The sequence below is a fragment of the Equus asinus genome, chromosome 21 (assembly GCF_041296235.1).
Source record: "Equus asinus isolate D_3611 breed Donkey chromosome 21, EquAss-T2T_v2, whole genome shotgun sequence".
NCBI lineage: Eukaryota > Metazoa > Chordata > Mammalia > Perissodactyla > Equidae > Equus > Equus asinus.
Window position 1 is genome coordinate 59,805,694 of NC_091810.1, and position 140,706 is coordinate 59,946,399.

General features: G+C 44.2%; 1 protein-coding gene across 4 annotated transcripts; it reads left to right on the forward strand.

Moving 5' to 3' along the window:
• The first annotated feature begins 770 nt into the window (after positions 1–770).
• Positions 771–99,312, forward strand: TRANK1 (tetratricopeptide repeat and ankyrin repeat containing 1). Of its 4 annotated transcripts, none has more exons than XM_070492342.1 (24): positions 771–901; positions 26,140–26,271; positions 30,433–30,559; positions 33,477–33,627; positions 35,800–35,918; positions 38,394–38,477; positions 38,718–38,856; positions 40,729–40,866; positions 48,857–49,027; positions 56,794–56,955; positions 60,309–60,563; positions 62,193–62,369; positions 63,037–65,949; positions 71,081–71,280; positions 71,582–71,719; positions 76,354–76,500; positions 77,699–77,855; positions 80,449–80,537; positions 84,426–84,529; positions 84,642–84,774; positions 89,503–89,648; positions 92,571–95,614; positions 96,481–96,579; positions 97,741–99,312. In XM_070492342.1, exons 1-24 carry the CDS (start codon positions 807–809, stop codon positions 97,839–97,841), a joined length of 9,021 nt encoding a protein of 3,006 aa, XP_070348443.1. In that variant the 5' UTR covers positions 771–806; the 3' UTR covers positions 97,842–99,312. The 4 variants fall into 4 exon arrangements, with proteins under 4 accessions (XP_070348443.1, XP_014701288.2, XP_070348444.1 ...); XM_014845802.3 differs by lacking the exon at positions 771–901 and adding an exon at positions 1,319–1,587; XM_070492343.1 differs by lacking the exon at positions 771–901 and adding an exon at positions 1,618–1,735.
• Positions 99,313–140,706: the final 41,394 nt, after the last annotated feature.

Below are 140,706 nucleotides of genomic sequence, written 5' to 3' on the forward strand. Positions count from 1 at the left end.
TACCCCATAACAACTAAATCAGACTATCTGGGAGTAGGAGACAGACATCAATATTGTTTTAAAGATCCTCAGGTGATTCTAATGTGCTGCCAAGTTTGGGAACCACTGGAGTACAGTGTTTGTGTGAGGAGGCGAAGACTGGAAGGTAGGGTAAAATCACCAAGAGTCTCAGACGCCCAGCTACCTAATCTGGTCTCTGTAGGCAATGGGGGTGCCACTGAAGGCTTTTTAATTGGAAGTGATGCAATGTGATATTTGGGGAAGATTAATTAAAGGTGAGACTCCTCCAGAAGCAAGGAGACCACTAGCTAGACTGATAGGCTAGTTCTTGATTCAGAATAAGCAGCGTAGAGAAATACACGGGCTGTGTGCATTAGGTGTGTCCATGAGTCACCAAATACTGCCTGCCTCATTGGAAACTGTACTGTTCCTCTCGCTAAAGCACTGTGGTGTCCTTCTCCCTGCCCCTGGGCCCGCCTGGTGTCGTGGTCTCCCAGGTGGATGCAAGAACCACCAGGAGGCAGTGTAGGCGAAAGCCTTGCCCCCAAAGAGGGTTGCGGGCTTTGCTCTCTGATTGGGCCAAATCTCTGGCGTGGAGGAGAGTAATCCCCTTCGCCTAGAAGTTGAGGACCAAACAGGAGCTGTGAGCGAAAGGGTGTGCAGCTTGTTGCACCGACAACCGAAGGAGAAATGGCAGCCTGAGGTTGTCCTAACCGTCTCCCAACTCTTTCGGTCATCACTGCCCTTCCAGGAGGTTCCTTGTTAGTTCCTGCCTGTGGTGAGAGGTTCACGCCTCCGTAAGCGCCATGAACACGGCTGCGAGCATCAAGACGTCAGGGGCCTCACTGGCCTCTTTGCGTGTGAATCCCCAGCGTCTCCAGAATGGAGAGCCGAGCACACGGTAAGTACTCGATACCCAACGAATGACTGAGGCAGCCGGGAAGCGGGAGCTAATGGGCACGGCGTTCGTTGACCCGTGGGCTTTTCTCCCTAGTTTCTTTGTTGGAGAGGAACAGGAGGGAAGGAGGAGAGGCGAGCCAAGGCCGTTGGCTGACCATTTCCTCAGTTTCCCCTACAATCGCGGCGGGCCCCAGTTTACGAAAGCAGAATTCACCGATGACCGAAACATGTCGGAGGGGTGTGTCTGTGTGTGCACGCTCTGTCCCTCGTGGTCACCGGCTCGAAACACTTATTTTTCAAAGGCGGCCGAGAGACACCCCATTGGAGCACTCACGCAAGATGGGAGACAACGAAACGCCTCTTTTGAACACAGTGACAAACACCCCCTCCCACCCAGCGGCGACGTGCACGTGACACTTTTCGGGCTTTCGCAACTACGTGGAAACTTGGAATAGGTCTGCGGCTGCACACAGCCGGGACCCGGGGTCCCCTCGCCCCCGCCCCTGCTCGTCACGGCCCGGGAGCCGAGCCACCGCGAGCAGGGGACCCCGCGCCGCCGCTGCCCAGGGCCGGGGCTTTCGAGCTTCCGCACTGCCCACCGCGCCCTGTCCCCCGGGAAGCGGCTGCCGAGGCGGCGGCGGCAACGGTCCCTCCGGCCCCGGCCATGTGGGACCCGCGGGCAATGAGGTGCGTAGCGGCGCGGGAAGCGCGGGGGGCGCCTCCAGCCTTCCGGGCCCCGCGCCTCTTCCCGGCGGGAAGCGGCCGCGCGCCAGGGCTGACGACCCCCGAGGCGGCGGCCGGGCGGGCCATCCCCGTGGGCGCCGCGCTCATCCAGGTGCAGATGGGGGGCCTGTTGCACGGGATTGGGTTTGGGGGACGGTTCCAGCCTTCCCGGCTCTGGGGGACTAGGGCAGGGGCTGCGACAGGACTGCGGCGGCGCGCGGCCTGCCTCGTCCCCACCGGAGTACCGAACCTGCCGCTCCCAGGCCCACCTCCCTCATCCTGCAGGGGACCCGTGGGCCGCCAGCAGGTTCTGATGAAAGGACCAGCGGACGCGCCCCCGGGGCATGCACTCTGGCTGGCAGGCGCCGGGGCTCGGGGCGGGATTTCCTGGCAGGAGGAGGGTCGCGATTCCAGCCCCGGGCAGGCCTCTTCCCTAGCCCGCCCGATCGTGAGCTGGGCTTGCCCGAAGGGGCCTGCACCGTCCGCAGTCCTCGGCTAAACGAGTCTGGGGGCGGGGTGGCAGCAGGGGCCGAAGGCTCAGAAGCGGAGAGCCCAGAAACCCAGGCTTCTGCTCCGGAGCGTTTTCAAACGTGGGCTCGGAGCCTGGAACCTGGGAGGCGCACTCCGCCCCCTCTGGCCCCGCGCCGCCGGGGAGCCCTGCGTGTTTGCAACCTGGCTGAAATAGCGCCTATTTTTCGGTGTGCAGGGCAGGCCAGCTCCACTCCCAGCTGGGGGCGTTTCTGGGCGGCTGCAAGCTTTGATGCTTCCTAGGGAAGATTCTTAAGGAGATGTGCAATATGAAAAATAAAACATTTTCAAACAAGGGGAGAGAAAGGGACTCTGACGTCTCTAGTCCCTAGCCCAGTTGCTGTTGGCCCAGTCAACTCTTACGCTGGGAAGGAAGAGCCGGGAGCAAAGGTTCTTGCGTTCCCAGCACCCAGCTTCTCTCCACCCCGACCCCGATGCCTCGTGCTGAGCCTCCCGGGGGCCAGGCACCTTTTTGTGGCAAGGCTGTTACCCAGATCACTGGGTCTTTTGTTGAGCAACCTGTTTCGTGCCTTATAGAAAGCACTACTTTGTAGGAGAGTCAGAAGTTTCTTTCAACTGTTTTCCATCAGCACTGTTTTGTAGAATTGCAGGATGGGTGCTTGCGTTCTAAGTACCCTTTGTTGGCGCTTGCATCCTCTGCAGGGAATGCTGGTGCGATGGGTGTGTGTGGCATTCACCCCCAAAGTCAGATTCCACTGCCTCAGGCCTATAAGGTTTCTCAGTCTTTTTTGACCAAGACCCACTATAGAGACCCACACCCACCTACATGCATATGTAAATATAAAACTGCACCAAGAGCTTCACGGTATATTTATTCTCTCTGCAGGGAGAAGTATAATGATATTTTCTATTTTCGGTTTTTTAAAAAAGTTAATCATAATCTGTTAACTTGATCTTATGACAGACTAACCAGTTTTAGGTGGCAACTGCAAGCTTTCTTTGGGGCATCTCCAGAGAGGCTGAGGAGAACATCAGCATTTCCCTGGGAAGCTGACTTTGGAAGGGAGGGCGTGGTGTAGAGATGGAGGAGGCTGAAATCTGTAGCGGAACTGTGAAAGTACCATAGGACGCGGCCGTGAGGTTCACACCAGTAGCATCTGCAAAGGCAGGCTGGAGGATGCTTTTAGTTACTCTGGTTCTGCCTGTCTGTCCACACCAAGCTGGCTGCCTGACATGGGGCCCAGTGGGGACTTATGTGAGTGCTGGCAAGGTAGGGAATAATGGCTCCTTGCTATTAGGACTTTTGTTGTTGTTTTTTTTTTTTTTTGAGGGAGAGCAAAGGAGGGTGCTGCAAGGCTGCCACAAATTCTGGATTTGTACATTTGAAAGGGGAGTCTTTAACTCTGCTCAGAATTTTACAACTGCAGTGTCAGGAGCGGGGCCATCATGGTGTTATAGAGGAAGAAACTGAGGCCCATCACCTGTTAGTCCTTACAGCTGCTTAGTGGTAGATCTGGGCTTAGACCCCCTCTCTCTTGACTTCCCAGCCCGTGGCTCTCAGGGACAAATAGAGACTTTGCCTTGTGGAATTCTTAAACTTCTGTTTGCTGAGTTCTGTTTTCTTGTGCTTGCTACCAAAGGCCCATTTCTATGGTATATATCCTCTTATTATTTTATCTTTGCTTTTGAGATGAAGATTCTTTTACTAGCCAGAGTAGGGCCTGCAAGCCCGTTGTTTGAGTCAGGAAGGTACAGTAATCCTGAGGATATTTTTAAGAACTGAAGTGGAGGTTAGGGTGTGGGCCTCTGGCATTGTGGCATTGTTTTTGCTGACCTTGAGGAACTAACTAGCTGTTCTCTCCCTTTCCCAGATGAGGAAGTGGAGGTGACAGGTCACTGCCTTGCCTCCAGTTTTCCAGTCAGTGACACAGCTGACTGTGGGCTCATGGCTTTTGTAACAAGTTTCCTTGGAGCGCAGCCTGAGATTCTTAAGGCCAGTAAAATCTTTGTTAGTAAGAAATCTTTAAAAGAAAGAAGAATTGGGGGAAATGGACAGTCTCTGAAGCAAAGATGACACTTTAAGTTACAGCAGAGATTGATGGTGGGGACAGTGGCAGTGGCAGGCACAACATTCAGGTTTAAACTAAAAAAAAAAAGTATTGAGCCAGGTAGACAGGCATCCCCGAAGCCCCCAAAATGCCCACAGTGCTCCTGGGAGGCTGTCCATTTTGCCTGATCGGACATTTTTCTTGGTCTCAAATTTCTTAAGTAATGATTGCCTTGTTTCCTTGTTTTTGTGGAAAATCTGGAAGCTTGAATGAGCTTTATCTATGATACTCTGACCCAGTTTACCTGAATCGACTCCACTCCATCTTTTGCCTGGGTGTTGAGCCTCACTCAGTATCAGTGCCCACCTGCCCTCACCATGGCATGTTTGTCTGAGCTCCTGTGTGCCTGGTGAGCTGGCGGGACTCCTGTGTGTCTGTCAGAGTTAAGCCAAGTCTGAGTTTAGCTATGCCTTTATTTGAAGTTCCAGTGACATTTAGATTGAGAAGTTTTAATTTTTTTAGATACTGGGCCTTCCTGTTAATGGGGGCAGCACTTGGAAAGGGGACAGGCTTGCTAGCCCTAGAAAATGGTGATGACATTTTGGAGGTATAGGGGCAGAGAGATTTTCCCTTCTTCCCTTCTAGGTTCTTTGGCTGGTCTAATAATTAAATTGACATAAGACAGATTAACGGGAGAAAACCAAATTTAATTTCATATGTACAGGAGCCCCATAAAAAATGAGACTCAAAGAGGTGACCAAAACAGGAAGCTTTTACACCTTTTAGACAAACAATAAATTTGTGAAGAATTGACAAGACAAAAGGGTTTGGGACTTCAGGTATTAAATTAGTGGAGAAGTAACAAGATTTGCTTATATAGCCTTCTTGGCCCTAAATTCCCTTTATCTGGGGATAAGGATACCTTCTATTCTCCTGGTACGGGGGGATCCTTTCACATGGGAGATTTATCTCCTGCTTTCAGGGAGACAAGGGTCAGTGTGTCCTTCTTGTCTCAGCTGTTTCTCATTACCTTTAATTCAAAATAATCTATGTGCCAAAGTGGCATATTTTTGGGTGGTGTATTCTCCCCTTCCGAGGAATCCGGCCATTTTGGAGGGAACTGCACGAAAGATAAAATATAGAGAATTACAGTGCTCTGCTGGGCAATTTGATTCCCTGTGACAAGAATACTCAGATCATAGCCTTGGACTTGGATGAGCTTCGTGTCGAGCTGTGGCCTCCAGGGCGCTTTCCTTTAGTCACCGTTGGGCCTGCTCATCCTCTGCCCATCAGGGTCCACTCTACCTGGATGCTCAAAAATTTGTGACTTTGAGGGCTCACTCAAGTCTAAACTCATTGGCCAGGTACTAAGAGTCACCGTTATTTGGCTCTCTCAGACTTTTTCTCTAATGTGCACTTTCTCCTCGCCTCAATGTCTGACCTCTTCTCAGCTCTTTTTGCATTTTGTTTTTCAAGTCAGTTCCACTCACCATATGTCTGAGGGCCTTGTTTTGGCCTATGGAGGATGCAAACTTATTCGACACAGGTGCTGCCAGTGGCGGTAGAACAGAGTCAGTGCCAGGCAGACCCGTGAGAAAGGATTAGTGGAGATGCAGACAAGCACTCCTCCAGCTCCCAGCTCCTGAATCCTTCCCAGGAGGAAGTGTGAGAAGTCAGTTTTGAGCCTAGACAGATGCAGAGAACTTCTAGCAGGTAGATTAAGGGGTGCCAAGAGGGAGGGAGGGACATTCCAGGTAAAAGGAGCAGCTTCTTATTAAGGATAATGGTGAGCAAAATGGCTTATACTGTAAATATCAATGTAATAATAAGAATAGTTGACCCTGTGCCAGGCTGTATGTTGTGTGTTTCATGTATTATCTTATTTAATTCTCACAGAAATATTATGAGCAATCCCCATTTTACAGATCTCCCAGCACCAGAATGTAAGGTTCATGAGGGCACAGTGTTTTTGGTCCATCTTGCTCATTCAAATATCCCAAGCATCCAGCAGAGTGCCTGGCACACAGTAGGCACTCAATTAATATTTGTTGACTGACTGAGGAAACGGGTAGTCCGGTCATGTAGGTGATGCTGTCCCTGTTTTCCAGCCTAGGATTAAGTGAATTGGCTACCTGACACCAGGCCGGGAAGAGGTAAAGTGGGACTTGATCTCAGGTTCTGGACTTTCTCTTCTCTGAGGAGGACACACTCATATCCTCCTTCTGGTGCTAGCCCCAGCCTTGTTACACTGCTGTACAAAGACGTGTAAGAGGGAGGGAGCCAGACGAATTTGGGATCATGAGGCTGCAACGTGGGGGAGTATATAGTGTTGGAGAATGCTGGAGAGGTGAGTCGAAGGATGTGTATATGTGTGTGCGTGTGTGTGTGTGTTTTAACAGCTGTGTTTTATTTGGAAGGCTGGGAGTGTGAGTGAATACATTTTTTTCAGCCTGGCCAAAGTCCATACTTTTCTCAAGGGCAAGTTGAAGGCCCTGTGTTTCAGGAAGCGGTCAGCTGGTGTTAGAACTCGAGCTACACCTCATGTCCTCCCGGCACTTCTAAGGGGCCTCCCTTCGGGGGTATCCCTTTTAGGGGTCCCTGTCTAGGGGAGACTCTTCTGTTTATCGGGAGCTCCTGAGCGCTCTGCACACTCCCCAAGCTGCTGTGGATGGTGTCTGAGCCTCTCTGTTGGGTTTGTCTTGATTTCAGATTGAAGCAGAAGCAGATTGCTGTGGTCTTGCTGGTGGCGGGTGGGATGGAGGCCATTAATTAGCATTTCCAGTCTTACAGAGGAGCTTGGGGAGGGAGCTGGAGGAGAGGATCACTAGGCCGCTATTACTCAAATTCTCCTTTGAGAAAGCACTTTGTTCAAGGGCTGTCATGGGCTGGGCTTGTGTCCTCCGTGGGGCTGCTCCCAACTTCACCACCACCTGCAACTCCCAGGTCCTCTGAGGGAGAGTGGGGAACCAAAAGGAGGGGAATATGGCAGGTGTGGGGTGGTCTGGATTTAGCACAGATACCTGCTTCAAGATTTATGAGCAGCCTGTGCTGCCAATGCTTAACTTTCTCATTTGTCTTGAGGCAGAGTGTGGAATTCCAGCCTTCTGGGTTTTCTTTGGGTTTGCTTTGCAGAGATTTGATTTTAATTTTAAAGACCATCGTTCTTGTTTTCCCTAGTCTCCCTCACCTCTTGTTTACCTCATCTCCTCCAGGGCTTGTGGACACAGATTTTGGCATCAGACTTGGGTTTGGGCCTTGCTTGGAGAAGTTCCATCACCTTGATTAAACCTATTCCCTGACCTGTAAAATTGGGATAATAATTATACCTCCCCTGCCAGCATTGTTAGGGACATTCAGTGAGAAAATTCAGGAGAAGGGCTTATCATAGGGCCTGGCACAGAGTAAGTGCTCAATAAAGTTTTCCTGTTATCACGCAGCTGCCTCGGATGACTCGTATTCAAATAGTGAAATGAAATGGAAGAATGCCAGGCTGTGGCACATACTAAGGAGAAATCGTGCCCACCACTGGCCACCAGCTGGGAGGGAGGCCTCCTTATGGCCTTCCACTTTGGAAGTCAAGGGATCGAGATTCCACTTCAGAACCAGAAGTTGAAATGGATCCATCTTTGCCCTGTAGTGATATTTCTCCAGCATCTTCCAGGGGCCTGCAATGGTGTTAGGGTCTCAGAATGTCTGCCTTTCAAGGTCTGTACTATCTGCACACTACCCAAGACTGAACTATACTGTGAGGTTTTTAGCTTGTCCTTCCTTAAGAATGGCTTTCTTTAGTAATCTGAGTTTACATTCTTCCTCCCCCCCCCCTTTTTTTTTTTGCTGAGGAGGATTAGCCCTGAGTTAACATCTGTTGCCAATCTTCCTCTTTTTATGCTTGAAGATTACCCCTGAGCTAACATCTGTGCCAGTCTTCCTCTATTTTATATGTGGGTTGCTGCCACAACATGGCTTTGAGTGGTGTAGGTCTGCTCCCGGGATCCAAACCTGTGAACCTGGGCTGCCGAGGTGGAGTGCGCCAAATTCAACCACTATGCCACAGGGCCTGTCCCTCTTCCTCTTTTTTTTGGAGTTAAAGTATTCCTTCTTCTGTGAAGTTATGGGGACAGTAGATGATACACTTTTTTTTTTTGATGTTCTTCTTTGGCAAAATAAAGAGCTGGCAACCCTGTTTAGGTTCCCTTCCATTTCTTGCACGTGTTACTGTTTACCAGTTCCAAAAGTCTCGGCACCACTGATCTACAGGATTATTCTTTGCTTTTAGCATTTCTGAATCTCCGAGACCATAGTTTCACGTGGTTGGGTAAGTGGCCCTGTTTACTGACTGTTGAATTCTCAACAGGTGCTTATAAATATGTAAACATCTTTCACCTTTATTTTTCCCCCAGTAGCCAACAGCTTTGGCAGTTTTATTTTGCTTGGACTAATCTGTTGTTTCTGGTTTCTGCTTTGTGTCATTGGCTTTTATTAAAATCTGTGTCCTCCAAGGGAACAGCTGACCATTCAACATTTCTTGGCTTTCCAAGAGACGGTCATAAATCCAAAACCACCAGTGAAATCGTCTAGTTTGAATTAAGCCTCCCAAACCTTTCATCTGTCTCTGATAAGTGAAGAAAGAGCCAGAAAATCATTTATTTATGCAACAATGCGGAGCCCGTGGGTTGCAGAAATAATAAGACTTACCAAGACTGAGTTTCTGCTTTAAGAACTCAGTCTACTGGGGAAGGCAGACAACAAAGTCTCGAGCGTGGAGCTTTTGAGACCTTGCACAGTGGTGGGGGCAGGACGCCCCTGATATAGACCCTTGTTTAACGTGAAGTTGGAGAGGGGGTGAAATGGGCAAACCACTCTCGCTTTCTTCCTTCTTTTCCAATGAATGAAAGAAGGCAAAAAACTATGTAGGCAAAATGAAGAAAGTTCTGGAAGGCTGCTAATATCTTTGGTAATTAGGGAAGTGGCGGGAGAACATCTGGGCCTCAGAGGCACTGGATTGTGGAATTGTGGGGCCCCAGAATCCCCACTTTCTGCCTCTCCTCTCGCTAGGTGTAGGTTTCCTGTTCTCTCACCCTAGCCAGGCTTCTTCTCAGGGTGGGGGGTAAGCTGCACCTCTCTGGAGTCTCCTACCCCAGCTTCTACCACCAGAGGAACACCTCCCAAAGTTCTAGTTCAAAAACTCCTGGGAAAGGGCGCTGGCCTGCAGGTCTGGCACACAGACCTCTCCCCTGAGAAGGGCTCTGTGGGGACCTGAGCAGCCATCCCGAGTGTACTTCCTTTTCTTTTCTTTTTTCCTTGAGGAAGATAGCCCTGAACTAACATCTGCTGCCAATCCTCCTTTTTTTGCTGTGGAAGACTGGCCCTGAGCTAACATCCGTGCCCATCTTCCTCTACTTTATATGTGGGACGCCTGCCATAGCATGGCTTGCCAAGCAGTGCCATGTCCACACCCGGGATCTGAACTGGCGAACTCTGGGCCGCCAAAGCGGAATGTGTGAACTTAACTACTGCGCCACTGGGCTGGTCCCCTTTGAGCGTCCTTCCTATGGGGACTGTCCTCCAGCTGCAGAGGGTTTAATAGGGCCTGAGAGCAGGTGCTGGGCCCTTCTTCTCAAGGAACAATCACAGTAGAGAAAGATTTGGAACTATTTTCAGACATTACAGCACTGATCTCTCCCACCCCTCATCCAAGGCCTTGAGTCTCAGATTTTCTCAGCTGTAGCTGCTTCAGTGACTGCCAATTTCAGGTAACCCCTTTGAAAACAGGCAGATGCTAGGGCTGTGTTTTTCTTACCAAATATTTTCTCTTTGCCGGGTAAACAAAGCAAAGGTTCTGTAAATGTTGCTGGGATCACACTCAAATTACATGCAGGGATGGCCATGGCCCATACCATCACCCGGACCATCGTGGACCAGGGGCATGACCTGGGTTCTGGTCCTGGCTTTCCTGCCCACCCACAGGTGGTGTGGACCAGGGCTCTGGGTTGGTGGCCAGGAGGTGAGCCTGGATGTCACGTCTCATGCTCACTGCTGTGTGACCTTGGTCAAGCCCTTGAATCTCTGAGCCTTGAGTTCCTTGCTCCAGAAATTTTAGTGCAACCATCTCACTTTATTAAATCCTTTCTATTTATATCATTCTGTGAACACATTCAGAGAGGTGTTGTATAAGTTTCCTAGGGGTGCAGTAACAAATTACCACAAACTGGATGACCTGAAACAACAGAAGTTTATTCTCTCATAGTTCAGGAGCGTTCTCCCCATTCCCAGGTCTACTTCCCAAACATCACCACTCTTACTAGGTCCTTAAGTGTCCTTCCAAAAATCCTCCTAATAGGTCAAGTGCACACACGCACAAATATATCCTTAAGCTCTTCAACTTTCTCTACGAATTGTTCTCCACCTTGCTTTATTCACCTTAAGTATTTTTTTTAAAGATTTTATTTTTTTCCTTTTTCTCCCCAAAGCTCCCCTATACATGGTTGTATATTCTTCGTTGTGGGTCCTTCTAGTTGTGGCATGTGGGACGCTGCCTCAGCGTGGTTTGATGGGCAGTGCCATGTCCGCGCCCAGGATGCGAACCAACGAAACACTGGGCCGCCTGCAGCAGAGCGCGCGAACTCAACCACTCGGCCACGGGGCCAGCCCCCTTAAGTGTGTATTTTGACATCTCTTCCTCTTACTTTATCTAGATCTGCCTTATGGTTTTTAATAGTTGTACGGTGTTCTCTACTAAGCTGTCCCATTCTTTATATAAACGTCTCCAGTTGTTGGATGTGTATCGTTTTTACTTTTGCAGAGAATAAGCCAGTAAACATCCCAATGCACTTGAACAAAATATGTTTGCAGAATAAATTCCCAGCAGCTAAAGAGCTGTGTGAAAAGTTTGTGCACTTAACATTTCTTTTTTTTACCTTGTTTTTTTAATTGAAGATAGTTGCCATACTATGTTGTATTAGTTTCGGGTGTACGAGACGTAGTGAGTCAACATTTATTTACATTACAAAGTGATCACCCTAATAAGACTAGTTACCATCTGTCACCAGACAAAATTGTTACAATATTGTTGACTATATTGCCTATGATGTACATTACATCCTCGTGACTTATTTATTTTATGACTGGAAGTTTGTACCTCTTAACCCCCTTCACCTATTTCACCCATGCCCCCACCCCATTCCCCTCCGGCAACCACCAGTTCTCTGTATCTATGAGTCTATTTCTGTTTTGGTTCTTTTACTCTTTTTTTTTTTACATTCCACGTATGAGTGAAATCATACGGTATTCTTTCTCTGTCTGGCTTATTTCACTTAGCATAATACCCTCTAGATCCATCTATGTTGTCACCAATGGGAGAATTTCATCCTTTTTTATGGCTAATATTCTATTGGATATATACACCACATTTTCTTTATCCATTCACCTACCAATGGACATTTAGGTTGCTTCCATATCTTGGCTATTATAAATAATGCTGCAGTGAACATAGGGGTGCATATATCTTTTCAATTTAGTGTTTTTGTTTTCTTTGGATAAATACTCAGCAGTGGTATTTTGAATCATATGGTAGTTCTGTTTTTAATTTCTTGAGGAACCTCCATACTGTTTCCCATAGTGGCTGCACCAGTTTACTTTCCCGCCAACAGTGCACGAGGGTTCCCTTTTCTCCACATCCTTGCCAACACTTGTTCTTTGTTGTCTTTTTGATAATAGCCATTCTGACAGGTGTGAGGTGGTATCTCGTTGTGGTTTTGATTTGCATTTCCCTGATGATTAGTGATGTTGAGCATCTTTTGATGTACCTATTGGCCATCTGTATGTCTTCTTTGGAAGAATGTCTGTTCAGGTCCTCTGCCCATTTTTAAATCAGATTATTTGTGTTTTTTTGTTGAGTTGTATGAGTTCTTTATATATTTTGGATATTAACCCCTAATAGCATATCTCATTTGCACATATCTTCTCCTATTCAGTAGGTTGCTTTTTTGTTTTGTTGATGGTATCCTTTGCTGTGCAGAAGCTTTTTAGTTTGATGTAGTCCCATATATTTATTTTTGCTTTTGTTGCTGTTGCCTGAGGAGATATATCCAAAAAAATATTGCTAAGATCCATGTCATAGAGTTTACTACTTATATTTTCTTCTGGGAGTTTTATGGTTTCAGGCCTTACGTTTAAGCCTTTAATCTATTTTGAGTTTATTATTGTATATGGTGTAAGGAAGCGGTCCAGTTTCATTCTTTTAGTTGCATATTTTGGCATCTCTTCCTCTTACTTTATCTAGATCTGCCTTATAGTTTTTAACAATTGTATGGTGTTCTGTACTAAGCTGTCTCATTCTTTATATAAACTTCTCCAGTTGTTGGACTTTTGGATGTGTATTGTTTTTGCTTTTACAAGGAACGAGGCAGTGAACATCCTCATGTTCTCGAACAAAATACATTTGTAGAATAAATTCCCGGCAGCTAAAGAGCTGTGTGAAAAGTTTATGCATTTAACATTTCCACAGACAGATGCTGTACCGCTTACCCCTGCCATCGGTGGTGTGTGAGAGTGCTTCTCCATCTCCAGCCATGATTTTGCTGGTGTAGGGTGTTATTAAGTTATTTTGGGGGCTTTTTTGATGTACAGACGTTTTAAATTTTTTATGAATTTATGTCTATCACTGTATGGTTTCTGCTTTTGGTATCATTCGACTGGCTTTCTCATATATGAAGGAAGATTACATACAATTTTTTTTCATTGCATTAAAACTTTTAAAAATTTGTGTAAATCAAGAATCAAAAAATATAAAAAGATTACAATGAAAAGGAGGGAGTAGGTCTCTCTCCTCAGCACCCCCTCACCCCCAGTCAGGTTAAATAATTTTATTTCTGATGGATCCTTCCAGAATTTCTTTATGCATATACAAGCAAATGCGAATATATATTCTTATTCAGCTCTTCCCTCTTGTTTTTTAAAATTTTGCACAAAAGGGAGCATAACGTACACACTGTTTTGCATTTGCTTTTTTAAAATATATTTTTGAGATTATCCCAGATCAGAACATAGAAAGCGTCCTCTTTCTTTTTTTTTTTAAAGATTTTTTTTATTTTTTCCTTTTTCTCCCCAAAGCCCCCGGTACATAGTTGTCTATTCTTCGCTGTGGGTTCCTCTAGTTGTGGCATGTGGGACGCCGCCCCAGCGTGGTCCGACGAGCAGTGCCACGTCCGCGCCCAGGACCCGAACCAACGAAACACTGGGCCGCCTGCAGCGGAGCGCGCGAACTCAACCACTCGGCCACGGGGCCAGCCCCAAGCGTCCTCTTTCTTTTGCTCTATCTTTGTTTCTTGCCGTCTGTCTGTCTTTCTTCCCATCTGTCTTTCTTTCTTCCCGTTTGTCTTTCTTTCTGTCTTTCTGTCTTCACTGTGTAATACCCCACTGGGAGAGCTGCACTATAATTTATTAAACCAGTCCCCTGTTGGTGGGCATTAGGGTTGGTCCTAGTCTTTTATAATTACAAACATTTTAACAGTGACTAATCTTGTACATCTGCCATTTCCTGTGTGTGCAATCAGGGTGTAAGTTTGATTCTTGGAAGTGGACTTGCTAGGCCAAAGGCCATATGTATGTTTCACTTAGTTAGATATTGCCAAATTTCCTCCTAGAGTGGTTGAAGATAATCTAAAATTTGTACCTGTTTTCTCTTTGTGCTTTTATGGTTTCTTTTTCTCAATGCTTTTTTAAAAAATGAGATATTTGTGTGTAAGTAAAGGCATAGATTTTAAGTGTACTGTTCAAGGAGCTTAACAAATGTATACACCTGTGTGGCTACCGCCCCAATCAAAACATAGAACATTTCCCCAGAAAGTGCACTTGTGCCCCTTTCCAATCAATAGCTCTCTCTCCCTAGGCAACCGCTTTTCTGATTTCCTACATTTGTCAGTTCCAGGTCTTCATCTAAATCACACAGCCTATACTCTTTTGAGTCTGGCTTCTTTTGCTCGACATAATGTTTTTGAGGTTCTTTATGTTGCTGTGTGTGTCAGCAGCTTGTTCCTTTTTATTTCTGCGGTGTCTTTTTCACACTAACATTTTTTCATTCATTTAGAACGAATTTTGGTTTATGATGTGTATTAGTTTTCTATTACTGCCATAACAAATTACCACAAATTTAGTGGCTTAAAACGCTGCAAATTAATTACCTGACAGTGTGTAGGTCAGAAGTGCAGGTTAGCCTGGCAGGCTTCACAAGGCTGACATCAAGGTGTTGGCTGGCTGGGTTCTTATAGACTCTGCAAAGAATCGTCTTCCAGGCTCATTCAGGTGGTTGGCAGGAGCTGGTTCCTTGCAGCTCTAGGACTGAGGTCCCCGTTTCCTTACTGACTGTCACCCAGGAGCCTCTCTCAGTTTCTAAGGCCACCTACATTCCTCATCACGTTGCCCCCTGCTCCATCTTCAAGTCCTGCAGCCATGGGTCGAGTCCTTCTCAGGGTTCACATCTTCTGTGGCCTCTCTCCTGTTTTCCTCTTCCCCTGCATCTCTCTGACTCCAGCCAGAGAAAGTTTTCTGCTTTTAAGGATTCATGTGACTAGATTGGGCTCACCCAGACAATTCGGAGTAATATCCTTATCCTAAGGTCTGTGATCTTAATTACATCTACAAAGTCCCTTTTGCCGTGTAATGTCATGTATTCATAGCTTCTGGGAATTGGGGCGTGGACTTTTTGGGAGGAAGCGTCCATTATTCGGTCTACCACATGGTATGAAGTGGAAACTTAACTTCTATTCCAGACATTTAGCCTCTTGTACCAACTGATTCATTCTTTGCTTATCTATTTAAAAAATCACCTTAATCATACATGGAATTCTTTTGCTGTATATATTTATTTCTGTTTATTCTGTTTTGGTCCATTGATCTGCTTACTGTTATGTTAGTATCACACTTTAAAAATTCGATGAGTTTGATAAATTTATTTTAAAATGCTAGAGGAGATTTTTTCTTAATACTCGCTTTTTTATTAAAAATGTCTTGGCTATTCTGGCTTGTTTACTCTTTTAGATGAGCTTGAGTATTCTTTTGTTAGTGTAAACATCCTGGTTTTTTTAATTGAAATTACATTAATTGAAAATATACATTAATTCATTAATATGGGGACGATTTGACATTTTATAATAGCAAATTTGCCCAAACAGAAACATGTTGGGTATTTTTAAAAGTCAAGACTATTTTTTTGAGTAAAGTTTTGTTTTTTCTCCGTATGAGTCTTGCAATTTTATGAGTATTAAGTATATATGTATAATATTAAGTATATATATAAGTATACATATTAAGTATATACGTATAAAAAATAAGGTATTTTTTAATTAAAATTTTTCTTATTACCCTGGTTTTTCCTTGAAAATCTGGGTCTGTTCCCTCAGGTTGGACAACTTATTTTATTCCTGTGTTAATTTAAGCTTGTAAGCATCAAATTGTAAAGCAGTGTGACTCTAATTAACCTTCCCAGGAGTCCTGCTTTTGCTTTTCTCCACATAGTGAAATGTTCCATTTGTAATCTAGAATTTACAGAAAAGCGTGTTTTGAAGTACTGCTTAGCTGAAGGACAAGAGTGAGTCACTCTGAGGTGAGTCAAGTCTTAATATGAATATCGGGACACTTAGGACTTTAAAGATGGCTGTACTGAAAATTCTGAGCAGCTGGTCAGTCAGTAGGGATCAAACTTGAATAGCAGAATAAAACTATTCGCCTTCTCAAACAGAAAACAAGTTGCTTAATGAAATCATGTCAGAAAATTGTCTTCATGCTTGCTTCGCAAAGTCAATAGTGGTTTTATTGGGTTGTACCTTGGTTTTGCAGGTCTTTGTTTGTTAAGGGAATAAATAGGGTAGAAACTTAAGGTTCTGTATTTATGGGGAAGCTATGGAGCAAGGAACTAGTTTCTAGTTGTAGTACTCTGGGTGCTAAACAGGGTGACTGGAGGAAATATGGCCCGATTTACTCAGCACAGCCTTTGACCCCACATTTTGTGCAAAATAAAGTACAGAAGTAATTTCAAGAGAACTTAGTTCCTGATTGCAGATATTATTAATCTCTATATATTAGATGTTGTGCAGGGTAGAAAGACACACACTGCTCATTAATCTCTGTGTGTTAGGTGTTGTGTGGGATAGAAAGACACACCATGTTTAGAGGTGGAAATAGGGTAGTGCAAGCCCCTGGGGCATAGACTCTGCACACCAAAATTTGGGGAAACACCCTCATACATCTACCACTCTCACACACAAGGGATTAAAGGCTAAATTTCTCATTGAGAGAAAAATAATATTTCAGATGTTGCAGCCAGATTACTAGTGTCTATACAGAACTGCACTCTCCAATAGAACTTTCTCAGTGATGGTGATATTCTGTATCTGACCTGTCACATACGGTAGCCACTAGCTACAGGTGACCATTGAGCACTTGAAATGTGGCTACAGTGACTGAGGAACTGAAGCTCTCAATTGTATTTCATTTTACTTAGTTTAAATTAAAATGTAGATAGCCACATGTGGCTAGTGGCTACCATATTGGAAAGCATGTTCCAGATAGAGTAGTACAGTTTGAAGTCCTAAATCACGATGCTTTTGGCTCTGAGTAACAGAAAACCTAATATACGCAATAAGGATATTTACTGGCTCCTTCTGGGACACCCTGTTTGGCAAAACCAGCAACTCCTGCCAACTACCTCCTCTCCGGCCACCTACCGTTATAGAGCCAGATGCTTGTTTTCCCAGATTTCTGCTTATGACCAGTGAAACACATGGAGAAGTGTGCTTGGGGGTTTGGGAAAGTTTTCCTCTTTTATAAAAGTGATGAGTGGTAGTAGGGAGCCAGATGGTTTTCTACCACCCGTCCATCCTGCCTTGAATGTAATGCCTGGAGTTTTAGCAACCATCTTCTTCCATGAGGGCACTTAGGTTGGTGTTGCAGAAAGATGAAGAGCTATGCTCTTATCCCTGACTTCTGATTATGGGAGAAAATTTCTCCTCCTGGTTCAAGCCACTGTTAGTCACAGAAATGGAAATCCAGAGATAGGGGAGGCCTCAGGATTCTCTCAAACCAATGGCCCGCACATACTTTCCTGTGATTCCCTGGCCTCTGTCCCCTTCCTTTCAGTGTTGGCTTCACCCTCAAGCTGGAAGCAAAATGCAGCTGAAGTTCTGGGCTGCACATTTACACATCTCAGTGTCTAGATTTGCAGCCTCTCTTCTACACTGGACAGTGCCCCGAGTGACAGAGAGATTTGCTTCTGGAAGCTTATTCAGAAGAACAAGAAAAAAGGTTCCCAGAAGCTTCCAGTAAACATCGCTTTAAGTTTCAGGGCCAGGACTGAGCCCCACACCCAGCTCTGAACCAGTCCCTGGCGGGGAGATAGAATTTGCTCGTCAGACCTTCCTCAGGAACTAGGGATGGGATTGGCTTCCCATAAGGCTAGGGGCTCAGTGAGGAAGGGATAGGTAATGGAAAGAAAACTAGGGTTCAGTTAGGCAGGAGTGGCCACTTTAAAGGCCCCAGGAATGGTTCATTGTAGCCAAATGGGTAGAGTGTCCGAGTTTCCTAAGTTGTAAGTATCATTAGTTGTTATTCAGTGCCAGCTTTCAAGTTTCTGCCACAGAAGTTTAAGCTGTCTTTAGTTTTTTACAAAAACATTTCCTGGCACCATGCTATCACTAGAATCTAATGAAATCTCCTTAGGCACTTATTGGTAAAGCCTCTTTAGAAAATTCATTTCCTGAGCTTTTCATCGTTGGTGTGCTGTTAGTGGAATTAGTGGAATGATGGTTGTTGGGTGTCCGGGTCAGAGTCCACTCCTCTCCCTGCTGTCAGGTAGCGATATTATTGCTGAGAAAATGAGCTGAAGGGAGTCTGCCATATTGTCGTCTAGTGGTTACTTATTAAAAACAAAACAAACAACAACCCTCTACTTTTAAATCGGGTCTGTTTGGCACTTTACGAGGGAGGATATACATATGGCTAATAACCTTATGAAAAGGCACACAACATCATTAGTCATCAGGGAAATGCGAATTAAAACCACAATTGGCTAAAATTAAAAAGACTGATAATACCCAGTATTGACAAATGTTGGCAGTTTGTACTCCCAACACACTGCTATTGAGAGGATAATTGGCCCCATCCCTTGAAAAACTGGCCGTATCTACTAAAGTACACAGTCCCTCTACCCTGTGATCCTGCGAGTCCGCCTCTTGGCTCCATATCCGAAAGAAACGCAGGCATGCGCTCACTGGAAGACATGTACAAGAATGTCTATAAACAACTTTATTCCTAATTATCTCAAACTAGAAACAACCCCAGTGTCCATCAATGGAATGGATAAATAAATCGTGGCATATTTATACAATGAAACACTGTATAATAGTAAGAGAAATGAAATACTGAAGCACACAGTAACATAGCTAAGTGTCACATGCTTAATCTTTAAGGAATGAAACCAGACTCAAGTGTCCCACTGTGTGATTATGAGGTTTAAGAACAGACAAAATGAATCTATGGTTTAGGGATCAGAAGAGTGATGAAGGTGGGTTTAGACCAGTCAGGGGCAAGAGAGAACCTTCTGGGGACCTGGAAATGTTCTGTATATTGATCTGGATAGGGGTACATGCATGTGAAAATTCATTGAGCGGAGCACGTACGATTAGTGCATGTAATGCACAGTACTGTGTTTTACCGCCATGAAAATGTTGAAAGAAAAAAATTGGGCCTGTTCAAGGTAATGGGTTATGACAGATCCCTACTATATATCTTTTCATTAATATTGCATGGCAATTGTTGATGTATGTTGTCTGACTATTTGACTGTAACCCCAAATACATTAATTGCATGATATTCATGGTCATATAAATTATCTTTGAGTACTGAAAACCACATGCATATGATGCCTGCTGGAGGATTTTTTTTTGCCAGCTTTATTGAGATATAACTTGTAAGGTATTTTAAGTATACAATGTGATGGTTTGCTATACGTATAGTACTTTTGGAAAGGATTTGGGGAGGGGTTTTGATTGCCATCTTGTCAGTGGGGCTAGCACCTTGGCATGGCTTTGTAAGTTCTTGGTACCTGCTGGCCTTTCCTCTCCTGGATGTGCGTGTAAATCAGGACTGCCATGACACAGGGGAGGCTTAGGACCCTGCCGTCATTTGGGTATCTTGGCATAGCATAGTACATAAGGAAAATAATTTTTCTGTCAAAATTGGAGTAGAAACACAAGTCTGGAAAATATTCTTTTACATTGATGTATTAGTGTTTCTTTTTTCTTCCTTTCTAGGTTTTTAGTTTGTTTTCTTCTCACTTTTTGGCAAAAAACGTAACCTAAGCGTTACCGTCTTAACCACTTTAAGTATACAGTTCAGAAGTGTTAAGTATATTCACATTGTTGAGCAACAGATTTCCAGAACTTTTTCAGCATGCAAAACTGAAACTCTATACCTATGGAATAATAGCTCCTTATTGCCCCCTCCCTCTAGCCCCTGGCAACCACCATTTCTACTTTCTGTCCCTATGAATTTGACTACTCTAGGTTAAGTGTACTCATACAGTATTTGTCTCTTTGTGACTGCCTTATTTCACTTAGCCTACATCCTCAAGGTTCATCCATGTTGTAGCATGTGGCAGAATGTCCTTCCTTTTTAAGACTGAATAATGTTCACCATATGTAGGTACCACAGTTTGTTTATCCATTCATCTATTGATGGATCTTTTATTTACCCTTAACGCTTTTTTTATCCTTCAGTTTCCTCTAGGGCAATTTCTTAAGTACTTTTTTCCTTATAGCCACCTCCCCAACCTTTTAAGACTTTTTTTTCCTAATACAGCTCTCTGCCCCCCATGAAATTTTAATATCTCAGATACACTGTATATCTATTTGTGTATTGTATGTATATCTGTGCTTTGTACATAAAAAGGATAAAAATTTTCACTCCTCAAGAACCATTTTTTGCCCTTTTGGGGGACAATATTGCCCCATTGAGAATGCACGCTATGGGGAAGATCACTTCCAGACAAAAGTCATGAGGCAGCCCCAAATTTACTAAATATCTTGGTAATGAAAGAAATGGCACTTGGAGAAAATTTTAAACTCACCTCTGCTTTCTCTTCTCCCACCAGCTGTCCAAACCTCCCCACTGTGTGTGCCTGCACCTCTTAAACAAACACACAAAAAAGAAAGAAGAAAAAGGCGAATCCTGACTTTGGTTTGGTTGGGGTAGAGAAGTATCCTTCCCAGTCCTGGTGTAGGGATGGCATCCTCTCTGCTAGAGTGGAGAATGGCTCTGTGACGGCCGCCACCCCCTACCCCCTTACCACTGCTGTTGCTGGAATGCTGTAATGAGTTCGTGATGCCATATTTGGCTCACAGGAAATATATTCCTATAGAATATATTTCTACTTGGTACATCCTTGACAGTCACAAGTGATCCATTTTCAGGCTTTTCTGTACTTTCCAAAATTGTGTATGTCATAAAGCATATACTTTGCCCCATAAGATTTAGCGGCATCAGAACGGTTATTCTCTGGCTAGGCTGTGTATGTGTAAAAGAAATTCAGTATTATATGCATTTATGTTTGGACCCAAAGCTCCTACTTTTGTAATGCAAAATAAAGTTTGACTAAAAGCTTTAGAGTTGATTTTTCCTGCCCTTCACTCCCTTGAAGTCCATTAGCAACTCATACTGGCTCTGCCTCCTGAATTTGTTTTACGTTGGCCCATTTCTCTCCATCTTGTCTACAGCCAGCCTGATTCAGTTAGTTCTTATTAATCCCCAGCTTAAAACTCTCTAGTGCTGTACTGTCCAATATGGTAGCAACTAGTTGCATTGTGGCTATGTAAATTAAAGTTAGGTAACATTAAATAAAGTCAAAAATTCAGTTCTTCAGTTGTATTAGCCACATTTCAAGTGTATAACATCCACATGTGGCTAGTGGCTATCAGATAGTACAGAAGAGAACATTACAATCATCACAGAAAGTTGTAACGGACAGTGCTGCTTTCCCAGTTGCCTTTAAGATGAATTCCAAAACCCTCTGATGGCCTTCAAGATTCCGGGTCATCCATCTATTGCAGCCATTACCTACTCCTCCAGCCTCACGTCTGTCCCCTTCCCCCCTGGCAGTTCTTGAACTGTGAAGCTCAGAGCCTTTGTATATTCTGCTCCCCTTGCCCTACTCTTCACTGGGCTAACCACTTATTTTTTGGATCTTGGTTTAAATGTCGCCTCTAAGAGAGACCTGCCTTGCCCGCTACAATCGAAGTTATATTCTCCTTTTGTATGCTTTCTTGTACCCTCTACTTTTTTCTTCTTCTTCTTCTTCTTCTTTTTTTTTTTTTTTTTGAAGATTGGCACCTGAGCTAACAACTGTTGCCAATCTTTTTTTTCCTCCTCCTCAAATCCCCCCAGTACATAGTTGTATATTTTAGTTGTGGCTTCTAGTTGTGGCATGTGGAACGCCATCTCAGCATGGCCCAATGAGCGGTGCCATGTCTGCGTCCTGGATCTGAATCAGCAAAACCCTGGGCTGCCGAAGCGGAGCGCATGAACTTAACCATTTGGCTGTGGGGCTGGCCCCTACTTTTTCTTCTTAATATTCATGTGTTTATTTATTTAATGTCCATCTCCCTAACAGACAATAAACTTCTTGAAGGTGGGGATAGTGATCCTTTCACCATCGAACCCCCGATACCCAGTACAGTGCCTAGCTTGGGGTAAATGCTGTGTAAATATTAAAATTGGAGTATTTTGAAAGTTATAGATCCTCTTGGGAGCCGCATATGTGTTGGTGAGTGTGTGAAAATTTCATCAAAAGAGGCACAGTTTTAAAAACAATAAAAAATCCCTGAATATTAGGGAAATAGTTATTTATGGTGTTTACTTGGTGCTGGGAGTAGGACTTCTAGGATGCTAATTTTACAAGGGTGTTTTGGACCTGGAAAAGTCAACTGGTTTTAGGATTACCATCTTGACTTTGGTGTCCATGTAGTTGGGGGTAAATGAGGCCGTAAATTAAAGCTGAATAATTTAAAGTTGGTGGATGAAAGGGACAGGCTGGACTGGGACAGCCCTAGGGTATGGCAGGCCACTGAACTGGGCTTTTGGTGGCCTGGGTAGGCTGATGAGACAGCTGAGGTGGTGACAAGGTGATCTGGTCTTTCTTGTTGTATTTAAACACCCAGGTAGGAGAGGCTTGGGCCCAGCGCTTCATACTTTCCAGAGGCCTTTTGAAAAATTTTGAGTGAGTTTCTTAAGACAATCCCTATTCTTCTCCTGCCTTTGTAACCCTTCCCTCAAGAAAAAAAAGAGAGAAAAGCAAAGAAACAAATTGGAGTCCCCAGAATGAGGCCTGACTTTGGCTTCTTATCCCGGCTGTCTCTGGCCGCTTCCCGTGGGGAGTGGGAAGGAGTCTGTTCTAAGAATTGCTCTTTCTGGCCTCAGTTTGGAACTGTCTCTACCCCCAGCATTCTAGAGTTGATCTTGGATCATTGACTGCTTTTGCGGTCTTTTGAAAGGATTTTAATAATAAACAACATTACCATCAAAAAACAAAATTTAACAAATTTGTTATCAAGATTTCAGGTATTATCCAAAAACTTAGAAAGGTAAAACCTCCCTCTGCCCATTCAGCTGCCCCCGGGGCCCACCCGTTTGTAGATTTTGCTCTATTCCTGTAAGTCAGTTATAAAATTTCATGTGTATATATACCATGAGTAATAAAAACCACAACAACGTGGATCTGTTTTGTTTCAGATTTGCTTGTTTCAAGATCTACTCAGTGGATTTGCATTTTTCTTGCTTCCATTTTCTTGGGTGTGGCTAGGCAGCCCATGACGCCTCCTAACAACTGGACCTTGAATTCTGTAGGGACGTAGTGAAACTGACTGACAGCCAGCACTGCAGCTGTGAAACTGTCTCTAATCTTTCAGCTTTCGCACCACTAACGAAACTGAAAGTGCAGGGGAGTGAGTGCCCAGTGCCAGCCAGAATATCATATACTGCAGCCACGTGACTGGGTGCTGACCTGTTAGCCTCTGTGTTGGCCCCTCAGAGGTAGTTGAGCTCCTAAAGTCAGGCTAGCTAGGTTTGGATTCCAGCTCTACCGCTGTCCATGGGACTATGGCAAGCAGCTTAACCTCTCTTTACCTCGGTTTCCCTATATGTCAAATGGGGGCACAGTCATGCTTACCTTATGGGGCTTCTTGTAAGAATGAAATGACACGATTGCTACAAAGCACATGGTAGGTGCTTAGTACATATTAGCCTTTAAGGATATTGCCATTACGGTAAGTCATTACCACTTGTATTTAACAATTTCATCCTATAAATAGACTGCCTAGTTGTTAAAAAAAAAAAAAAGACTCCACAACTGAGCCCTCTGTGTTCTAAGGCAGAGAGATAAAGCTTTCTTCCCTATGATGAAAATGTAGCTGTCAATAAATCCTATTAGAAAGCAAAAAGCCTTCTGTGTGGTTGGCAATCCCGTTTTCCTGTGATGTGATTGAACCAAGAAAAAGCAGAAACATGAGTGGATGAACACACTTGACGTTTGCTAACATAACATTAAGGGCTCACTCTTGGTTTCCAGAGGAGTAGGAAGAAAACCAAAAATTCTGACGTGAATAGTTTTTATTGTATTTGTAAATACAGCGGAAACGTTTTGTGTTTGAATTCTTTAATTAAGCCCTTAAGGGTCTTGTTTTAATAACATTTGTGGTCTGATTATTAAGGCGGTATATTGTAGAGCAATTGGAACTTCAGAAAAGCACAAGGAGGAAAATTGAAACCCTGCCTAATCCCAGTGGTGCGGCTGTTATTTTGGCGTATTTTTAATACATTATATGTGTTTAAAATTTAATTTGGGATTGTATGCCCTTTTATGTAGCCTGTGTTTTTCATTTACTGACTTAGCCTGTCATTAAATTTTCTTTTACAAAATGGTTTTTAAAATAATTGTGCGATGTTCTACCACATGGATGTTTTATAACTGATTCAAATCCATTATGCATTGTGGAACGTTTAGGGTTATTTCCACTTTTTCACTGTGGCAAATATCCATGAAGCTGAATCTGTCCATGATGTAGTATATTTCCCCTTTAAGCAGTGTATGACAGCCCCCAACATTTGGGGTCATCCTTTTAAGTATTTTCCAGTGTTTCCACTTCGTTGTTTTAATTCTTACTTTCTTTGCTCACTAGTGAGGGTGATCCTGTTTATCCATTCCCCACAGATTTAGCCATTACTTGTATTTTTTTGTGAATTGTCTGCATAGAACCTTACACATTTTGCACGGGGTGTTGGTCTTTTCTTGCAGTGGAAAGGTATTTATAAAGGAGGAGTATTAACCCTTTGTCAGTTGTTACAGCAATTTCCTTTTTCTAGTTGTCTGATCATGGCCAGTTTAAAAAATATTTATTGGACGTATGGCTGACAATATGCAAAGGAGAAACATGTTTTTATTTTGTCCTCAATTAATTTTTGAATTTTTTTTCATGTTCTCCTCAGTCATCTCTGTAAATGTGAGCTATAGAATTGAGAGATTATTTAATGAAAAGTGTAGGTGGAATTTCATGCTCTGGCTCATTTGAGAATCCTGTGCTTCATTCTGATACCGCTCTGCCTGAGGAATGCGGTGCAGTTCAAAAACCCCAGTCCCAATAAACTCATATGGCTTTAAAATAAGCCACCACTTATGTCTGCTTGGATCTGCTTCCCCTGTCCCAAAACCCCTCACCAAAATTTAAAATGATAAAAGTAATAACAGTTATTATCTATCCAAAAATTGCATTGGTTAACAAGACCCCAATAGGTTGTATGACCCTACAGGAACATGGCATATGTAAACACCTGAATTGTCCTCCCCACTGCCTTGCCTTTCCCATTGCCATCTTGGGAGGAGAAAATCCTAAGGGACATGGCTTCTGACCCCCGCCTTTCCCTGCCTCATGGACAGCTGCTTCTTGAGGCTTTCCAGGGTGCTCTCCTCTCTCTACCTTTGTTCAGCAAACATTCCTGAGGTCCTTCAGGTGGGCAGGGCTCCAGGCACTTATCTCCGACTACCTGGGCCACACCAGAGAGAATCAGTTACAGGTAGCTTCTCTGGGTCTGGCTGGCATTCAAATCAGTTATACTGCAAATATTTAAGTATGCCTGGCTACAAAAATGATCAAAACAGAAGTCGTGACCTGAAAGAAGCAGGTGCTTCTTGGAGGGCACAGACAAGTCAGCAGGCAGTGGCAGATTCAGGGACAAATACTCGGAGGCTTATTTGATAGTGTTTTAGGAAGGAGAGGAGGGCGGGAGAGGCAGTGGTTGTGGCCCTGTGCCTAGCCCCTTGTGTATTGAGGCCTTTAGAAATGCACGTCTCATCCCCCTCCCACCTTCTAAGAGAGTGGAAGGACCATCATCTGAGTTTTGCTCGTACCAATAGGTGATGTGGTACAGTGGTTAAGGCAGAAATTTGGAATTGGAGTCAGAACCCAAAAATGCCATTAGCAGATGCTTAGGCATGTGACTTGAAGCCCTTTGAGCCTCAGTTTCCTCACCTTAACAGTGGGGACAATGCTTCCTTAGGGGAGGTAGTGATGGGTAAATGAGAGAGTAGTAACAGTACCAGTTATGGGAATAGCTGCTGCTTCTCGAGCGCATACTACCTGCCAGGTTTATATTGGCTCGTGCATAGAAGCAGCCCCCTCGCCCAGTGCCTGGCTGATCATTAACACAGAATAAATGGAACCATTCTGGCTGCTGCCCCTGAGGTCAGAAAAGAGCTGGGGAAGAAATGGTCTCAGTCTGGTCCCCTGGTGGTGAGGGGTGTTGTCAGGGTGTGCCCTCTGCAGGGGGTGGGGCCAGAATGAACAAACTGTCTCTGCAGACTCTCAGCAGGGCAGATGTGAAGGCGGACGTCATGCCTCATGCAGCCCTGGCAGCGAGCCTTTCCTCCTTCTCCTCACAGGATGGACCCGAGAGCTTACGCTGAGCTGTTGAAAGTGTCCGGCAACCAGGTTCTTAAGAACGGGAAATTCTCTTTGGCCATCAAAAAGTACGACGAAGCCATCCACATTCTCCTGCAGTTATGCCACTGGGGGTAAGTGGATTTGTTTTTGTTTTAAAAGTAAATGGAGACTCACTTTGTTGCTTATGCTTTCTTCTAATTTCTTATCACACCACGTAGTTTCTGTTTTCTTTCTCTGCCATTTCCTGTTTGGCTTCTCTGCCTCCTCAGCTCAGAAACTGAACAGAGAAGAGTACAGTAATAAGAGAAATGGAAAGTGAAACACAGGGGACTGTTCATAAACATTGCAAAACTTCCCCTTCTGTCTGATTATGGGATTGGAGTCCCTGGGATGATCGAAGTCCCCAAACCTCTCATTTGTCATTCATTTCATTTTCTTGATTATCTATGCCATTTACTCCCTGGCCACAGTGCACACCCCTCAGGAACTAAGGCCACCTCTTCTCCTGGCCCTTCTAGTAAAGGCTTATGGAGGACCCCAAAGGGCTTTTGTTTATGTAGGTTGTAGCTATCAATATAGTGTATTAGAACTTAAAACAGAGAAAAATTTTAAATATGTATTCATTCATCCATTTAAAATATCATGATAAACCCATTACATGTTAACATAAGTTACATATTTTTATGAAAAATGGCTATATTTTCTGAAACTAAAAATTTAGTGGGAAGAGTGGCACATTTTACATTTTTGCAAATCTCTTTAGTGTCTGTCTCAATAGAAGACATCTGGCTTCTCACATCTGCTTCTGTGTTCAATCTGTTGTGATATCACATGTTGTATAGCCTCTGGAAAATTCCCCGCACACATGTGAGAGAATGAGTGTGAAAAAGACGCAGAATGCCTTAGTATTATTGTTGTATTGGTTTTCTGTTGCCACTATAACAAATTGCTACAAACTTAGTGGCTTAAAACAATACAAATTTATCTTACAGTTCTGGAGGTCAGAAGTCTGAAATAAATCTCATGAGGCTAAAATCCAGGTGCTGGCAGGGCTGGTCCTTTGCGGAGGAGAATCCATTTTCTTGCCTTTTTCAGCCTCAAGTGGCTGCCTGTCTTCCTTGGCTTGTGGCCCCTTCCTGCATCTTCAAAGCACATCATTCCAGCCTGCTTCTGCCATCACATCGCCTCTGCTATAGCGATGGCTCCCTCTGTCTCTCTCGTAAGGACCGTTGTGATTATATCATAATCCAGGAGAATATCTCCTCAAGATCCATAAGTGAATCACATCTGCAAAGCCCCTTTTTTCATAAATGGTAACATTGTCTGGGGACCATTATTCAGCCTGCCACCATTGTGAAAATATTTTGACGTTGTGGACCACTTGAAACGGTCTTGGGGATCCCCAGAGGTTCCCAGATCATACTTTCAGGACAACTGTAATAGAGGAAGCAGAGGATGGCATTTGGGGGGGTGCATGCACCCTAAACTTGTACTGAGAAATGACATCAAGTTAAATTACTGAGCCATGGCTCCCACCTGCTACCACCTATCACCTTGTGTCTATACTCTAGCTGGACTTGAGTGTAATTGGTTTGGGTCTGTAATTGTGCCTCCTGGTTCAGACCGGAACTGTGTTAGAGCTGGGCCTGGAGCTCCTCGTTCAGGGCAAAACATTCGACTTTCTTAATGAGGTAGTGTTGGATGGTAGTTACGGCCATAGACCAGCCCCACACTGAGTGCTCAAATCTCAGCTCCACCACTTACTAACTGTGTGACCACTAATGGGACTTCTGCTTGGGCCCTTGCATGTTGCCTTTCATGGACTTTCCTGACACTGTTCCCTTGCCCATCACCTGCTGCCTGCTTTCTTGCCGCTGCCAGCTGGCAGAGGGATTTAGGTGCATGTGTTTACTGAGCAAGTGCTCTCATGAGAAGAGACTGAGGGAAGCAGGATGGGGCAGGGGAAGGCTCCAAGCAGGGAGTATCTCAATGGGGTCAGTTTCAGCCTGATCCCCTGGGGAGCTCTGGAGCATGAGTTGTACTGCAGAGCTGGTCCCACTTTGTGGCACAGGGCTGACCTTTTGATTCCTATGTCAGTCATTCGTTGGTTGTAGGCCATCTGACCCTGCGAGTTGTCCTAGGGAGTGGGGCTGAATTGATTAGCTTGGGCTTCATAACAAAATACCATAAACTGAGTGGAAAAACAACAGGAATTTATTTCTCAGAATTCTGGAGGCTGGAAAGTCTGAGATCAAGGTGTTGGCAAATTCAGTTCCTGGGAAGAGCCCTCTTCCTGGTTTGCAGGCAACCACCTTCTCACTGTGTCCTCACACGGAGGAGAGAGAGAGAAGAGGCAGCTCTCTGATGTCTTCTTACAAGGGCATTAATTTCATCATGAAGGCCCACCCTCGTGATCTCCTCTAAGCCTATTCACCTCCCCAAAGGCCTCATCTCCAAATACCATCACACTGGGGGCTAGGCTTCATCATATGAATTTAGGGGGACACAGTTCAGTCCATTGCAGGGGCATAACTTCCTGGGGAGAGGGCAGCTTCCTTTAGGCTGAGGATAAATCTTTGGAGAACAGGGCACTAGGACCCCCTAGCTGCAGCCAATAGTTACTGCAGCTGGGGATGGCTGCCCCAGGCAGGGTATGTGGGCTGGACACTTGCAGTTACAGCTCCCTTGCCAATCACGCTCCTACTGTGCTCCTGGGGCCTCATCCCTCAACCTAGAGGGAGTGATGGGCAGTGAGAGAAGCTGGACACAGAAAGCATTGAGGATGGGGACAGTAGTAGAGGTGGTTTTTACTTTGCTTTATTTTTGTGCTTCTCTGCATCTCCTAACTTTTCTATAGTGATTTGTATTCTTTTCACAATTAAAATATTCAATAAAAAAAGAAACTTAAGCCTTGCTTTTCCCCCTCATGTGTCTTGAATTCAGTGGCACCTGGGCTTCTGTTGACATATTGTGGTATATTTTACGTTTTCTTCCTTCTTCTGACCTGGTTTCAGTACTAACCTTGCAGTGTATTAGCAGAGCCTCTGCCTCCCCCTGCTGTGTTTTAGAGGGTCCCCCTGAGACTCCCCCAGCTGTGCCCCTCTCCACAGGCAGGAGTCTGTCAGGCCAGGGGCTTGACCTACCCAGAGCCCTTGCCTCCCCTTTGGTCTGCACCGTGGGTACCAAGACCCTGGAAATCCTGCCCTTAGACCCTGCTCCCAGGGCCTGCACAGGCCTCCTATCCATGGCCCACTCTTCTGAGGGCTGGCCAAGCTCAGGGGTGTGGACAGAGATTGGAATTATGCCTCCTGCCATGCAGGATGATGGCTGAGGTGGAAAGAGAAGAGGGAGCAGGCAGGGGCGCAGGCCTGGCTCACCCTGCCCTGACACAGTGCCTGCAGTTCTCAATTTGAAGCTTGCCTTCCAGGTATTATAAAGTAAGAGGATAGAACCTATTTTATTGAACACTTTTTGAGCTGGATTCATGACCTTCAAATATTAAGGCTAGCTCAGTCCAATAGGACTTTCTGTGATGATGAAAATGTTCTATAATATAGAATTTAGCTGTTGAGTACTTGAAATGTGGCTAATACAACTAAGGAACTGAATTTTAAATTTTGTTTAATTTTAATTAATTTAAATTTGAATAGCCACAGGTGGCCAGTGGCTACTGTTTTGGACAGTGCACATTAGCCACATGGTGGTTGGGCCCCCATGTGCACTCTGGCACTGGGTCCTACAAATGTTAGGTGGCCTGCCTATGTTCTAGGACTGTGCTCATCCTGTACCTCTCACGTTAGGTCAGTGGGGGTGCTGTGGTCACGTGTTCTGAAAGCCCCTTTCCATGGTAAGCTCTGCATCTGTTCAGCGTGAACATGCATGTGGAGTGACACACAGTGTGTTCGGACTCTGCTGAGGCTTGGTGGGAACTCCCATCCTCTCCATCCTTAGGACCAGTCACCATCTTCCCAGCATCTCTATCAGTGGTCTCTAAAAGATGAAAAGATCTGGAGAGATCAATTCGAGGTGGAACCATGGTGTTGTGAACACTCATCATTAAGAGGGGGAAGCAGAAGATTTGGGAAGGATGAAGGACAGATTTGTGCATTGCACATGCCCCAGGCTTTCTAAGGGGCTAGAGGCTCAGATGTGATGGGCATAACTTGGACATTTCCTGCTGAAACCCGTTCATGATGGCAGCAGCCAGCACCAGAAATGGTGGCCTTTAGGGGTGATTTTCTGTATTTGCAGAAAGATAGCTTTACTGACCACCAGTTTGTTCTTTCTCGCAGGGTTCCCCCCAGGGATGTGGCTGTCCTGCTGTGCAACAAATCCAAAGCGTTTTACTGTCTTGGGAAATGGAATGAGTCGTTTATGGCTGCCGAGGCGTGTCTTGAGTGGGATCAAACCTACGTGAAGGTATCGTGACACTGGGGCCTGCTGCCTCCTTCCTCTTAACCTGCCTCTTTCCCTTCCTTCTTTTTAGAATGGAAAGGCTAAGAGTGCTTCTCATTCAACTTTTTGCACCTCAGATAGATGCTCACAGGGCATGTGAGCCGTATCTGGAGAAGAGTAAAACCAGTGATGGCCAAGTGTTGAAATGCCCGTGTAGGGTAGAGCAGAGCTGGGCCTCATGGTGGATGGAGTGCTGTGGAGTCACCATGGAGCTCCTTTTTGTTCTGTAGTTACACCAAAACTCATAGTCTCTTCATGGTCTTTGCTGTTTGCAAGTTTCATTTTAGCAAAGCTTTATTTCAAATGCAAGCTGGGTGGACAACATGGCACCGATTCTTCAGAAAGCATCCTTACGGTAGAAATCAGCCCCTTTGGCGGGATCAGAGAAGTCTGAGAACCCTTTAAGCTGTGAACAAAAGTCAGTAAATGATCATTTGATTGTGTTTTCAGCTAACATGCTCTGGCGCCCACTCCGCCAGGCACCTTCACCTTCTTGGTGCCTCAAGGCAGACAAAAGGAGTGAAAGGCACCATCCCAGCCCTGTACTAATTCACAGGCAAGCTGGGGGAGGAACAGCATGTGCACAATCAGAGGCCTTAAGTTAAATTGCAGTTCTGGAGCTATCTGAGGCAACACACAATTAACTGTCAAAGTAGTGGCATAGACGGTTTATAGAGGAGCTCTGCAATAAAGTGGGAAAAGCACAGCGTTTTTTCTCTCTGCTCTGCTGTGTACTGGCTTCAACAACTTGGATGAGTTACTTTTCCCTCTGTAAGGCTTCATTTCCGTAGGAGAAATGTGTGCTAATATCTTTGTCTTAGAGTTGCTTCAAGGACTAAGGAGCCACTAAGTAAGGTTGTTGGCACTCAATAAATAGGAGTTTGTATTATATCCTCAGTGGTCTACATTTCATGTGTGACTACTGGAAACAGAACACAGTGGGAAGTGGGTGAGGAGGTCTCACCTACAGATTACTACAACCTGGAGGAAGGGGTTTGTGGATTTTACATTAAACCTCTTCTATTGGAGGATGGGTACTTTAGAAGTTATTGAATAGTTTTGAAAATGGGAAAGCATTTCTGAGGAATTTTCCCTGAAAGACATCTTAGGATTTTCCATCCCCCAAGTAGGATAAGGGAGGAAGTTGGGAGGGTTTGCCTGCATCCCTGAGGCGGCAGCTGTGGCTGTGGCCCCAGTGTCTGAGGGGGTCCTGGATGATGCTCCCAGATTCTTCCTTAAGTGGCCAAACCTGTAGCAGCCCCTCACAGCCCAACAACCAGGACCACTCCCCCATTCTTACCTGGAGGTCCTGGGGGTCTTCCTCCTCCATTCTTTCTCCCTGCCCCAAATGTCCTCTGTAGGGGAGGAAGAAAAACCTTTTCCTCTACCCTATTTTGGTTCAGTGGCCAGGGCCCTGCAATTAGACTGATGAGAAAAATTAACAAGAGAAAAGTGTAGAAATTTTATCTGATGTTAATTTTTATGTGGCGCAGGGGCATTCCTAGAAAAGAAGTGAAGACCCTAAAGAAGCAGGTAGGCCTGAGAGCTTATATGCCATTTTTAACAAAGAGCAATAAATGGCTGAGACGCAAAGACAAAGGGAAGGGTTTTTAGACTTCTAGGGCCTACAGACTGTGAGAAGGTAAATATATGGGGAAACTAATGGAAGATAAGGGGTATCTTAGCAGTTTGTCTGTGCTAGTCCATCTCAGTGCTGACTTTCCATCTTCTTCACGGCCATAAAAATTCCCCGGGAGAGAGGATTTATGGCAGCCCTCATTTCTTAGAGTTTCTGCTTTTAGTCGGATAAGAGAAGCTCCGGGAAGGCGTCTTTCTGCATCTGTTGAATCTCAGATGCCTTCAGCTCAAAATAATCCTTACGCCAAAATGTCATTTTTTGGGGTGGCGTCTTCTGAGCCCCTCACCCCCCTTCAAAATAAGAGATGAAAGAAACTTACATCTGAGGAAGGCAAAGAAGTGAGGAATTCTGTAACAGCTTGCCTGGTTGGGGGAAAAAACACATTTTTCCCCCTTTTCTGATTCTTAGCTAAGGTTTTAGACTTTTAAGTGAAGGTTAAAACACGTCAATAAATAATCAGATTTGATGTTAAGAGGAATTTTCAAGTGCTTGCTTTTTATATGAACCCTGTTGGTGAACACCTTCTGTTGTCTTAGACAGAAATTATTTTGGTAGATTCTGATGCCAGTTTATTTAGATGATCAAAGTGGACAAGGCAGTAAGTATCATTTTGTTTCTACTCAAGACTCATACAGTTTGTAGACAGGCAAAACTGGACCACTTTCCTCTATTAATCATTGTAATTTTCCTCTCCCTACAGAAATCAAATTTTTTTTTGCCTCTGACGTATATTGCCTATAATGTGGAGCTTGGTTAATCTCAATGCTTGTCCTTACAATTGTTTCCCCTACATACCCAGTGGAAATTGTGTTTACTTTGATTGAAAGGGAGAGGGAACAACTTCTGTATTTTCATGACAATCTCACTCTTTTCTGGAACACTGCCGTCATGGGTGTTTTTCGTTCCTCTTTTCTTGCCCAGGCTGTGATTTGAGGCATGAATAAATAAACTGCACATGTAGAATTGGAACCAGGCCCACCTCCTTCTCTCCATGTCATATGTCAGATGCTTTATAAGTCCTGGATTGAAAGTGATTATTTTCTTGGCAGTTAAAAAAGGACGGGAAAAATGTGTCACAGAATGTAGTGTGGAAATCCTGTATCCAGTGCTTGTTAGGAACCTGTGTTTATGTAGAAGTGAGACTCCTTGATTCCGTTTCTCCAAGTCGCCAATCTTGCTTTCCTTTCAGCAGCAGGTTAAAAGAGATGGATGTGCTACGGTTTTGGTTTTCTTCTGTTCCAGGGCTACTACCGAGCTGGGTATTCCTTGCTGCGGTTGCTCCAGCCTTATGAAGCCGCTCGCATGTTTTTTAAGGGTCTGCAGCTTCTGCAGGGCAACCAAGACCAGATCCAGGTTGCTGACTTCCTTGTGGGAATCTTCAACACCACGGACAGTAAGCCACAACTGGGGAAGCATTCTTTCTTTCTTCTTTTCTTTTTTTTAAGGTCCTTGTTAGTTTCCTTGGATGGCTCCTGGGGACTCTGGCTCCTGGGGACTCAGGCTCCTGGGGAGATCATTCTGGGGTGTTTCTTTGTGGCTGATGGTTGTAGTTTAAATCAAACTGATTTTCGCAATAGAAAGCCTTTTGGAAGCTTTGGTGGCACATGCCTTGTAAAAAACTAAGTCCTTTTGCACAAATCACTTAAAGCTTTCCTAATTTTGTTTCAGACTTTGTTTTCTGTGGTGCTATTCACAGAGCTTTCCCTACTTATACTACTTGTTTTATGTGACTTTTTGCTCTCTCCTGTGATTTTTTGTATGTATTTCTCAAATATGTCGAGAAAATATTCTTGTTTGCTATGAAAATAACATGGAAGGGCTGATGGAGAGTCCTGTGAAAGCTGACAATAGGTGCTCAGGGTGGCAGCTGCGAAGCTCATGGCAGCAGAGGACCCGCACGCTCATCTGGGAGTGACACATGGGGGCCTTTTGCATGGCTCATTAGATTATTACTCTAATGACCTGGCTGTGAGATGGCTTTGTCCATGGGCTGGATTAGCCAAAACAGAAAACCATAAAGCACAATATAATATCCTCCTTGCCAATGACAAAGGAGCTCTTTCTCTGGTTATCTTAGCACAGTCTGAAATTCCGCCACTAATCAGGCCATTGTTCTCAAATATTGTGTTTGATCACATTTAAGATTGCACTGTTTCAAGATGTGCTGTTAATTTATGTTCTGCTATTGAGAGGAAACATCGATTGTAACACCTGTCCCCGTTCTAGAGATGTTAGAATGTGAAAAACGGCACATGTTAGAATTGCTGAAAAATGGTCTTTGGCTTTCAGAAGTGGGGAATCACAACTGGCAATAGATTCAGCTCTTATAGATCCAACTGTTCCCATTGCAATTGCGGGAAAGCAACTTCTGTGGCCTGTGGCTGGACTCCTACAGACTTTTGCAAGTTTGGCACAGAGTGGGGGTAAGAGCAGTATCAGGCAGTGAGTAGAAGGGGGCTAGAGGTGGGGACAGCCTGTCTCTTAGGCAGAGAAGCAGAAGGTCCCCAGACAGGTGCTGAAAGGTTGCAGCTCTCTAGTTAGCCTCTTGCTGTGACTGAAGCCGACTTTCCTTTCCTCTGAACCTGATGGCCTGGCCCCTTCGCTATACTTCCTTATTGTCTTGTCTGGGTCTTTTAAAAGTCACTGTTCTGTCAGAAGCCAGGGCAGAGCTATGGGAATTCCAAACAACTAATTGTTGGTGACTGCACCTTTAAGAAATCTGGATAGTTTCCCTTCTTGCCCCCATCCTGAGAGGGGGCAATTAACAGGACTTCTTGGGGTGACGCATCCCTTATTTTGTAGGCAAAGCATTCCTGTTTGGAGGGTGAATGTCTGCTCATGGCCCAATTTCTAAATTTTGGAAAATAGATTTGTGGAAATTCAGTATCTTTTTGTACAATATATGTTTGTTCTGGTATTTACTTATTTTTGGAAATTGATAACCCTCAAAGAGATGCCATGTTATTCTGGCACCTGACCCTTGAATGTTGTCATGCATGAGTTTGAGAAATGTGGTTTGGAGGATCGTGAGTTGCCATACGCTGATGCGCCACTAGATGAGAAGAATGAGTATTGACTAAAAGAGTTGGTAGACCTGGTTTTTGTCATGAACCAACTGCATGATATGCCATGAAGCCTGACCTCGTTGTCATAGTTTCTCATCTGTTGGGTGAAAACAATATTTGTCGTATCTTTCTTAAAGGAAGTAAAGTTTGTAACTTCCCTTAAGCTTGCATTTCCTCCTCTGTAGATGGAAATAATAGGCACTGCCTTCTTGGTTTGTTTGAGGGATTAAATATAAACTCATATCAATGGGCTTGGCAAATAGAAAAGCTCAGTGAATGTCAGCTCACATTGATGCTGCCTAACTCTTAGAGGGTTGAGTTTACGGGCGCAGTTAAATGATTGCTACTTCAGTCAATTATATAGGACTTTGAAAATGCCTCTCTTTCTGATATCTTTAATTTACCATTTGTCTATATGTGGTCTTGAGTGGAGGATCTTTTCCTAAATGTTCTATACTTTGCCCAAGTTAAAATTTCTAAACAATGGAACTTTCTTTCAGATGACCCCATTGTTTTGCAAAGTTTCTTGCCCTACTTTGACCATATTTTCACTACTGGATTCTCAGCAGAAGTATGGCAATCTGTAATAGAAAAGTTGGCAAAGAAAGGCTTGTGGCACGTAAGTAAAAGGAGATGGCTCTCTTGTGGGGAAAGTACATTCTTGATTAAATGATTTCTTTCTGCTGGCACTGGGGGATTGTAATTTATTATTTGTTTATCTTGATACCAAAGTAACTTTTTAGCTGTAAAGTCATTAAAAATTGGAAAGTCGCTGAGATGTACTAGGCAGTTTCCATTCTTTTTTAAGTTAGCGAAATTACTGTTTGTGGCAACCTCACCCCTTGCTCTGTGTCTACGTTGTCTTCAAAGAAATGTAAAGACCACATGCTAATGGGTAATGTGGAATGAGGAAAATAAACAGTTGCATGCTCATCTTCATAATCTTTGGCATGCTGCCTTTGCTAGTGTGGGCCCAGATGACCTGCTTGTGCCTCTCGGACGGTTTCCGTATAGCTTTAAGGGACCCACAGGTAGCAGTGAGGCTGTAGGACCCAAACCCGGGGCGAGGAATCCATAGAATGGAGGAGCAGAGTGGACTACAGAGCCTGGCTTCAGTGGCACATTGAATTCAGTGTCTCCTTGAATCCTAATCTTTCACTTTCTATTTTGGGCTAATTACTACTCCTGAGCCTCATTTCCTCATTTGTAAGTTGCAGGATATAAACCTATTCCCTCAGGGTTTTGGTGAGGATTAGCAGTAATGGCCCAAGAGCACCTAATAGCAGCTAATGTTTATTGAGGGCTTACAATGTGCCAGGCACTGAGCTAAAGGAGTTTAATAATTCCTGGCATATGCTAAGTCTCCAGTGAATAGTAGCTGTCATTGACGATGGCTTGTAAGTGCTCATGAGGATGGGCTGGCCAAGGCTGGGAGTTTGGTTAGAAAGGGCCTGGTGGGCTTTCTAAAGCTGGGCGATCCATAAAAGTCACCCAAACCAAGGGCAACCCATTAGGACTCTAGATCCAGGCAGGCCGAATGAGCTTAGAATACAGAATTCTTTTTTTTTTTTTTTGAGGAAGATTAGCCCTGAGCTAACTACTGCCAATCTTCCTCTTTTTGCTGAGGAAGACTGGCCCTCAGCTAACGTCCATGCCCATCTTCCTCTATTTTATACGTGTGACGCCTACCACAGCATGGCTTGCCAAGGGGTGCCATGTCCGCACCCAGGATCCGAACTGGTGAACCCTGGGCCGCCGAGAAGCGAAACGTGCGAATTTAACCGCTGCACCACCAGGCCGGCCCCCAGAATTCTTAAATTTTTGAAAAGGACATGGATTCCATTGGAAATCCAATGAAATCATTGGGACTCTTGTTGCATAAATGCACAATTATGGGTATAGTTTCGGGGGTACATAGGAAATCTTCTAAAGTCCAGCTATGGGTTTCCTGAAGCTTATCCCCACATTAAAAGGTCTTGAGAAGGCAGGCAGCCAAGGGAAGGCCCTGGAATCCAGCCCAAGTGGCAGGTCCAATATTGTATCAGCAGTGGAGCCTAGGTCATTTTCAAATATTGGAGACAGAAGCATCTTGTAAATAAAAGCCAGGCCAGCAATCAGGACTGTCAGAACTCTGAATGTGTTATCTGGGATTGAGTATGGTCAGTGGGGCCTGTTTAGGGTGAGCAGTTAAGAGTGGACATCAAATTGAAAGATACTGGAAGCAAGATGTGGTCACAGGCCCAGTTCCTGTGGTGCTACATCCACTGGTAAGAGCACACATGGTGGGGGTTGGTTCTGAGGTCGGGCTTCCAGTCATGGCCCTACCAGAGCCTGGAGCGCTTACATCTGTGGTGTACCTGGATGATCTCAACAGGGACCTCTCAGGATGCGCTGTGTGACCTAGGAAAAGTTGCTTAGCCTCTCTGGGATTCAGTTTCTTTAGTGACTTTAGATAGAGTCAGTGGTTTAACAACTGGCTCTCTGAGAAAAAAAGTCCCGATGTGTAGAATTTGCCAATTTCTCTAGCGTAAATACTCTCACCGTGGTCAATTTCAAGCTCCTAACATGACTACAGGACTTGGAATTGGGAGAAGATGTGCACAGTTCCCTCTCACTAGCTGATAGGAGCTGACTTTAGCACACCACTTGACTGGGTCTAATGGACCCCAAATACTTGGGGTGATGAAACACTGATGTGCTGAAGAATTGATTGGGATGGGCTATTTCTAAAGCATTTCATTCTTCATCTGGCTAAGCTTTAATAAATTTGCAGGGAATTACTTTTTTGCTCCACTGCCTCTGTACTCTCTGCAATACTGCTTGCCATTAGCTGCTCCTGTCCTCAGCAGCCTTTGAAGAAACGTGGAGAGCTTAGCTCTCAGCCCGAACAGGAAGTTGGCTAGACAGAGGGACTTTGATGATTATGGTCCAGGCTGTAAAGCTTGGCAAGTAGCTTAGAAAAAGAGACAGGGCTGGAGGGTGTTTGGTTTTCTTTTTGGTTTGTTGATTTTAAAGCTGAAGATAATTTTTGCTCTAATAACCTATATGGAGAACATTCTTATGCCATCTTTTTCTTTTTATCCTCTCTCCTCAGTCACTTCTACTTCTGTCAGTGAAAAAAGACCGACTACCCAGAAATATCCATGTCCCAGAGTTATCCCTGAAAAGTCTCTTTGAGGTAAGGTGGCTTCTTGAAACATATGGTTTCAAGTCAGGCCACTTCAGGCTTGTATTTGGGACCTTCCCCTTTAGCTGTCTCACCACACATTTGTTATCTACAGTAACCTTAGCCCTGAGCCACAGCTAATCCAGGTTTTATCGATTCCAAAATTTATGGGTGAAGGGTTTGAAGTTTCATATTGATGTAGTGACTTCCATGATTCTTCCTGTGTGTATGTTGGTTTTTTCTTTTTTTCAGAAATATGTCTTCATTGGACTTTATGAGAAGATGGAAAAGGTGCCTCAGTTAGTCCAGTGGCTCATCTCCATTGGTGCAAATATTGAGACTATAGGCCCGTATCCGCTTCATGCCCTCATGCAACTCTGTATCCAAGCGAGTGAGTGTTCTTTCCATTATTCCCCCTCCGAGCTGCCCTTCCAGCTCTGAGCTCTGGGACTCTGCTGAGCTCAAGCGAAACCAGAATGTGGCCACTTGAATGTAAAATATTTAAATGATTTGATTATTCAAATGGATGACGGCAGCAGGGAAACAGCATCATTTGTATTTCTTCTGAGACCTGGTAGCTACAAGAGGCCCAAACTAAAAGGCTTCTGTGTTCCTAGACACATCCTGGCAGCAGGCTGGAGTCCTGGGACCCAAGGAGGAGACTTGGGACAGACAGCTTTTGCTGGGCAGAGCTCCCAGGAGGGCTGTGGAGTTTCCTCTTGCCTGCAGAGGCAGCTGTGGTCTTTTTCCCAGTTCATTTTCTCTCTAGCCCAGAGGGCCAACCGCTGTGAGCAGGGTGGGGGGTGGTTGGAGGGGTGGATCCCAAGGGAAACACTGGCTGTATAGCTGATAAAATTTGCTTATGGTACTTTTAAAGGACTCCTATTTTCATAAAGTTCTTTTTTTTTTTATTAGTCTTCACCTGGCTATAGGATTTAAATTTTAAAATATTTTAATTTGATCATTAAAACACACGCACACACACACTTTAGATAGGAGCTTGTTTTTCTTTTCCAAGCGTATGTGGCATCATTGTTGGACAATTACCCAGACCATTTTAGAGCCAGAAGGGGACAAAAGAATTTGTCTAGACACCCTTCCTCTTCCAGGCTGTGTCATCTCCCTGGGAATGAGGGAGAGAGGGAGTGGCCAGGGGCTGGAGGACCTGGGGCCCGTCTTTGCTTTAGTTGGGTTGGCCCTGCTGTTATCCATTTCGTATATTGGAGAATCGATGAGAGGTTTTATTCTGACACAGGGATTGGTGGATGAAACATTTATTAGTAAAGTCTGATTAAAAGCAATCTAATCCAATCCTCTTAGTTTCAAAATTAGAAATCTGGGACTCAGAGAAGTGTGCCTCTGGTTAGGAAAATCATGATTCTTCGTTGTATCTACTCTTGAAGTTAGCTCCTCTGGTTACAGGCCGGTATTGATCAGATCAATCTTCAAGTTTATCCCTGATTAGTTTCTCAGAGGAAAACTCTGACATGGTGACAGATGATGTCCACAGAGTTGCCAGAAGTGTGATGCTTTCCTCCATCTCAGGAGCTACAGGGAAGGAGTCTGGAAAAAGAATTTAAAATATATGTTCTATTGATAGTAATGTAGTAGGATAATCTAATCAGACATGCTGACTTGATTACTGACACGGGCGGTGTTGGTGCCTGGCCTAGATCGTTTTAATCACCAGTGTCCCCATTCCACCTGCTGTGAGTACTGGTGGTTCCAGCAGAAAATTGCTCTTTGTCAACAGGCACCACTTTCCAGGGAGGGTCTCCCTCAACCTTGCCTCCCTCCCTTGGGGCATTCTGTAGCTCTTGACTGACGGTCAAGGGAGTATAAAAGGTCAGCCCCTGCCTCAAGTTGGGTCAATGCTGTGGTGCAGTTCATGTTCCAGAGCTCTCCATGGGATCAGGCTGAAGCCGACTCAGCTGAGACTGCATCCCTGCTTGCCTCCTTCCCCTGCCCAGCCCTGCTTCCCTCACTGTCTTTCTCCTGAGCTCCCTTTCAATAGATCACATGCACGAGAATCCTTGTCTCAGGCTCTGCTTCTAGGGACTCTGACTTAAGAGTATTATGAATAACTTTCTAAGACTCATCCTTTCAATTTACAAACTCCTGTGTCTCCCACACCTGTTTGTGGTGAGTGGCAGTGTATGTTGGATTCCCCATTTGGTTCCCTCAGCATGGTACACGTTGATTTGCTTTGCTGATTTTCTGTATATAGAAAATAACCTTAGCAACTCCTTTTAATTCCCTTCAGGGGAAAACCATCTTTTCAAGTGGTTAATGGACCACAAGCCTGAGTGGAAAGGCCGCATCAACCAGAAGGATGCAGATGGCTGCACCGTCCTGCATCTTGTCGCAGCCCACTCCCACTCCCCAGGATACCCCATGAGGCGTAAGTAGCAATACCGTGCTGGGGGGTGTGCCATGGGCTAGATGATTTCAGGCATTAGAGAACCCACAAAACTGACCACTGTGTTTTACCTATTCCAACCTGTGACAGGCTCAAAGGGCTGAACTTTGCCTTGAATGAAATGTGATCGGGAGGGTAGGCTGGATGCAGAAAGGAGGTTGAGAGAAGGGTGAGAAGGAAGAATTACTGGGCTCCATGTACTCTTTGGGCTTTAAGTGGCTTCTGTGGGGTTGAATATCTCAAGTTCATGGGCTTCTGGCTGCATTTGTTCCCTCCCTCATCACATGCTTACAAAGTGCTTTCTTTTATGCCGAATCTGTGCTAGCCACCAGAGATGAATTGTGAACCAGACAGCAGACTGGCGCTTCATGGCACTTAGGAATCTGACACAGGAATCGCATGCTCCCAATCCAGCCAGGGCCAGACAGGCCACGTGAAGGAGTGAGGCTGGCCATGCAAGGAAAAGCTGGTCTTTGATGCAGGTGTATCTTGTTAGCCTGTGAAACAGGACACTGTGTAAACTCCCACACAGCACTCTGATGTTGCTCATTTTTTGGAAACCCTCAGACTTCTCCCTCTTTGTTTTCTGTTTTGGAAGGAGACAAGTATATTTTTTCCATAACACAATTAGAGCAGCTGTGATGACAAGTGGTAGCGGACTCAGTCCCGGTGGAAGAGAGGGGACAGGGAACAATGGGGGCTTGTGCCTGGTGTGGCTGCAGCCTGGTACTGACCATGGGAACCAGGTCGTGCTGCCTTCTTCTGATGGCAAGAGATGTTGAAAGCCTGGATTTTTTAAAAATATGAAAACTCATGATTAGAAAACGTTGGCTCAAAATTAAGGATGCCTGTGGACTAACAGCCTGAAGGCCTTGAGGTAGGGACCTCTGGTCTGGTGGGTCCTCCTAGGAAACTGCAGTTTTCTCTCCTCAGCCCATCCCAGGAAGAACCCAGTGAGGTTTGTGTCTCTAATGTCTTTCCTCACTGAACTGGGTCCCAGGAATCCATATCTGGGGAAAACAGAGAAAATGTGTCCAATGGATTTTTTTTTTTTGAGGAAGATTAGCCCTGAGCTAACATCTGCCCCCAATCCTCCTCTTTTTGCTGAGGAAGGCTGGCCCTGAGCTAACATCCGTGCCCATTTTCCTCTGCTTTATATGTGGGATGCCTGCCACAGCATGGCTTGCCAAGTGGTGCCATGTCCGCACCCGGGATCCGAACTGTGAACCCGGGTCCCCAAAGTGGAATGTGGGAACTCAACTGCTACGCCACCGGGCCGGCCCCCAGTGCATTTTTTTTTTTAGGTTTATTCATATACCCTATAATTCACCTATTTAAAGTGTGCTAGTCAATGCTTTTTAGTATATTTAGAGTTATGTAGCCATCATCACAATCAATTTTATCACATTTTCCTCATCCCCAAAACAAACTCTGTATCCCCTAGCAGTCACTCTCCATAGCCTCCTACCTCTGCAGCCCTAAGCAACCACTAATCTACTTTCTGTCTCTATGGACCTACCTATTCTGGACATTTTCATAGACATGGAATCATACGATATGTGGCCTTTTGTGACTGGCTTCTTTCACTGAGCGTAATGTTTTCAAGGTTCATCCTTGATGTAGCATCTATCAGTACTTAATTCCTTTTTATTACCAAATAATGTTCCATTGTATGGATATGCCACATTTTGTTTGTCCATTCATTACTTGATGGACATTTGAGTTGTTTTCACTTTTCGGCTATTGTGAATAATGCTGCTAAGAACGTTTGTGTATAAAGTTTTTGTGTTGGGATATATTTTCATTTTTCTCAGATAGTTACCTAGGAGTGGTATTGCTGGATTGTGTGGTAAATCTATGTTTAACCTTTTGAAGAACTGCCAGACTGTTTTTCCAAGTGGCTGCACCATTTTACGTTCCCACCAGCAAATCACAAGGGTTCCAGTTTTAATATATCCTTGCCAACACTTGTGATTATCTTCTTTTTGATGTCTTATGTATTTCAGTACCTTCTTAAAGATAGTGGTTTCCTGGCAAATGTTTGACAACTGAATTTTTAAAAAGAAAAGCCCTGAACTGTAGTGTTTTCCAGTTTCCTTGGTATAAATACTGCCACAATGAGTGATTTCAAGTTACCAAGGTGATGTCATTGAACGTGGAGCTGGGAAGTGTGCAACACAATATAATATAATTATATTGTATTTTCACCATACAGATACATATTAAGATAGATGTAAAGAAACCTCATCATAGATAATAGGAAAATGTAGTAAAATAATTAGGAAGTGATGAGTTTTGTTTCTAATATAATTTATTGATTATAAGTTTAAATAATTTAGTTTTTAATAATTGCTGTGCTTATCAACTGGCTTACAATATTCCTGGACATTTGACAGTTGGTCCTTCTGGATTGGCATAAGCTGGCTCCAGATACCACTGTGATAAAGCCATCATTAGCCTAGTAATTTATGGTTAAAGTGTGTGCCTCCAGCCTTTGTACTCTCCTTACACATCCCCATTCTGAAAATCCCCAAGAAAAAAATCATTCCAGATAGGACTCTCTGATTTGCAAAGAAACACATTCTCCAGGTCTCCTGAATTCCAGGTGGCTTGGGCAGTGTTTGGGTATTTTGTATGCCTGCTATGCTTTAGATACTGTGTATATTGATAACTTGGCAAGCATTCCATTTCCCAGATTTAAACCAGCACCGTCCAATGCAAGTGTAATGATAGCCACATATACAATTTAAAATTTTACTCTTTCAAAAGAGTAAAACAAAATGAATGAAATTAATTTTAATAGTATATTTTATTTAACCCATCTATGCAAAATATTATCATTTCTTCCTGATTCATTGGAGTTTTTATCTTTTTCCAAATGGCTACCTATTTGTCTCAGCACCATTTATTTAAAAGTCTGTTGTGACCTCAGGAATTTGAGATGCTACTAATTCTGGACTTTCTGTTCTGTTATATTGGACTCTTTTCCTATCTATGTGTTATAGGCTTCTTTGAATCACCTTTTAAAAAACTAGTTTAAAAATTGAAAGTATGCTTCACACCAAGATGGCTAAAATAAAAAGAGATGAACAGTAACAAGTATTGACAAGGATGTGGAAAAATTGAAACCCTTGTGCAGCGCTAGTAGGACTGAAAAATGGTGCATCTGCTTTGGTAAAAAGTCTACCAGTTACTCAAAAAGATCAACAGAATTACCATATGACCCGGCAGGATTACCCCTGGGTATGCACCTAAGACAAATGAAAACATAGGTCAAAACAAAAACTTGTACGTGAATGTTCATAGCAGCATTATTCACAACGGCCAAAAAAGTGGAGACAACCCAAATCTCCCATCAACAGATGAATGGACAAACAAAATGTGATGTATCCATCCGATAGAATATTATTCAGCCATGAAAAGGAGTGATATACATGCTACAACAGGGACGAACCTTGAAAATGTTGTGCTAAGTGAAAGAAGCCAGACACAAAAGGTGCATGACTCCATTTATATGAAATGTCCAGAATAAGGAAATCTCTAGAGACAGAAAATGGATTATTGGTTGCCAGGAGCTGGGGAAGTTGGGAAAGGGGGAGTGTCTACTAATGCATGTAAGGTTTCTCTTTAGGGTGATGAAAACGTTCTGGAAATGATAGTGGTAATGATTGCATAGCTTCATAAATACACTAAAATTCACTGAATTGTATACTTTCAAGGGATTAATTTTATGGTATGTGAACTGTATCTCAACCAAAAAAAATTTTTTAAAGGTAAAAGAAAATTAAAAATGCATGCTCTTAGTAAAAACAAAAAACAAACCCCAAAGAAGAAGAACAACAAAACACTTCAAAAAGATGCACAGCAAAAAATAAATTTTCCTCCACAAAGTTAACTACCAAAACATTTTTTGTGTATCTTGCTGGTATATATATTTATAAAGCCAAATGTCCTTTTTTTCTCTTCCAAATATGAATGTGAACACCCTCTACATTCTGTTCAGCAACTTGCTTTTTCCCTGAACCATGTGTCTTGGCCATCTTTCCCTCATAGTACCCGCACAATTATTTCTCTCTTCTTTTAACAGTATTCTCTCGCATGACTATACCCTACTGATGGATATTTAAATGGTTTCCAGTTGTTTTGCTATTGAAAACAATACTCAAGAGCACATTTTTTTACATCGATCTTTGTGAACTGTTGGGAATGTATCTGTAGCATGATTTCCTAGTTGAGAAATTGCTTGTTCAAAGAATTTGTACACTTTATTTGGATAAACTCTAATTTTATTGAAATTTTAAATAGATGACATTAAAAAATCAAAAGGTACGTACATTGAGAGTCTCTGTCCTACATTTGTCCTTCAGCCACTCAGGAACCAGTGTCACCAATATCTTATGTTTTCTTCCACAAATATTTTATGTATGTACAAGTAAAAACATATATACAGGGCCGGCCCGGTGGTGCAGCAGTTAAATTCGCATGTTCCGCTTCTGTGGCCTGGGGTTCGCTGGTTTGGATCCTGGGTGCGGACATGGCACTGCTTGGCAAGCCATGCTGTGGCAGGTGTCCTACATGTAAAGTGGAGGAAGATGGACACAGATGTGAGCTCAGGGCCAGTCTTCCTCAGCAAAACGAGGAGGATTGGCAGTAGTTAGCTCAGGGCTAATCTTCCTCAAACAAACAAAAAAAACATATATACACTTTTAAGATGTTAGCATATTGCTATGTATTTAGATTTTGAAAGCTATTGCTGACTTGAACCCCAGGAAGATTGCACCAACAGTGTATGAGATTTTCTACATCTTGAGTATTTTTTGGTACATGGAGAGTCAAGAACTCTCTCGATTCTTTGTTGGAATTTTAAATCCTCCATTTGAAATAATTGCAGTATCATAGGACCTTAGAAATCTTTGGTTCTCTTGGCATTTTGGTGGGGGCCAGTTGTTATGATGGTCCTACTGGCTCTGGAGCACAGTAGTTTGAGAAGCCCAGGGGTGCAATCCCAGAGAATCACTAGACCCAGGCAGCAGCGGGACCCAAATCTGAGAAATGGTCATCTCCTAGAATTGAAGAAGTAAAGATGAATTGGGACTAGTTGCATCTGTCTTGGTTACAAGCTACAGACAGTCAAACTGGCTTAGGCAAGAAAAGGAATTTATTGGCTCATGTGACTCAAGGGTCCAGAGTTTGGTCCAGGTGCTCCCAAGGTGTTTTCAAAAGTCTGTCTTACCCCTAAGCTCTGTTTTCTTCTGTGTTAGTTTCATTCTTAGGCAGGGTCTCTTTCAGTTGAGGCCACCAGCACCTTCAGGCTTATATTCTGTCGATTTGTCAGTCTCAGCCAAAGAGGATACCTTCTCTCAATATTTCAGTAAAAGTCCTAGGAATTAGTCTCAGTGACTTGATTTTGATTTTGGCCCATGCCCTTCATGAACCAATCCCTAGAGCTGGAAGGATGGAATGATCTGATTAGCTAGGGCCTGGTCAGATGTTCACCCCTGGAGCTGGGAGCAGGGACAGAGCCAGAAAGACGGCATGATCTGGTTGGCCAGGTCTTGGAGAAGTGTTTGTCCTGGAGCTGGGAGGTGGGGCGGAGCCAGAGGATGGAATAATCTGATTGGCCAGGTTCTTTCTGTTTAGGTGTTGCCCCTGGAGTGGGGGCTGGGGCTGGGACAGTGGTGGAGGATGTGGTAGTGACAAGTGTGTGTTTGTGTCTGTGTGTGTGTGTCTGTCTGTCTGGTGTTCACTCCCCATCAAATCAGGTAGGCTGGGAATGGGGAGAGTTGCTTTCTCAATGGAAAACGGGGGTATTGTTATCAGGAAAAGGGGGAATGGATGCAAGTCAGTGAAAAAAAAAATCTAGTATGTTAGTGGTCTTAAAATTTTGCTTTCTAATTCCCTTAAAGAATTTTGAAAACCTGTGCACCTGTTTACATATTTATAAGTCAATATCTAGAATTTTTAATCTGTAAGTCTAAATAATTGTAAGCAAAGGTAATTTTCAGAATTTTGGACACATTGATATTTTAAAACAAAACTGTTATCTCACTCCTTTACTTGTATGTAATAGAATATAAATACTACAGCGATTTGGTATCTTCTAACATCTACTTGAAAAATTATAGATAAGCTCTTTAATCGTCAAAAATATCAAATTGTGCATTCATGTTTTTGGATCACATTTCCAGTTTACTTTTCAGAAAGAAGTTTGCCCTAATGTATTTTATGCTTGAAAGTCTTATCAGTCATCCATTGATATACTGTTCTGGAATGAAAGTACTTATGTAGCTTTAAATTTTAAAAAATTTCTGTGATTTAGGACTCTAAGGTGAATTTTTTTCTGGATTTAATTATTACAAAATTACTATTACTACAGAGATCATAAAAACAACAGAAATATATTAAAAATTCCTGTACATAATTGTTAAAGATAAAAATTTGGGGAGGAGGTCACCGAAGGGTGGGTTGTAGTGCCTTTTAAAAAGGGCTCAGCTGGCACCTAATTTTCCCTTATGTTGATACCCTGAAGGTGAGGAGTTTTCGCTTCCTTTGGGGCAATACACTATGCTAATTGCAATCATTCTCTATGCTGTGTAACAAATCACCATAAACTTAGCATCTTAAAACAATACCCAATTGTTAGCTCATAGTTCTATAGGTCAGTAGCCTCAATACCTTGAGGGTGAAGTCAAGGTATTGGCTGAGGCTACATTCTCATCCGGAGTTCCAGACTTTCTTTCAGGCTCACATGGTTGTGGCAGAATCCAATTCCTGTGGTTGTAGGACTGAGGTCCCAGTTTCTTTGCTGGCTGTCAGCCAGAGGCTGCTCACAGCTTCTACAGACCACACACATTCCTTGTCATCTGGCCCCCTCTATCTTCAAAGTCACCAGGGGGAAATTTCTTGTGCATCAAATCCCTTTCATACTTTGAATCTCTGCCCTCTTCCAACTCTGCCCTCTAGACCTTTGACCTTTAGGGTTCATGTGATTAGGTCAGGTCCACCTGGATAATCCTCTATCTTAAGGTCAACTGCTTTGGGACCTTTATTACATTTGCAAAGTCTCATCACAGCAGCACTAGATTAGTATTTGATAGAACAACTGAGAGAAAGTATGTGTACACCAGGGGTTGGAAATGTTGGGGGCTGTCTTAGAAATCTGCCTACCACGGTGAGATACTCAGTGGGTCAGAAGTATGACTTTTTCATTTTGTCTTATTTTTGTGAAGTGAGTGAAGGGCAGTTGTGACTGAGGTGATAGGAAAGGAGAACACCATGAGCAGGATGATACATGGAGTATAGGTGCCTTGTCAAGGTGGTGAATTTTAGGAAAGCCTGGGTCTGGACACTGGGAATCAGGCATTGATTCACGTAACTCTAGTGCCCACGTAAGTCTTTGTACCTCCAGGGAGACCCCCGTTCCATTCTGAAACACCTTGATGCTTGACAAGTAGATATGTCAAAGCAGCAAATGGAGCCTGCAGCCAGAGGATTGGGGCTGGGAGGTTGGAAACAGTGACAACAGAAAGACCCTGATGCAAAAGCAATTGTCACGTTCTTCTCCTCTCCCTAGACAGGCGTTTTTTCTGGAGGAATATTCTGTTTCCTTTAGAGAATAAAGAAATCTCAAGTCACAGCTTGCTGTTATCCTTACAGCTGTTAGCTGTTGCCTAGTAACCTGATTCCCCCTCTCCTTGTTGTTGCCAAGGAGAGAGGAAGAGAGGTAGAGAGGAGCACACTTCTGAACCTCTTAAAAGCTATTGTCCTTCGCACTCCACACAGGACTCCTAGGTTCGGGGAGTTGGGTGGACTGCCCAAGGCTGGCACTTCAGGTTCTCTAAACAGAGGGACATTGGTCTCCTTGTCCTGGGCTGCTCTGGCAGGGAACTGGGAGCGAGAACACTCATGGGGACGTCTCCTTATGGAAGGAACCCTTATGCTAATGCCCCCTTCTCCTTCTTGCCCACCCTAGGACAAACAGAGGATGTGCAGATGCTCCTGTGCTTTGGGGCAGACCCAACCCTGCTGGACCGACAGTCCCGGTCCGCAGTGGATGTTCTGAAGAGGAATAAGAACTTCAAAGCTGTCAATGAAATCAACATTCACTTGAAAAGCCTGGCTGCATCTTCTAAGGACCTCTCAGGTACAGCTTCCAGTGAATTAAGTTTTTTTGAGGGGTAAAAGTGGTTCTGTGACATTAGGTACAAATCAGTTTATCTTTTCTTGGTATGTGAAGATGAAAGTGAGACCTACAATGTTCAGAAAATTTGTTTGCTTTTTATGACAGATAGAATGAGACAACTCTTATTCAGAGAGCATCTATGACATTCTGGGAACTTCACCAGGTCCACCTTTGGGCAGTATGGCTGATTTTTTTTTTTTCATGCACGCACACAGTAAAAAAAGAAAAAAATTCAGCCAGAACAGGAGCTAATCAAGCCTACTCCTCAGAAACAACTACAGCCAACAATTTAAAATACACTTATATCTCTATTTCTTGATTTATCAATTTTGGACAGTATCTGTTGACTGACTACTGTATAAGATCAAGTGCAAGAAGTCAGCCCTACTTGTTGAATTTTGTCTAGTAATGTTATTTATGTCATTTACATTCTATTTCTTATCTCTAAGTATTCCATGCTTCATCTAAAAATGGAACACCAGGAAATGGCATTTTCGTGGTAGTATGATTATGTCAATATTAACGCTTTCTACAACTAGTGGCATAGCTGGACCCAGAGAAAGAATCACCCAATATCCCCAAAACTTTGCTCTTTAAGTGTGATACTCTTTAAGCATCCCAATTTATTGAAATATATACATACATATTGTTGTGTATATGTGTATATATATTTATGTACCTATATATACTTTTTAAACTTTATTTAGACTTTAGCCGCAGCATATATATATTGCACTCCTGTATGGCTCTTGTGGCTCATGGTGATCTGGTTAGATTTCTCTCTTGCTCTGCTAGAGTGCGTGCCCAAGTAAGTTTTTCATGGAGGAGATGTGGATAGTAGACTTACGGAGGTTTTGAAAGTATCTTTATTTTATCTTTATATTTAATGATAATTTGTCTTAATATATGCATCTTATTTCAGCATTTCTAAGTTGCACTTTTTCCCCACATTTTAAGCTCTTTGAAATTGGAATGTGTTTTACAATCAGTGACGTGTCGCAGTTTAATGGCAGTTTTCTAGTGTGCCTGACAGTGCATGGTGTCTTAGGTTTCTGAACTATGCTATAAAACCTTGATCTTCACAACTTTGGAGAAATCGTTGTGTGTATTCTAGCCCCCATCTGCTATGGATTAGAAGTCTGATGTCACTCTCATTTGTTTTGCCTTCTAGGATCTTCTCTGTGTTCAGAGTTCTGCCATTTCCCTGTGATGTGTCTAGCTGTGGGTCCTTACTCATTCTTCTGGCTTGGTGCTTGCTGGGCCCTTTTGGTCTTTTTTGGCTCAGGGAAATGATCTTCTGTTATTGTGTTACCCTCCGATGTCTTTTTCCTCTCTTTGCCTCTACTGTGAGATGGGTGAACGTCCCCAGTTTATCACACGTCGCTCTACTTCTCCCTAATGTCGTCTAGCTCCCTTATTTCACCCACCTCTTTAACTTGGTCTTCAGCTTTTCCTTTTGTAATTCAGCTTGCCCACTGAATGTTTTAATTTGGAGAATCAATTTTAATTTCTAACAACTTTCTTGTTCTCTGATTTTCTTATCTGTGGCAACTGGTGCTTGTTTTACAGTTGCCACTTCTTGAAGGGCATTTAAGAATATTGATAATTTTTTTGCTAAGGAATGTCTTCTTCTCTTTTCTGAATTATTTATTGTTTCTTTCTGGGTTAGTTGATGCATTTTCTTGCTTCTCTCTTGTGCTGTTGGTTTCCCCTAATTATCTTCTGCTCTTTGGATGGTTTGTATTTATGAGTGAAGGACTAGATTGATTAATACTTAATAGATGGTTAGTGTGTGTTTGCTGAAGTTATTTGGAGGTGTTTCTCCAGAAACACTCCCTCCCTGGAATGAGTGAGTAGGTGGCAAGCTGAAGGCCACCTGTAGGGTGTGTGCTGGGGTGGGAGTGGGAGGCAGCCTGACAGGCTGGGGATCAGCGCAATTGCCAGAGTCAGGAAAGTTTTATGTGGGGGACATTGAAGCTGCTTTTCATTTAACACCCCCATCTATGTTTTAATTTTCATTGATTTGTTTAGAATATCTTCTGTTGTTTCCATGAGACCATGGGAATGAGGGGAGAGAAATGTATTTGCAGAGTCCTCTGTTTTTCATGGATGTTCTTTTAAAGCTGTGACATATAATACTGAGTTCCAGTTCACTATTTAAAGGAATTGGTGGGTAGTGTAATTAATAAAGTATTGTGAAACGCTTTCTGGAAGCTTATGCCTGAAATCTCAGTTTCAGGATGGTTTCTGTTGTTTGAGAAATTGAAACTAACCAAACAGATTTTGCCAATGAAGTTCCACATTTTAAAATAACAACAAAAAACAACCAATTAATGGTAGAAAATGGCTGATTTGTTTGCAAATTTATCATTTATTAATTCTAATGTTAATTCTTAGGATACTGTATGTGTGTAGATGTGTGCTATAGAGTAGCATAAGTCATTCACTTTTGTTTGGTTTTTCAAAGTTTTGATTTTTTATGTTTCCTTGTACAATAGAATCTTTGAATATCTACTAATCCTAAAAACATCTCATCTTCTGCGAGAGGGCCTCACTCTCCCTTCCCATCTCTCCTCTTTCACCAACGAAATCTGTGGCCCACGTTTGGAACCAAAAGAGACTCAGTAGAATGGCAGCTGGTCCCCATTTTACTTGTCAGAATGCAACTGTACTGACTTGGCAGAAAAGCGCACGCGAGAGCAATGTGCCTCGTTCCAGGCCTGCTGTTTGGCTCACTGGTTAGTTTGTGGTGGCTGTGGATGCAGTCAAGCCTAAAGCCCCCAATACTCTTTGGTAAACTTATTGGATGTTTGATTACTTTAAAGCTTTACAGACCATTGACCACAAAGGTTTCCAAGCCATGCTCGAGGAATATTGAAAGACTAGGGAAATGCTGAGTCAAAAAAGCAAAAGAAACTGATAAAAATAAAAAAAGAGGGGGCTGGCCCTGTGGCCGAGTGGTTAAGTTTCTGCACTCTGCTTTGGTGGGCCAGAGTTTTGCCAGTTCAGATCCTGGGCGCCGACATGGCACCACTCATCAAGCCATGCTGAGGCGGCGTCCCAGATAGCACAACCAGAAGGACCTACAACTAGAATATACAACTATTTGCTGGGGGGTTTTAGGGAGAAGAAGAAGAAGAAGAAGAAGGAAAAAAAAGGAAGATTGGCAACAGATGTTACCTCAGGTGCCTATCTTTAAAAAAAAAATCAAAATAGAAGAGGATGACAGTTCAGGAAGGGCTAGCAAGTCGAACTCTTCCTATATAGTACTTCCCAAGGTACTCCTAGCAGCGGAACCTTTGTCGAAGTCCATCTCGGAATATGGTCTCCGTACAGAATTATGTACTGAATATCACTGTTCTCTTGTACATCCATTCGGCTGTATAGAGTTGTAGGCATACATTTTATTTTTAAGATTTTGCCAATTGCACAAACTTTAAAACCTGAAGCGGGTGTTTTGAGACTAGTATCATGCAGTATAATTTTCTGTAATGATGGAAATGTTTTATATCTGCTCTGTCTGATATGATAGCCACTAGTCACGTGGATGTTGAGCACTTGAAATGTGTGTGGCTCAGGCAACTAAAGAACTGAAATTTTAATTGTACTTAATTAGCTTTGCTTTTATGTGATTAAGTCAGTTTGGCCACTGTACCAGGACAGTGTAGTTTTAGACTTTAGCCCCAGAACAGTCTTTCTGTCCAGAGTGGTAGTTGAGAAGACAGTGGGAGGGAGAGGTAAAGGGAGGGCCAGGGCCATGGGAATAGAGGTAGATCTCCAGCCATAAAAATGAGAATTTTATGGACTTTAATCCCTCCGCCTCCTCACACATTAACGGGCCAGATGGAAGCATCAGCTTTGGGAAAAGCTGCTGCTGGGAGTTTGGTACCCTTGTTCCTGACCTGCGTCTGACTTGATGGGTTTTGTGTTCTGCATCTGTGGTCCTGAGTAAAGCCCCATTAGGACACCAGCTTTTTGTCCCCCACTGAATGACCATTCCACTTTACAGACCAGGATAAAAGATGCTCTCATCCTTGGCTCCTCCTGGGGGTCGCTGTGGCCCATTTTGATGATAATGGTGGTGATGGTCTCTTTGGATAGGGTGGCTTTTGCATCTCGGTGAGACATAAAGGGTCTTGCTGGAGATGTCTGCTGCTCTCTGACTCAGAGCTTCCCGACGGTAACCGGCACACGAATCATTTGGGAGGCTGTGAAAGTGCGGATTGTGATTCAGCAGTTCAGGGCAGGACCCGAGATGCTGCATTTCTCACGAGCTGCCAGGGGAAGCCAGAGCCCACTTTGGGGAGCAAGGCTTTAGGATTAAATCGTCAGGATTGTATAACTGTCTTTCCCGGCCTCTCATGGCCACCGCCAGATGGCAGCATGTCCACCTTCTCTGGTGCCCGTTGCTCAGCTCTTCCCTGTGGACCAAGAACAAGATTGGAGCCTTTGTTTTTCTCCCAGTTGTTTGTGATCTCTGATTCGCTAGTGCAGGGCCTTTTAGAATGAGAACAAATCCAGGCCTCTGAAGCCTTTTTCTCTGGTCCTCCAGTGGGGAGCCAGCTGCTTTCTGCTGTGTGCTCATGCAGGTACCTCTAGCACAACTCTCAGGGCACTGGAACCTTCTCTTTGTGTCCAGAGATGGAGCCTGTGACTCAGAGGCTACGGTTTGTCAGCTCTGCATCCCTCAGCACCAAGACCCTGCAGTTTTCATTAAATGCAGGCAAGCGATGTTGACTTCAAGGATGTCCGTGATGCCTTTTCCTTACTATAAAAGGAATATATTCTTTTTTTAAAAGAAAAATTTAAAAATATAGGAAAGGAAAACAAGAAAATATTAATTCTCCATAAACCCAGCTGCCCCCCCAAATTAATGTATTTGTGATCTAGTCAATTAGTTTTATTCCATGCATTTATAGATACACATTTTTCTTTTCTTTTCTAAAAATGAGATGAATACATAAATTTAAACTGATAAAATGTGTGTAATAAAACTTACCCATTTTGCCTTTTTTTAGCTTGAAAGAAAGATTTTGGGGAAAAACAAAATCTCTTTTTTTAAAGTGATTTATTTCTGTTCTGTAACACTTCTGAGGACTACTGCAACTTTAGAAGATCTCTTTTAGTTTTAATTTTTAATTTAAAATCTGCTTATATGTATATGTTCTAAATATGATCATTGTAGAAAATTTGTAAAAATATAGTTTTATATAAAAACAAAGATTTATTGTAATTACACTTGGGCATATTATTGTCCAGTCTTTTATTTTTGTCTCTTACTAAGCTTATGGAAAATTTAGAAAAAAGCAGACAAGTTCAGAGTAATAAACAAGTTGCCCGTGCCTACCCAGGGATACCATTGCCAGTTTTTTAGTCTCTCTCCTTTTATCTGTTTTTATGTGTTGATTTCATTCTCAGGAGTGCTAGTCAGCCATTGCTATACCACACACGGGTTTTCTATCTCAGAGTGAGCCTCTGGCTGAGGTGATGTGGGTCTTCCTTTGCCAAATGGTTTCCATTTCTTCTTCTATGGAGGATAGTGGGTCTTGCTTCTGTCTGGCGCCTGAAGGTCTCTTGATCAGAGGGCAATGGGCGTTTGCCCCAGAAGTTGGTGTGTGTGTGTCTGATGTGCTGACTTGGTTTGTTGACAGCTGATCCAGGTGTGTATCAGACGGCACAGCAGATAAGGTGGGAGCTCTGCTTGGATCCCCTGGGTCCCTTTTACCATTGTGGTGCTCCCTGCCATGGTGGGCCTTCGCTTGGAAAAGCCAGCACTGGAGGCTCCTTCTCAAGAGCAGTCTTTGGGCTTATGGAGCCTGTGCTGCTCATGCTTCTTCCACCCAGCAGTGCCTGTCCTCCCAAGGCAGCCTGTAGCCAGTGACCGATAGGTGTGACAATTTGAAATCCAGTTTCTCTTGCCTTGGATGGGGACAGCTCTGAGGTGTGACTCACTCCGGAGCTCCTCTGTGGGACCAGGTGCGGCCACCCTCTGTGGGACTTGACCTGAGCTCACACCCTGGCCTGGCTTCCCCCCGGACCCCTAACCTGCGCCCCGGCTCCCTAACTGGTCTCCTCCGTAATAACCGTGTGTACACAAATCCTTGGCTCGGGATCTGCCACCCAGCAACCTGAGTGAAGATAGGATGCTTTTTGTTTTTCTCTCATTTTTAAACAGTCCATCTCTTTTAAAGTGTTCCGACTCTGTTAGAACATGACAGTGAACATTTGTTCATCTCTTTACAACATCATAGCACTTAGGCCAGGCCCTTCTCGTTGGGTGTGAAAACAGATGTCCAGTTCTGCTCCCTTCTCTATTCCGTAAGGTTCCATTTTAACCGAGTGCTTTTTGAGAGTATAATCTGATACCAAATAAAACATCTACCCTTTTTCAACAGCCCATCACTGGTCGTTTTCTAATCATGACTGCTTTCTCAAATAAATTAAACCAAGGGGGTATCATCCTCCCTTCTTTGGCCAGAGATGTGGCTCCTTACTCTTGGCTCTTTCCACTTGCCAGTAAGACACATGGGTGACTGGCATGTAGTTGGATGTTGCTGTTGCTCTAAGCCACCCTGCGGTCACTTCCCTGAACTCTTGTATTAGTTATCTATTGCTGCTTAACGAACTGCCCCAAAACTTAGTAGCTGAAAACAACAGACATTTATTTAGCTCATGATCCTGCAGGTCAGCAGTTTAGGCTGGGCTGTTCTCATAGCCTTTACTAAACTCCTTCGGTGTCTGCAGTCTTGCTGAGCTTGGCCAGGCTTTTTCACGTCCATGGGGCCTCAGTTTGTACAACTGGACTGATTCCTCTTTATTCTATGCTGTCTCTTGTTCTGCAGAAGACTGGCCTGGACCTGTTCACATGGCAGAGGCCAAGGTCCCAAGAGAGTGAATAGAACTCAATAAGGCCTCTTGAGGCCCCAGCTCAGAACTGACACAAAAATCACATTGACTCCATTCTTTTTTTATTATTATTATTTTTTAATTTTTTTATTGCAGTAACATTGGTTTATAACATTGTATAAGTTTCAGGTGTACATCGTAATATATTTCAACTTCTGTGTAGATTACATCATGTTCACCACTCAGAGACTAATTAGAATCCATCACCACACGCATGTTCCTAATCACCCATTTCACCCTCCTCCCTCCCCACTTCCCTTCTGGTAACCACCAGTCCAATCTCTGTTGCTATATGTTTGTTTGTCGTTGTTTTTATCTTTTACTTATGAGTGGGATCATACAGTATTTGACTATCTCCCTCTGACTTATTTCACTTAGCATAATACTCTCAAGGTCCATCCCTGTTGTCCCAAATGGCTGTATTTCATCGTTTCTTATGGCTGAGTAGTATTCCATTCTGTATATATACCTCATCTTCTTTATCTATTCATCCCTTGATGGGCACCTAGGTTGCTTCCAAGTCTTGCCTATTGTGAATAATGCTGTGAACATAGGGATGCATGTATCTTTATGCATTTCTGTTTTCAAGTTCTTTGGATAAATACCCAGCAACATCCACTGCATTCTGTTGGTCATAGCAAGTCATGAAGCCAGGCCAGAATCAACGGGAGGGGAGGGGAATAGGTTCCACCTCTTGATGGCTGCAGAGGCACATGGTAAAGCACCTGGAGACCCGGTGGGGGAGTGCCTCATGGTCATTTTTGCAATCTACTGCAGCTGTGTCTCTGTATTCAGAAGCATGACCTGGTGTTGTTTTGCAGGCCTGAGCAATGGTGATGCACCCGCTAGTGAGAGTGACACTTTCCGGAAGACCTCTGAGCAGCTGGTGAAGTACATGAACTCAGGAAACCGGTCATTGCATAAAAACCTTCTGAAGCAAGAAGTAGTTCAGAGGTTCTTGCGCCTCCTTTCTTCTCTGCAAGGTAATTTTTCTCACAACATTCAGTTGGTTAAAGATGATTTATGCTCATTAAAACTCTTTTCTAATATCGTTTAAAAATTAATTAAAAAATAAATGTAATGATCTCCATGTAAAAAATTCAGACAGCATAGAACATTCTTCAGTGAAAAGTCTATCATCCACCCCTGGACTTTAGTTCCTAAATCCCATCCCTGGAGGCATCCTCTGTTACTAGTTTTTCATGTATCCTCCTAGAGTTACTCTTTGCATATACTCTCCATTTTTCAATACCACAGATGTTTCTCTCTTCTATTATTTCTCTCTTCTAATATTCTTTCTCTCTTCTAATATTGGCTAATTTTGGTGTATAAAGTTGTAGAATTGAATGTTAATTTTTTTCATTATAGGAAAATCAGGAAAGTTCCAGAAAATAACTTTAGATGACAAACTTTAGATAATTAGAGAAGATTCTAGAAATCCTAAGCAGGTAAAATTTAGTATTTTTAAAATTGGCAGACAGTATGGTCTAAATGTAAAGCATTCACTTGGACCATTTGTAGGGCTGAGATTTCTCAGTTTACGGGAGAATGCAGGAAGGCCTGGCCAGAAGAACCAAAAATGCTCTCTTTAGGGTAGTATTTAAGGCTTGGAATATTTTGCATTTGAATCTTAACTCTACCACTTAGCAGATCTGTGACCTTGGGCCAATTACTTAACCTCTTTAGGCTTCGGTTTCTTCATTCCTGCCTGGGCTGGGAAACTAACCTCATGAGATGATGGATGTCCAGCACTTAGTCCAGTGTCCTACACATAAAATGCTGATACCCATTAGCTGTTAGGGTAAGTTGAAGTGAGGCAAGGCTGCCAGAGCAATCTTCTCTCTTGGATATGAGTGGGTCAGAGATAAACAGCACAGCTGAGACTCTGGAATGGGAGCCTTTGGCTTTTGGACTTGATGTCATCTGCCCCACACCCATGAAGACTGTCCTCATGAAATTGGCTCAACGCAAGGTTGACAGAAGGGAAGCCATATTATAGACAAGAAACCATATTGTAACTTTGAATGACCTCTGACTAACTAACCCTGGATATGTACCCTTCAGGAGATCCACCTGCTCTGTAGCTTTTCTGACCCCTGCTTGTGCATATACCTCCCAGCTGCAATAAGACAATAACTTCGTTCTTTTGAGTTCCTTAGGAATGTGATGACCCCCAAACAGAGAGTCTATGCTGATAGCTATCATCAATGACAACTGAAAGATCTGGTGTGGTGACTCTTGGGTCAAAATTATGACCTCCCCCCCTATAACCCACTGGCCTATATAACTGCTTCAAGATTCTGTGCCCCCCTTAAGATGATTCTTTTGGACATTGGACGTTTGGAAGTCGGCCATCTTCCCTCTTGCTTGCAAGCTGTAATAAGATGCCCTTTCTCTGCCACCATCTTGCCTCTTGACGATTGGCTTTATCTTGCAGTGAGCAGATTGTGCCCTTTGTGCGGCAACACTCATTTATACTTAAGGTTACGAAAATAAAACATGACATATTGGTGTTTGGTAAAAATCTCGTAAGGGACCCCAAGGTGAGAATGTTGTTGTCCTTTGCATTTTGTGGTCTGGGCTCTGTCTTTTCTCTCTTTCTCTGTGGGGACTGTGTGTGTTGGGGTGGTTCTGCTTTCTCTCACTTTGGCTAGGTTACTTTCTCTGTTCCTTTCTGTGTCTCACTCTTTGTGTTGTTCCTGAAGGTCTTCTCCCAGCTCTCTTCTAGCATCTCTAATCTACCCAACTCTTTTGAATTTTTTTCTCTCTTTACTTTCCCCCTTTCTCTCTTCTTTGTCTCCTTTATTGTCCATTGGGTAGGCTATTTAGGATTGTTTCTGTTGGAAGTGACAGACAGATTCAAATTGGCTTAAACCAGCAAAAAGGTTGTATTCTTGACTCTCATAATAGGGATGCCAGTCTGGCTTCAGGTACACATGGCTTCAGGGATCTACCCAATGTCAGCAGGCCCCAGTATCTCCCGTCTTTCAATTCAGCTGTCCTCTGGTTGGTTTCCATCTCAGACTCTTTGTAGAGACAAGATCTAGGTCTCTAACCACTGACTTTGTCCAGCATTTCGGACCTGCAGACGCATCTCTCTCTCAGTGGTTTGAACAAGAGTTCTCCACTTTTGGTCACAGTGTAGACCTCTGAACCAGTATCTGTGGTCCAAGGGATGGAGGATCCTGACTGGCTTAGGCCCAAATCCTATGCTGCCCCCGTCTCTGCCATGTGGAATGGAGACTCCTGGCAGGTGGGAGAGCACTGCTACCAGAAGACAAGCGAACGGATTCTGGGGCACAAAAATGACAAATGTCTATTACAGAAGTTTGTATTTTACACTTCTATTTTGCCAATTCCTCTTAAGATAGTAGGATGGCCTATACTGATTTTTTTTCTTATTTTCAAATGAGTATTTTAAATGTTAAAATGAACATTCATTTTAGACAACTTAGAAAAAGGTGAGAAGGAAAAACTAGCAAATGCAAATCAAATTACTCTTATTTTGGTAACCCTTGACGTCTTCCCTTCGCTTCCTCACTGCTTTCTTACTGGTAGGGTTGCCAGACAAAATACAGAATGTTGGTTGACTTTGAATTTCAGATAAACAATCAATATTTTTTTAGTATAAGTATGTCCCAAATATTGCATGAGACATTCTTTTACTAAAAATTTATTTGTTTATCTGAAATGCAGATTTAACTGGCATCCTGCATTTGTATTTGCTAAATCTGTCAATCTGTGTACTACTGAGGATCTATTTTAAGTTTTCTACCCTTAAGATATACCAGCAGTCTCAACTGGGAGAATCGTTATCCTGTCTCCGGACATCAGAAATCAGATGGAAATACTTATGTATCATGAAACAAAATTAAGAATGGGAGGTTAAACCATCCTCTCGTGATTATTCCACAAATCTTGACTTTTTAATCATTCTATAATATCTCCCTGTATTTCAGTGTTTCTTAAGCAGGACACATTCTTAGTATTATGCAAAATTTAAGCTAGGCTCTTGCCCTTTTGATCTCAGTGGAATGCCCTAACTTAAGTATTCTTCCTTACAACACAGTCATCATTCTGCTCTCTTCCTGGGCCAGGCTCTACGCTCCTTGGGGGGGATTTCTAACCTTCCCAGGTGATCTGTGCTTACACTGATGTTCACAAGTGGTTAAGCAGCTTGCCCAAAGTAATTAATTACTTGTTTATAGTTTCCCCAGTGCTTAAAAACACTGATCAGTAACCCGTGTTAATTATGTATATATGTGTTGGGTTGTAGTTGGGGGCAGAAATCATATGAACCCTTTACTGGAGTGTGGTCTATTCTTATTTTTGAAAGAAATTCCTCCTGACCTGGTCTGTGACATTAATCGTGACTGTGCCAACACCTTCATCAAGTTTTTACTGGAAAAACAGAAATGGCCCGAAGTGCTTCTGCTGCTGACCCGCAAAGTCAGTGGGGAGCCGCCGCTGGGAGATGGCCTCATCAAAGAGTGCGACCTCTCGGCCCTCGACCTCTGTGCCATCATCCCCCAGCTCAGCACCTGGGACCAGCGGAGGACACAGCTCCTGGGCTGCCTGATAGATGGTGGAGGTGAGATTGCCTGGATGATACGCACTGGAGAGTGGTCCAATGGGAGCCCAGGCTACCACCTGTCACAGGGTCTCCACTTGATTGTGGAGAATCCTTTAAATCCTGCCTCATTCTCTGCCTCCACATCTTCTCATTTTGAAACAGTGATGGGTTTAATGCCCCGTCAGTGGGTGTTGCCCTGTAGGAACTCTGCATTTTCATGAATTCCAGTTCCTCTGTTGTCGTCTCTTTCTGTCTTGTGTGAGAAGCCTCAGTCAGGTATGTGGAGGGGCTCCTGGGCCCTGGTGTAGCCCACTGCGATCATTTCCTTCTGACCCCCTGCTGGACTTCCCTGTGCTCAGTATGCCACGTGGGTCCTTGTCGGCTCTGTGGCATTCTTTTCTCATCAACGGATTGGGATTTGAAATGCTTGTTTTTAAAGAAACAGCCAAATAATTGGTGGGTGGAGTCATCTGCCACTTTCATCAGCACAGTCACACTTGGTTGGCTGTGTGTCTGGAGTGTGCAGACGCCTTGCAGGATTGGGTTTTACTTTAAAACTCGTTTGGAAACACCAGCCTCCTCCTGTCCCTACCTTCCACCCCTACTAATGCTACTACTAACTGTGGCCTTGGGCAGGCTATTTATGCCTTCATCTCCTCATTTATAGAATGGGAATGATCATAGCCCCTCTTTTTTAGGGTGTTTTGAATATTAAGTGCATTCATGTATGCTGACTCTTGGAAGAGCACCTTGGCTGTGTGGTTTTCTGCTTGTGTTGCCGTTTAAGGGGAAATGCCCTTCAGAAGGAGCAATGGCACATTGGTACTCAGCTCTCAAAGTGCCATACAGAGCCTTTGGGCATTGGCTCTACTCACGGGTTTCAGGAGGTAGATGGAATGCCTCCTCCAGTTTATTTCTTCAAACAGTCCTTGCATGGAGTGTTACTACCTTTGCCCGGAGACCGTGGCTGTCATGGAATTCCTGTTTTATTCCTGATTCAGCTAGCACATATTGAGCACCTCCCTGGGATCAGGCGCAAGGGAGCCAGGACAGAGAGTAGATGCATGGCTGCTGGAGGCATGCATAGAAGGGCTGCAGATCTGCCGTGGGTAGAGGTCAGGGAGCCTGCAGTGCAGAGCGGAGGTGTGGACTCAGCTAAAAGGAAGGCATGTGGGGGTGGAGAGGTGTCAGGGAAGATGGCAGTTTGAGGGTGGACAGGCATCTTGGGAAGAAGCTTTGCAGAAGCATAGGCTGTAGGAAGCAGTGCTCATGTCTTGATCACCGACTATATGTCAGGTTTGGTGTTGGGCAAGCACTGGGATTTCTTTTGTTTGTAGGCCCTGTCCCCTCTCCAGGGCAGTGCTACTGGTGGGGTCCATGGTCCTGTGGTGGGATGAGACGGGGAGCTGGAGAGGTGGAAGGGCCAAGGCCCTTGGACACTTGAAGGAGTTGGGCTTCCACTCTGAGGATGCTGGGAAGCCTTTGCGTCCCACAAAGGGTGGTGGTAGGTGGGCCTCGAAAGTCGCTCAGCATCAGCTCTTCCCTAGGAATAAATGGCAGAAGCAGTCCCATCCTCCTCAGGTGAGCCAGGCTGTGCCTCATCAGAAAGCTGCAACTCACAGTACCCTTGTCCTCTGCCTCCTCCAGCTTTGCCTGAGGGTCTCCAGGACAGCCGGGAGAAGCCGCTGGTCATGTGCCTGAAACGCGAGGACTTCGAGTTGGCTTTTCTTCTCTTGACCAAGGGTGCAGACCCCCGCAATATTTCTATCACGGAAGGCGATACTCCTTTGCATGCAGCACTCCACATCTTTTTAGATACCAAATGTAAGCCTTTATTTCTTAAGCAGTCTTTTCCTTGAGGAGGAAGCTGGATATCAGAACTGATGCTATGCTTTTTGGTCTCTCCTGCTGGGAAAACCAACAATCTGGAAAAGGCTCGTTTCTTGGCCAGGGCTGCGCATATCTGGTTCTCACCCATAGCTTGATGGGAAGGAGTGACCATCCTGGTGTGGATGGTCAGAGTGAGTTGACTGATGAGGATGCTTAAGTTTCAAAGTTGGCTGTCCGTAGCTGACAAATACTTTACATTTATTTACTCCATTTTCAAGGGTCCTGACATAAAGAATCTTATTGGAATATTATAAGGTTATTTCAGGGTTTCTCAACCTTGACACCATTGACTTTGGGCTGGGTAATTCTTTGCTTTGGGGGGCTGTCCTGTGCATTGTAGGATGTTTAGCAGCATCCCTGGCCTCCACCCACTAGATGCCAGTAGCACCTCCCAAATTGTGACAGTCAAAAATGTTTGTAGACATTGCCAAATGTCCCCTGGGGAGCAAGTCGCCCCTGGTTGAGAACCCCTGGGTTATCAAATACTTGGGGAAGTTCAGTGTTCTGAGATGCTTCTGGCTGGCATCTCTTTCAGATCCAGGGGTCTCTGTTCCCTGAGAAGAGCAGCTCAGCACTCACAAGTTTTGTTTGTGTTTTTCAGCTGACATTGGTTTTAGCTTCCTCAGCCACCTGTTGGATCTATTCGGGTCCAACCCCACTGAATTTCACTACCTCAATCCCAACACCCAGGACAGTAATGGGAACACGCTGATGCACATCCTCTTCCAGAAGGGCATGATGAAGCGCATGAACAAGCTGATAGATCTGCTGGTGAAGTTTGACATCAACTTCAACCTGAAGAACAAAGAAGGCAAAGACGCACGGCACCGGATTAAGAAGAATGATGCTCTGCTCTTGGCCTGGAACAAAGCCCTGACGGAGAGCAGGCGGAAGAGCCGGCAGGACTCTGCTGCCCACTCGAAGCTCCTGAGGTCGGCTGCCCCTGGTCACGCGTCTCACCTCAAGTCCCAGGTTTCATCCAAGTCTCCACCATGCAGTGTCACCAGAACCCTGCCCGAAGGAACCGTGGTTCCTGACAGCTGGGAGACTCCTGTGGATGCTCAGGTGATGAGGCAGGGGCCTGGAGCTGGCAGGCCCTGCTCTCTGAGAGACCGCCTTGTGCAGAACATCACAGTTTTGATTCAGCAGGTTGAATTGGATACGTCCCTCCCAGAGGACTGTCCTCAGGTCTCTAAGCCTCCAGAGACAGGAGCTGGCACAGACGTGAAGAAAGACAAGCTCCAACGAGCCCTGGGGCCAGGGGGCTCTGACTGTAGTGGGAACAACCGTGCCCCCCATAGAGCAGGAGAAGGGCATGCTCAGGCAGGCCTTGGGGCCTCGCAGCTCATTCCTGCTGGTCACAGAAGAAAGGAGGGTGGCGAAGATCAGGACGACTGGAGTGTGCAGGAGATTGAGGCCTGCCTCCAGGACTTTGAGAACATGACGTGGGAGATTGAGTGTACTTCTGAGATGCTGAAGAAGCTGTCCAGTAAGGTAATGTCCAAGGTCATGAAGAAGAAAATCATCCTAGCCATCCAGCAGCTGGGGAACGGTGAGTGGACCCAGGGCCTGCAGAAGCGGCTGAAGCACCTGAAAGGAAGCATCCAGCTCTTTGAGGCCAAGCTGGACAAAGGTGCCCGGATGCTGTGGGAGCTCGCCATTGACTTCTCCCCTCGATGCAGTGAGAACCCAGAGAAGATCATCGCCACAGAGCGGAACTCGCACTCTGTGGAGAAGTCAGGGCGCGTCTACACAGAAATCATCCGGATCTGGGACATAGTTTTAGATCACTGCAAACTGTCGGACTCCATCAGGGCCATCTGCAATGCCTACAACCGTGGCTTGTCTTGCATCCTGCGGAAGAAGCTGAAGGGTATCAATAAAGGCCACGTGGTAGCCAACATGAAAATCCAAAATCGGATACCCCGCTGCTATGTGGAGGACACAGAGGCCGAGAAAAGCAGGGAGCACGTGAACCCCGAGTACTTCCCTCCAGCCAGCGCAGTGGAGACAGAGTACAACATCATGAAGTTCCACAGCTTCAGCACCAACATGGCCTTCAACATCCTCAATGAAATGACAGCAACGGTGGAGTACCCCTTCCGGGTGGGCGAACGCGAGTATGCTGTGATCAACATTAACCCCAGGCCACTGGAGCCCATCATCCTCATTGGGAGGAGCGGCACTGGGAAGACAACTTGCTGCTTGTACAGGCTGTGGAAGAAATTCCATGTTTACTGGGAAAAAGCCGAGCAGGCAGGAAGCCCGCTGTTGGCCAAACAGATCTGGCTGAAGAGAAGGTTGGAAGTGGAACCCGAAAAGGAGGGTCCAGGTGGGGAGGAAGAGGAAGAAGAGGAGGAGGAGGAGGACGATGACGAGGAAGAGGAAGGGTCCACTGAAGTGGAAACAGTGGAGAGCATAGATGAGGAGCAGGAGAGTGACGCCTGTGCTGGGGGAGCCAGTGGGGAGCCAGGAGGGTCTGGCCAAGCAGCAGAAGTATGCACCTCAGAACATCCTCACCAGCTGGAGCATTTACATCAGATCTTCGTGACCAAGAACCACGTCCTGTGCCAGGAGGTGCAGAGGAATTTCATTGAACTTTCCAAGTCTACCAAGGCCACCAGTCACTACAAACCATTGGAACCCAACGTTCACAAACTCCAGGACCTGAGGGACGAGAACTTTCCTTTGTTTGTCACTTCCAAGCAGCTGCTCCTCTTGCTTGATGCTTCTATGCCCAATCCATTTTTTCTGAGAAATGAAGATGGCAGTTTGAAAAGAACCATCGTAGGATGGTCCACGCAGGAAGAGTTGACCATCCCCAACTGGCAGGAGGATGAGGAGGAGGCTGAGGTGGATGGGGACTACAGCGAAGAGGATAAAGCTGTGGAAACACGTCTCTGTGAGAGTGACCCCCGGGTGTACGTGACATTTGAGGTGTTCACTAATGAAATATGGCCCAAAATGATCAAAGGGAAAACCTCCTACAACCCTGCCCTGATTTGGAAAGAAATAAAATCTTTTCTGAAGGGGTCTTTTGAGGCCCTCAGCTCCCCCCAGGGGAGACTCACGGAAGAAGAGTATAAGAAATTAGGGAAGAAGCGGTCCCCTAATTTCAAGGAAGACCGAAGTGAGATCTACAGTCTCTTTTGCCTGTATCAGCAGATCAGGTCTCAGAAAGGTTATTTTGATGAAGAGGATGTTCTATACAACCTGTCCCGGAGGCTGTCAAAGCTCAAGGTGCTCCCGTGGTCCATCCATGAGCTGTATGGTGATGAGATTCAGGACTTCACTCAAGCGGAGCTAGCACTGCTGATGAAATGCATCAATGACCCCAATGCCATGTTCCTCACTGGGGACACAGCCCAGAGCATCATGAAGGGCGTGGCCTTCCGCTTCAGTGATTTGCGCTCTCTGTTCCACTATGCCAGCAAAAACACCGTAGACAAACAGTATGCCGTCCGGAAGCCCAAGAAGATCCATCAGCTGTACCAGAATTACAGGTCCCATTCAGGTATGTCCAGGTCTTGGGCTCGCCTGCAGGGAGGTGCTTGGGCACTGACCTTGGGCTGCTTTTGAAGCTGCAGCCTAGATTTTGTTAGGCTTTTGTAGCTGAAGTGAGGAAGGTATTTCAGAGTTTGTTAGTAAATAACACTCATGAACGAGAGATCTTGTGATTTCTGCCACTACTCATTCTCAGGTTGATAATTCAAGCTGTGGTTCAGTGGAAGTGAAGTTTTAAGTAGTTACATCTTAGGAAGTTTGCCACAACATGAGAACATTTTCAGGGGAACGTTGAAACTGCTTGAGAACTTCTGTTACAGCACTTTGGAAGCATCTGCTTATGCAATATAAAGTAATACACCAATTACAAGGCATTAATCCTTAAAGCAACTTCTCTCCCAAAGAGAAGCGAAAAAGGAGGGGTGGGAGGTGCTGGGAGATAATGTACACTCAGGTGCTTTTACTTTGTACCTCAGTTGTGCCCCTTCTCTGTGCCAGGCACGATGCTAAGCAGTTTATGTATGGTACCTGTGCTTAATCCTTATACCACCACCACAAGGTAGGCATCGTTCCCATTTTACAAAGCAGGAAACTGAGGCACAGAGGGTTTAAATAACAGGACACCAATGCCAGAATACTACCTTTATGGCTTACAGAATGTTCACAAATTCACCTCCTGTGTCGTACGTGTGTCCATGAACAATATAGAGTATTATTTTACACATCTAGAAACTTTATTTAGTGGGATCATGCCAGACACATCTTTCAGCAACTTCGTATTTTTACTTAATGTTATGTTTTGGGATTTCTGCATGTTGATAATGTGGAGCTCTGGTCCATGCAATTCTAATCACTGTTAGTATTCCATTTTGTGACTATGCTGCAATTTCTTATCCACTTTCCAGTGATGTACGTTAGGTTCCTGCCTATTTTTTACTGTGACATACAATCCTGGAGTGAATCTTCCTGAGCAAATCTCTTTGGGTCTATGTTATATCTTCTTGCTTTGCTCTCCTGGTGGGTGTGAAATGACATCTGCTGTGGTTTGAATTTCCATTTTCCTGAGAAGTGGCATCTTTTCATGTGTTTCCTGGCCGTTCTGTATTCTGTGAATGGCCTGTTCTACTCCTTTGCTCCTTTTTTAGTGAGTTGGGTTTTTTTAATTGATTTGTTAAGAATTCTCTATGGATTTTGCCTTCACGTCCTCTGTTGGTTATGTGTATTGCAGGTTCTTTCCCCAATTATGTGGATTGTCTTTTTAACTTTATTAATGGTAAGAAGGTATATAATTAATGGTGCTCTTTAGTAGGCAGATACTTTTAAATTTTAACTTGTGAATATTTTAAGATTTGCTTTTTTGTGTCTTAAGAAATCCTTCTGATCTGGAGTTAAGATATTCTCCTCTATAGTCTTCTAATGGTTTAAAATTTTGCTTTTCATGTTTAGACAGATTTAAATTTGGGTCAATTTAATTAATTAAGTTTAATCTAAAATGTATGTGTGGTGTGATATTGTCTTTATTGAAATAACCCTTCTGTGATCTAATTTTACTTTTTTCTATATGGATAATCAGTTGTGCTGACACTGTTTCCTCATACTCCATCCTTCCTCTGATTTGTAATGCTGCTTTTTTTGCATATCTGTGAATCTGTTTTTGGCATCACTATTTTATTTGATTTGCCTTTTTTGTCTGTTCTTGTGCTATTATCACAGTATCATATTTATGATAGTTATCAAGCTTCAATAACCACTTTTTTTAATTTTGGTTAGAATTTCATTGAATTTGTTGCTCTTTGGGAAGAATTCTCATCTTTACGTTATTGGGATTTCTGAACCATAATCTTGACGTATTTCTCTATTCAGGTCTTCTTTTATTGCCTTCAATACTATTTTATAATTTTCCCCAGACATTTTACACAGCTGTTAGATTTGTCCCCAATGGATCTTATACTTTTTGTTACTATGATGGCTGCCATTTTTTAATTTTTTTATATTTTCTAATCAGTTGCTATTAGTGTGGAGGAATGCCATTGGTTCTTGTATGTTGATCTGATATCTAACAATCTTGCTTATCTAACATTCTAACTTTTAGATTTTGGCATTTTTCTGCAGATATAGACAGTTTTTATCTTCTTTTCCATACTTGTCATTTGTTTTTCCTATCATATTTCATTGGTTACAACCTTAAATAGAAGTGATAACAGGCATCTCTGTGTTATTTCTCAAGTTAATAGAAATATTTCTAACATTTCACCATTTAAGTCTGATGTTTATTGTAGGTTTTTGACGGATGCTCTTTTCATAGATTCATTTCACATAGGTTTTGGTTTGATGAAAAGAGAAAACACTTATATACCACACACATATACATATACTTACACACACACACACATCCATACACATACACACATACACACACACATTGTAAAATTAGATTACAATTCTGATTTGTTTAGCCAAGGATTCAGAAGACATTTAGAAACCAGGTAGCCTCCCGGAGTATAGCATACACAACAGAATTCAGCCCAGCTTTCCAGGGCTCTTGAAGTCCCCACTGATGTTGCCTGTGAATCAGAAGATCTTGATGGTTTTGAGCAGCTCAACTTCTTGCTCTTCCATGATCTTACACCTGGGACTCTTGCTGTGTGGGAAGAGCTGGTGCAAAGTAATTTATGTTCTTAATAGGAAATACTAGCCCTTCCCTTCCCTCATGTGTTGAGGAAACATTTATTGAGCTCCTACCCTGCCTGGCAGTGTGTGGAGGCTGGGTGACCATGACTCATAGCTCATGTTTCTTTGTCCTCAGGTTGTGGCTCCAGTGGCATCCTCTCTTCCATTGTTGGGTCCAGTAGAGAGGACTTGGCATGGTAGTTGAATGAGCCCCTCTTTCTGATGTGTACCCCTGGTTCAGCACCACTCGTCTGGGGCCAGCAGCTTTCATGATCAGCGAGATAGAGCATGGCAAAGGGAGTTGTTCCTATTATTTTTTTTTGCTAAATAACCCACTTGGACAATTACTATATAAACCCCATCTCCCACCTCCACTCTTGAGACGGAGGGAAGACTGTGTGTATTTGTTTCTGTATATAGAACCAGAAAAAGCCCAAATAATATGTACTAGATTTTAGAGACTTTGAATAGAGACTTTAGAAAACGCATACAATTTTAAAAAGAATTACAAGCTACCTGTAAGGCCGCTCACTACTAACATTTTCTTTCATTTCCTTCTGCTCTTATTTCTTTATTACATTATATGCATTTATCACACACGTGAATATATACTATGTTTAGTGAATATTTTCCCCTATCTTTTATTTATTTGTTTTTTAAAGATTGGCAACTAAGCTAACAACTGTTGCCAATCTCTTTTTTTTCCCCGTCTTCTTCTCCCCAAAGACCCCCCAGTACATAGTTGTATATTCTAGTTGTGAGTGCCTCTCGTTGTGCTATGTGGGCCACCTGCCACAGCATGGCCTGATGAGCGGTGCCATGTCCACACCCAGGATCAGAACCAGTGAAACCCTGGGCCGCTGAAGTGGAGTGTGTGAACTTAACCACTTGGCAGCGGGGCTGGTCCCTGTTCTTTTTTTAAATTGAGATTCACACAGCACAACAACCATCTGTTTAAAATGTGCAATTTAGTGGTTTTTAATATATTTACAAGGTTGTGTGACCATTACCCCTATCTAATTTCAGAACATTTTCATTGCCCCAAAAAGAAATCTCATAACTGTTAGCAGTCACTCCTCATCCTCTCCTTGTCTCTCCCTGGGAACTACTAATCTTTCTGTCTCTCTGATTTGCTTATTCTGGACATTTCATGGAAATGGAACCCTGCCATACGTGGCCTTTGGTGTCTGCTGCTTTGGCTTACTGTTTTCAGGGCTCACCCATGTTGTAGCATGTATCAGTCCTTCATTCCTCTTTATTGAAGATCTACCTTTTATTCTTTGAGTATGTTCATGTAAAAAATTATTTATCTTGTTCCCCAGAAGGCTGTTTAAGTGGATTCCAGATTTCCACTATAGTCAACACTTTTGTGCCCTTTTCTGACTCCCCCATTAGTGTACATCCCTGCCTTTGCTGGCTCTTAGTGGGGAGGGAACCACAGCAGCAGCTGATTTGCTTAGATTCAGCAGTTTCCACCTGTCCTCATGATTTATACTGTATACTTTTAATAATAGTCGTATTGGATAGTAAAATTTCCCTTTACTATTAGGTAATAGCAATGGGGACACATAAGTCCATTCCATGCGGTTCTATCAAGAACATAGTATTCTATCTGGTATCAGGCAAAGGGCATATGGCCCATAAGAATAGTGCAGAGACCCAGGATGATCTGTGTTTAACCCAGCTTCAAATCCTGTCACTTGGAGGTGTTTACTAACTTCTCAGACCTTGGAGTTCCAGTTGGTAAAAGCAGGATTGTCTAATCTGTCTCACTGGGATGTTGTGAAGATTCCACAGGGTGATTTTTCTGAAGGTGCCTGTTGTATGGGAGTATTCAGTCCCAATCACTGTCAGGGTTACTTCGGAGCTTACACAAAAATGGGACACAGGGAGAAAGCTCTTTGGAAAATCCTTTCTCCACCTCTGACAATTTTTCTTAGTATAGTCGTTTCTCAGCTGGGTATAAACTTGGTGGAAAAGGGCAGTGGAGGCTGTGGTTGCTGCCCCCAGCTCACATCCAGCACTGCTGTTCCCATGTTCCCATGGTAACATTGTCTCCAGTGCTCTAAGCACCGGTGAGAGGGGACAGGATAGTTCTTGCTTCCTTACCATCTATACTAGCGTCGTCTTTTAGCATTTTAACAGCTCTAATTGTTTAGATTACATTTCTGCTTTGACTTTATAGGTAATTTTCCCTAACATAAATGCAGGTTGGGGATGAGATCCTATAAAAATCTCCTTAGCACAGCAACACATTTCTGCCTTCATCCACTGGACCCATAGTAATACAGCTCAGAGCCCAGGTGGTAATCTAATGGGAAATGGAAATTGGCTTGCAATTATATATACTATCAGGGCCAATACTACTTCTCAGGGAAAAAAACAAAACCGAAAGAAAAAAACAAACCCAAAAAAACCCAGCCGTGTTGTCATGTTGTTCAGGGTCTGATGTGTTCTTTGTTTCATCCCAGGAATCCTCAATCTGGCGTCTGGAGTGGTAGATTTACTTCAGTTCTATTTCCCAGAATCTTTTGATCGCCTTCCAAGAGATTCTGGCCTCTTTGATGGTCCCAAACCAACTGTCCTAGAGTCTTGTAGTGTAAGCGACTTGGCAATTTTGCTTCGAGGGAACAAAAGGAAAACCCAGCCCATTGAATTTGGAGCCCACCAGGTGAGCTTCTTGGGATCGTATGTTTTGAAATAAAAGGCGGTTTGCATTTGAAAAATAGTTTGAGAAGCTGAATTATTCCACAAAGTAGAATCAACAGCCCCTGTCCCAGAATGGGTAAGTTTCAGAGATGGATGAGTGACTCGTTGTTAATATTTCCACTAGCCTGACTGACCAAGGCCATACTGGCCACTTCTCTTTAAAAACATTACATGCCTCTCATAGAAGTAGACTGGGCTTTACCAGATTCCTCTTTGTAGAATTTGATGTTTTTTTCTCCCCATCTTCATTTTTTTTTTCCCAGGTAATTCTTGTAGCCAATGAAATGGCAAAGGAGAAAATTCCAGAAGAACTGGGGTTAGCACTTGTGCTAACAGTTTATGAAGCCAAAGGCTTAGAATTTGATGATGTCCTTCTTTACAACTTTTTTACTGATTCTGAGGTACGTCATACTGAATTCTCTTCACACAACGCATGAATGTGTATGAGCTACACTTCTAATCTGAGAAAGAGAATTTGGAGCTGAGTAGAAAAGAGTTTGTCACAGGTGCCTGTTTCTGTTTTGGAGCATCATCCATTTGTTGTGGGGCTTTGTGTGTTTGGATGTGGGTTGTGACAATGGCTGTGTGTTGTTTCATAGTGTGTCATGGGCTGGTTCTCCCTGTGCCCTGTCCTTTCCTGCTCTCTTGTTCGTCTCTTCTCAATGCCTGGTACCCAAGTGCCAGCTTCCGGTTTTCACTTGCTGCTGTTATCCTTGACTCCCAAGGATGCTCAAGTTGGAGCAAGCTCTAAGGAAAGCCTTACAAGTGAAGGTAAGGTTAGCAGTGTCCACCTTATGAGGACAGAACTGGGCAAAATCATTCATAGAAAGAGACAACTCCAGGAAAACAAATGAGGCTTGATTCCTGCCCACTGGATCAGGTAATGAGGGGGACGAGAGCAGCCGCCTTGCCTGGGAGCTCTCTTCTGGCATGCCTTCCCCACCACTGCTTGCCGCCCATGCAGATGATGGCAGTATAAGAGTCCCTGGATTGACCTCCAGTGACTTCTGTGCTAGCCCATTGCTTTGACTTGGCTCCTGAGTCCTTGTGATGATCTTTCTCCCCAAGCTCAGTACATTATGGGTAGAGCCACCAACTCAAGGCCATTGTCCTTGGTTTTCTAGCCACTGGTTTCTCTTCACCAGCATCTTTTGGTGAGGGCTCAGACTGGCTGCTGACTGCTCTGTGGGGTCTCCTTTGAGAACTTAGCTGGCTGTGTCCTGATCTCTGTTGCAGACTTCCTGCTGCACATGGTGCATGCTTGAAGGAGCTGTTTTTCATCCCCAAGTCAGGAGCACTGTTAGCTTTGACACCTTAAAATCTGCCCCAGAACTGACCTTTTAGGTGGAGTCCTTATGTTTTTTTCCTGTTCTTTTTTTTAAATGTCACATTTGCCTTGATAATACCTATGATTAATATTTCTATGGGTGCTTTACAGTTTATAAAGTACTTTTTGAATGAATTGTTTCACTGCATCCTCTGCCAACCCTCTTGGGTTGTATGTATTTTTATTACCTTCATTCTATAGATAAAGCCAAGGGTCATGGAAATTAAGTAAATTACCCACAGGCATAATATAGGTGGCAGAGCCTGAAGATAAACTCAGGTGCTCTGAGTTCTAAGTCTCCTGATCTTTCCACTGCACTTCCTTCCTTTTAAAGCCCCGCATGCAGATTGAATTCCAGAAGCTTCCACAATGAGTATATCATTGCCACACCTTAAGTACGTTCCTTTTCTATTGATTTTTGCTAATAAAATCAGATGCACTCTTATTAACCCTGGAACCATTTTTAATCTCTGAGGACTTTTTTTTCTCATAATATATCCATTGGTCATGGTTGCACTGAGATTCTCCTAAAAGAGGAAGGGGTAAAACTTTGTTATTCCTGTCCTTATTAAATGCCAGATGTATGCTTGTGCTAGTAAGAAGCTCGAGGAGTTCTGGACTTAGGGATCTGTAACTTGTAGCCGACTCTGTGAGAGAAAAACCCAGTTATTCTGTCTCACTTTGATCCTGGAAATGGCAAAGGCCTGGATATCTTGACCCTATGCCTCCACCAATGACTCAGTGAGTTGCACAAAATTAAAACAATTGAATCTTTTGGTAACATTCGCTTCATCCTATGTACACCCTATGTACACAATAAGACTTCTTTTTGACTTCTGAGGTCATGCTTCCCAATTACCAGGGAATGTAAATGCATTTGCTGGGACAAAGTACACCCTCAGTTTATCATTTACAACCACAAGACCAAAAATCGTTAGTCAGCAAATGAGAGGAAATGCTTTACTCAGAGAGGAAAGACAGAGATCACATAAGTCCCCAGTCACCCGTGGTTGACTGCTCACGTGGGGTTTCTTTCGGGGTGACTAGCTGGAGGCTGCTGGATAGTAATTGCTATTTGATGTAGGGGAACAGTGGAGAGCTCCTCTCTCCATCTCTGGCCTCTTCTTCCACCCTGTTTGTGTTTCTGGCAGGCACTCTTTTTGCACGTGTGTGTGTGCGCCTGTGTGCATGTGTGTGTGTGTGTTTGTGTAGGGGGGTTCTTGTTGCTCTAGTTTGTTATTCTTCTCTCTAGAGGATATTTACTGTTAACCTGTTCAACCACATGGTCACCAGGGCCATCTTCTGAGATGGGGAAGGAACTGAGGAATGGTTACAACAAGTCCTTCTGTTGTAGGATTTTGCCTCATTTTGGAGAGAGGCAGCCATTCTCCCAGTCACCCCCAAACTCTCCTCCTCTGGGGACTCTCCTGCCCCAGCGAGGAGTCCTTTCCTTCACAGTCACATGTGAGTAACACTGGAGGGACTTTGAAAACCACAACTTTTGTGGGTTGCTTAACTAACTTAGAGCACAGACCCCACAACGGTAGGCTTACTAGTTGAATCAAAGCCCTTTTCCTTTGCAACTGTTAATCCCAATAGAAGAAGCTGGGAGACTTTTAAATGCTTCCTCCTTTCTTGCCAGAAGTGCTGCAGGCCTATATTCTTGCCACAAATACACATTCTCACTCCTGGAAGTCTATCTTGAAAGTAAAATGTGTTTTGTTCACGGAAACAGGTTAGTCATGTGTGTGCCATTCGAGCAGCTTTTGCTTCTCATTCAGCAGTTTTAAAATACATAGGACATCACTAGCTCTCCAAGGTCAGCGGTCTGCGCCTCCTGCTGTCTGCCGCGGGAGCCTCCCAGATCTCAAGCACTTGTGTCTTTTCCTGCTTTCTTTGGCAAACGATTCAGCTGTGTAAACAGCTTTACAAAGAGGACAGTCATAAATATGTCCTAAAGTTTTTTTTACCTTCCAACTACTTAAATGATTATGTGATTCGTATCTCTTTTCAGAACATGGTGATTAATTCCATAATTGGTTAGTGGCGTAGCCATTTTTATTTAGTACATAGTGTTTAAAGCATTTAACCTAATATTTATATAGTTTAGGTAATGGAGTAACTTAAAGGAGGTCAGGAACTGTGCCCACCCCGTGTTTTCATCATTCTTGAGAAGGTACATAAGTGGCAAGTAGCCCATTTTATAAATCAAAAAGTAAAGGCTAGGAAAGTTGACTACCTACTCTTGAGACATGGTAGAGTATGAAATCTGAAATTTCATAGGAATTCTGGACTCTCAATACTGCATGTAATCTGGGCACTTTGGCTTCACTGGGGTCTGTAAACCATGACCTGGGGGCCGAATCCAGCCCATGGCCTGTTTTTGATGGCCTGTGGGTTAAGAATGGTTTTTACAGGGCCAGCCTGGTAGCATAGTGGTTAAGTTTGTGTGCTCTGCTTGGGTGGCCCCAGGTTCGCAGGTTCACATCCTGGGCACGGACTTTCACACCTCTCAATTAAGCCATGCTGTGGCAGCATCCCACATACAAAATAGAGGAAAATTAGCAGAGATGTTAGCTCAGTCACAACCTTCCTCAAGCAAAAAGAGGAAGATTGAGAACAGATGTTTAGCTCAGGGCCAATCTTCCTCACCACCACCAACAACAAAAAAACCACCCACCAGAATGGTTTTTACATTTTTAACTGGTTAAAAATAATCAAAAGGAAAACAGTATTCCATGGCACATGAAAATTAGATGAAATTCAATTTCAGTGTTGAAAAATAACATTTTATTGAAACACACCCTGCCTATTCATTTACATATTGACTCTGGCTGGTCTTCCCCTATAATAGCAGAATTGCATAGTTGTGAGAGAGACCATAAGGCTCACAAAGCCAAAAATACTTATTATCTGCCCTTTTAGAGATAAAAGTTTGCCAACCCCTGATGTACACAGGTACTATGGTTTTGTGGTTTGACTTTGGGTAAAGGGAAAAATGACTAAAATAGCAACTATTTGTCAAGCATTGTTTTAGACACTTGACATTGATTATCTCCTTTTATTTTCCCAACAGATTCGGGTAGTTCTGTCATTCCCATTTTACAGAGCAGGAAAATGAGACATAGAAGAGATAAACAATTTGTCCAAGGTCGCATAGCTAATAAGTGGAAGAACTGAGATGTAAATTTGTTCTGTCTGTCTGACCTCAGCATCTACCTTGCACAGCATACCCCACACCTCCTAAATTTTCCATCCTTGGTTAACATAATTTAGTTAGAAAATTTTGTCACATGCGTCTTAATGGCTGCCCTTAAGTGGTATCTCTTAAACACATTGTAGAAAGGGGTGAGGACGCTGGGTTCCTCTCCCCATACTGCTTGTTGAAATTCTTTCAATCAGAAGAACTTCCTGGGCCGTTAGCGTTCCTCCTGGGAGTGTGCACATGTGCCTGGCTTCTCAGCTGTCCTGGCCATGTGTCTGGGGGAGTTTTCATGGTAGCTTCCCTGATCCCTGTTTGCACAACATGAACCCCCACCGCCCCCACTCTGAGGCCATAGGATGGCCCCCTCCTCAGAGATGGGGCTGAAGGCCTCACCCCCATGCCAGGAGAAGCGGGGCTTAATTCTCCATGAGGCCCAGAGAGGAGGCTGTGTGTACAGTTCAAAAGCCTATTCCGTTGGTCTTTAATTTGTCGTTGTTGTTCAGGCTTACAAGGAATGGAAGATCATCTCCTCATTTACACCTTCATCATCTGACTCCAGAAAGGAAAACCAGCCACTGATGGAAGTCCCCCTGGAGAAACCCAGCTCCTCTCAGGGCCGGTCTCTCATGGTGAATCTGGAAATGTACAAGGTGATTTCCTGCTGTTTGTCCACATGCTCATTTGACAGGGTGCCAGTGAACAAGGCTTGGACTAGAAGATGAGATTAAAGATGGAGCTTGTACTTCGCTGGTCTTTCTGTACGTCAGTATTGGGGAGGGGAGGAAGGGAATGGAAGTGGCAGGGATCTCAGTGTTGGCAACCTCCCTTTTCTCAGCAGAGATCTGGGTTTGATGGGTGGGGCACTGTCTGAAAGTGGAAGCGGGAGGTTGTATCCTCTGTTCACCTCTGCAACTCTGCTCTATTCAGAAATTTTCCCTTTTGCTGACGGGGAACTCAGAAGTGAAGCCCAGGACTATAGTTAGTGGAGACTGTTGTATACCAGCCTCTACCATTGAGGGACCTGCTTCCCCTTTCCCTTTGCATCCCAGCTACATCACCCAGAAGGAGGCCAAAGCTAAGAAGTTCTGTAGAGTTCTTGACTGAGGGAGGTTGATGAGGGCCTCAAGAGAGTGAGGGCAATATCGCAGGATATTGAACCAGCAAAACCAAAGACTTTGGGAGAAACTACTGTCCTAGTTTTATGTCTGATACAAAGTATAAAACAAATAACCAGAACAGCAGTTATCAGGTTATTTCTGTAAATGCCTATAAGGCTCCAAAGAAATGGAAGTTAAATCATTGCTAAGCTATGCGAACCTCTAGATAGCCACAAATTGGTTGTTGTTTTGAAATGTGCATTATTTAACCAAGTAGGTCCTCCCCGTATGCAAGTCATAGCCCCTTATTTCTGCAATCCTTAGTCATAAGGGAGGTCATGAATAATTTAGTGCTAATGATAGTTATAATAGAAGCATGTGACTGTTGAAGTTTTAAAAATAAGTTACAGTAATTGTGTAGGATGTAACCAGTGGGATAAAGCGAGTGAAAGGTACATGGGACCTCTCTGAACTATCTTTGTAACTCCTTATGAATCTATAATTATTTCAAACTATAGAATGATAGCAAATTCCAGGGCGGCCCTGTACTGAGGGTGTGGTCCCTTGTTAGAGCTTTGTTTATTTGTGCTGCGGCCACACTGAGCTCCTCATGTCCTGCTCACACCTGTGCCGTAGTTCTCCAAAATTTACTTTTTGTGTCTCTCCAAAATCAGAGTAAGCCCACTGAAGTGTATCCCGTTGTAGCTATAGACAAAAGACTCATTCTTTTTGTTCTCAATCTTGTCTTTAGCTCCTCAATGGCGAGCTGAAGCAGCTGTACACGGCCATCACGCGGGCTCGGGTCAACCTCTGGATCTTCGACGAAAACCCCGAGAAGCGGGCTCCTGCTTTCAAATATTTCATTCGAAGAGATTTTGTCGACGTTGTGAAGACAGATGAAAATAAAGGTAAGCCCTATTAAAATGTTCCCACTGTTGGATAGGAAGCGTGTCACTCTCAACTGTTCTTATGGTCAAGTACAAAAGGTGTAGTTTTTTGAAAGCACTTTCTTTCTTTTCCACATTCCTCTGAGAAAGGAGGGTTCGTGTTTATGGCTAAGGTGTGTAGGAAAGTGGTTGTAATGGCATTGGGAGAGTTAAAAGCTTCAGGGAAGATCTTTTATTTGTCCTTTAAAAGTGAGGGTCCTGGGCGAGGGTTAGAGGAAATAGGTTCTGTTGGGAGAATATGAAGTGCTGTGGGCTTTTGCACAGCTGATTGGCAATATCTGTCAAAATAAAGAATGCACATACCTTTTGATCCAGTGATTCCACTTCTAGAAATCCATCCTAGAGATATTCTTGTATAAAATCTCAAAGATACATACACAAGAATGTTCTTCACAGCCCTGTTTGTAATTATAAGAAACCAAAAACGACCTACGTGTCTACCAATGGGAAACTGTTTATAGTGGCTCCTCAGGTGCTGGGACTGGCGGGTGTGGGGTTGTTGAGTAGATATGGACACCTTTTACTTTCTACCTTTATGCCCCTCTGTGCTGTTGGCAGTGTTTAAAAAAAAAAATCATTATCATGTATCGTTTTCATAATTTACGAAGACTAGCTAATTAAAAAATGGAGTAAAGGTCTCCTGATAGATAACTAGGAGAGAAATAATCAGCCCTTTGTGGAGAAAATCGTTGTCTTTCTTATGGGTTAGCTGGTGAGTCGGCTCCTCCAGGCCGTGGTTAATTTCTCCAAGGAAAGGGGAAAGCGCAGGGCTCGCCCGCCGTCCAGAGGTCTGCTGGTTCCCTGAACATTTTACAGCCAGTTTTGTGGAGGCTATTTCTGGTTACAGCCAGTGGCTCAGGTGGGGGCCAGGATTAGATGTTCTGTCCCGTGACCTGACTGTTCTGGTGTAATGGGAAAAGTCAAAGGCTGGGAGTTCACCTAGCTTCTCATTAGAACTCTCCACCTTCGCGGCCATATGACCTTGTTCAGGTCCCGCTTTCTCTCCCTGGGCCTTCACTTCCGCGACCAAAAGGAAAACGAGTGGGTTGGCCTACCATGGTCGTTCTTAATCTTTCCTGCAGCTTATACTCCTTTTATTCTCAAAATATGTTGCTTAGATCATCAAGATAGGCAATTTTTTAAATTTAAAAATTCAAAATGAAAAAGAATTGCAATTTATTTAATGTCTTGGTAGCATTAAGAGTACAAGGAAAAGTATAGCCTTATGTGTTCCAGGTTGCATGTGGTAAAGTCGTGAGAACTTCTGTTCCCGCTGTGCAAGGGAGCTTGGGCTGAGTGTAGTGACCATGCAGTTTGGGTTTCTTCAGACGGTGCCAGTGGAGTTCACTGGCCCTATTCAGAGAGACTGTGGGACTTTGCTGTGGGCATAAAATGTCACCAGGGCACTGATTGTGTATACAGAGTCAGAACAAGACACTGCGAAGTCATCTTTGCACACGGTGCTGCAGGGCATGACAGAGGGCCAGCAGGGAGGGGTCAACGTGTGTTTTTGCGCCTCTAAACAAAGTTGGCACGTCTGCCTTGCTTCCCTGATTGGTATTCATTGGCCTGGGTGTCCCTGACTCCTCCAGCTCAGATGTGACTGTCAGCATTGTCCTGGTAGTCACTGTCTTTTGTGTGCGTGATGAAGCTGTGGTTCAGACCTGCAGGGAGTGTCACCCACTGCTGGTGATGCTCAGGGGCCCACTGAGGGGGGTGGTGATACAGTTGCCAGAAGGCTAGTGAGGGTAACAGACGGGTCTGACAGCAGGTGGTTGTGATAGTCTGTGTCCACCAAAGAGAATGTGTCAGATTGCTTACAAGGATGAGGGCAAAGTCTGCACATTTGGAAATACTGTAAAATCCTGTCACCTTGTCCCTTGCTAAGGTCCCAGCATGGGAGTTTGCTAAGAGCTACATGGCTTTGGACTTTCAAGGAGAAATTAGAAATTACCATCTGTCTTCTAATTCATAGCCATAGAAATGGAAGGTAGACCAAAGTTCAAACACCAAACAGCATCCTTTCTCATCCCCACCTCCTCCTTCCAAAACCTACAACCGCCTGGCTTGGTAAGCTAAAATATGTATTAAATGAAGACTGGAAAGACAACGCAGGTGTATCTATTTGCTAGGGCCGCCGTAGCAAACCACAGGCCGGATGGCTTACACAACAGAACTTTATTGTCTCACAATTCTGGAGGCCACGAGTCCAAGATGAAGCTGTCGGCAGGTTTGGTTTCTTCTAAGTCCTCTCTCTGTGGCTGGCAGATGGCTGTTCCTCTGTGCAAGCCCCTGGTGTCTCTTTGGACGTATTAACGTCCTCCTCCTGTAAGGACATCAGTGTCAGATTGGATTAGGCCCACCGTAACAGCACATTTTAACTCGATCATCTCTTTAAGGCCCTGTCTCCAAATACCGTCACATTCTGAGGTACTGGGGGTTAGGGCTGCAACATAGGAATTTTTGGGGTCAGGGGACAAAATTCAGCCCATAACAACAGGTTTAAGTGAATGAACACCCAGAGAAGCAAACCCACTTTTCTTTTTCGTTCTAGACTTGGATGATAGCATGTTTGTTAAGACCTCAACCCCTAAGGAGTGGATCGCACAAGGAGATTACTATGCTAAACACCAGTGCTGGAAGGTAAGGGGCTGGACCCGGAGCCGGGGCCGGGGCGGGGGGCAATGAGGTCTTTGTATCCGGTGGCCCCATCAGGCCTCACAGGTAGGTTTCTCACCGTCAACGTTTGTCACCAACACAGGGTGAGGGTAATAGCGCTTGTGCCACTTCTTCTGAAGCATCAGGTCACCCGTGATGAGGAGAGCTCCCTGTCCTGCTCCTTCCCCAGAAGCAGGCATGACAAGCCTTCATTTTGGCCAAGTGCTGATAGGAAAATGCAAGGTCATGGCCTCTGCCCCACCAACAAATCCTTCTATTTATTTTCTTTCCCTCCTGTACTCTATGCCTAAAAGCTTTTGCTGTCATCATACTGCATTTTAAAACAGCGACAGATTGGTCCCCTCATTTGTTTTTCAAATTGATCACACATAGACTTGCCTGCCATTCTGAATCTGGTGGGCATAGTTCAGCTTTATCATTAGACTGAGCTGACTGATTTTCAGCCACAAGCCATCTAGGCGAGCCTGAGCGGTCTTCTCCCGGGAAGTGTTGTCCCTGCTAGTCCTCTTGAAATATTGAAACCAGCTGGAAGAGCCTCATCCCTTTCCCCACAGTCTGCATTCCTCCACGTCCCATGGTCTCAGAGGGTGCACCACTGCATGTGTCTCTCCCGTGATGCAGTGTTAAGGATGTCTTCACCTGGAGGTCCCAAACATCCTATGAAAATGATGGGAGTGGTGTTTTTCATCCAGTAACAAGAAGTCTGGCCTCAGGGTTGGTTCTGCAGTTCAGGAAAGTCAACATGGGCCCAGTCTCATTCCATCTCTTCCATGCATCATCTGCAGTTTATGAGAGATGTCCCCCTCATGGTTGCAATAGATGCTTGTAGCCATGCCAAGCACCCAATTCTCCCCAGCAGCATCCCCAGCAGGAATGAAGAGCAGGCACGTTCCTCTCACAGTCTGGTCTTTTTTCATGAAGTCCCCAGTGGATTTATCCTTACATCTCATTGGTCAGTACTAGGTCACATGCCCATTCCTGGCTGCAAGGGAGTCTGGGAGAGAAATCCCACTAGCAATCACAGCTCTGCACAGGAGGTAGGTTCTGCCATCAGGCAACAAAGTGCTGTGGGTAACTACCCTACGATGTCTGCCATCACAGGCATGACCACACAAAAATGGACGTTTTGGTCCTCCCAGGCACCTGGAGTGCTCCACGCCTGCATCTGTAGGCAGTGCTTCCTGAGAGAGCAACTGGAGCTGAGTTTTGGACAGATCGCTTTCTTTCCTTTCCATGCCTCAGTGCTCATGCTAGACTTTGAGGTTTTGTTAGACTCAGGTCCAACTCCTCCAACGTTACAGGAAAAAGTGTCTGGGGTTCTCTTGCCACTTCTGAGCAAATGTTTTGACACAGTGATTTCTCTGAAGGGCTTGTCCTGCTGCTTTAATGATCCATGTTTTCATTGGAGTTTCATAGAGTTGGACCCCAGTGGAGGTACTGGGAAGTGATGAGTGCAATGAAGCTGCAAGTCAGAGCTTAATGGAAACCACCATTCGAGGGGTCTTCCATCTGACATGCCTGGGAAAAGGCGCTGTCAGAGTTTTCTTATTCTCAGTTCTTAGGAGAGTGTTGTCCGCTGTGGCAGGGAAAATGGTATTAAGTCTACAGTAAGTAACTCACATCTGGGGTTTATCAGTTACCTTTTGCTGCGTAACAAACAACCCCAAAACTTAGTGGCTTAAAACAAGTCACTTATGCGGCTCACAGTTCTGTGGGCTGGCAAAGCTGAGTTCAGCTGAGTAGATCTTCCAGTCTCAGCTGGGTGACTCACGCATCTGAACTCAGCTGCCAGTCAGCACCAGGTCTGCTCCTGGGGGTTGGCTGCCTCATGGCTTAGGTGATGGGCGTGAATGGGGTTCCTGGATCGCGTGCCCATCATCCTCCAGCAGTCTAGTCTGGGCTTGTTGACATGATGCCTGAGCAGGGTTCACAGAGAGTAACAGAAGCACAAAGGCCTCTTGAGGCCTGGCCTTGGAGCTGGCCCAGGATTTCTGCTGCATTCTGTTGGCCAAAGCAAGTCACAGCCCAGATATGAAGGCAGGGGAAATGGGCAGCATTCTTGATGGGGGAAGCTCTCGAGTTACACTGTAAAGGTGTGTGGATGGATACGGGGGCAGTGAAGGACTGTGGCCACCCCTGCAATGGGTTGTAGGGGTAAGAAAGCAGAATTTGCACTGTTGTATGTTTGGGTGTGTCTGGAAACTATTTCCATAAATATGGGGTATTTAGCTGCAGAAGTTGACAGAGTCTCAAAATTTTATTCACTACCCATCCTTATTATAACTGGAAAGAAATACTGAACACTTGGCTGTTGTCATAAAACCAAGAATTCGCTTTTGGAGAAAGGGTAGGGACGGGTAACGTGGGCAGCAGGTACGGTGTGAACTGGAGAACCATGTACAGTTCTTCTCTTGAATCCCTTCAGACCACTGTTGGTGTTAGCCAGACGTGTTGCCCATGAATTTCCAATTCTTTATCCCGCTAAAAATACCTTTTGAATGTTTGACTCTAAAATCTTTTTAGGGGAGCTGGCACAGATGAGAATGTTATAAAAAGCCTTCTCCTCACCTGACTTTATTTTGACTCTGCCAAAGAACTTCAAGACTCAGGTGGTTTATTGACTTTTTGGCTGCATGTCAATGAATGTTTCAGAACCACCATATAAATGGAAACCACTTGAGATTCATTGATTCAGGAGATTCCTGTAGAGTTATGGGCCAACCATTGTGTTCAGGACGTGGGGATATGATGGTGAGCAAGACAGGCATACAGAAGAGTGCGTAGTTCCAGCTGATGCACATGTCACAGATGAGAGACCAGCTGCCCCTGGAACCACCTGTCCTGGACGGGGAGGCCAGGGAAGGCTGCTTTGAGTAAGGGAGCTGAGACCTATAGGATGAATGAAGTTAACCAGGCAGAGGAGGAAAGCAAGAGCATTTCAATCAGAGGGAACAGTGTGTACAAAGGCCCTGCGGCAGAAAGGAGCATGGCACAGGTCACGGGGATGAAAGGAGGCACATGGGGTCAGGGAGGCTGGAGCAAAGAGCCTGAGGGAGAGAGAGGCCCTCCTGTCCACTTTATCAGTAAGTGCCACTTAATCTGTCCCTTGCCCACGCTGAGACCTAATCTCTATATGCTGGACAGAATGTGAACTTTCTGCACTGTAGCCTGCTTTGAGACCTGCTTTTAGCATTCCTGTTTTAGAAAAGCAGCTTTCTGCTGGCAGGGATTGGAGTGCACTGTGACTCCCCTGTGACACTTGCCTGCCCACTTTCTATGTGGTTAACACAGATGTGCGTGTCCCAAGGATCTGGTCAGTTCTCTTCTGGGACATGTCGTGACACCATCTCTGTCCCCATTTCTACCCACAGTAGGTGTGCCGTGGCAGTTCCACCAACAGTGCCAGTTAGCCTTTGTAGTTACCAACTAGAGAGGACCTGGGTGAGCCCTGAAAAGCCGCTGGGTGACTTTGGGCCAATCACTCTGTGTCTCTGACCTGAGGCTGTTAGTATATACGAGAGGGATGAAACTTCTTGCACATGGCTGTTGAAGATTGAATGAGGGTGTTATTAGGGTGGCCTGTAAAAATATGTATTATATATTTTCCATGGCTTCTGGGTACTTCCAAAAGGAAGCTCGAGGGTGAAGTGTTAGCTGGTAACACTATTGGGCTGTATCCTCTGAGGCCATTTTCTTTAGCTTGTCGGCACCTTCCTGCTTGACCCGCAGATTGGCTAAGAGGGGTGAGATTCAGGGCTTTGTCAGTGCCGATGTGGGGTGCATGCTGTAACTCTTGGTCTGGACGGCACCTCCTTTACCTTACTGGGAATGGAAACCTTTCGCTTATTCCAGGTTGCAGCCAAGTGTTACCAAAAAGGAGGTGCGTTTGAGAAAGAGAAGCTGGCGCTGGCCCACGACACCGCCCTGAACATGAAATCCAAGAAAGTCAGCCCCAGGTAAGAGTCTCGGGGGTCATTTCAGCTTTGCTCTGATGAGAGCACGCGGGTTAAATGTATTCGCGTTAGATCAACATTCCACGGAAGCTCTGTTTTGTTTCCCTCCTCCCAGGGAAAAGCAGGTGGAGTATTTGGAACTGGCGAAGACCTATTTGGAGTGCAAAGAACCAAAGCTGTCCCTTAAGTGTCTGAGCTACGCCAAGGAGTTCCAGCTCTGCGCCCAGCTGAGCGAGAGGCTGGGAAAGGTATGGACGGCGCCAGCCCGAGGCTGCTCCCAGGAGAGCTGGGCTTCACTCGGCAGCTGGAGGGGCGACCCTCGGCCTCTGCTGTGTCAGAAGGGGCCTCCAGTCTAAAGAGAGAGAGCCTGGCCGTGTTGACTCTAGGGTAGCCCTTCTCTCTCCACGTGTTCAAGCGTTTACATGGCTCCAAAGATGTGTGTGCGCGCACATGCGCATATGTGTGCGTGTGTGTCCACATCTGTGGGAATGTTTGAGACCTGATATTAACTACAGGGAAGCCAAATGTTCAAATCAAAGGGAAGATGAGGGTTAGAGTATTCCTGCCTTCTTTCTCTCTATGTTCAGTCTGGAGTTGGCCTGGGTGAATGGCCTGGCATTTACATGGCAATTTTTCTATGTTCCCAGTTAATTACACTAGATCTGCACCAACCACTCTGGCAGCCACCAGTCTCATGTGGCTATTTAATTTAAAATTTAAGTTAATTAAAATGTATTAAAACTAAAAATTCGGTTCCTCAGTCTCCCTAGCCACATTTTAAGTGCTTATTGTTAGAGACCATTTCTGTCATTCTAGAAAGTTCTGTTGAACAGAGCTGCTAGTCTAGAACACAGCCACGCACAGAGTGGTCAGCAGGCTGGCGACAGGCCACAAGCGGTTATTTGTCTGCAACAAGATTAACACGGAAGATGAAAGCCTGCAGAGTTTTTATAGCAATTTGGCATTGCCATAACATCCAAGTGGGATGATTTTCTTAGTGATTCATTTTTCTTCTTTTTTTTAAAGTGAGATATAATTGGCATATAACACTGTATTACTTTTAGGTGTACAACATGATGATTCGATATATGTATATGTTGAGAAGTGATCACCACAGTAAGTTTAGTTCATGTCCATCACCACACATAGTTACAAAAATTTGTTTTCTTGTGACGCGAACTTTTAAGATCTACTCTGTTAGCAACTTTCAAATATACAGTGCAGTATTATTGACTGTAGTCACCATGCTGTACGTTACGTGATGTGTTCTTAGTGTATCAGTTGTGATGGATTGGAGGACACGTAAAACCATCTGGTCCTTCACCACAGGTGGTTTGAGAAGCTTTGCTCTAGAACGCCTGCCCACGTGTGGCTTTTGCATTTCCCCCTCTATCAGGCTTTATGACCCTCCAGTAGGAAGGTGGGTTTCCACATCTGTATGTGAGCTGTAGGAAGTCCTGGGTCCTCAGAGCTCCTCTGCCATCGGGCAGGGTGGAGGTGGGACCTACTTTTGAAAGTTTGAAATGTGGTCCCAAGTCAGGGTCAAAGAAGATAAGGCTTCCCGATGCTGCCTGCCCTGCCTCATGTTTATTATGAGATGTGACTCGTCAGGATGATAGGAGATGAGGATGGAGTAAGGATTTCAGTGTGGGTGGGAGTTTGGGTCCTAAGATTCCAAGAACTAGAATTTCCAACCTCTCCATGTTCTTAGCCCCCACCCTCCAATCTCCACTGCCACCAGCTTAGAACCTAAACAGTGACAACTACAGCAGAGAGGCCTAAGCCTATCACTTTCTCTTTTGCCTACCAGCGCCTGCCATGACTGGGCCAGAGACTCCTTCCTTATCTGCTCACCTTGCCTCCCCCAGCCTGCCAAGCTCTGCTTCTGAAAGTAGGGGGGCGGGGGGAGAACAGGAGGCCGTAAGTGCAGCCCCTGTTCCCTTCTCCAGAACTTCGGCACCTTCCAGATGGGGAGGCCACTCTGCTCTTGGAGGTACAGCCCCCTCTTTTGTTCTGCTGCCACAGCCTTGACCACTGGTGGCAGCTTCTTCCACCTTCCCTCACCAGTACATTCTAGAAGCTCCAAGCCCCATTCAGGAAAGAGTCTGGTCCCTTTCATTGCTTAGGCCCCTCCCTGGAAGGCTGTTCAACTGTCAGCCAGCCTCAGACCTCTTGTGGTCATCCCACCAAACTAACCAGCATGATTCAAATTGACCAGCTTGGCAGTAGCCTTTGTCAAAATCCTTAAGTCAAATCATTTCCCTGTTCCCAGCCCCAAATGTGTGCTACCTCTGGGAAGAAATGTTTGTGGGGGGCTGTAGGAGTGTGAGATTTCCTTTCAGGAGTTCCTCTGCCTTGCCTGCTTCCTGCCCCTCTCCAAAGAGCAAGATTGGTTTCCCTGGAAACCTCTCAAGGCCCTTGCTCTGGAGGCAGGTGGGGACCTCCTCATGGAACAGAACAGGCCAGAGTAGGGAGCTGCCTCTTAGAGGCGGCCCTCTCTTCTCTCTCTCCATTTGGGCGCACACTTGGCACCTACATTCACTCTCAGGGAATTTTCTTCTGGGTAATCAGCATTGACAAGGAGAGGAAAAAGATGGGATGTTCTGGTTATGGGGTTTTGCTGATGTGGCAGGATGGGGCTAGGGGCTCCCTGGTCTGTGAGGTTTCTGGACGTAGAAGAACCTCACACCTGAATCCTGTTTATATTTTGGCATTTTGTGTAGCTTGTCTCATTAAATAAAACCCAGCTAAGATTTATCAGAGGGCCTGGCATATGTATTTTGCTTTGTTTCATTTTGGTTTTGTTTTTGTTTTCTCTTTGCACCTCAAGTCCAGCAAGTAGAATGATGACATTAAATATTCAGCAAATAGATGGACTCCCTCCTGTGTGCCAGGCACTGTGGGTGCTCGGGGACCAGCAGGCAACAAAGCAGAGACCCCTGCCTCTGCAGAGCTTCCCTCCCTAGTGGGGGAGAGATGACAGACAAGCCGGTAGTATAGAAGATGTCAGTGGTGATGAGGGCTAGGTAAGGAGCGAGAGTGTGTCAGGTGAGACTGGGGTGGGCATGTCAGGGAGCTGGCTGAGAACAGAGACTCTGAGAACAGCTGCTGGAGGGCATCACGGGCCAAGGAACCTCACAGGGAAAAACCCCCAAGGTGGGAGTGTGTGGGCAAGTTTGAAAAACAGCGAGGAAGCCAGTTTGGCCGGAGCAGAGTGAGCGGGTTGGAAACGGTAAAATGAGCAAGAGAGGATGGAAAGAACAAGTCATGTGGGGCCTCATTGTCCATGGCAGGGAGTGGATTTTGTTCCGGTGTGATGGGGAGCCCGTGGAAGGTTTTGACTGGAGGAGTGACATGAAACTAATTATTTTGATGCTCTGTGGAGAGGTCTGTAGGCAGCAAGAGTCGAAGCAGAAAGGCCAGTTAGGAGAGTTCTAGTGGTGGCTTAGGCTGAGAAGATGGTGGCCTGGATTGCCACGAAGGTGGTGGAGGTGGCGGGAAGGGGTCATATCTGGGAAGTGTTGGGAGAGTCACGTAGGCAAGATTAGCTGATGGGTTGGATGGGAAGTGTGAGAGGAAGAGGAGTGGGATTTCCTCTTCTGTTCACAGCAAACCTACCATTGTTTTTATTTTGTTCATCCTCTTCTTCTTTGTGGCCAGTCTCCATTCCTATTTTCTTCTCACTGGCAGCCATTCCAATGCATGTAATGTGTGTCCCCATACGCATGCATAATTGAAGAATAAGTAGTATTTCTATACATATGTATTTTAAGCTTGTCTAAATAGAGCATCTTGTTCTATTTTTTTCACCTTTTCCACCCCCCGCTATGGTTTTACAGTCTGGCCAGGTTTCTGACTGCTGGTAGTGTTCCAGAGTGGGCATCTACTGCATTTGACTTACCCATTTCCCTAGTGGTGCATGTCCAAGTTGCCACCACCTCCCGGTCGCCACACACAGTGCTGTGATGCAGTGTGTCTCCTTCCAGTTGCGGGTGAGATCTGGGAGGTGTATTGCTTGCTGGCCCCAGGGTGTGCTTATACTTAATTTCACTAAGTGAAAGTGAAAGCCACTTTGCTTTTCAGAACAGCTGTACCACTTTGTGCCTGAGGGTTCCATGTTCCTCGCATTCTTGACTATGTTCAATGGGATCTGATTTTCTAATTTTTGCAGACCTGATGGATGTACCTCCCTGTGATATTAATTTGCGTTTCTCTGTTTATTAGTGAAGTAGAACATCTTCATTTATTTGTCATTCAAGTTTCCCCCACTGCAAACTGCCAGTTTATGTCCTTTGTCTGGTTTTTGTTGTGTTTTCAGGAAAGTTTTCTTCTTGTGGTTGCAAGAATCCATTTTATGGTCTGGACCTGCCCAGTCTAGTGCAGTGGCTACATGTGAAAATTAAAATTAAATAAATAAAAAATTCACTTCCTCAGTTGCACTACCCACATTTCATGTGCTTGCTATTCACATGTGGCTAGTGGCTACTACATTGGATAGCATAGATAGAGAATATCTCCATCCTCACAGAAAGGTCTTTTTGACTGCTGGTCTAGATGTTAATGTTTGTCTTCTCTTGTTAACTTTATTTCATGTGTCTTTTGTTGAACCATTTGATGTAGTCAAATCCATCAGTTTCTCCCCTGAACTTTGTGCATTTTGGGTTTTGTTGAAAACTTTCTTTACCTCAAGGTCACAAAGATAATCTCTTACATTTTCCTCCAGTATCTTTTACCTTTAGATCTTTAATCCATCTGGAGCTTACCTTTGTGTATGGTGTGAGGTTGGCATCTAACTTTATTTTCTCCTTATAAAGAATTAGTTTTCCTAATATTACCTATGTTTTAGTATTTGTCACTGGATTCTAACAAATAGCAGACATATGATCATCCTCTTTATTATTCATGGTGTTGGCTTATTTTTAAGATAAAAAGTCATGTTTTGAATACTCTACGAGTAAGGTTTCACTCTGTTCTAGATAAAAGATGCCGCCTATTTCTATAAGCGAAGCCAGTGCTACAAAGAAGCTTTCAGATGCTTTGAGCAGATTCAGGAATTTGATCTAGCACTCAAAATGTACTGCCAAGAGGAGCTTTTTGAAGAAGCTGCTATTGCAGTGGAAAAGTAGGTGGTTTTATTCTCCCCCTTCCCCTTCCTCTCTGTCCCTCTCGCTGCTTCATGGGGACAACCTGCCCTGGGTTGTGCCATCCTGCTCTTCTGAAGTTGCTTGACCATGTTGCCTACCTTCTACTTGAGTGGTGGCCTCGGTGCTGGGTCAAGAACTCCTTGAGAGCAGGACTCTGTGTTTTCCACTCTCTCTATAAGCTTTGACACAATGTCATGAAGGGAAGGGACAGAGAAGATGAAGGGTATGTTACGAGTGTATATATAACATGCATGACAATTTTGTACTTAATGACGGTTCTGTCCGCTCCACCTTTACCTGCTAAGCTGACAGTTTTGCTGATGTGTGGATGGATAAAGGTAAGAGCACTAGTGGGAAGTCAGGATTTTGCTTCATCATTATCTACTGGCAGATGCTCAGCCCTACACTCATATGTATGTGTATGATATGTGTGTACACACACCCTCGGTTGTAGGACACATGAGTTTATACATGACCTGTAGAGGCCTCCCTGAACCTTTAGCTCAGCTAATATTCCAAAGGTGAAGTGGAGATGGGTGGGGTTAGTAGTTGGCAAGGAATCCAGAAACAGCCTGTGGTTGATGCTCTGGGAGATCTTCCTGGTGATATGAGACAGCAAGAATGACAGAGTCTGCTATCTACATTTCTGCTCAGCAGGGGTTTGAGTCTGCTCTCAGCTCCTGGAAAAGTAGGCTATGGGTTGGTTCTATATTTCTTTTCTTTCTACCAAATTATGCATGTAACGAAATGAACATAATTGACCTAGATGTTCAAACTTGAGATTTTTATTTTTAAGTTAGTTTTTATTAAAGTATAACATCTATTCAAAAAAGTGCACATAATTTTCACAAAGTAATATACTTGTATAACCAGCACATAGATAGATATTGAGTTTTATTTTTGGAAATGGAAAAGTGGGTGTCCAGTACCATGGTTGGTAATTGAGCATATTTCTTTATCCAGGTCTTGGGTACCATCATGTGTATGATATACTCAATCAGTAGGTATTGGTCAGCTCAGGCTGCCATAACGAATGCCATAGATTCGGTGGCTTAAACAACAGAAATTTGTTTTCTCTTAGTTTTGGAGGCTAGAAGTCTAAGATCAAGGCTCCAGTCAACTGGGTCACTGGTGAGAGCTCTCTTCCTGGCTTGCAGATGGCTGCTTTCTCGCTTTGTCCTCACATGGCCTTTCCTTGGTGCTTATATTTGGAGAGAGAGCATGTGCTCACTCTGGTGACACTAATCCTATAGGATCAAGGCTCCACCCTTGTGACCTCATTTAACTTTAATAACTTCCTTAGAGGCCACATCTCCATATACACCCATACTTGGCATTAGGGCTTCGATATATGAATTTTAGGGGATTAGGGGACACAAACTATCAGTCCATACAGAGTGTCAGCTGTGACATTTATTGGGTACCCAGTCAGCAGGGTGCTATGCAGTGGTGTTGTGAGTAATTGACCAGGCCAGTTCTCTTGTGAGTTCATATGACAAAACCGACTGAGAGTTGTTTTTTTAATACTTTCAATTATTTATTTAACCTTCTGTTCTCACTTTTCCAGAAGAGCATTGAATAATCATAGATTTTCCCTAGAAACATTTGTTTTTTGGTCTTTCATTACTATTTTAATTTTTTTCAGGTTTTTTGAGGTATACAACTGAGAGTTTTTAATGAATTGTTGAGTTGAGATCTTAATCTGAGTATTTTTTTTTCTTTCTGCTTTTTCTCCCCGAATCTCCCCAGTACATAGTTGTATATTTCAGCTGTGGGTCCTTCTAGTTGTAGCACGTGGGACGCTGCCTCAGCATGGCCTGATGAGTGGTGCCAAGTCTGCTCCCAGGATCCGAAACAGCAAAACCCTGGGCTTCCACAGTGGAGCGCGCAAACTTAACCACTTGGCCACGGGTCCGGCCCCAGTAGTCTGAGTATTAACTGGAGCCTCACACTAGAAATATCTGCGTGTCTTTTGGAGGCTGTGCATACTGGATGTAGAATTCAATTGCTAACTGGCATGACTCAAAATACACTGAGGACATTTTAGATTTGAAAAGAAAATATGTAGATGGTTCCTTAAACTTGCTAAAAATACTCCTTACTCCATCAGCCAGTACTCACATGAGAGGTATATTCCCCTCCTTTATCTTTATTTACACTCCTTCACGGAGGGCCTGTTTATACTAGGAAATCTGATATTTACAGGATAATTCTGGGGCATCATAAGGTCTCTGGGCACTTCTGTGGTTGTGAGGAAATATATTTTGTCCTGCAAGAGTTCAAAAGTAAGCATGTTTTGTTGGGTTGTTCCAGTGCCTTGAAAATTGGTAGTGTGGGATGTACTGACTTTGATCAGCCGAGTAAAGGGGACCCCTTCAGAACTTCATGAATTCACACTAACTCAACCACATGCATACCTGGCAAAAGAGAAGAATCAGAGGTTGGATAAGAAGAGGAAGACTAATACACTCACTGGCCTGTGTATAGCTTCCATCTTCATCCTTTCTCATTAATCACATATCACACTGAACAGTATTGTTTACCCAAAAGGATTATCATGCTTTTATGACAGTTTAAAGGATTTTTTTTCAGGGGCAATTTTGACTGTGCCTAACTTTTGTCCTACAGATTGACTTTCAAACTTAACTTTCACTTGCTTAGGTTGCAACTCCATTATATTTCATTAATTAAACACACTAATGCTCAGTTCCTTGGGGAATAAATAATTAATTTTGTCAGTATAAAATGAAGCATTTATAATGATGCTGGATAAGTGGAGGTCCTATTTTGTAGTTTGTATCTACATGTGAGAATCTTATGTAAGTTGCTCTGTGCTGTATTTTGGAAGAAATTTTCTATTAGGTAATAATGAGTTGACATTTGCGTGTCTGTCATTGCAGGTACGAAGAAATGGTAAAGGCCAAGAGCCTTCCCATATCCAAGCTCTCCTATTCTGCCAGTCAGTTATACTTGGAGGCTGCAGCAAAGTACCTGAGTGCAAATAAGATCAAGGAGATGATGGTCGTCCTCTCGAAGCTGGACATAGAAGACCAGCTGGTCTTCCTGAAGTCTCGGAAACGGCTAGCAGAAGCTGCAGATCTGCTGAAGAGGGAAGGTCGCAGAGAAGAGGCTGCCTTGCTGATGAAGCAACATGGCTACCTCTTGGAGGCTGCCAGGCTCACTGCCGACAAGGACTTCCAGGCCTCGTGTCTGCTGGAGGCTGCCCGCCTCAATGTGGCCAGTGGTTCAGACATAGAAAATACCAAGGCCATTCTGAGAGAAGCCGTTGATCTCTACCATCAAACCAGTCAGTTGTCTGGGATTGCTGAGGCCTTTTTCCTGCAGGGGGTAATCCTGAAAGACTTTCAGAAGCTCAAGGACGCCTTCTTCAAGTTTCACAAACTCAACCACTCGGCTGGAGTAGTAGAAGCACTCTATGAAGCCACCTATCTGTGTGAGGCCGAGCCTGAGAAGGTCCTGGCCCTGGCTCCAGGGGGCTTGGAAGTCCTCCTCGATCTGGTCAGGGCCCTTAAAAAAGTGACCAACAATGCGGAAAAGGAAATGGTCAAGTCTTGTTTTGAGTTTTTTGGGATTTCTCAGGTGGATGCCGAGTATTGTCAGATGGCTCAGAATGACCCTGGACCCATATTAAAAATAATTTTTGACCTGGATTCAAACTTGAAAGAGAAGAAAACAAAAGACCATTTCTTGATAATGACTGAGCAAGTGAAATTAGCCCTAAAGAAACACCTTCTGAGCAGGCTGTGTCAGGTCACACGGAGCCTGCTTGGGAGGACCTACCCCGGGGTCTGCATGAAGTTTATTGTAGGCTTAAAATGCGAGAATGAAAACTGTGAAGATTTCCACAGGCCTTTGCGGCGTTGTGAGGCCAAGTATTTGGTTCAGTCAAAAATGCAGCTGGTGGCAATCAATGGACTGCTTTTGGAAGCCAAAAAGGTATTCCCTAAAATTTTAGCTCAAGAACTTGAAGAAATCGATTATATTTTATCTACAGATACGTATGGCCTTTGCAAATCCTTTCTGAATGTCCTCTTCCCTAAGCATTTCCATCAGAGAGTGTTGTCAGAAAACATCATGGCATGCAAAGAAATCCTCAAACCAAATTACAAATTCTTCCGATCCTACAAGTTTGCTCTAAAAGAGTACATCCATTTTCTGTTTCAAAACGCAAGTGTACGAAGCCGCCGGGAGTCTACAGACCTGTGGCTGAGCGCCATGCAGGCTTTCCTTCTCTCTTCGAACTACCCGGAGGACTTTGAAAAGCTGCTCCACCAAGAGGAGGACAACTACAACAGGGAGCTCAAAGCTCTAGAGTCTGAAAAAGAGGAAAGGGGCAGGGGACGAGGCAGCAGGATGAAAGGAATAGAAGGGAAATTCGGCATGCTGGCGCCCAACAAGGACGATGAAAGTGCCGAGAAGACCCACCTGTGCTTCATCCGGCTGCTGGAGAATTGCATCGACCAGCTCTATGTGTACAGGAACCCAGAAGACTGCAAGAGGCTCTTTTTCCGTTTCATGAACGTCCTTGTTAAGAGGTGCAAGGAGCCACTCATCCCCAGCATCGGAAACACAGTGGCCCTGTTGGAGTTCCAGTTCATTCACTGCGGGGCGGTCCTGGCCTGCCTCTGGAAGAATACCATCCTCTGCCTCCCCAAGAGCTACATTGCACTCTTACACTACTGGGAGTTCCTGTTCAGCAAGGACAAAGAGCTCGGGGACGTGTTCTCCATCATCCAGGGATACAAACCTAAGGACGTGATAAGAGCCATTCAGAATTTCCGGTACCACCTCTCCTACCTCGTCAAGGTGCTATGCGGTGATGAGAATGAGAACTTCAATGTTCTGCTCGATGCCTTTAGTGACATAGACTATGTAGTCTCTGGTGAGGCAGAGCGGACCCTGGTGCTGTGCTTGGTGATGCTGGTCAATGCCAAGGAGGTTCTGCAGCCAAACTGCAAGACTCTTCTGTACCACCACTTCCAGGAGATCGAGAGGAAGCTGAAGCTGATGAGTGTGGACTGCCCACACCAGGTGCCTGAGAGGCTCCTGAAAGTGGTGAAGCGGGTGTTGATGGCGGTCGATGATAAGTCTGTGGCTGAGGCGCTGCAGGACCTGCTCCTTGAGCGGGATGAAGAGTACTTGATGGACTGCTACTGGCGGTGGGACAGCATGCATACCAAAGGGGTTGTGATCCGTGGCCTCTATCATGAGGAGGTCAAATTAAACCGCCTGCTCTATGTGGACCCCGTGCACTACTTTGCTGAACCACAGTCTGAGTTTGGTCAGAATGAGACGAACGAGCTTGTATCAGAAGACCAAGATCACCTCCTCACTGCCATCCTTTCCAAGAAGCAGTGGAAGGCTTCCATCCAGCGGAAGTTGAGAAGAGTGTGCCTGGTTGTGTCCCTGTGCATCAGCTGGAGGAGGGCGAGTGCCCAGAAGAAGCACTTCAGGGAGGAGACTGGGGAGCCCAGGGCCGGCAACTTCAAAAAGGCCGACGTTGACAGGACCCAGTGTGACCTGTGCGGAGTGAAGTTCACCTGCTGTCCTGAGAACTATTTCGCTCCCGATAAAGCATTTGAGGGAGCGCCTTCAGAGGCTGTGGCCCTTTCCAGGGCTGAACTGGAAGACAAGGAGTATTGGGAGAGGAACAGTGAGTCTTATGAGCAGCATATCCACCTAGAAGGCCATCAGAGGCAGCAAGTGGCTTACCAGAAATACTCTGAATTTTTCCGGGAGAAGGTGGAGCCAGCCATTGAGGAAGGCAAGCTAGTGGTGCAGGACATTGAGCGGAGCATGTCGATCTCCAGTCACCTGGGCTCCAAAGAGCACAGCCACATGCTGCAGAGGAAGGTCCAGGAGAGCATCGAAAAGGTTTTGGATATGGTGGAGGACCTCTACAGACGCAAGGCCTGGGCTGGAGGTAAGGGGCCCTCAGAAATGGGTTCCAGGGGATGTTAGAACCTGGACTTTGAGAACGCATGTCAGCGTCAAGTCCTTTGAGGGGTTGTCTGACCTGGGATGATAGAACTTGGCCTTAACAGAAATACAAGTGAGGACTGTGTGTTCTCAAGTTACAGCAAAACGGCATTGTTTGGACCAACCCTCCCCCGATGAAAACTCTGATTGTCTTGGGCCAGGATGGTTTCCCCTGGCACTGCTGACAGAAAAGGGCCTGCTAACTAACTCTGTGGAGAGGCTGTAGGGAAAATGTTTAAAATCTTGAGGAAACTCTTTAAGCTTCTGATTCATTCATTCAGTGATCATTTCTTGAGCACCTACTGTGTGCTGAACCTGTGACTAAGATCTAGAGACGCGTAGCTGTTCTCTTCCTTTTAGGAGCGTCCCTCAACCGTACCCACTGTGAGCCTTTAATAATACGAATTCTGTGGTCTTTGAATCACATTTCCTCTAACTTCTTTATTAGCTACTTCTTAGCAACACTGAGTGGAAGTGTGCTGTGTATAAAATTAGTAAAATTACATATTTTAAAATCATTCTACAATTCAGACACTCAAGTTTAAGGTTGAATGACATTTTGAACAAAAGCTTCCGTGAGAGATTTGCTGTTGGCAGTCTCTAGAGACACACAGCAACGGCATCAGGCTGGCGTTTTATTGTAGTTTATGTTTGTGGCAGAAGGTGGCTGTGGGTCCTTACCATGTCGTTCTCCTCAGGAGAGGCACAGACACAGGTTCTTGGGAGGTGGTGGCTTTGGCTCTAGGACTGGGTGTCTGAGTCCCTGCAGGGGCCCCTTCACTCAGAGCCCTTGTTCTTTCGTTCCCATAGCGGAGGAAGTCATGACTCAGCAGGTCGACGTTCTGACCCCGTCAGTCAGAAAGGCGCAGGAGTGGCTGAGGAAAACAGAGCTCCGCTTGAAGCAGGAAGGTAAGGAGTCCTTCCTCCCAGGGTATTGTTCTGGGTCTCTAGTTGCTGGTTCTGCTGACTCCCGGGTCAATTTGAAGTGGGGCTGCCTGTGATGTCAATAGTGGCCGCTCACTGTCTTGGAGCATCGCTCCCAGTGAGTCAAATTATTAGCAACGTAGTATCTGAGTCTCCCCATCTGACTGTTAGAGCCGTTAATCTGGGCTCACGTTAGTTGCTTTTTCAAAAACCACTTTGCCACTCATGAGCTATTATCGATGACGTTCAGTCACTATTCATACTCAATACAGTGACTCCTAAGGCTAGACAAAGGATTGCAAAACCATCTCTTGATAAATATGTTTGCCTGGATCAACCATTCATGTAAGTCAATGAATATTTATTGAGTGTCTAGTATGAATCAACACTGTTCTGGGCTTGGGGATATGAACTAAACAAATTTGTGGACAAAACAAAATCATTGGGGAAACCTACACGCGTCTGCCTACAGAGGGTTAAAGGCCTGTGCAGAGTGAATCAGGTTTCTCTTCTGAGCTCAGAATTACCTTGCCATGTTCTATATGCTCTGGAAAGTCTTTCCTCTTGCCCATTCTAACTGCTGCCCCCTCTTGACTGGACCTCATTTCTTCTTGCTCCAACTATATCACCTGCCCCAGATTGCCCTCTGGGAGTCCTCCTAATCCAGATGCTACTGGAAAATCCAGACCCCACCGCTGGGGAAAACTTGAAGGGACTTGGCATAAATGTCTATGCCAATAGAAAAAATCTTTAGAATATAGTCCCTGCTGGGACTCTGACTTTTGTGATTGTTTCAAAAGGAAGATAACTGGTATTCCAACTCAAGTCTGTGTTTGAGTTTAGGTTGTGTTTGGTTTCTTTACCGTTTAAAGGGTCTCTAACATAAGGCCGGAGGAACCAGCCTGTAAAAGAACTTAATTCCGGAGAAGAGTGTTTGCACTGGCTGTTTCTCAGCCTGGAAAATAATGTCAGGACTCAAAGAAGCATCCTCTCTCTCTCTGGCACCTGGTGGAAGGCTTTTTTTATATTCTTTAATTGAAAGCAATGATTTCAGAGACATTAGGTTTTACTAGAATGTTGTATTTCTCAGTGGAGTGAAAAAGTCATCTTTCTGCACTTTGTTTCTGTCGTTTGCTTTTTCAACAGGTGTTGTCCAGGAAGATGATTATGAAAATGAAGTTGAAGACTTTGGCGAGCTCCGTCCCAGAAGCCGTCAGCGGAAGTGTGGAAAGCGGAGAAAATACTAACGTTCACACAGCTGCTGCCTTCTAAACCTTCAGAACATTCCATCTTGACTTAGAATTATGTGTGCTGAGGCGGAAGAGAAAAAGAATGTTAATTAGCATAAAATAGGAAGGGAGTCCCACAAACCTTTGCTTTTTGTTCCTATTTCTCTTTCAGTGGTGGTTTAGGGTCTTATTGCTCCCTTACCTGCAGGGATCTCTTAAGTGCTTTCCAAGTTCAAGTCTAGCAGTATCAGTTCCCCCTAAATCTTGTTCAGATGGGAGAAGTCATAGATGAAGGGAACCTTGGGACTCCCCACCCCAAGGCCCCGGGTTCTCTGGCTCGTCACCATCGTGACATGAGTCAGTAGAAGGGAAACCCCCCGCCTCAGAGCTGCTGCTAGCCTGGGTCGGGAAAGCCCTCTGTTGAGTCCCTCATCTCCTTTCATGTGGCTGTGACCTCAAGTAGTACAAGAGCTGTGTGTGCCCAGGACCCATGTGGGCCCTACTGCTGGCCACCCCTGACCCAGGCCACACTCTGGTCATCTCTGAGCCTACTTGTAGTATGGTTCCTTCCATTGTATATTTTAGCCTTTTCTCTCTGTGGCAACTTTTCTGCCCTTCTTGCCACCAATTTTCTTGTGACCATTCTCAGCTATCTGTGCAAGTCATAGTTAGATTACCTCAGAATGTAGTCAAGAATTTCCCCAGTGTCTAGCCTCAGGACCTTCCACCAAGAAGGAGAGGCTGGGGAATGTTGCTGGAGGTTCTCAGCCTGCCTCTCCAGGGTGGTCCTAACTCCACCTTGGGTACGGTGCCGACATTCCAAAAGGTGTTTTGTGTGTAGCCCCGTATGTCTAGTTTTCTTGCTTCTCCCTGGCAAGTTTGCCGTCCTAGCTTAGGTTGACATTCTGATGAGCTTCCTCCTGCTGAGCTCACCACGGTGGGACAGTGACCTGCAGAGTTGCAGGTTAGGGACAGGTGGACAGAGGAGGAAGCCAGCCTTACATCACCGATTCATAGGGATTTGGCTGTGAATCACTACCCTGTGGCTGGTAGACCCTGAAAGTGGAGGGACTTGGGCCTGTTTGCAGGAGCCCATTGCTCCCCCACCTCCCGGGGCCAGTGGCCATCAGTATGGTCCCATTAGGGAAACTTTCATGCCTCGTGGTTACTCCCCACCCTTTCCCCACCCCTCAGCTCAGCCTGGTGCGGAAGGTCAGGTTCATGTTGGTCCTTCATTGTTGTGTCATCACAACAGAATCAGCTTTCTCCCCATGTTGCCACTGCTTTTGCCGCTCATTGTTTTCTCTTTGTTGTCTTTCTAAATGATTCTATTTCCTTGAAACGTTTATGCTTCTAATTTTTATTAGGTTATGTTTCTAATTTTTATTCCAAGTGTTTTTTACAAACTTGCCAGAAAAAGAAAAAAAAACCCCAATCAAATCTTGCTGTATTATCACATTTTTTATAAAGTTGTCATTTCTCTTGCCTAGAGCTGTCCATTTGTTTATTTCCAATCTCCACTCTGAGAGTAAAGGGGTCAGTCTTGGAGCTGGTTCTTTCTGGTCATCTGGGTGATGCTGACCACGGTAGAAGTTTGCTGTGCCTTCTGAGATCAAGACATCCAGGGACAGAGAAATATAGCTCAGCCCGGGGACTCGCAGCTGTTTGCAGTGTCTCTTGAGGTCCTGCCTGTGCAAGTTCTTTCCCATTTGGGTGTTCCTGAGCGTGCAGGGTGCGGACTGTAAGGAGATTTGTCAGTGTCGTCTATTGGAACTACTCCCTAACAAGAACGTTGCCCTGGGAGGCAGGAGACCTCGAGTCGAATCCTTGTCCTTCTCCTAATGAGCTGTGTAACCTGGGGTGAGTTAGATCTGTTCAATACTCCCTGAGTGCCTAAATGTTGCACCCCTCTTGGGGAACTCATGATCTGGTGTGGGGGAGAGATGAGAATGTAGAAAAGCAGCAATGATAGAAATATGTATTGCATGGGGTGGTAGCAGCATTTACATAACCCAGCTGGGCCTCAGTTTCTCCCTTTGGGAAACTGACTGGTCTAAGATTTTTTCCTGCCCTTACGCAGAGTGATTCTGTAGGCTGTTGCCGTGGGTTTGAACCTGCTCAGGTCTTCAGTAATCTCAGTGTTTGCTTGTGTTGAGTGAGCAGGACAGCTGAGTCTTAGAAAGCAAAGGATCCTCCAGTCCTGCGTTTTAAGGTCTAGGAGGCTCAGAACTGGGTTAGAGGATTGATCCTGCTACCTTCTATATCAGCAGTGCCTAATAGCATTACCTTGAGAGAACTCCCAAGAATCCATCTCAACTTGTGAGAGTCCTCAGAGTGTGGATGTGGAGGTTGTGGGGAGAAGAATGGAATTTGGCAGCAGAATCCATAATTCCCGTTGATGACCCGAGTCCTGAGGCCCAGGCCAGAAGCAGGGGCTTTGGTGTCCCAGGCCTGGCCTGGAAATCCAAGATGGGCGGATGTGTCAGGGGTCCCCAGGAGCACTCCCAGGTTCAGCAATTCACTAGGAGGGCTCACAGGACTCAGCATACAGCTGTCTTCGTGGCTCTCATTTATCACAGCAAAAGTACACCAAGCACCATCTGCAAAGGGAAAAGACACCTGGGTGAAGTTTGGGGGACACCAGGTGCCGGCTTCCAAGGGTCCTTCCCCAGTGGAGTCACACAGGACACACTTAATTCCCCCAGCAATGAACTGTGACAACATGTGTGAAATGTTGCCAATCAGAGTAGCTCATTAGAGATTCACTGCCCCCTGTTCTTATTGGGGGCTGGTCATGTAGGCATCTGTCAAATACCCAAAGTCTCAGGAGGAAAACAGGAGTTCACCATACACCGTATTGTTTATACAAACAGTTTTGGCACTGTGAGCCACTCTTATAATTTCTGGAAACAGTGGAAACCTTCCTGAAAACCAAGTTCCTAGACAGCAGCCAGGGCCAACCTTGTAAGCAGGCTTTTCAAAAGATAGCAGTCAGGCCTGCTTTGTCAACTCTTTCCTGCATGGGGGCTTCCCCCAAGTTCTGGCTCTGTCCTGATCCTCCTGCTAGCTTGCCTTCTGGGCCCCGCTGTGTATCCAGCTGCTGGATAAGCACATGCATGCGAACTGTCTATCTCCCCAGTCAAGGGAATGAATTTTCAGGGACAGTTCATCTTCTAAAAACCTGTCGTGAAGAATCAGCTATTTTTCTAATTGCCTCAGATATTGATTCCACTTCTTTGCAGCCGGTGTTCACCGTTCAGAATGCTGTTTGGGTCCCTTGAGGCCTGCTGGGGAAAGGAAAGGGGCTGGATGCCTCTGGTGGCTGTTCCCCTCCTCCTCCCTCTAGCACACACGTGCTTTGGCTTGACCATTCTTAGGTTCTTAGCCAAGAGCCCTTATTCTCCTCAAGTTCTCTCTGGGAGCAAGATTCCAGTCTTCCAGTGACTGAAGGAAGGAAGGACACTGATGTGGGAGCCCACACCATCTCCACCTCTGTGCTGGCACCTCAGAACCTTATCAAGTCACTGATGGGGAAACTGAGGTCCTGATGCTGTTTCTTATTCTGGGCTGCAGGGCCAGTCTGGGGCAGGGCTGAGCCCTGGATCTGGGTTTTCTGATGCCAGCCAGCACTCTTTCCACTGAGGACGCAGATGCTGAAGTCAACGGCAAATGCCAGCGATTCTTCTTGGAGCCCGTCACCCCTGCTCATTAACAGTGCGTAGAGTGCACTGACCGGCACTTGGGCATTTATAGAGCTCACCGCCTTCAACTTCTCACTGCTTTTGGGAATAGTGTTCTCCTATAGGAAAGTGGAATGCCTGGCAAGGAAACTAATGTGTGTTCCACTGTCACTCACCCGGGGCAGCCTGGCCTCTGACCCCCAAGGACAGGACAAGGTAGCTGCCCCAAGTCATTGCCTGTGGATAGCACAGCACAGCACAGCAGCTCCCGAAACTGCTGGCTTTACTCTCTCCTTAATGCCCTCACCCTTGACCCTGAATACTGTCGTTCACACACAGGAATCCCATTCTCCACTCCCCTACCTCCGAATCTAGGGCTGGAGATGCTACATTTACCTTTCCCTAGCCAGCCTTCCTCAGTTTCCCCAGAGTGGTCACTTGCAGCTCAAAATGAGCCCCAGGTGTGCTGGGCATCCTGGGCAGCACTGATCACCGCAAGAGCACCTGCACGTGGAGCTCTGTGTAACTTACAGCGTGTGTTACACCTGTTCTCGGCATGGAAAGAGGGATTATTAGCACTTGTAGCTCCTGGCTGTCACCAAGGTCTCCTGCTGGCTAGAGCGCGTCAGCTTTTAACTTCTCTGGTGCCGTGGAGTGGGCTCCTCCACAGGGGCTGATCCTTGCTGCCGGGTAGGCACAGGGCTCATGAGGATGTGAGAGGTATGAGGTCAGCAAATGGACAGGGCTTGTACTCTACCCTCCGGAGCTCACAGAAGGGGCTTTCCAGGCCCGAGTTGGGGATCACTCCTGTGGTCCAGGACAGTGACCAAGGTTATAAACACTCAGTGTTAAAATCCAAACAAAGTGATTTCCAGGTTTTACCCAATACACACTTGAGGTCTTTCATTTTTGTTTTTAAATGTTAATAGAATTGAACGTGAGCGTCCTAGCTTTCCTTCTGGTTTCAGTATGGCTTTGATAATCCTGGGGTTGAATGGTTTAACAGTAGTGCAAAACACACGAATCTCAGTTGTACAAGAAATGTCACATTTTATTTAAATTAATTCAAATCCTATTCTGAGCCCTCTTAGGTGGGAAATTCAACCCAAGTCATTATTGGGGGACCCTCTGCTTCCTTGGGGTCTCTTAAGTCTTAAGAGGCTTATGTGGTGTGGGTAAAATGAGGGAGTCCCTCTCTCCTTCAGTTCATTGTGGCCATCACTGACACATTTTCTGTCTGAGCTGCCAGCGTGTTGGAGGAGATGAGCAATTTTTCTCCTTATGAACTGATCTTGGCGATGCTGGGAGCCCTGGGGCATCTGGTCCAGCCTCTGTAGATAAACCATTGAGCCATCACCCCTGTAATTTTCCCACCTCCCCATTGCATTGCCATGAGGGTGAGTTCAGGTCCCTCTTGGTGATGACATCCCCTGACCCCTGCCTCACCCATGGACTGAGGGAGACTAAAGTCCTAGCTACTTCCTTGGGAAAGGGGGTGGAAAAGATGAAAAGAAAATCACAAATTCATAGCTGAATAAAGAGCTGAGAGCTATGGTAGGTAGATCTCAAAGATGGCCACTATCTATTCCTTCCCATCCCTCTATGTGTGTGTTACTCCATCTGTCAAGAGGTGGAGTCTCTTTCCCCACCCTTTATCACTTGGTTTGGCCAACAGAATGCAGCAAAAGTGACACTGTGCTGATTTTGACTCTGGGTCTGGCTTTTTAAAAGCAGCTTCTGCTTTTCTTCAGGGTAACCCAGCTGCCATGTAAAAATTCGACTATCCTGAGATCACCATGCTGGGAAGAAGTCCAAGGTAGCTAGGTGGAGAGGCCTCATGTGGAAGCCACATGAAGGGGCACCCAGGCACCATTCATGTGAGTGAAGCCTTCTTGGACGTTTCAGCCCAGGTGCCCACTGAATGAGGCCAAGCCAGTGACCCTAGCCGATGCCATATGACGCAGAACCACCACCAGCTGATACCTGCCCAAATTCCTGACCCCCAGAATCATGAGAATTAATAAAACACATTGTTTTGAGCTGCTAAGTTTTGGGGTGGTTTGTTATGCAGCAACAGATACCTGAAACAAGGGCCTACTATGTGTCAGGTACTATTAGGCGTGTTCCATCTGTGATCTCTAAGTCTCACAACAACTCTCCAAAGAGAGAGTGACAATTACTAAGTAATACACTATGTGTAAAGTGAGGTGTTTGTTGAGATCAGTGAGCAGAACCCCCTAAGGGAGCCCATTTTATTACACAATCTGCCTTTGGAAGGAAAGGGCTTCATCCACCTGTTTCCCCAGCCTAGTGGAGATCCTAGTACCCTAATACATAGTACCCCAGTACTTTGAGGGATCCTGGAACCCATCCCTGGAACCAAGCATTTGGCATCTTAGCCACCTCCCCTCCAGACCCTGACATCCAGCTGGCCATACAGGGCTTCACCAGCAGCTGAGACATGGTTGCCAGGGCAACCTGCAGGAGGAGTTACTCTGACCAGGTCACAGGGTTCTCTCCACTCAGCTCCTGGGTGCTGGCTCCCAGCACTCCTGGCTGTCACATAAGGGCAGGCCTTCCCCTAACATTTTTGGGGCCTGGGGTTAGAATACAAAGAGAGACTTCCCCCCCAATCCCTTTGATTCACCCTGCTTCATCCTGCACCATGAAGGGCCTCCCTTGCATGTATATGAACAAGTACATGAACATTCCAGCTACACATTCAAGCTCACCCTTCCTCCCCAAATAGTTACCATTGGCCACCCCCTGGACCCAGCACATCCGTGGGGAATTGGAGCAGGGGGCTCCTGACTACTGGAGTGTGATCTTGAGGGGCCTGTGGCTATGAACTCTTTTGCAGGTTTGGGGCACAATATTTAGCTAATAACAGCATTGTGCCACCTTCTTGGTCATTTCCCCTCATGCACTTCCTTAGGGGCCTTGCAGGACAGGAAGCCAGCATTCAGAGCTTCTCTGTGATACCATCTTAACCTCCATGTCTAGCATCTCAATCCCTCTCTCTCTCTCATGCACACAGACACGCAGAGAGACACACACACACACCTTTCCTTGGCCTTCTCTAGCAGGCTGATCTGGCATATGGGATGCCTTAAATATGTCCCTAGATTGATACCATGAGTTACCAGAAATCTGTGTCCCTGGGGTCATCTTTAAGTTCACGATACAGAGGATGGGTAAACCAGTGCAGCAGGTAACTGCTCTCCCTTCTGCCATAAATATCTTTCCTAAGCAGTTGAGCCTGGCTTTACCTGATCTTGTTATTCTGAACATGATTTGGAGGTTTTGACTGTAGGACATAAGGCCAAGTGGGCGCCCTGAGGAACCGTCTCCCCACCCAGTGACCACCCCTAACAACACAGAGGTTAAGAGTTCACAGGAAGCCTGCTGTTTAACCTGATAGACCTGCGTTCCTTACCCCAGTGAAGAAACCAGGTCTGCCACCAACAGTAGGCAGCTGATCCTCACTCCCACCCACTGCCCGCTCGCTAAGGGGGAGGGAAAAGCCATCAGCAAGGTACCAGGCGTTCTTTAGGTGGGTTGTTGTTTAGAAACCTGTCTCTGGTGCTGTAGAATTCTAACCCTATTCAGAATTCAATGTTCTCTGCCAAAGACACATCATCTGATCCTCCTCAGTGGTGATGTGACCTGAAGATCTGACGGGAACTTTTGGGGGATGAGTTGCATTGGGGAAACAGTATCCTCACTACAGTGTCTTTGAAGTGAGCTGTAAGACTGAAATTTGGCTTCTTATACTGGCTGTGGGAATTCAGACACATTATTTGAAATCTCTGAGCCCAACTGGGCATTTGTAAAATGGGAATAATGATACGAGCTTGTAGCGTGGCTGTTGCATTATCCTCCCTCTTTTGCTGCCTCCCTTCCATAGACGGATCAAGAATGTGAAAAGATTTCAGGCAGGGTTCTGTTTCCAGGGCAGGGAGGGGTGGTCACGAGCAATGATGAACTCTGGGGACATAGCTGGATCAGCTTTTGGGTGCCCTTTATGGAAGTGGGGACATTTCTAAGAAGGCTTTGTTCCCTGGGACCCAACCGTCTTTTAGAGACTGAGACTATTTTTAACTCAAGTTTTAGTGATGCTGCAGGACAGCTGTTTCACGGAGATACGTAGGCCAGTCTGTGATATTTGGAGTCATCATTTTAAGGTCAGGGAGTGGGATGGGGGAAGAGAACTAGAATAACTTGAGTTTCTGGAGGCATCCATAGAGATCCACATCTACCCTGCAGAACGCCGCAATCCAAATTTACCTTGTGGCCACTCTTGAGTGTCTGCAGGGGCTGAGCGGATGAAGATTCTTTTGTTACACTCCAAGTGGAGTGTCAGTTTCTGCCCTGTTTCTGTCCCCATCGGCCATTACCAAATCGCGATGGAGAAAAGATTGACAAAGACTGTGTTGGTGAGGCTGAGGGAGAAGGGCGCTCTCACATGGTGCAGGGGGGACAAAACCCGAGTGGCCTCTCTGGAGGTCACTTTGAGGTTATCTATTAAAATTAAAAACGGACTCACCTTTGGATCCAGCATTCCCACTTTTTATTATTATTATTATTTTTAATAGTGGTAAAATACACGTAACATACAATTTACCATCGTAACTGTTTTTACTCAGACGGTTCAGTAGTGTAAAGTACTTCACGTTGTTGTGCAACCAATCTCCAGAACTTTTTGATCTACAAAACTGAAACTCTGTACTCATTCGACAGCTCCTCATTTCCCTCCCCCAGCCTGTGGCCAACATCGTTCTGTTTCTGTCTCTACGATTTTGACTACTCTAGGTACCTCACATAAGTGGACTTACACAGTATTTGTCTTTTTGTGACTGGCTAATTTCCCTTAGCATATTGTCTTCAAGGTCCGTCCATGTTGTAGAATGTGTGAGAATGTCATTCCTTTGTAAGGCTGAATAACATTCCATTGCATGTATATTCCGTTGTTTATCAGCTATCCTTTAGTGAATGAGTCCTCCAGGACAGCTCATACAGGCACTGGCCTACTGAACACTCACAACCACCCCGTGAGAGAGAGGTCATGATTACGTGCATTATACAGCCGGAGAACAAGGCCCTGAGAGCTCTATCTAGCCCTGTCCCTCGGAACTACTCCCTCCAGCCTAGATGGGGATCCTGGTAAGTTTATTTGAACTGTAGAGAGAGAGGGGAAGCTTTCTTGAGAATAAAAATACCATTTTTCCACCTTCTACTCCACCAATTTCCTCCTCCCTTCAGTTTTCCTTCAAGCAGATGTCAGCATGTTTCCAGTTTTCTGGAGTCCTCTGGCTATTTTGACTGCTGACTTCGCAGGTGCTTATTTGGCAGTGGGAAGGAGGTGGGAGCGAGTGTTTCGTGTCGCTGTTCACAAAGCCTGTTTTCCTAAGTGAGAGCTTCAATGACGAACTCAGCATCAGGGTTTCTTTCCCACCATGTCGCTGGGCTTGTCAGCCTAGGAGTGGGACCCCTGGGACAACACAGGGCTCGGCCACATCCAAAGAAGGAAAAGAGTCTCTGACATGGAATGTTCCTGACTTCACAAGGGAGGAAACAGGACAGACCAGATTGGTGACTTTTCAACTTTGCTCGGAGCTTCTGGGTCAGAGCTTGGGGGAAATACTTCATCCCTCCTGGGGCTGTGAGATATGGGAACCGCTGGACGAAAGGCGGAAGATGCAGTCAGTCGTCCTGGACTTTGTATGCCTGTTACCAAACATCTGAGTCCTCAGAACCGACTGCAGGGTTGCTGACCTTGATCATCAATTCTCTTGGCTCATCAGAACTCAGCTCTTGGGGCCGGCCCTGGGGCCAAGTGGTTAAGTTCGCACACTCCGCTTCAGCGGCCCGAGGTTTGCCATTTCAGATCCTGGGCGTGGATCTACACACTGCTCATCAGGCCATGCTGAGGCAGCATCCCACATAGAAGAACTAGAAGGACCTGCAGATAGGATGTACAACTGTGTACTGGGGCTTTGGGGAGGAAAAAAAAAAAAGAGGAAGATTGGCAACAGATGTTAGCTCAGGGCCAATCTTCTTCACCAAAAAAAACAAAAACAAAAACAAAAACCAAAGAACTCAGCTCTTAAGAACCCAAGTCAGGTTAGAGTTTTTGGGGAGACCTGGGTTTGCAACTGAGGCACATTCTTGGAAAAATTCTAATCTTCCTCCTATCAAGAGCTTTCAAATAAAAATTTTAAAGAAACAGACATCTCATTAGAATAAAAGTAGACTCTGGATATGCTGGGCTGTCAGGTTGTCTGTGCTGGAGGAGGGGGAATGTGGCCTGAACCCCAAGGGTACAGTTTGTGAGTAGGCAGGGCGCGTGTCCAGAGAACGGTATGGTATCTCTGCATGTATGCATGCATGTGTGAGTGTGTGTGTTGGGGGGCGAACTTGGGCATGGAGGAAGAGGGTGCAAGTGGCTGAATTTCTCATCCCTTCTGTTCCTTCTTTGCATTTAATTCAAAGGAAAAAAAATGCGCAGGCTGCCCAGGGGTGTCCAGCTGGAATTAAGCCACTGCAGTTTAGCGAACTGTAATCCGCAAATATATCTGAGAAGGAGTCTTTGGCAAGGGACAAACACTGTCTACCCTTTTTACAAGAAATTTTAAAAAATAAAGTGAGAGCCTGCAATCCAGAAGGGTCTACAAATCCTTTTCCCCTCCAGTGCTGATGGCAGTAGGTGTGTGGGGGTGGGATTGTGCAGGGAGGGGCAGGGGGAGCTCTGAGCAGAGGGGAGGGGGCTGCCTATTTGGCTTAAGGAGAGGAGAACTAGAAGCCTCTTGACTAGGCCCTCACCCACTAACCATAACCAGGTCTATTAGCTGGCCAGGGCTGCCAATAACAACGTACTGCAGACTGGGGGGCTTCAACAACTGAAGTGCGTTTCCTCACAATTCTGGAGGCTGGAGGTCCAAGATCAAGGTATCAGCACTTTGGTTTCTCCTGAGGCCTCTCTCCTTGGCTTGCTGATGGCCCTGTTCTCCCCGTGTCTTCACATGGTCTACCCTCCGTGTGTGCCTGTGCCCAAATTTCCTCGTCTTATAAGGACATCAGTCATATTGGATTAGGGCCCACCCTAACAACCTCATTTCAACTTAATTACCTCTTTAAAGGACCTACCTCCAAATACAGGGGGTATCTGCTGTTAGGGAAGTTAGAACTTCAACCTACGAATTTTTGGAGGACTCACACAGCCCATAACACCAGGCAAAGGCCTCAGATTTCTGAGCAAACTTGAGGAAGAGCGAATTTGGTTGAATCAATTAGAATAAGTTGTCAAACCGCAGAGAACAAGCCTGTGGTGGTGAAGTTTCAGCTGAGCAAAGGGGACGAAAGGATTTACGTTATGTGGTTGACTGGCACACTGCAGGTGCCCGCGGGGCTTGGACAACTGGCTGGCTGGGGTGGAGGGCGTAAAGGCTGCTCTCTGAGCTCTATCATCTGCCTCCCTGTTGTCTTTTCTTATCCTACTCTCTGGACGTCTCCATCACTCCTGCAGCCTCAGTTTCCCTAGTGTGTTCGTGACTCCACAATCAAGTCTTCCTGGCCCAATGTGTCTTCCCAGGGCCTGCCGGGCTTCTCTACCCTGATGTCTCGCTGGCACACTAAACACAGCATGCCCCAAACAAAAATGCTCTGCTCCTTGAGCCAGCTTTCCTTCCTGATGTTTCGATTTTCATGAAGGGCCATCATCCCTCAGTCATGAGCCTCAGAAGAAGCTGGTTGCATGACCTCAACGAGATGATGAACTCCCTGAGGGCAGGACTCGGGCTGGTTTACTGCTGCGTCCCCCGTGCGTAGGTGTGCAGCTCTTAGCAGACAGCCAGTAGCTGTCTGGAGACAGAGGGAATGAATCTCTAACCTGTTTTATCCCCATGGCTTATTTCTTATCAAATCACCAAGCGAGAGAGACTGCTCAATTTCATCCAACCTTCTGGCAAACATTTACTGGGCACCTACTATGTGCTTTGACTCCCTTTTATCAACTGAACTTAGCCGGGTTCTAGGGGTACAAGACAGAGTAGGAGATGCTAGAGCGGCCTTGAAGGACACGCTCATACTCACCTTCCCTCCAACGCTTTCCTCTGTCCTGACTCAGGTCTCCGTTTCCTCTCATTTGGACCATGGCACCCACCTCCCAGGGCTGCTCAGCTTTCCCTTCATTTGCGTATTAGCCATTGCTGTCTGCTTCTTAAAGCCTCACTGATTACATGGTTCTGTTGCTCAGAGGCACCGGGCACCCTAGGCGCCTAGCCTGCGGATCAGGCTCTCCCTAGCCCGCTTGTCCAGCCTGATTTCCCACTTCCCCTCCTTTGCCCCCAAGAAACTGATATCCCAGCCTCCCTTTTCCCAAACTGTCCCCTGAATGTACACTGTACTTTTCAGCTTCTGCACCTTTGCCCAGGGCTAGTTTCTGCCTGGAAGTCCCTTTCCTAACCCAGTTCACCTGTTGAAATCCTTTCCCTCCTTTATTCCTCTGCTCCCAGACCACCACCTCCAGGAAGCCTTCCCTAATCCCCATGTGGAAATGGACTCTGTTTTTGAGGTGGAGACCGATACTCTGCTCCCCAGCATATGATCTACATGCTCATATTGCAGTCCTTTAGAGCAGAAGGTGGAACAGAGCTTTCATGCACGTGCCTGCCTCCTTCTAGTCTGCATGGGCCAATATAGCAGTCCTGGCCACATGTAGTGATTTAAATCAAAATTAGTTAAAATTAAACAGAATTGAAAATTCAGTTTCCCAGTCACACTAGCCACATTTTCCACACTTGGCTAGGGGCTCTGTGTTGGACAGCACAGGTATAGGACATTTCTATTGCCACAGAAAGTTCTGTTGGACAGTGCTGCTCTCTGATCAAGAGCCTCTGGATGCCTGTCCTCGCAGTAAGCACCGGGCTTGGCCCATAGTAGATGCTCAATAAATGTTTGTTGAATTGAATTGGACATATGTTTCAGAGGGAGTAAGAGAACCAGAGGACCACTAAAAAAAAAGAATCTTTGGTGCCCTTGAACCAGCTTCGCAGTCATCCAGAGTGAACTGACAGCTGCCCCTGAAGGGCAGAAGGACGAGGAGAAAGGAAGGGAAGGCCCAGGAGCTAAGCACCCACTACTTGCCAGACCTCATGTACAGCTCCCAAAATTTGGTGGGGCTGGCGGGATGCGTTTGTGGTGCAGACAATTGCTATTCTAGACACATTTTCCCATCTAGATGAGACACATTTTTGGCTTACAGCTTAACACGGAATCAGGGCCAAGAGTGTGCACTTGAGTGGGTGCTGCTGAGACTGTCAGATGTGTGCGCGCTGCTTCCTTTGTTCCTTGTTCCTCTGTGCTACCCTGCCCTCCCCTTGCCAGCCAGACAGGTGGGCTCACCAAGGGGCCAGGCTGCCCCGAGCAGAGCTTCTGAGAGGGGACACGAGGAGATTAGAGGAAATGAGGAGAGGCCCATGCAGAGAGGGAAGAGCCAGGCTCCTGGCCTTTTTCCAGTGTGAATCTGGGGCTGTGTGTCAGTCTTAGCTTCAAAGAGAGGCCCCTCCCATGTGGCAACAGCGAGCTGGTTTCTCTGGGAGACCCAGGCTGCAGGTCCTCCGGCTGTGAGTAGGAGGCTCGGAGCTCTGTCAGGCTCAAATCAAGAAGCGGATCATGTTCCCTGTTAAACTCGGTTGCCTTCCCCATAAATGCACCCAGGAATTAATATCACAAGATGATTTTGACACCTGGGGCTCAATCTATTCCTGGGCAAAGAAGAGTTCCTTCTCCTTCAAGAATGTTCTTGAGTTAGGCAAGCATAGCAGTCATGGGCTCTGTGTGGGGCACTTACTAACTGGCGTTTGAAACCAACTATCTTATGAATATCATTGCACTTAGTCTTCCTGGTAACTTGAAAAGCAGGCAGTGCCCACTTTACAGATGTAGAAACTGAGGTACAAAGAGGTTAAGCGGCGTGCCTGTGCCTGTCCCCCATCGCCTCTCAGTGCCCTGCTCCACACCTCGCTAGCACAGTATAAACATGCCCCCACCATGTCCATGAGAGATTTGCCCCCCTGCCAGCCAAACTGAGCCAGGGCATCCCTCTGGGACCTGACACAACATCAGGTACCACTGACTCCCACAACTCCAGTTAAACCCTTAACCTGTCCTGTCACACCCCAGCATCATCAGCCCTAAGCATCACCCAGCACAGACTCCTCTAAAGAGAGATGACAACCATCAGGCAGGACCTGGAAGCTCCTTGCTGCCTATCCCCATCTCCCAGCTGGGTCTCCACCACAGGCAGGGTGTCGACTGCTTGTTTCTTCTCTCAGGCTCTTTGCAGCCAAGATGAATCATGCCTCTACTCACTGTCTCCCCTAAGAGACACCTCCTACCTCATCTCTCCTGTGCTCCTATTGTCTTCAACTTTTTTTCCCTCATCCCCTGTGGCAGATTGTGTTTTCCAAAAACTGGCACAGTGATGCTTCTAATGCCATGTGCTCTGCCAGCTCTGTGACCCTCCTCATCAAGAGAGAGACTCTATTTTCCCTCCTCCTGAACTGCGGGGTTGGGGGGTGGGGGCACTTTTTTAGGACCTTAAGGAACAGAATATAGCAGAAAGAAAACTGCATTATTTCCAAGGCTAGGTCATAAAAAGTGATATGGCTTCTGCCTGGCTCTCTCTTGGAGAACCCGGCCGCCATGTTATCAGGCAGCCCAAGCAGCCATGAGGGGAGCCCATGTGTAGGTGTTCCGGCCAACAGCCTCAGCTGAGGTCTCAGCCAACATCAACCACTAGACACATGAGCGCGTAAGCCTTCAGATGATTCTAGCTCCTAGTCCTTGAGCTGCCTCACATAATGCCAAATGGAGTGGAGACAGGCTATGCTCAGTGAGCCCTGTCCAAACTCCAGATCTGTAAGCAAAACAAATGTTGTTTTAAGCCACTATCTTTTGGGGTAGTTCGTTATGCAGCCACAGGAACTGGCACACCCCCAATGGACTTTCGATCACAATAATTAATGATCGTGAATGCATCCCTTTTCTGATTTTTCCCCCCAGGACTCCTGTCTCTGGTTGCTGCTTAGTACATACCATGTAGGATAAAGTCCATAAGACCAAGGGACTGTGACTTTGTATATTATGGTTTATTTAAAAATACTGTCTTGATCTAGTTTTGAGGTCCTGGCTAGAGGCTGGAAAATTCTCCTTCTTGAGCAGTCAATTAAGTTCTCACACCCCTTCTGCCTCTATCAGGCTTTCACATTCAGGGCCACTAAACACCTGCCCTAATGTCCAGGGCCAGGTACCAGACAACCAAGGACAGTTCCTGTGCCACAGAAATTATTCAAACTAGTCAATCCTAGACCTGCTCACCCTGCTTCGTCCATTCCTTCCCTTGGGAACCACAGTCAAGGCTCTTGCCCACAGCTCTTCTTTCTCCTTCTGCCTTGTGCTTCCCTGAGTGGCCATGCATGGTGTGCTGTGTTCTCCCAGGGAACTGTGAGTAACAAAACTGTAATTCTTTCCAGTTTGTCTCTGTTAATCTGTTTCTGATCTCACTATACCTCACCCGAGCATATGTGGTTAAAACACCTTCATTATTAGAGTTCATAGGTCATGAGTCTGGGCTTGGCTATCTTAACTAGGCTTGTGCATGTGTCTGTGGTTCACGTGGGGGTTCTGTTCCAGGCTGGGCTTGGCTAAACAACTTTAGCTAGAATAGATATGCTCCACATGGTTCTCATCCACTTCCTGGGATCAGTGGACTAGCCTAGGCATGTCCTTCTCATGGAGAGAGCAGCAGCACAAGAAGCAAGCCAAAATTCAGAGACTCTCTTAAAGCCTAGGCTTGGAACTGACACCCTATGACTTCTGCCTCCTTGTATTGGTCAAAGCAAGTCGCATGGATGTCCGGGGCGGGGGGAATTATGTCCCACCCCACAGTGAGAGACCACTGAAAAAGTTACCTGAGAAAGGCAAAGGGCACAGATACAGGGAGGAGTGAAGAAGTGGGGTCATTAATGCAAATCTGCCATTTGTTTCCAGCAGTGCTGCATCTGGAGAGTTTGTTTTGCTTCTGGTTTGGATTGGTCCTCAAATAACCACCTTTTATCATTTGTCGTTGAACTTAAAACAGTTAATTTGGATAACGTATTTTGAAATTAATTATTTTTGACTGGATTTTTACCTATAAGCACACAAATTATGCACCTAAGGTAAAACATTAAAGCAACACAAAAGTATACTATGACTATTAAGTCTTTCTTCCCCTGACTACTGACTTCCTAGTTTTCCTTCCAACACTATTGTCCTTTCTTTTTTTCACTTAATAACATACATTATGTATATCATACCTAATTATCTATCTCATTTATTTTATAACTACAACTTATATATATGCTACAACTTAACAAGTCTCATGTTGAAGGATATTTAGATTGTTTCCAGTCTTTTCCCATCATGATGATGTAGTTAATATCCTTGTCCATTGATCTCTGCATATATACGAGAACATGACTATACAATAAATTCTTAGAAATGGAACTGGTGAGTTAAAGTATATGTGCACTGGAGATTTTGCCAAATTGCCATCCATTGATGGTTAATTTATGCTTTCTTTTACAATGTAAGAGAAATGTGTTTTCCTACACTCTTGCCAAAGTGTTATTACACTTTTTGACCTTTGTCAATGGAATAGTTATACCCAGTAATCTGAGTTTTAATATTCACTTCTCATATTAGCGAGTATTCTGACAAGCTTTTTAGACATTCAAAGGCCTTTTCTATTTACTTTTCAGTGAAGCGTCTATTCATATTCTTTGACTTTTTCTGCTGGATTGCTGATGTTTTTCTTATTTATTTGTGGGCACTCTTTATGCAAAGGAGAACTGGCTTCTCACTTATCACGTCTAGCAAATATTTCTTCATAGTTTGCAGTTTAACTTTGTTTAGTTTTAATTTTGCCTTGCAGAGTTTTCTCTATTTTTTCTCAACTCTTAGTTCTATCTTCCATATTCCTTACTATCTTTTTTGCTCCTTCCAAGTTGGCTTATATTTCTGCTTGGTTTATTTTTTCTTTCCAGAGTTTTTATATCTTTTCTCATCTTCTTATATTAACCCCATGTGTCGGCTTTGAGCTCTTGTTTTAAAGGGATGATTGTTTCATTAACTTCTTAGGTCATGGTCAAATGTTTGGTCAAGATTTTCATTTGCTCCATGGCAGCATGCTTCTGATGTAAGTTTTTAATCCTCCAGTTGTTTTCCTCCTCTCTTGTTCCTCATTTTTCTTGCACTTTCTGGTTGCTACTGTCAGAAGAATCAAATGAGGGTGGAGTCAGGGTTGTGTTCCCAGTTAGTAGGTTCAGAATGAGCTGGCTTATGATACAGCGGGGTGTGTGTGTGTGGGTATGTGTGTGTGTCCATGCACATGTGCACGTGTGGCATGTATGCTGAATTTGTTATGATGATAGAAACCGGTAGCTGCATAGATGCTCATAATTCAGTCTCTCCCGTATCCAACCTTGTATATAGAGTTCTTCCTGAAAGACTAAGTGTCTCTGTGTGTCTTGTCTTCATATTCAGCCTATTTCCCATGCTACCCTGTGGTGCCACATGGGACCCAGGTTATCTCCTATAGCTGTTTCACAGCTGATCCCACTATCCAGACCCAGAGTGTTGATTCTGAGAGCTGTGCCACCTACCTTAGAGCTCCGTGTTTTGCAGAATTTGTCTGGGAGAGCAGTAGCAGGTGTTCCTGCTCAGTGTCTTGCCAGGGCTAAGAAAAATATAACTTCCTTTATTCCCTTATTGTAACTTAATTATCAGTACAAGCCCCTATCCCCCCAGCCTAGTATGAAAAGTCAACTTTAGCTTTTTTCTTTTTTACATTTTCCTGAGGCTGTGTGAAGGTTTGGACTTCTGCCTATATGGATCCACAAGCAACACTGAGTCCTAGAACTTATTAGAACAGAATAGTCCTGAGAATAGGTTGGGGCTTAAGAGCAAGTGAAAATCATGTATGAAACAATGCATTTTTCTGAGGTCTTCTGAATCTGTATTTTTGTATCCTGGAGCCTGTAAGTTGTTTCTCAGTATCCATTTCCCCTTCTTTTACAGAAATAGAATCCCTGATGTTTAGCTCGTTACATGGATACCAGGAATAAAGTGTTATATTTTATGCCCCCCTTTTGGCTAAGGGTAGCCTAAGTGGTTAAGTTCTGGTCAGAACTGGCTGGAAACAGGATTAGTGAGTTTAACTTGGATGTACTTTAGAGAGAGTATGACATTTTCCTTCTTTTCCTCCTTCCTACTGCCTGGAATATGGATATGATAACTAGAGACAGGGGGCCATCTTGGATCACAAAATGGCATTGGAAGTGTGGGACACGTACAGCAGAGTTGTAGATACCAGGAAACTGGATACCTGCTGAGGAATGTCATGCCAGTTCTGGATCACCCACTTCTGAAATTTCATGTAAGAGAGAAATAAATTTCTGTCTAGCTTATTTAAATGTCCTTTTGGGTTATATGACATTCACAGCTGAAGTTACTCTTATTTATTATACTGGATTCAAACTTTCGGCCTTTGTCAGTCTCTTTCACAGACCTTTCTGTGAAGGGTAAAGTGTTATGTACCAGGGAATGGAATGCGGAAATTTGATGTCTTTATTTCTTCTAAGCTTATCAAAAATGCAAGCAAGGCCTTGTTCTCTTGGAGATATAGGGTTTTCTTTGGATTGGAAAAGGTTTTATTTTCAAATGGCAAACCGGGCCCTAAATTCAAATGCCTATAGGAGCTGTATCGGTAAAGTCAATGAGGCTGGCTCGGTGGGGATTGTGGTGAATGGAAGAGCATGTGACCCTTCTAAGGACAACAACCACCACCAACCTTCAGCAGACTGTTGCCAAGTACTAACCAGAGTGGCCAGCTTGGTTGATCAAAAGAAACCACAACTCCAGATTTGTAAGTGAAATCTCCAAATTATAAAATCTTGGCACTACTTGAAATACATTCAATGTACAATACAAAGAAAAGCTGTGAGAGGGCTGAATCTGGCCCAATGTCCTAGGTTCATGGGGGAAACAGAGGGAAAAGCAAGAAGGGGGAGAGGAAGGGAACTGACTGGCTTAAGTGGGGAGGGATGATAACAGGATCTTCTAGTGATGGGATGTATTCCCTTCTCACAGAGCCATCTGGGAGGTGGCTGGACCTCTGTTGTCTTAGTTGGAAGGTAGAGAATGGATGCTATGGACTCATTTATTTATTGTCAACACATATTTATTAGAATTGGAAATCACTATGTGCCAGGCATGTGCAAGATAATAAATGTGACTATAATGGACAAAGGAATAGTTTATATTCTGATGAGTAGGATAAATGATAACTAAGTGAATAGAAAATGAGCAAAACAATTTTAGTGTGGTATGTACTGTGAAGAAAAATGAAGCAAGGTGATATGATAAAGATTATTTAGAGTGGGACTTCTGCTTCTGATCAAGATGGAGTAACAGGGACCAGATTTACCTTCTTGCTTTAAAAACAACAAAAATAACAGCACACACACACACACACACATATACACAAAATGACACTATAGTATTCAAGACTCTGAACATCAGGAGAGTTATCCTTAAGAGATAGAAAATAATGGAGTGAGCCCTATGATTGCCACAGTTTACTGCCTGGAGGAAGTGCTCAGCCCATGATGCAGAGGGGGGAGCCTAGGCAGAGGTGGGTAGTCTCCCTGAGTTGAGATGGAGCTGGGAGTCTGGGAAGCCAAAGTGGCTAGAAGATTCTCAGGACACAGTACCAGAGAGGGGTGAGTTGCAGACAGAGAACTCCAGAGGGTACCCTTCAAGGGTTCAGCTGAGTGCGGTGTGTGAGGAAACTACCAGAGGCTGGAGAAAGAACCATTCAAAAAGATTAGAGAGAACAATCTTTCTCTCTAAAGAGAAAGGCTTGGAATAGTGCCTGTTCTCAAAAACCAGAGAGAAATACCTCATAATTCATAAGGTGTCCTAAGATTACTAAGAAAGGCCTGCCTCACTAACAAGAAAAACTAACCTTAGACTAGATGAATCTTCAGTATCACCTAACAAAGCTTAAAAGCAAGACATGAAAGGACAAACTTTTTCCCAGTGACTTAACTGTGTCCCAGAACAACGTTCAAGAATATTTGTAAGAATAGAAAATATCCAACAAGTTAAATTCATAATGTTTAGCATCCAATAAAAAACTATCAAGAAGGCAGAGAAGAAGGAAAATACAATCCATAATGAGGAGGAAAATCAATTAATGGAAACTGACCTAGGAATGACACAGATGACAGAGGTAAGCAGACAAGAACATTAAAACAGTGACTATGACTGTAATTCATATGTTCAAGAAATTGGAGGAAAGATGGAATATATTAAGAAGAAACATAGAAGATATAAAAAAAGATCTGAATCGAACTTTTAGAAATGAAAACTACATGTGCAAGATGAAAAATACACCAGATAGGATTAATAGCAGATTAGACATTGTAGAAGAAAAAATTAGTGAACTTGAAGGTGTAACTATAGAAACCATCCAAAATCAAATGCATAGAGGAAAACAAGAATACCAAAAAACAAAGAATGGAGTACCAGTGAGATGTGGGACAACTTCAAGTAGTCAAATGTAACTATGTTTGGAGTCTTTGAAGGGAGGAAGGAAGCAAAAAAAAAAAAAAAATTGAAGAAAAACTGAAAAATTTCCAAAGTAGATGAAAATGATAAACCCACAAATCCAAGAAGCTGAACAAACCCCAAGCACACACACACGCCAAAAAATCCCCCAAACCAAACCAAAAATGAACTACACAAAATACACACAAAGAAAACTACACCAAGTCACATTATAATGAAATTTCTTAATATCAGCAATAAAGAGAAAATCTTAAATGTAGCCAGAGGAAAAAAGACACATTGTGAACGGAGGAACAAAGATAAGAATAACAGCATATTTCTTGTTGGAAATAATGCAAGCTAGAAGACAAGTGTAACAACATCTCAAAAGTCCTGAAAGAAAAAATATCAACCTAGAATTCTACATGCAGCCAAAATATCTCTCAAAACTGTGGTGAGGATGTCAGCAAAAATGGTGGAGTAAAGAACTTCAAATTCCATCCCTCCATAAAAACAACAAAAATGGGTGAAATCTGTGAGAATCAACTTTTTTGAAACTCTGGGATTAACCAAAGGCTTGCAGTAACTCAGAGACTGCTTATTCAAGAAAAAATGGCTGATTCTCAGTAGCAATAGTGAACTTTGTGGTGGGTTTTACTCACCCTAGTGCTATTCCTCACTTCCCCTTTCAGTAGTACCCATGAAAATAGTAGTCCACATTCTTGGTACCAGAGAGAGCAAATGGACCTCAATCAGAAAGAATTGTAATTAAGTGTTTGTTCTGACTTGTATGGTGGTTCCCTGGAAGACTGGCTCAAAAAACTTGTTTTTATTTTGCCTAATTGGGACCTGGCCCAGTGATAAAGCTGCTTCCTGAGAAGCATTTGTTGAAAGCCTTTACAGGCTAAGAGACTAATGTCTTAGTTGCTGCTGCCTAAGGTAATAGATAACAGTTGTAGCAAACACCAGACTAGCCTTAGAGCTTGAGAGGAAAGGCTGGGGAATGAGATATCTGTAAGGATTGTGAAAAGTTGTGACATATTTCTGGAAAGATAGAAGTCCACATGCATGCCCAGGGCTGTGCGCCTCATCTTGGGAAAGACTCGAGGGAGCCCTAAGCAGTCACCTTCTCCTGATCTTGAGGCTCTGAAGATGCAGGAAGTGAAGGCTAAGGTAGAGTTGTAAAGTGTATGGCTGAGTGTTGGACACATACCTGGACAACACACACACAGAGCTCCTCAGTGAAGACTGGAAAATTTTTTGGTTCTAGACATTCAAGGAAATCTCTGTCCAATCAGTAGATGACAACTAAACTATTAGAACAGAGAATTCAGGCCACACAAATAATGCAGACGATAGAATTAATTCAGAAAAGTCACTAAACAAACAACAACTGCAATATGCAGCAGCAGCAAAAATACTGGGGAGGGGAGAGAATCAGATTTTCAGAGTTGCCAGATTATAATATTAAAAATGTACAGTTTTATTATAAGACATGAAAAGAAACAAAGTTTAGTTCATTCATAGGAAAAAAGAAATTAATAGAACTTTTCCCTAAGGAAACCTAGACATTGGAATTACCAGGACAAAGAATTTAAATCAACTGTCTTAAATATGCTCAAAGAGCTGAAGGAAACCAAGGACAAAAATTTGAAGAAGACCAGGAGAACAATGTCTCATGACACAGAGAACATTGATAAAAAGATAGAAATTATAAAAAGGAAATGAATAGAAATTTTAGAGTTGAAAGGTTCAACTGAAAATGAAAAATCACACATAGACACATCGTAATCAAACTGTCAAAAGCCAAAAGCCAAAGAGAGTATCTTGAAAGCAGCAAGAGAGAAGCAGCTCATCACATACAAGGGATCCTCAATAAGATTAAGAGCTGAATTCTCATTGGAAACTGTGGATTGATTATCAGTAGGAAAAGAGTCTCTGCATATTACTGCTTGCGCATTCCTCTACTGAGGCTGAAGAAATGTACCTGAGATGCTAGTGGTTGGGGTGTGTCAGAATTGAAAAAGGGGTGAGATGGGCATCCCTCCTGCTCAGTATAGGTCTCCACACCTCAGAGTAATGGGGCCATCCAGGGAGAGCCCCTGCTGCTAGGCGCCTCTTAGACTGTTGCCAGATGTATGGTGGATCCAGGGAGCCCAGGGAAGACTCAAGAGCCAATCAGCTTAAAGGAAGGGTGTAAACAAGAAAGACACAGAATGATGTCTCTAGCCAAGATTTCTAAGTCTAGTGCTAAGCATTGTTGCTATTGACAGTGTTACCATTGAACAGACGTTTCAGTCTTGTTTTCTTCTGTGGACCAAGAGTTAGGACTGCTGACTCTGCCCCCTCACAAGTGATTCCTTTCCCCTCTCCTCTTCAAGGACCTATTGAGAGACACCATCTAGGCACCAAGATGCTCTGGCTGAGAGCTTAAGAAAGCTCAGCTTTGCTTACCTGGGTTCCAAGCATTCTTCCAGGTTTGCCTGTGGCATGGCTAGGTTGCTTGGCAACAGGGCTCAAAAGACAACAATCTGCTGAAATGACAGAGGGATCCACCCCCACTCCAAAGTACTTATCTTCTTCCCCTGGAGGATGAGGACTGCCGTCTTCAGTTAACCCGAACATGCTGGGCCAGAACTGCTGGGCAATTGAGAGGCTCCTCCTTCCTAGCCCCTCAGCCACTTTCTGTCACAGTTTTCTGCTTTATTCGCCTTATTGTATTTACCACAATTAGATGTTATCTTGTTTATTTGTTTTTTATTTATTGTCTGTCTTCTCCCTTCAGAACTTAAAATCCTCGAGAGTCAGTATTTTGTCTATTTTATTCACTTCTACATCTTCAGCACCTAGTGCAGTGCCTGTCCATAGAGCCCCAATCAATATTTCTTGAATGAATGAGGGAATAAATGACACAAGGATAAGGCACCTGTGCTCTATATTGGAGGTGCAGAGTGGGGTGATGGGCCTCCTGGAGGCTGCCTAGATGCCCCTCTGTCCTTCCCCAAGTGTGGGGAGAGGCTGAGTTGGCAAGGCTTCAAAGTGAGAACCCCTATAAACGAAAAGGAGAAGGAGGTAGAGGATGGGGAGTGCACGTCAGGTCATTCAGGGGGTCCGGATTGGCCAGAGTGTGATGACCAGTAGGCACTAGGATCACAACTGTGGCAGTTGACATTCACAGCAAATAGTATCGTGTTGCTCTTCATCAAGCTTATGTTTCTAAAATTCCTGGTCATACTTGGTCCCCTCATGCTTCAACTAGTTACCTTCCACTGGAATAGATTGTGCACAGACCCTGGGAACATACACACGTCTCTACATTCTTCCTGAGTGAGGTTCCATAGAGAATTTAGGGCCTGTGTTTGGCTTGCTGACCGTCCAAGCCCACTGGAGTAGAACCCTCTAGATAAGTCTGAAGGTGTTTAAGGCAGCAGCTTTCTATCAGACCTGGGCGTGGTCCTAAATTTTAACATAAGGTTTCTCTTAACCTCAACTAAGTGCTACGTAGTGTTGCAGTTGTACCACAGTTAATGTGTCTGCAAGACTGTTCTTCAACATGGCCTTGCAGGCAGGCGGCCACTCACATTCCTCACACTTGGGAGAAAAAGGAGGATCATCTTTCCTCCAATCCACAGGGACTCAGTTTCTTTTACAGGCTCTGCTTCTCTGAGGGGCTGTGGTAAATACTGCTTGACCATTCCTACCAGGGTAAATTGCTTCTAGGCTGGCCCCAGGTGGTCCAGCCCAATGTTGCTCCTAACAGGCAAACTTGGAAGGCATTGCTGCTGTAGAAAAAATGATTCAGTCTTATCTTCTTCCATGGACCAAGAGTTAGGACTCTGCCCCTTCATGCAAAATGAGGCCAAGGTCTCGTAACTTGGTCCGTAAGACTGCACTAGGCATGCTCCAAACAGAGTGAGGCAATTTCAAAAGTAGGCAGGACATCTCAAAATCTTGAGTTTACGCTGATTCATGCACAATTACTCCCCGGATTCATTAAGCTCTAACCTGCTACTTTAACACAAAAGTTGATCACTTTATATTACTGGTCTCTTTCTCAAATGTCTTTTTAGCTCTTTCACATTCCATGTACCAGGTGTTCATAACCACTATCTCATCATAGAACCCCCCCAAATGTCCCACCTCTGTGGGAGCAACATTTAGGGGAATCCATGATCACAGAACAAGTGGGTCTGTAAAAACCCTCTGAGATGCACACGTTTGGGAACTGCCTTGTTAGTTGTCACAGCAACTGTTTATGAGACGATGCAGATAAATCCCCAGAGCTTCTTGTATGCATTGCTTTGACACTTTTGGAAGATAGTTTTTGGCATCCCAGCCATGCCCCGCTCCATGGGACAGGGAAAGAAGAGTGAATTAGCTTTACTGAGAGTTCATGCCTGGAGAGACATCTCTCGTTGCTCTGCTTAAATCCTTGCTAATTCAGTGACGATTCCAGGAGGCGCTTAGATTTTAGCACTATCCCTTGGGTCAGATAAAATATAAAATGTTTTAATACATAGTTGTGAACACTTCAAACCACCTTCTTTTCTGGCCTTTTGCTCAGTTTCTGCTTGGATCTTCCTTCCTTTGGGAAGACTACACCATACCCAAAGTCTAGGTTTGAGCACTTATTGTATGCACCCACCAAATAAGCTGTTGTTGCCTTTTTACCTGTCTGTATCCCTCTAGCCTGATGACCTTTGTAGATCAGGGATCAGGCCTACTTTGGTCACTTTTGTAACCCCAGTGCATAACATCGACACAGAATATATTCAAACAGTGTGAATATTTATTTTTGAATGAATTAATAGAATCCATCCAGACATCCGTTTTAGCCTAATCACTGAACACAGAGGTGACTTCTGAGATCAGGTCTTGTTTCTCTTTCATCCACTTTGTAAATCAGCATGCTGAATTTTTTTTTTTCCTGAGGAAAATTTGCCCTGAGCTAACATGCATTGCCAATCTTCCTCTTTTTTTGCTTGAGCAAGATCAGCCCTGAGCTAATATCTGTGCCCATCCTCCTCTATTATATATGTGGATTGCTACCACAGCGTGGCTTGGCGAGTGGTATATGTCTGCACCTCGGATCTGAACCTGTGAACCCAGGTTGCCAAAGCAGAGCACGTGGAACTTTAACCACTCAGTCATGGGCTGGCCCCCTGAGATTCTTTTCCTAGCCTCCCTCACTCTGGTTTTAACACCTTTTATTTTGAACAACCTCAAGCTTATAGAAAAGTTGCAACAGCCACAAAGAGCTTCTTTTCCTGAACCATTTGAGAGTGAGTTGCTGACATACTGCCCCATCACCTTTCAAATACTTCAGTATTTACCGCAAATGAAGACATTTTCCTACATGACCACAACACAGCCATCAAAATCAGAAAATTAAATTGATACGCTACTGCTATCTAATCCTCAGATCTCATTTAAATCACCAAATGTCACAATATTGTCCCAAAGAATTCAGTTCATAATCATGGCTTTTATTTATCAGGCCTTTTAGTCTGCTTCAATCTGGAAAGATCCTTAGTCTTTTCTTGACCTTCTGAAGTCGATACTTTTGAAGATTATAAGCCAGAGACTTTGTAGAATATCCTTCAATTTGGGTTTATCTGAGTCACCTCGAGATTAGACTCAGGTTAAGCATCTCTGACAGGAACATCATAGAAGTGATGTTCTCACCTTCCTATTGCATCCTCTGAAGTGGCACACGATTTTGATTTGTGCCATTACTGGTGATATAAAGTTGGACCATTTGATTAAAGTATTGTCTGCCAAGTTTTCTCCACTGTAAAGTTACTCTTTTTCCCTTTGTAATTAATAAATATTTTATACGGATATACTTTGAAGTTATGTAAAATTCTATTCCTCATCAAAATTTCAATTAAATTAGCTCATTAATTAATATTGGTACGGATTCATGGGTTTCTACTTTATTTAATGGATTATAATCCATTAATATTATTATTTATTTTGGTGTTCTAATTGTCCCAGATGTGGCCAGTAGAAGTCCCTTCAAACTGCCTTCTGTGTTCTTTAGACAAGCTCCCATGATTTGAGTATTTCGTTACTCTCTGATATAACAACATCGTCCTGGCTCATCTTGTATTTTCCCTACACCAGCCAAGGAATCAATCATTTCTTCAAGAAGCTATAGTTCCCTTAGTGGAGAATGGTATGTAGAAACCAAGATGTAGGTGCTATGCGTGCTCATTGCTATTATTGGGTCATTGCTTCTCCCAGGCTCTTTCAGTGAACAGAACTAGAGAATATGCATATGTCTGTGTGTTTGGGGGTGTGGGGGAGAGAGTATACATAGGTTACATCTATATTTCTATAAGTTAAAACCTTAAGTTAACACTGATATCTCCAATTACACTCTATCATCACAGGTTTCATTTGAGTTTTTTCTCCTTCTCCAACAGTAAGAAATCTGATGCTTATTCTCCTCAGTATGCTTATTTATTTGGTCAATCTCCCTGTATGTAATGAACCTCCTGCTGCCACGGACTCCTTTGGATTGCCCAGCTGCACCCTGAAATCCTGCATTGAACTATCCCCAATGCGATTGGTCTCTTCTCCCAGCTCTGACTGCCTGAACTGGGTTACCCCTTCCTGCACCCCTGATCCTCCTTCCCCATGCAGACACGCCCTTCATTCTGCTCAGGCTCCAGTGCCCCCATGCCAGGTTGCCCTCCACATCCACGTGGACTTCCTCTTCACCTGGCTAGGGCTCCATCACCTCTTTCTGGGTCAGTGTGCCTCCCCCACATGTAACCCTTATCTTGCTTGGCTTCACCTAATGGCTTCTGGATTTAATCATCCAGGGAGGGAAGTGAAGGGATTAGAAATGAAATAAAAGATGAAGAAGAAACTCTCATTTAACTTTAAAACTGTTTAAACATTAAAATTATTTTTAATTTTTGAAAAAGTAATACATGCACTGGATAAAAACTTTAAAATATTGCTTTCTCACTGCCTCTTTCATGATCACTCTGTGGTAATTATTTTCTATTTTTTATATTTCATGATGCTTTGACATCTTGGGGGCCTTGCTGACCCAGGAAGAAACTGCCCCTTCCAGGCAGAACTAGCTAATTCCTAGAGACAGCAAACAACTTGCCTGGAGCACACCCTTCATATGCAAACCAACCAATCCAAAGCCCATATCCCCAGCACCTCCGTTATCGAACTCTCACACACCAAGCTCAGGCCAGGTATCAGATAACTAAAGACTTCCCCTATAGCTCAGAGCCCACTGAATCACTCAAACTGTCCAATCCTCATCTTGCTGAAACGTGCCTACCCGCCCTTACTCTCTCCTTCTGAGAAACGACCACAAAGGCTCTGGGCCATGCTTTCTCCTCTGTTCCTTCTGCCTCCTGACCGACCCTGGTGCTTCCCCATGTGGCTCTGCATATTGTGGTGTGCCTCCTTCTCTCGGGAGCTGTAACAAAATTTCCTTCAGCGACATTGATCCCTCTGTGTTGTTATCCAGTCATGTCTATAAATCAAATCCTGAGTACAATCCAAACGCACCTTTCTTCAACTTTCTATAAAACATGGCTTACTTCTCATTCATTCTGTGTTTTGTTTTGCTGTATTGCCCTAAAGTGTAAAAATAGGGCATCAAACAAAGGGAAATTCACCATCTCACCCTGAATTTCATTAAGTGATGCATTCACGACAAAAGTTTAACTTTTTGGTTTAATAATTGCTTATCAAAGTTAATAAAACCATTGATGTAGTTTTAAACAACTCTTTCTTCATAATAATAATGTAATTATCTAATATAATAAAATCTAAAATATATTAATAAATTTTATATTATATTAATAGTACAATATATAGTTAAATTAAAAAGGCTAATTTCATACAGTATATATTTTTATTACAGAGAATTATGATGCAATGATCAATTAAGTCTTTCTAGGATAAAAAGAATAAAATTCTGTGGGAACATGCAATAGAAATATAAGTTCAATAGTTCAAGGAGAAAAAGAAATGATATAATTTCCAATTGTTAACAAACAGCTTGTTCATACGTTTAAAAAATGCTGATGATGGGTCTCAAATTGCCTTGATATTTATATCTTTTTTTGTATTTCAAAAGAGGAATATGACAATTTTCTTGTAAAAGTTAACATTTCTAATGCACTAGAAATTACTTTTGTTAAAATAAACTCATATTGAAAAGTTTTAGATGACATAAAAATGTGTGAGGATGTATATAGTTTTTTGAAATTATTTTAAGGGTATATGTGCAGAAAAGTTTGAAGGAAAGATGGAAACTGGTGCTTTTCCACTCAAAAATCAAATAAGCAGGAGAGAGAATCTGATTGGTCAAGCATGAGTCGTTTGCCCTCTTCTATGGTCATAGAGGCAAGGCCTGATGATTGGCAGTTCATAAGAAGTGTAGGGGAGGAGGACATTTCCTCTCCCCAAATGTGGGTTCGTTTGGCCGGAGAATGAATTAAATTCACATGAGACAGAATAGCCAGAGAAAATTAAACAAAGCTTTATGAGGAACCATGGCCCGGGGCCTTTCTTCCCGAGGGAAGAAAGGGCACCGAAGAAGTGGGGGTGCACAGAGTGGTTATATACCCCCAAAGAGGGTGTTTCACATGTGATTGAAATGTCCCTCCCACAATAGTCACAAGATTGCCCTGTCGGCACAGTGCTTGATGGACACAGCAGGTAGTGGTCTGCTGTCTCAGAGGGCGTAGCTGGAGGCAAGTCAATTGTCTGGAGCTGGGTGGTCACAGGTGAGCTCAGCAATCAGTTCCTAGCCTAAAGAAAGATGCTTAATCCTTAAGGAAATGGCAATGTTGGGAGGGGGAGGGAAGTCAGTTACAGGAGGTTACCAGACAAGCACAATAAAATGCAGATTTAAGTCCTTGCCTTTGGTGCTGATTAAGAGTTTCTAGAGAGAATGTCATCTCCTTTCTTCTTCCTGGTGCAGAGAGGGAGGCACATTTTACAGATAGAGATTTACCTTACAAATGTAAATGTGTCCTAACAAAGGGCAAGTTCCATTCCTCCTTCCCTGTCCCAGTTTATCAAAAGCAATCAGCCTCAAATAATCCTGATGCCAAAGAGACATATCTTGGGGTGGCCAATTTCAGGTCCCCACAGAAGCAACAAGAGTGGAGAAAGGTGGGCTTCCCCAAAGGGACCCACAGCTGAAATAGCTGCTGAGGACTATGGAAATGTTGACACAAATAATCCATAACCATCCAGGATACATTTTCATCAAAATTTCAAAGAGGTATTCAGTTGCAAATTAGCAGGTCAACATGACCCTGATGTCAGGAAAATAGAGCTGTTACCAATAGGGCTTGCGTAGGAGGGGAAGTATGCATTCTTATCTAAAGAGAGTGCATTCTTTACTTCAATAGTTAAGCAGATGTACAATGTATGTTTGATAGGCTATAAGTCACGTTTTTTAGTTCAAGCCGAATCGGTTTTGAACTGGAGTAGTTACCCCATATACCTCAGATAGTAGCATTGTCTTTGCCATTTTTTCATTCAAGTACTCCCAAGGGTTGACTGCAACCACTACCACCACACAGCAGATCCCTCAAAACAAGATCTCAGCTCTTAGCAATGAACAGCTACTGCCCACTGGACTCTCTACCTAGGTGGCTTACAGCCACTTCAGACTTAACACCTACAAATTCCTTAATTCCTGCCCCCATATGGCCTTCTTTCCTCCTCCAGACTCAGATGTGGTTGCTGGAATCACCATCCACCCAGGCTGAAAGCTCAGATCTTACTGCACTTCTTCCTTCTGAGAACTGTGACGACCAGCATCCACACAGCTTAGCTATCAGGACTGAGAGCTGAGACCACTTGTTCATTCTTACCTAGAAGTTACAGCTATGAACTGGTAAATAACTTCATTGTTTGCTTCAGGGAATTCCTATAACCTAATTTGTTCAGTTTGCTCATTTAAGCAAGTAGCTCCCTTCTCAGGAAAATATATTGCTCACCTGGCAAACACTCACTTATCACGCAACTGTTTACTTATCAAGATTTACTTTAAGATCCTCATCATGCTGTGTCCACTGAGGGGTAGCAGAATATGCCAGCCCAGAGTATGCCACATTGGCATAAGGATTATTTTGAACTTAAGGCAACTGAGTGACAGCAAACACAAGAAAAGCTCTCCACCTTCCTCCTATTTGCCTAAAATCAGGACCTAAATTTGTAAAGGTGTGCCCCATGCCCTGTTTACCAGAAAGGACAGAAGTTAGTCACTGGAGACAACTCTAGACCCTTAACAGCCCAGAGAGGCCACCAAAGGAATCTACATAACAAACCTTACTGACTAGCCCTTATATACCATTACTTTCCCTATATATTTGCCTTCCCACAATTTGCTGCCCTGAAAGCTCAAAATCTTTCTCCTATGTCCTGCCACTTCTCTAAAACTTTATTATTCTTTTTTAAAGATGCTATATAAGCCCAAGTTCTAACCACACCTTTGAGCTACTCATCGCTGAGTGCTCCCGTGTGTGATGCACATGTTAATAAACCTCTGTTTATTTTTCTTTCGTTAATTTGTCTTTTGTCAGTCTAATTTACAGGACCCAGGAGAGAAGCTGCAATGGGTTGAGGAGAAGGATTTTTTCTTTTCTTTCCTATACCACCAATCCTAAACTATAAAGGGTTGGGGAAATAGATTAAAAACAAAATCTTCTGACCCAAAAATCCTCTCTGCAAAGGTAGTAGAGAAAGAAAACACTTTTATTATTGGACAGACAGAATGTGATTGAATAAACCAGAGTAGGACACACATCGCAGGCAATCTGCTAAAAATTGCAAAGAGAAAGAAACTCACCCCTTTTTACAGTTAAGCAGATACAACTCATTACATACATGTTTTCAAGGTAAACGATAACTAGTCCTCAAGGAAGGAGACTTGACAGCACCTTTGGTTACACATGGTTATCCTAACTAGCATGGTAATTGGGAGATTCCTTGTGATGGATTTTTTGCAGGAGAAACAAACTTCTCAAATCTTTATGACAGGAGATTGTTTTGCAAATTGGAGCAAGGTCCCATGGAATTTAGGCTCTTACTCTCCCACAGGAATAGGGAGCTAGGGGGCTATCTCCCTTATGTTTGCGTTTCAGAAAGATGGCTCTCAGGCCCTTGAGAAAACATTCCTGATTTGTGAGTTTGGCAAGAGGCGTATTCAGCCATTATAAAAATATACAGACGTTTGAAAAGGACAGAGAAAGACATTCTGAAAGAAAAAAAGGTGGTGGGGAGCGGTCTATTCCTTTATTTTCAACAAGGAGAATTAAGCCTCCTTTAAAAAATTTGTATTTGCCCTGGCAAATGTTACATACTTTTCTCAATCTTAATTAGCTCCCCACCTTGAAGACCTGTCTTAAACTACTTGATCCCAGACCCAAACCCCTGACAAATAAATGGCAAGTAACGGGACATATTGGAGTATATGAGGAAGCCATTTGGTATAAACCTAATGAGGCCTGACTTTGTTTTCCCAAAAGGGCCTGACATGGCCACTGGGCATGCATTATATATCTGCTTTAAGCATTTGCTATGTCCCAAAGACAAGAACGAATGGTCTTAAGATAAAGGTGCAACTGCCCCCACATTGGCATTTCCTTAAGAATAGGCATCTTTCCCTAGGCTAGGGACTGATTGCTGTGCTTACCTGTGACCACCCAGCTCAACACAACAGACCTGCCACCCTGCTGTGTCCACTGGGACCACAGACCTACTACCTGCTGTGTCCATCAATTGCTGTGCCGAGAGAGCAGTCTCATGACTATTGTAAAAGGGACATTTCAATCATGTGAAACATGCTCTTTGAAGGTATATAACCACTCTGTTCAGCCCACTTCTTTGGTGACCTTCCTTCTGTGGGGAAGGAAGGCCCTGGGCCATGGTCCTCACATTTTGGCTCAAAATAAACTCATCCAAATTTTCACTTAGGGATTGGTTAGGGATTATTTTCATCAAAATTTCTTGGTGTAGTTGCAGCAGGATTTCAGAGAAACCCACTGGAGGCCATCTGGAATCTACACTGAATGGGCATTTGATACCAATAGAGGCCCATTGAGCCCCCGCAGATCACTACATTCTTCAGGTAACCCTGGTGAGTTCTCCTGAAACCTGGACCTCCTTATTTTAAGTTGACAGTCCAAGAGTTTATATGAACTGGTTAAGGTCTTAAGACTAGGTGTCTTAAGGGGGTACTGGTACACACCCTAGGTAAGAGGAATCTAGGGGGAGTTCCTAGGAAAGGGACATCGAGGGAGGATTTCCCAGGCCAGGTGAGCCTAGAGGGAACTTTGGAGTGAATGGGGCAGGCTGACCTTTTAATTTGGCTTTAAATTGGAAAGAATTGTGTTTACAAAGTCTGAACAAACTGCTTGATAGAGAAATGAGGGACTGAACATGTTCAGCCCCAAAGAAAAGGGACACTTCTCCCTCTGGCCTTTTCCAGCCAAAAGGCATCCTTAGGTGACTGAGGACCTCAGCAGGAGTGTCAGAGGATCAATCCTCACAACATGTAGTGGTCCCATGGGGAACTCCACTCTCACTCATGGTAATTAATCACCAGCGCAATGGGCTGGTCACCTGGGCACTCTGAGCCTCCATAGCAGTTTTAGACTGCCAGAGGGAGAAACTGAGGCACATAAAAGAGCATTTACGACCTTTCTCTAGGGAGTAACGCTCACTAGGAGAACATTTTCTGACCCATTACACTGTCCTTAGAAGTTGTTCAGACTTTATAGCAAAACAAAAACTAAAAGAAAAGCAGGAAATTGAGCTTCTACAAAAGCCTGATCAGTTCCCAAATGGGCAGGCTCTCCTCTGAACTCTGGTTGGCTTCATGCTGTGACTGCAATTGCTTAACAGAGGTGGATATTCCCAAGCCAGATTCCTAAGGCTGAAAGAAAGAAAGAAAAAACTGGGAAAACAAGTTTTTGCCCCCGTGGTCTGCTCCCTGTCTCTGTCTTCTTTTTGTCCTTTGTCATAAGACATAGGCATCTCTATAAGCCTGATGTCTGGGAATATGCGCATAGGTGGAAGCTGTTGCTAAGGGCATCTTGGAAACCAAAAAGGCCACAAATTTGGTGGGTGCGAGTCGAGTAGTTAAAAGCCATTAGTGATGCGGGGTCGGTGAGCCGAGGAGTCGAAAGAAAGATTTCTTAGACTCTCAAGATCTGGCAGTAGTGCTCTTTTATTTAGACAATAGTGTGGAATAGCATGGGGACAGGACCCATGGGCAGTCAGAGCTTCTGCTGCTGCCCCCGCTGGCATGCGGACAGGGCCCATGGGCAGGCAGAGCAGCTGCTGCTGCCCCCGCTGGCATGGGGACAGGACCCATGGGCAGGCAGAGCTGGTGCGTGGGGACAGGACCCACGGGCGGTCAGAGCTCCTGCTGCTGCCCCGAGTTGAGGGTTAGGGCTAATTTTATAAGGCATGGGTACGTGACTTATATATACTGGAGAAAAGAAAAGATGATGTAAAAAGTCATTAAATGATTTCAGTGCAGATGGGGTCTGGTTATTGTGCGGTCATATAACTTTAGATACGAATCTGGCCATATAGATCGGCATGTAGGTGAGGATGCCCTGGGCTTCTCTCCCTGGGGCGGTCCTAATTCATACCATAAAAAAAGTCCACTGGGTCGTATAGTTTGGCATGTAGGCCAGGTCACCTTGGGCTTCTCTAGCTGGGGCAGCCTTAATCCACATCAATTAGGACACTCCCCACCTCAAGAAGTCTCCTGTGGAAGGATGAGTTGGTCACAGAATGGGGTAGATGACACAGGTCCCCCCCCCAACTTGAAGAAAATGTCTGTGCAATGATGAGGTACTCTGTAAAACACACACAATCCCCAACCCCACAGCTCCTCCCTCTTGTATATTATTCTGGCTTGAAGAGACCTAAGGCTTTGCTAAAGCTGTTAATGTGCATATTAGACGAGGTTTTTCTTTTTGTCTTGTTTGTAGATTGAGAGCTTGGCTTTGTGACCTTTCTGGTCTCTGCCATTGAAGGATTCATGTACCAGCATGCATCTTGGCAGCCAGTTGCGTAGACTGGGGGAACGTTCTCTTTGGCTGTGTCAGGTCTCAGGGGAGTTTGTCATAAAGGGTCTTAATTGTTCTGTTGTTCATGTGTATGTCCATATATGTATGTTACAAATGTGTGATATTTTTACCTCCCAATGGTATGTTTTCTAAAGAGCTCTACTCAATTGCCTTAAAGTTGAGTGCTTACAAAAATTTTTCTAAATGCAACTAACCCAAACGTCTTTCAAGTTAACGTGAGATGAAGAAATTTTTGGTAAATGAGAGCTTGTTTAAGTTTGTTGGTTTGATTAAAACAGGCATGCCTTCAAAGCTATCAGCATTGGATATGATGCAGACATGCAGTCTTTATTCTACGTTTATTGATCAGATAAGTTGATGTTATCTCTTACAAAATGGCTTAACAAAAATAATAACTTAAAATGATGGCTAATTTTGTCTAATGTCTCATGAAGTCTTATAGGCAATCTAAATGATTATTGGGAACAAGTAACTAAATAGAAGTGAAAAAGCTGACTGTTGGGTGAACTTTTAACAGTAAGTATGTGTTATGGTGTATGTACTTAAAATGGCTTCCAAAATCTCTTTGGTAACTTAACTTTGAAGTTTTGCTAGGTTAATTTAAATGATAAAGATTCATTAAATATCTAGATCATCTCTAAATAAGACAGAGTGTTGGATGTTAATTGCTAAATATAAGTTTATCTATTTTTGGCTTTTTCTTACAAAAAAACTAAAAGGTGTTTAGGTCTGTTGGTAAACATGTCTTATGTTTTATGAAAAGATTGTACTATAAAGTAATGTGTTTCTAGAAATTATAAAAGGTGTTTATAAATTTGCCAAGCTACAAAATGCTGAAGAAAGTTTATAATTGCTTCTTAATTTTCACTAAAAATTAAGAGTTCTAAAGGTTAAAAATTCTAATATGTGATTAAAGCTACTAGAAACTAATAAGGAAAACACATTTGTATTCAAGGAAAGTAAGATGTAAGTTTTCAGTGAAGAAGGTATAAAGAATGGAAATATTTTGTTTGGTTGGTTAAGAAAGATAAACTTGTCCTAAAGCACTAGGAGGAAAAAGAAGAAAGGAATGGGGCAAATTCTGAATGTAAAAGGAAGCTATAGAAGGTTTGTAAAAGAGAAATTCTGAAAAGAGTTTTGTACCTGGTCAAGCTGGCTAAGATCAAAATGAATCTAATGAAGTAAAGGGGTTTTAACATGAAAAAGTAAGCTGGTGCAAAATGAAAATTTGGCTTTCTCTCTTACAAGGATAATTTTCTCAAACTCTTAGTCTGCTCTTGATAAAGAAGTTATAAAAGGTTTTTCTTTTGAGTATGTTTACCTAAAAAACAGAAGATCTGTGTTCTGTTAAGATAATTTCTTATGTTCAAAAAGACTGGGGTCTTTCTATTAAGGATTTTGACTGCTTCTGTTGTCACTTTGGTTAAATATTATTATGAGGCATTGTTTCAGTGACCTTTGCTTCACAATGACAAGATCAGCAACCTCTTGATCTTATTGAAATGTCTTAAAATCTTTCGATAATTTTGGCAAGCTCCCAGTAATTCATATCCTAAGTGAAGTCTTTATTTAGACATTCTTTGGGAATTTTCAGAGGCCCCTGGAACTTCTCAAAGAAATTTGTTCTCTCTTCCTATAAAGGAGGGATACTAAGTAGGCTTGTTTGGTACGCTAAATTGCATGGGAAGCATTGTCAAGTAAATGATGATAAACCTTCTTGGGTTGTATTTTGTAGGTAAATATTATTCACTATTTTAACCCTGCTACCTTGCTTCCACCATCACAAGGGGAGAAGACCACAACTGTGTTCTATTATTTAATTTGGTTTACAGATGGATCTTACTTTAAACCATAAGCAAAGATGTTATCAAGCTAGATATGCTGTCCAGCCTCAAGAACGCCTGCTACTTTCTATTAACTCTGCTAACCCAGTAAAAGATTTCCTTCTCAATACTTTTGAAAACTTTCTCCCACGGTGACTGATATAGCCTATACTCATGCTGTATGCCCAAAGTATAAGCTAGAGAAACTGTTTCATGAGTCACAAGGCCACTTTCCCCTTCCTAAGGGACCCTTTGATGTAGGACAATTGGACTTTGTCCAAATGCCACCATCTCAAAGATAAATATATCTTGTAGTGATCTGTATGTTCTTACATTGTGTTGAGGCTTTTCCTTGCACAAGAGCGATGGCTTTAGGTAAATTATTATTGGAAAGGATAGCTTCTGTTTGAGGCATTCCTACTGAGTTACACAGTGACTGGGGGAACTCATTAAATCTATTTGTAATATTTGGTCAATAATGTAGCATTTCCACTGCGCCTACCATCCCTGATCCCCAGGACTGATGGAAAGAACTAATGGAACAACCAAAACTTAATTGGCAAGCTTACAGAAGCATTTACTCTGTCATGGCCAAAAGCTCTTCTCCTAGCATTCCTTAATCTTAGATCTACACTTTTTGTAAACATAGGCTGTCTCCTTTTGAAATAATAATAGAACAGCCTATGCAATTAGATAAAAAAATATGTGAACCAACTTTTCTTAAGGGATACATTACATTGTTTTCAGGGTCTTATTGAGATGGTTAAAAGAAATGAAAGTTTGGTAGCTGATTCTTTCACAGAGAACTCCCAGACCTTAAGAATCATGGACTATAACCTGAAGAATTTGTTTATCAGAAGAGGCAACAAATAAAATACTCTTTTCAGGCTGTTGGAAATGACCACACTAGAATGAGAAGAAGATGACATCTGTCGTAGACAGCTGTCCCAAGACTCCGGACCAGACCTGTATTCTCAACCTCACATCCCCTCAATTAAACCTTTGTTATGCTTAAACTGTATGCCTATTTTATAATGGTGCCATTTAAGCTTTTGGAATACTAACATACTTAAAGAAAGTGATTAATTTGGAACAGACTGGTCGTGAAGGCCAGGCATTTATCGAGTGGCTCCTAATGGAACTCAATGGTTATGTGCAACAAATCTCTGGCCTTGGCTACTGCATGGATGACTAAAACGCTGCACCTTGAGTTTACTTTAAAAGGAGGGAAGGAATCACGCTGAGTTAAAACCTCTTGCCAATCTCCCTCTCTTTAAGGCCAGATGGGCTCATTCAGTGTTCCACTGGTATGGCCACCAAGCAGCTATATTTGTCCCTTCTTTGGAGCTAGAGGATGTCATATCACATGCTCAAGAACCCCTTAACAATAGTCAAGGAGGAATAGCCTTATTAAATATGGAAATGTCTTTAATGAGAAAGGTAAAAACAGAATGGCCTTAGATATTCTTACTACATCCCAAAGGTGTACACATGCAATCATTCAGACTGAATGCTGTGCTTTTATATGTGATGAATCTTCCAATGTGTCATCTCTGCTAAAGCTCATGAAAAAATAGATGAATGCCTTAAGTGATCCTATATCCAGTTTGATTTGTTTGGTTGGCTCCCTTCCAGTGTTGGTTCCCTTTTTCGATCTGGATTGCAATTCCTATTTCTATTACTTCTTGGAATTCTTCTACTAGTCATAATATTCAAACTAATTGTTGTTTTCTGTACTAAGTGTTGTAAGACTGTCATACAAACTAGAGTAATGGTTGCTTGGTGACTCGAGATGGTCGGTTGATCTTATAACCCTGGACAAATTTCCTTTCCTGATAAGGCTATGCCTAAGAACTCATTTCAGACTAATGTTGTCAAACACATTAAATTCTTATCATTGTTATCGTACTTGTTCTGTAATTGTGAACAATGTAAATGTGGAGTGTCATAGAAAAGCACATATACAATGTTTATGTAACAATCTAAAGTTAAATGAAAATCATATAACCTATGAAATGCTTCCTCTGTTAACATATATACCTCTATGCTTGTCCACTATCTCCCCCCAACATGGACAAATGGGAATAAGTGAGATAAAAGCCTGGCACTGGGCAACATGATGGACCCAGTGCAGGCAGCAACCACCCTGGCACCAAGGGACAATATTTTGGTCATCAATGCTTTCTATCGAAAGATTATAGATCAAAAGGGCAAAATGACAAATAAATGGCAAGCAATAGGATATATTGGAGTATATGAGGAAGCCATTTGGTATAAACCTAATTCGGCCTGACTTTGTTGTTCCAAAAGGGCCTGACATGGCTGTTGAGCATGCGTTGTACATCTGCTTTAAGAATCGCTGTGTCTCAAAGAAAGAACAAATGGCCTAAATATAAAGGTGCCACTGCACCCACATTGGCATTTCCTTAAGGATAGGCATCTTTCCCTAGGCTAGAGACTGATTGCTGTGCTTACCTGTGACCACCCAGCTCGAGACAACAGACCTGCTACCCTGCTGTGTCCACCAAGACAGCAGACCTACTACCTACTGTGCCCATCAATCGCAGTGCCAACAGAGCAGTCTTCTGACTATTGTAAAAGGGACATTTCAATCATGTGAAACATGCTCTTTGAGGGTATATAACCACACTGTGCAGCCCACTTCTTTGGTGCCCTTCCTTCCATGGGGAAGGAAGGCCCTGGGCTATGGTCCTCACATTTTGGCTCAAAATAAACTCACCCAAATTTTCATTTATAAATTGGTTATGGATTATTTGTGTAAACACCCCATAAAGTTTTGCCCCACATCTCCTGCTGAGACACTACTCAGAACATGTCAAGCTGGCAGTCTCCCTTATGGTAGTAAGTTTAGTTACTGTGGTTTTATTATCTTGTCAGGTTATTCTTGTGGTCTTTTTGGAAAGTCAGCATTGACACTTGCATTCTATAGTCAGTCATCAATTCTTTTGGGTCTCTCTTCAAAGTGTCTCCAATGTGTCTCTTCCTAGTTCCAAGTGATGCCAGCCCTGATATCAGTTCCCCTACATTAAACCCACCATACATGTTGTTAAAACCAAAGCTCTCTTTCTCTGCTTATGTCCTGGCTCGCTGGCTCCAGGATCCACTATCCACCAGGGAGACAAACAGCCAAGGTCGCCCACCTGCAAATTCCCTTATCATCCTCCTATCTGTAAGCACCCTCCCAAGGCTGAACACAGGCTGATGGGAAAGTGCCCAAGACCACAGGCTCCCTCCAACCCCTACAAACAGAAACATTCCTTGCAACTTTTCAAACCCCTCACCTCCCACCTTTGGGGAGACGAGACAAAATAAGACAAATTTGATGGCTCGCTCTTGTCTCCCAGCTGATATCACCTCAAATAAAAACCATTTCCTTGCCATAAGGCTGGTGTTCCAGTTTTTATTTGGCCCCTCTTGTGTGGTGGATTGGGAACCTATGTTTGTAGGTGATAACACACCACTTGGGTCTGACCCCTTGGCCCTCACCTGGCACATACTGTCTCTATTCTTTCTAATCTAAGCTCTCCTTTATATGACTATGAAGGGAATTTTTCTGAAATAAGTCTTAGGTCTGTCTATCAGCCCTCTGGATTCTCAGCACAGACCAAAATACTTGTAACAGGCTTATTTTTTTGTCATCTCTCACCTTCTTGCTCACCCTTCCATCCACACCACGTCCTCCCATTTCTCTGTATGTGCTTGTGCTTCAGTCTTAAAGGCCATCACCTCTGCAACTGTTGAAATATTATCCTAAAGATTATTGCTAAAGAAAAAATTATTTTGACACTTGTTAAAATGGTAAGGAAGACTTTATTCAAGACGATTCAATAGGGGTACTGCAAGAGGGGAGAGAGCTCAGGCTCAACTAGGAATATAATGTTGGGGAAGTGGGAGAATGCCCCCCTCCTTTTCCTTAAGGTTCTTATGGCTTGTCAAATAATTAAAAAGGCAAGTTAGCAGGAGACAATCGAACAAAGTTTAATAACACATATACATGGAAGAAACCCAGGAAAACCTGAGTAACTCAGCCATCTGACGGAGGCTGTCTGTTTAAATATCTTCAGCTACAGACAAGGAGGATGTTGGGGGTAGTGATTTGGGACTTCAGAGGGGAAGAAGACAATTTATTTGGAGATGGAACGCAAATGTTTGTTAAACAGGTTTTGCTGGGAAAAAAATGGATTTGTTGGTGTCTTTTTATCACACCTATTTTACATTAAACTATAGCTATCATATGGTATGAGCTCCTTCCTGGAAAGGTCCTTCTATGTTAAATTCTTTTAGTCAGTTTTGGGGAGGAAGGTCAAATGTTCTTCCTGAGTCTTCTGAGCCTTTATTGTCTTCAGCTCAAAATAATCTGCATACCAGAGTGGTGCATCTTGGGTCGGCCTACCCTGACCCCCATGAATAACAAGGACAAGTGGGGATTTATAGCCAATGAGTGGAATGAGGGGTCAGTGGATGGAAAATTACTAAGAGGAGACATGAAGAGTAGGGGAATTCTTGCTAAACTGACTTAATGGGATTTATGCTGAAGGCAAGTCAAGGACTCATACAACGTCAAATGTAGGGGTGAGGAACTTTATCAGATATCAAGGGTGGTCTGACATCGAGGTAGGGGGATTCTTACTGACCTGACTTTGCAGGATTCTTGTTATGACTGGGCTAGGCAGGCCGAGTATAGGATGAGGCTCATTGTCAAGGCCTAGTCAGAAAGAGGGCTCAGAGGAGCCTGACTAAAGTTTGGTTAAGAAAAGAGTCTTTGTCATTATATAACATAAACAAGGTGAAAAAGATAGTGCAGATGCCACCATTGCAGACACGGCTAATCAATGACGGCACTTTGCCTCCGGAGTCCAGACATGATTTCAGAGTCCTTCTCTGTGGCATTACATATTAATCAGTGTTTCAAATAAATTGAACCTATTTGCTAAGAGCATGGACTCTGAGACAAAACTGCCTGAGTTTGAATTCACACTCCACCACTAACTAGCTATGTGAATTTAGGCAATTTAGGCAATTTGGCCTCTCTGGGCTTCTGGTTCCTCATTTGTAAAATGGGGATGGTACTAGTAGCTACTTCCTAGGGTTCTTGTGAGGATTAACTGAGTTACTATATGTAAGGTACATAGAATACTGCCTGGATGATGACGATGATGATGGTGATGATGATGATGAGATTAGAGAGGAAGAAACTGAGACCAAGCTATTGGCAGAGCCTGGCCTGGCTGAGTCAGGGCTCTCTCCCATGTCTCCGCTTTCTCAACCTGTCTTGTTAGCAAGGTCTGCTGGGCAGAGCCCAGGCAATGAGAGAGAAGTGGTCCCCACGCTGGGGGAAATCACAGCTGAGGACAGTTAACATGGTCAGGGACTACTATATAGGCCTAAACACAGTGAAATACAATCATTAAACCATGTCAGGAAGAGACACCAAGAAAGGATCCTGCTGTTTCCTCAGCCTCAGTCTCTTTCCTTTCCAGGAACCACCTTTTCAGATTGAAGTCTCCTGATCCAGTGTAGTTATTTGCCATTTAATAATAAAACGGCATCCCTGTTTCCTCATTCTCTGGTCCCGTGGACTCCCCAGAACCTGTGTTAGTCTCCTGACATCTGGGTATGCAGGCCTGCCCTGCCCCTTGGCTGCTCAGGGTCTGCCTATTGCTCCTCTGCTGGTACCAGAGGCATCCATAGCATGAGGTGTGAGTCTTAGCCAGCATGGCACTGAGTTTCCCGCAAGGGAGAAGCAGAATCCCAGCCTGATCCAGCAGGACCCCTCTATAAACAATGTAGGAGATGTAGGGAAGCTCGCTGTAAGACTCTCAGGTTTTAATTTGGAAACTATTGTCTGGTTCTGTGTGGGAGCCATCTCCTTCCTCTTTGCTGGTGGCTCCCTGGGTCCCCTGGGTGGGAGTGGGGTGGTGGCATTTGCTCTTTTCTTTCTTTTATCTCTGCTCTTTTAGGAGTGGTTAGTGTGGAAAGCTAAATATATGGTGAAAACTCATGGAGGATGAGAATTATTTAGTAAGATTTGCTATGTAGATTCAAGTTGGTGCCTTCTCTATTGATAAGAGTTGGTGATTAAGAATTTAAGACTCATACTGCTCTTCCTGGTAGGGGAGAGGGAGTTATCTACAAATAGAAATTTCTATTTTCTTTGCAAAGAGGAATTGATGCCCTGCCTTTAGGCAGATAGGGAGAGGGTAGAGAGCCTTCTTTGTGTCTGTCCTGTCTCAATTGCCTCAGCTCAAAATACTCCTTGTGCCAAAGTGCCATATTTTAGGGTGGCATATTCTGATTCCCTTCAAGGGTATTTTATTTCCTACAAGATTATCTAATTGGTTTTTGCTTATGTAAAGAAATGGGATGATCTGTTTTAACCATATCACACAGAGAAGTGAGCATATCATAAGAGGACAACTCAATGAATTTCCACAAACCCAGCATGTCCACATAACCAGCAACCAGATCAAGAATCAGAACATGACCAGCGCCCCAGAAGCTTCCCTATGCCTCTTTCTAGTCACAACTCCTGCAGCAATAACTACTACTACTCTCACTTCTCACTTCCTGTATTAGTTTTGCCTATTTTTATGCTTAATATAAA

What these genes read in the sequence shown, in the direction of transcription:
- TRANK1 (XM_070492342.1), top strand. Translation starts at nt 807, where the DNA reads ATGAACACGGCTGCGAGCATCAAGACGTCAGGGGCCTCACTGGCCTCT. An exon ending in GAATTACAGGTCCCATTCAG is followed by an intron (nt 65,950 to 71,080) that starts GTATGTCCAGGT and finishes GTTTCATCCCAG; the next exon opens with GAATCCTCAATCTGGCGTCT. An exon ending in TTGAATTTGGAGCCCACCAG is followed by an intron (nt 71,281 to 71,581) that starts GTGAGCTTCTTG and finishes TTTTTTTCCCAG; the next exon opens with GTAATTCTTGTAGCCAATGA.